General features: G+C 41.0%; 1 protein-coding gene across 2 annotated transcripts; it reads left to right on the top strand.

Annotated features, from left to right (window-relative positions):
* Positions 1-43,850: 43,850 nt before the first annotated feature.
* Positions 43,851-98,028, top strand: IPO5 (importin 5). 2 transcript variants are annotated; one of them, XM_053563571.1, is made up of 27 exons: positions 43,851-43,959; positions 48,918-49,011; positions 54,735-54,815; positions 57,472-57,664; positions 58,709-58,811; positions 60,642-60,738; positions 61,468-61,572; positions 63,988-64,110; positions 64,205-64,325; positions 67,442-67,529; positions 69,805-69,911; positions 75,160-75,284; positions 75,543-75,632; positions 75,720-75,893; positions 78,481-78,699; positions 81,963-82,046; positions 84,129-84,261; positions 84,347-84,468; positions 86,698-86,794; positions 87,968-88,140; positions 89,162-89,273; positions 89,359-89,414; positions 90,293-90,415; positions 92,303-92,522; positions 93,052-93,280; positions 95,173-95,314; positions 96,669-98,028. In XM_053563571.1, exons 2-27 carry the CDS (start codon positions 48,922-48,924, stop codon positions 96,753-96,755), a joined length of 3,294 nt encoding a protein of 1,097 aa, XP_053419546.1. In that variant the 5' UTR covers positions 43,851-43,959; positions 48,918-48,921; the 3' UTR covers positions 96,756-98,028. The 2 variants fall into 2 exon arrangements, with proteins under 2 accessions (XP_053419546.1, XP_053419547.1); XM_053563572.1 differs by lacking the exon at positions 43,851-43,959 and having other exon boundaries at positions 48,699-49,011.
* The last annotated feature ends 46,151 nt before the right edge of the window (positions 98,029-144,179 follow it).

Below are 144,179 nucleotides of genomic sequence, written 5' to 3'. Positions count from 1 at the left end.
ATAATGTAAGAATTAACTCCCTAATCCCCTCCTCCTTACATATGAGTTGCACATAGTGACTTCGGTACGATATGGAAGGAGAAGGGTTAGGTCACAGCTGAGAACACGACAAGCAGTACTAAAGCCACATGGTCAAAGCCAAAATCAACAGTGATAAGTCACGTTGATGGGCTGTACACTTGATTTGATAATGACGAACGTGCTACGTCTGTGGCCTTCCTCCCAAGAACTGATAACTCCAGTCTTAATTAGGAGAACAGCATCCAACAAATCCCAACTGAGGGCCACCTTACAGAATAACTCACTGATAATCCTTACAACTGTCAAAAAGAGGACAAGTCAGAGCAACCACCACAACCAAAAGGGACTTAACCAGACACGACAAATAAATGCAATGTGGCATCCTGAGGGTGATCCTGAACACAAAACAGTCAATAGTTAAGACCTAAGAACATCAGAATAGAGTACTTCAATTACTAAGAATTTATCGACACTGGCCCATTAATTATAACAAATGTACCATACAAGTGTAAGATATTAATAATGAGGGGGTGAGGACTCAGTACTATTGGCTCAAATTTTCTATAAATTGAAAACTGCTCTAAAAAAATAGTCTATTGATTTTTCTAAAGTGCCTGCTACTAAATAAATGGTTTAAACAATTACTATTTAATGGGTATAGAGTTTCACTTTGGAATGATGAAAAACGTCTGGAGATGGATAGTGGTGATGGTTGTACTAACCCTGTGAATTAATTAATGCCACTGAACCATGCACTTAAATATGGTTAAACTGGTAAATTGTATGTTCTATACATTTCACCAACATAAAACCGTCTTATTAAAATGATACATGTGCTATATACTGTTGTTCTTACTCAGTTTTGTGGAAGGTTTTATAGGTATCAGGTGTGTTCTGTACACCCAAGGAAATCCAATATATGTTAAGCATTAATAGCAGTGCAGGGTCCAACCATAAGTGAAGGCTCAGTAGGTGTTGGTCAGTCAAGGATTGGAAAAATTTCCAGAAAAAAGGTATAACTTGAGATTCTTGTCAGAAAAAGAGAAGAAGTTGGCTGAGACTAGGCATTTGACCCAACAATACTCTAGAAAGAATTAGGCTTCTAATTGATTTTGTATTTAAATATGCTTACAGTAGACTCAAGCAGAGAATCTAGTACTTTCTGACTAATCTTGTAGTTGTCCACTACTCTGCACAAGCTCCTTTGTAAATAAACCTTCCTTGAATTATCCAAATTTGAGTAAGCCATCTGTGCCTTATTGATATGTATGGAATAAAATTACAAGACTTGAATTTATTTTCTCTCTTGAGACAGAGTCTCATTTTGTCACCACTGGTAGAGTGCTATGGCGTCATAGCTCACAACAACCTCCATCTCTTGGACTCAAGTGATCCTCTTGCCTCAGCCTCCCAAGTAGCTAGGACTACAGGCACCTGCCACAAAGCCCAGCTATTTTTTTTCTTTTTTTTCTCTGGCTTAGGCTGGTCTCGAACCTGTGAGCTCAAGGCAATCCACAGGCCTCGGCCTCCCAGAATACTAGGATTACAGGTGTGAGCCACTGTGCCTGGACTCAAGCCTTGAATTTAAAGTCAGCCTTGGGAGAAATTAAAAGGAAAACTACAGTTATGATGTTTAAAGAAAATCCTTTGGAGGGAATTTTCTATTAACATATAATGTGCTGTCTATTACCCTTCTCGATGAGATGAGAAGACAAAGATAGTGCACATAGGTTAGCCTTTAGGAGCAGAGAGCAGAGTAGAAAAGGGTAGAATGTGGATCTGGAAGGGCAAAGCGAATCACGCAGCACATTCCACAGCTCTTTCCCCTAGATGTCTTCATACTGAACCAACCTTTCTTTCTCCCCATGGTTTAGAGAGGAACCTCAGCTGACACCAGGGAAATGATTGAGAAAAATCTTACAAAAAATTGTAAGTTGCATCAACTGTCATACTTTTTACCACATTAAAGAGCAGACCCAACTAATAGAAGTTAAAATAAGCAATCTCAGTAGCATGAGAGCAAAGTCTCCTCCTGGCTGCAAGACGGCTGTAGAGGTCCAGGTATCATAACAACATCTAGTCAAGAATAGCAGCATTTTACCCCCTGACTTTCTTCGTTTTAATGAGGAAAATCTTTCCCAAAATCTCCTCAAAGGATACCTTCAGATCCTACTAGCCAGAACTCAGGCTCAAACCAATCTCAACAATGTGAATGAGATTGTCATTTAAATTAATCATGATTTACCTCCAGGACTGTGAAGCAGCCACAAATTCAAAGGAAAAGGGTGGAAATTGCTGCAGGGTAGTATCCACCATTCCCATCTCAAGAGAGGAGATTTATCATTTTTCTCAAAGAAGAGGCTTTTTCATAGCCTCTCTTTTCTTTCCTCATAAGCTGGAGAAATCCCTAGAGCAAAACTTTTTAGTTAGAGGAAGACTAGCAATTTCTCTTCCTTTCTACATCCCTGCCTTTAAGGAAAGTGCATTATGGGGCTTTTTAAGTAATCTTCTTCAACTCATTCATTCAACAAACTGTTGAGAACTTACTATGTTCGTTTGGGGGGTATCACAATAAATAAGGCAAAGTCCCTGAATACAAAGATCTCACAAGCAAAGTTGAAGGAGTCATAGTGTGGGACCTGCTCTGTGCCAAGGAGGGACTGGGAGCCTCTTGCTGCAGGGAGCTGCCTTCCACTCTGGAGAGCTGGGCAGGCACTGGCTGTGAACCAAAGGATTCCCAGGAGATGGCTGCTTTTTTTTAGACACTGACTTTCAGAGGAGGAAGCAGAGACCTTACTAGGGCAAAAGAATGGCAAGGACACAGAGCAAAGCTTCCTCAGGCAAAGGTTGTGTGTTTGCAGAAGCCTCCCTGAGCTCTGCTTCAGGAACTAGAGTGGAACAGGCCACCTCCCGCAGGGCACCCTTCCCCCACCGCAAGGCAGGGAGGGGCCCGACTGGACACCCAGCGAAGGATGACACAGGAGCAAAGGTGATGCATGTGAGATGGGTACAGAATCGAGGCAAATGAGATCCACTGCAATAGCCCATGCCATTTGGGCATAATGATGACCAAGAAGATAGTGATGATATGACAACATCCACCCTGCCTGATGGCTGCGGTCACTTTCCTAAGTCTGCTAATTCAGTGCGGGTTTTCCCCGTCTACTCTTACAGTGCCACCTCCAGGTAAACTTGGGAAAGACCTGGCACTTTAATCCCTAGACCAGGGGTCCTCAAACTACAGCCCCTAGGCCACATGCGGCCCACCGAGGACATTTATCTGGCCCACCGGGTGTTTTTGCCACAGCTGCCTGTCCTGCTTAGCAGCCAACTTGTCCCGGGCCTCAGTGCGTATGTGTGGAATGTGCGTCAACTCTCCAACTCCGCTCCTTCTCTCTGTCTCTCCCCGCCCCTCCTTCTCTCTGTCTCTCCCCGCCCCTCCTTCTCTCTGTCTCTCGACTCCTCATCTCAGTCTCTGGTGTAATCAGAGGAGTCACCAGGTTGCCTGTGCAGAGCCTGCTGCTGCCTAAGAATCGAGGTAAGAACAAGTTAGGATTTTTTTTTTTTTTAAGTTAGGAGGTCTTTTTTGTGTGTGTGTGGTTAGTAGGGCCTTTTTTGCAGTTAAGGGGGGCCTTTTTTCTGAAGTTAGGAGGTCTTTTTTTTGCAGATGGGGGAGCCTTTTTTTGAAGTTAGAAGAGCCTTTTTTTAAAGTTGGTTAGTTGGTTGGGGGTAGTTTCAAGGGGAGTTGTATCACAGTGGTAACGCAAATAGTCAGCACTCAGTGCTAATGCAAATTGTCAGTGCTCAGAGGTAATGCAAATAGTACTCAGTGGTTATGATAATTGCAAGCGCTCAGTGTTAATGCAAATTGTCAGCAGTCAGTGTTATCGCAAATGGTCAGTGGTCAGTGTTAATGCAAATGGTCAGTGCTCAGTGTTATTGCAAATGGTCAGCAGTCAGTGTTATTGCAAATGGTCAGCAGTCAGTGTTCAGTGTTATTGCATGGGGGCCCCAAACTGGTAATCTGCCTAGGGCCCCATGGGAACTTAATCCGGCTCTGCAGACAGCTGAGGAGTAGGTAACCCGATTTAATTGCCAGTAAGTGTATTTATATTCTGATTGCTATTCAGTTGTGTATGATGTTGTATGTTGTGTGCTATGTAAGCCCCCGTTCACACTGTTGTGATCTCTGAGCAGTGTGAGTTCAGCCATATGCGTGTATGGCTAAGCTCACATTAGATTCAGAAAAAAAAAAAGGCATACGTGCCTTCTTTTTTCCTGCAGTGGACTCTGATCTCCTGGGTCTTCTCACCCATGCGATCAGATTCCTGTGCGAGTTCACAGATCGCAGTGTGGTTCTCACAGGGTAGTGTGAACTGGAAAGGTGGTGGAGGAACCGACTCTGTAATCATGCCTGTTCTCACACTGCACCAGTTAAGCCTGAGGTAAAGTGGAGTTCCACCATATGGGCACTGGCGAGGCTGAAATAATGTGGACTGGCAAGGCTGCATTGATGGACACTGATCAGACTGCATTGATGTCTCTGTGTGGGCGAAGTTATTGCTGGTATATTGTTTTTGGAGCGCTGTATATATATATTGGTATTTTACTAATAGCAATTTGGAATCCCTAGGAAACAATGATATCAAGAAAGAGAAAAATTGAGTCGGAGTGTAGGATATTCAAAAAACAGTGGACTTATGATTACTTTTTCATCCAGTACAAGGAAAGAGCTGTGTGTTTGATATGCCAGAATATAGCATCTGTGTTCAAAGAATACAATTTGCATCGACATTATCAAACTCAACATAAAGATAAATATGATAGTTTGGTCAGAGAAGTGAGAAAAAATAAAATATTAAAACTGAAATATACATTAACAACTCAGCAAAATACTTTTGTGAAGCAGAAACAGCTAAATACTTCATCACTGTGAGCAAGTTTTCATGTTGCCAAGATAATAGCATGCACTGGCAGACCATTCATGGAAGGAGAATTTGTTAAAGAATGCCTTCTTTCTGTTGCCAAAGAGATGTGTCCAGAGAAGACCGATTTATTTAGTACAGGGAGTCTTTCAGGACCCTCAATTACACCAAGGATTGAAGAAATGGGAGATAATTTGCATCAGCATTTGCAAAACTCCACAAAAAAATTTTCCTATTTTTCCTTGGCACTTGACGAAAGTAATGATGTTCGTGATTCTGGATAACTTCGAATTTTTATTCATGGTATGAATGAGTATTTCGAAGTCACAGAAGAGCTTGCTGTACTGCAAAGCATCAAAGGAACAACTACACGAGAGGATATTTATGAAAAGGTTTGCCAAACTGTGAATAGTTTGGAGCTGGACTGGGCAAAACTAGCCAATGTGACAACTGATGGTGCTCCTAGCATGGTGGGGTCTAAGAAAGGAGTAATTGCTCGCATTAACCAAGAGATGGACAAACATAACCATTCTCATCCAATAGCCATACACTGCCTCATCCACCAACAAGCACTGTAGTAAATCACTGAAGTGGGACTCTGTTATGGAAACTGTGGTATCTTGTGTTAACTTCATTAGAGGTAATACACTAAACCACAATTTCAGGAATTTCTGTCTGAGCTAAATGTTGCCTATGAAGATGTTCTGTACCGCACAGAAGTCCATAGGCTGAGTCAAGGGAGAATTTGAAACATTTCTATGACCTACGTCCACAAATTACAGCTTTTCTACTTTCAAAAAACAAGTACCAGAGCTCAATGATGCAGAATGGAAATGGCACCTTGCCTTTCTGACAGATGTAACAGAGCTACTCAACAGTTTCAATGTGCACCTTCAAGGAAAGGGGAAGCTCATCTGTAATATGCAATCACATGTGAAAGCATTTGAAGTAAAATTAGGCCTCCTCATCAAACAAGTGAAGGAGGAAAATTTCTGCCATCTCCCCACAACTCAAAATCTGGTAGTGGAAAATCCATTGGTTGCATTCCCAAATAAAACGTGTGGATTCACTGGAAAAGTTGCAAAAGGAGTTCCAATTTAGATTTAAAGAGCTTCATCTCCATAAACAGGACATACAGCTTTTCTGTAACCCATTTTCTATTAACATTGAAAATGTGGATACAATTTACCAAATGGAACTGGCTGAACTGCAGAATTGTGACTCTCTGAAAGACACATTCAAGTCAAGCAGCCTTCCCAATTTCTACGCATCTCTCCCCTCTGAGACATATCCTAATCTCAGGAACCATGCACTCAAAATGGCAACCATCTTTGGTAGTACTTATGTCTGTGAACAGACTTTTTCCAGAATGAAACATCTGAAATCTCCAACCAGATCTAGACTGATGTACAGTTGCATCACTTGTTACAACTAGCAGTGACAAATATGGAACCGGACGTTGACCATCTCATTAGACAAAAGCAGGCCCATAGTTCCATAGTAGGCCATAGTTGACCATCTCATTAGACAAAAGCAGGCCCATAGTAAGTTTGTTGATTTAACTTTACTTGTTCTTCATTTTAAATATTGTATTTGTTCCCATTTTGTTTTTTTACTTCAAAATAAGATATGTGCAGTGTGCATAGGAATTTGTTCATAGTTGTTTTTCTTTTTTAAACTTAGTCCAGCCTTCCAATGGTCTGAGGGACAGTGAACTGGCCCCCTGTTTTAAAAGTTTGAGGACCCCTGCCCTAGACCCATAAAGTCTGAAGACTTGTTTGATGCTTTCAGAGAAAGATGTTGTTAAACATTTAATTCAGGATTTACGATTGGATTTCCATCCATACCAACGTGAGTGCTGCCATTCTGTTTGAAATGTTCTCAGCTCGGAAAATTGCACCACCCCACAAGTTAATCAGCTTTTCTATACATAGTTTCTTCTGATGTATAATTACTGGCCAGGCTTTATATTATTTTAGGATAGTTCAGCAGCTAATTGTGGTACAGTCTGAATGCTTTGAAATGAGCTCGGCTGAGTAGGAGAATAGCTCAGCAAATTTAGGGCTGTGTGTGCATCATTTTCAAAGTCTATTGTTTAGCAAGACACTGAACATGGCAGATTAATGGAATCCAATTCAGAGGGCAAGCAACTGTGGAATCCAACCTGCCTCACACTTTACTTTGAACTTCCTAAATTGCTCATTCCTATTATCTACTTGCCATGCTCAACTCCCAGTAGACATTTGAGTTGACCCAAACATACAGGGGCCTAGCAGAGAGCTGACCCCCTAACATGGCTTTGGGCTCCACAAAAATCAAATGTGGGGGACTATGTGGTCATCCTCCACCCCAGGTTTCCTTTAAGGGGAGGAAAATTCCTTTCTATTGTCCTGGGAATATGGGAGGAATCTTTGTGGCCCATTCTGGCTTCCTTAATTACTATTCTGTAGGGTGCAGGAGCATAGTATCTGACGGATGCATTTGGAAAAAGGAATGAGCATTACTGATTCAGCTACTTTTACTCACTGTGGCTATAGTCCATTCTCAGGGCCCAATTGTTCTCCTCTTCCACACCATAAGCCCCTCACCCCTGCCGAGGAGGCCTCCGCTTATTCAGGACAAGCAGTGCTGTCCTAACAGGTTTCCCAGTAATTAAGAAAAGGAACATAAATTCCACATATTGATTGAACCAAAACTGTCATGTAACTCTAGGGAGTACAGGGGAGAGGACAGAGCACAGCAAAGCTAAATACTTACCTGTCATAATAGGAAATTAATAGGTAATATCTAAAATTAGTGAGTTGAAAGACACCTCCATATATATTATTCAAAATATAGATTGAGGCTCGGTGCCTGTAGCTCAGTGGCTACAGCACTGACCACATACACCAGAATTGGCAGGTTCAAACCCAGCCCGGGCCTGCCAAACAACGATGACAACTACAGCAAAAAAATAGCTGGGCGTTGTGGCGGGTGCCTGTAGTCCCAGCTATTTGGGAGGCGGAGGCAAGAGAATTGCTTAACCCCAAGAGTTTGAGGTTGCTGTGAGCTGTGACATCACGGTACTCTACTGAGGGTGACACAGTGAGATTCTGTCTCAAAAAACTAGATAGATAGATAGATAGATAGATAGATAGATAGATAGATAGATAGATAGATATTGAGACTAATGCCAGAAGAAATAGCTAAAATTGTCTCCAGTGGAATTATAGGGTGATGTGAAAGGTGGATGTCTTAGTTGGCTGGGCTGCCATAACAAAACAGCACAGGCTGGGTATGAATAATGGACATTCATTTCTCACACTTCTAGAAGCCAGAAGCCCAGGATCAGGGTGCCAGCCAATTCAGTTCCTGTGAGGGCCCTCTTCCTGGTGTGCAGACTGCTGCCTTCTCTCCAAGGGCTCTTCCGAATAGGCGGAAAGAAAGGGAGCTCTGGTGTCTCCTCCTCCTCTTATGAGAACACTGGTCCTATGGGAGTAGAGCCCTACACTTACATGTAGAGTGTCAATAGATAAGTGTTTGCTAGTGAGTGGAAGGAGTTCCAGAGACATATAGATGCTAGCAGAAGACAATCAAAGGACTCCTCCTCTGGCCAAGTCTCTCAGCCCTCTTTTCAACTAGGCCTTGGCCAGCCCCGACCAGTGTTAGCAAAGAATCTTGCTAAGTTAGTTATAGAGAACCCCCCACCCTGACATCCAATCAAGCTCCTCTCCCCTCACACGTGAAACTAATCAGTTCCTCTCCTCATCCCATCAGTACCTAACCAGCCTTCTCAGTAATTTTCCATCTTCTCCCTCACCTTGTCCACTGGCTATAATTCCCCACTTGTCCTTGCTGTATTCAGAGTTCAGTTCAATCTCTCTCCCCTGTCGCAGTAGTCTTGGATAAAGTCTTCCTGGCTATTTTTAACAAGTGTCAGAATAATTTCTCTTTAACACAATATAAAGCATACTTTTAAATTGCCATCCTATTTCATCCAAGTGGTAAGAAATAACATTTCAAGCTTGTAAACTGAATTTAAAGTAGAAATAACTTTTTGTTCTGTCACCAAATCACACCCACCGCAAGTCCATATATGCCTATCTCCTGCTCTCCTTCTGTGGTAGAAAACTTCTAAGATGACCCCAGCCTTGGACAATCCCCTCCCCTTGTATGCAAGCTAAAACTTCTAATGAAAAGAGATGGCATAAGTAAGGGGATGCCACTTGAGAGACAGAATTCTAGAAGCAGAACAGCACTGTCTTGGCTGCAGTGTCTCTTTCTTGCCTTCTTGCTTGTTTTGATGAAGCAAATGGCTGTGTTGGAGAGTCCTATGTGTCAAGGAACTGAGGGTGGCCTCTGACCAACAGTCAGGAAGAAACTAAAGCCTCCAGCCTCCAGACTACAAGGAACTGGATCCTGCCAACCACAAGTGAGCTTGGAAGTGGATCCTTTCCCAGTCGAGCCCTGAGATACTACCATAGGCCTGGATGACATCTCGCCTATGGCCTGTGGGAGACCCTGAAGCAGAGGGCCTGGCTGAGCCTGTCCAGATGCCTGCCCCACAGAAGCCATGAGATAACGAACGTGTGCTTCTTAAGCTACAACACTGTGGGGCCATTTATTACACTCCAATTAATAACTAAGTCATCCTCCGTGGCCTTTTCACCATTCACCAAACCTTTTGTGGATAACTTACTATAAAAGCAGAGACCAGGGTGACAAAAAAAATTTTGAGTAGTTTAAGGACACAAAGGATCCACTCCACCATCCTGGCTGGGCAGTGTCCTGATTTAAACCTTACTCAAGAAAAAAAAATGTTCATGCATATTTCAAATGTCAATATTTCAATACCTCCCAGTTCTTTCTCAATATTATCTGCTTCTTTTCATGTGGACAAGCATATTCCAAAACAAGAACAGAGGGTATAGGAGAACAAAAGATGTTTAATATCCCTCTAGCACCTACAAGTCATTCCTCCATCCCAGGCTTTCCAGAATTATGTTTATTCATTCAACATTTAGTGAGCACTTCCGTCCTGCCACTATTTTGGTTATGAAGACACAGCAATGAACAAAAAAGGAAGGGTGCTGCTCCCGCAGAGTTCACATTTTTTTTTTTTTTTTATTGCTTGGGATTCATTGAGGGTACAAAGACTTAGACTTAACAAACTCATTGCGTTTGTTAGGGAAAGTCCCTCTTGTGATTGTGTCCAGCCTAGAGTTCACATTTTAGTGAAGGAGGTAAAAAATAACAAGAAGTACATAATACGATGTCAGATAATGAGATGGGCTTTGAATAAAAATAAAACACAATAAAGAGGGTAGTGAATGGCAGAATGGCTTTGGAAGGAGAGGGAGGGGGTCCCAGGTAGGGTGGTCCAAGATCAGAGCTCTACTAGGGAACCTGAAATAACGGAGCAAGCCATGAGAAAATCTGACCATATTTTCCATTCTGATGTAAAAGCAAGTGCAAAAACTCCAGCACAGGAGCCAACTGGGAGTGTCAAGAACATCAAGGAAACCAGCTTGCTGGAGCCCTGTGAACATTTAGGGATGAGGTTGAGGTTGGAAGTTTGGGTGGCCAGTGCATGAGTTTAGGTTTTCTTCTGAGCATGATGGGAAGACTGTAGAGAGCTTGGGTTTAAATAATTCCAAATTATGCGTATGCAGGGAAATGGGTTCCTAACAGTCTAAAATACCTTGGTAGGAGGGTAAATGGATATAGAGACTTTGATGGTCTCTTAAAAAATTGAAAATGTGGCTGGGAACGGTGGCTCACACCTGTAATCCTAGCACTCTAGGAGACCAAGGCGGGTAGATTGCTTGAGCTCACAAGTTCAAGACCAGCCTGAGCAAAAGCAAAACCCTGTCTCTACTAAAAATAGAAAAAAAAAAAAAAGTAGAAAAACTGAGACAAGAAGATCGCTTAAGCCCAAGAGTTGGGGGTCGCTATGAGCTATGATGCCACGGCACTCTCCCCCAGGGTGACAGCTTGAGACTCTGTCTCAAAAAAAAAAAAAAAAATTGAAAATGTGAATTTCCTCCCTACAACCTAGCAGTTTCATTTCCAGTGTGTAACATAAAGAAGCCACCACACATATTGCACAAGAAAACATACACTACGTATAAGGATGCTCATTGCAATATTGTTTATAACAAGACTGTTAAAGCAAGAGAGAAATAAAATGAGGTACATTGACAATAAAGCTGTTAAAAACAATGAATTAGACCTACCTGTATGAACATGGATATGTTAGAAAAACAATGTTGTATGAAAAAATCAACATGTAGGTCAATAGGTTTTGTATGACATCATTTATGTAAACTGAAAGCAACAGCCCACTCACAAAACAATGTTATATACAAGTTATACACACACACACACACACACACACACACAGACTGAGTATCCCTTACCCAAAATGCTTGGAACAGGCTGGGCACGGCGGCTCACGCCTGTAATCCCAGCACTCTGGGAGGCTGAGGCAGGTAGATTGCCTGAGCTCACAGATTCAACACCAGCCTGAGCCAGAGCAAGACCCCATCTCTAAAAATGTAGTCCCAGCTACTTGGGAAGCTGAGGCAATACAATCACTTAAGCCCAAGAGTGTGGGGTTGCTGTGAGCTGTGACATGACAGTACTCTACCAAGGGTGATAAAGTGAGACTCTGTCTCAAAAAAAAAAAAAAAAGAAAGAAAAAAGAAAGCAAGAAATGCTTGGAACGAGAAATGTTCTGGATTTTGAGGTTTTGTTATTTTTTGGTTTTTGTTTTTTTTTTTTTTTTCAGATTTTGAGTATCAACCTGAAAATCCAAAATCCTTTTTATTATTATTATTATTAAATCATAGCTGTGTACATTAATGCAATCATGAGGCACCATACACTGGTTTTATATACCATTTGACGTATTTTCATCACACTGGTTAATATAGCCTTCCTGGCATTTTCTTAGTTATTGTGTTAAGACATTTATATTCTACATTTACTAAGTTTCACGTGAACCCTTGTAAGTTGCACCGTAGGTGTAATCCCACCTATCACCCTCCCTCCGCCCATCCTCCTCCCTCCCTCCCCTTCCTCTCCCTCTTCCGAAAATCCAAAATCCTAAAGGCTCCAATTAACGTTTCCTTTGAGAGTCATGTTGACGCTCAAGAATCTTCATATTTTAGAGCATCTCAGATTTCAGATTTTTGAATTAAAGATACTCAGTCCGTATATATTTATATGAGAAGAAAGTAAAGAATTATTTGAAAGGACACCTACAAAACTCTCTAGACAGTGGTGGAAACATAAATGAGAAGCGAGATCAAGAGTCACTTAAGGTTTATCTGTAACATTTCATTACAAAAACAAAAGACATGACAAAAATATTCCCCATTAATTCCAGCAGGTAAGAAACTGCTTCTTTTTATACTATTCTTTCCACCTTTCTATCCATGGATGACATACCTCAACTGTTCAACAGTGATTAGTTGGAGCAAAAGGGAGGTACTTTTGCTTATTTATGGCATATGAGGGTATTCTGCCTTGAGGAGAAATACAGGTCACTGTTTTGGACTCAAGAAGAATTAAAATGTTTTCCTGGCTTTCATGGGTAAAATAGGCCTCTTAAAAAACATCTGAGGCCTCTGTGGACTTGACCTCTGCAATCTGCTCCTGAATACTCTTCCACAAAGTAGCAAGGCTCCAACCTCAGAGCCAGGGTCAATATCACTTTCCTTATTTTATATAAAGACTTCTGCTCACACAGTCCTAAAACCTCCACTCAAGCAATTCATTTAAGAGAATAAACCTCCCTGGGATGAGTCCAAGTACCAACATATCCTGGAGGCTGAGAAAGAAAAGCTTTTAAACCAAAGCACAGTTTTAAACTTTTAACCCATTGATTTCCCTAAGTGAGGAGACCTAAATAGAAACCAGTCTCATTGGTTGTGAAGGCTAGAAATAAACAAATTTAAGTCCGCGTTTACCGTGAAGCAGTCATGAGGCATAATCCTATGACGCTCCAGGGGAAGACGTGGCGGGGGGACGGAGATGTAGCCGTTTCTTCCTCCTAATGGGTGTTTTTTGTAAAACTTAGAACTCACTTACACAGCTTTCACGAATGTACAAATCCAACTTTGTATTCCTTTAGCTTACCTCAGCCAAATTTTTACCAGATCCTAAATTTACACCAAGATTTCAGCCCCCCAGGCCTGCCCTTTGCTGGCAAATTGATCTGCGTCACCCTCACCCATAAACCCTTTCCTCGGCCTCAGCACAAAAATAAATAGTCTGCCTCCTCTTCTCTGTGGCAAACGAGATTTTAATTCCTTGATACTCAAATGCTTCACATTTCTCCCTTTTCTAAGTCAGGTAAACCCACTTGGAGCCCCGCCTCACCCACTCCCTCAACGTGGGAGAGCTCTTCCTCCCTTTCTCAAAACTGTAGAAGAATCCTGGTGCCAGAAGCCCAGGGGAGTGGGGATGGTCTTTAGTCTTGAGCTCTTACCTCATTGCTGGTGCTCCCTAAAGGCTACTGCCTGGGCTGGCCAGTGTGGGCTAGGTGCTAGGGGCCCTCAGAAGCCCACTCTTGCAGGGTACAGATGCCTCCCCGGAACCTCTTGCTGCTGCCAGCTTGGAGTCCAGGCTTTCTGCAACCATCCCCATATTAAAAGGTACCAGCAGTGCCGAGCATGGTGGCTCACGCCTGTAATCTTAACCCTCTGGGAGACTGAGGCAGGAGGATCACTTTAACTCAGACCAGCCTGAGCAAGAGTGAGACCCCTGTCTCTACTAAAAATGAAAAACTAGGCTGGTGTGGTGGCGGATGCCTGTAGTCCCAGCTACTGGGGAAGCTGAGGCAGGAGGATCACTTGAGCACAGGAGTTTGAGGTTGCCTGACTCCAGGGCACTCTAGCCTGGACAACAGTGTGAGACACTGTCTCAAGACAAAAGAAAATAAACCAAAAGTACCAGCAGATCATCTAACCAAGTCACTCTTCCTGGCCACTTACTGCCCTTAGACTAAAACATGATGCAACTACATTCCCGAAGAACAGTGTGGGATGCCTACCACATCCATGGGCTCCAGGCTCCAGCAAAGAGTCGCCTAAATGCAAGCTACTGTCTGACAGCTCCCCTCTGTCACACACTTGCAGTTCTACCTGGTGGCGCCCTAACCTCCAGCCTCCTGAGCCCCTCCTGAGCCCCATGTCACCTTTGCTAACCCACACACAGTGTTGACTCAGGTGGCTCCCAGGTCAAACTGCTTGGGTGTAAGAACACCTATACTTCTGTGTGACCTTGAGCAAGACACCGTCTCTGTCTTAGCCTCCTCATCTGTAAAGTGGAGATAATAATATGTTCATTTGACTAATAATTGACTATGCACAAATTGATAGCCATAGACAGGCAGTTAGGATTAAACTAGCTGATACTGGCGAATGCTTAAAACAATGGCTGTCACGTGGGAAAACCATGCTAAGCTAATAATGCTGCTGGTGTTACTAGTCCCGTAGTTCAGCACAAGCTGTATTTCCTTTGAAAAGTCTCCCCTCACTCCAAAATGCTTCCAGCATCTCTGGGCACCCCTCCAGTCTTGCCTACAGACATGTTTTGCTTAGCATTAGACAGCGGCTCTCCTCAGATCAGTGACTTCTTTGTCACCGGCCATGTACTCCCAGCAGCTCCCATCACAGTAAATACAGCACAGATTCTGGAGTTCAACCAGACCATGATTTCCAACCCCAGCTGCACATTAGAATTGTCTCGGGGAGATTTTAATACTCTGCCTGGGCCCCAAGCCAGACCAATTATATCTGGATAGGATGGGGCTCAGACTTCAGTGTTTTTTTAAAAAACCTTCCCCAGGTGATACTAATGTTCAGCCAGTGTTAAGAACCACAGACCCAAAGCCATAGTTAAATCTGTGCTCTAGCTCTATGACCTTGGGCAAATTAGAAAAGCTCTCTGAGACTATTTCCATATCCATAATATGTGGATTAAAATGTCCAACTGCAAGAGTCACATTCAGAATGTGACACCACTGCTCCTCTCTCCTTCACAGATATGGGGAGATTCAGGGAGTTTGGGGCATTTTTTTCCCTGTCTTCCACCCTGCCAGGTCACCACAAATGCCTGAGTCCCTCCACCAAGGAACAGGAGTGTGGGGCAGTCCTCTCCTACAGATAACGCTATTTTTCTCTCTGTTGTACCTAAAAGCATGTCCTTCCCTTGCAGTGGCAAGCGCGGGGGCACAAATGGCTTCCTGCTATTTCCTTCCCCATGGTCTTTTGCTAGCCCTTGTTGGTTTACCTTCACTCTGCCCACACTTTTATAAAGAGCCCCTTTGTGAAGATCTCCCATAAACTCCCTTGAGCGCACCATCTGTAGTCCTGCCATGATTACAGAAGTGGACCAAGTGCATAAAAGAGGAAGCGGAAGAGGAGGAGGGAAGAGATGGAGAAAAGGGGGAAGGAGGAAGGAAAAAGGGAGGAAAAAAGAGGAGGGGGAGAAGAAGAACTGGAATATATGGGTAGATTTTTAGAAAAGTAGAAACAAAAACAAAGAACCACAAACCACCTCAATTCTTTCGTTATTTGAAAAATAACCCCACAGATCCCTAGAAAGCATGAAAAGCCCCTGAGCATCTGCAGTTCACTATTTGAGAAAAAATATAGCAAACCAAATTATATTCCAACTCTTCTCTGAAACTTTGTTTGATACCACTGTTGATCATTTCACAGCTGCATCCTGGACAAGTCAAAGACTAGATAGTTGTATCTATTAGATGCTTTGCCCGGCAAGCAATAGAAATCCAACAGAAAAATGGTGGAGATGATAAGGAATTTTGTTAGTTCTCATACAGGAGAGTGCATTCCCATTTCTCTTCCTTGCTCCTGCTTGGTCCTTTTTTGCTGAGGCTGTTCTAAGCTGGCTTCTCCTGCAGCCTCAGGAACTGGAGCAATGGGCCTCCTTGCTCCCCCTCTCACCCTACAAGAGACTTGTGAGGGGCTCCCATTCCCCTCTTAAGAACAGACAAGGAACTTCCCTGTAAGTCTCCAGCAACACTCTGCTCAGACCTGGATCATTCATGAACCAAACCACTGGTTGAGAATATGATTATTCTTGTATCACCAAGGCACATGCCTTGCACTAAAGACAATCTCCCAAATTGTGCTGCAGCTACTCAAAGGAAAGGAATCAATTTTGAAGAGACAGCTGTAATATACACCTGGCCAGTTGTAGGGAATAAGACTGGAGAGCCAGGTTAAGCCAGATAGCAGTGAACCCTTAACAACAGACTGAGGAATTTGAGTTTCACATAATTATTAGGGAGCAAGAAAGAAACTGAGTGGAAATTACAGATGTAGCATTAAAAGAAGGGCATGAATTTAAGTCCCTGATTCTAGACCTGGTTCGGGGGCTTGCAAAACACAGGGTTTATAGAATCACATCACAGTGCCCAGCCCACAGTATTTTTATTGTTGCTAGTAGATTGAGATTAACCCACCTACATTTATTAACATGGGAGGTATGTTTGTTCTTAGTTCTGTCATCCTATTTTGTTATATTCTTCATAGTTGTAATGCCTTAAAAAAAAAATACCCTCTATAAGTGATCTAGTATCTTTTGTGACAACCCAGATGGAACTGGAGACCATTGATCTAAGTGAAACATCACAGGAGTGGAGAAACAAACACAGGTACTCGATACCAGGTTGGAACTGATCGATAAACACTTAGTGCCCATCTGGAAGTAAATTGCAATGAAAATCAATCTGGGGGCAGGGGTAGAGGGGATCAGTAAGTTCACACCTACTGGGTACAGTGCATACTGGGTGGGGCATATTTATAACTTTGACTCAATCTGTGCAAAAAACAAAGTATGTAAATAAAACATGTCCCCCCTAATATTATGAAATTTTAAGAAAATACCTGTGATTTCTTCACAGTTTTGGTGAACGTATTTTTTATCATTGGAAAACCTGGGGTTTTTGTTCTACTGATCACATGTATAATTTACCTTTTTTGTTATTTTGTATTTCTCCATTTTTTTTAGTAGTTAACACATGAACATGGTGCCGATTCAAAAGCTATAAAAGAGAATATAGTGAAAAATATGTCTCTCCCCCTTCCCTGGCACCCAGTTTTCCATCTTAGAAGGAGTTATTCCTCCTGTGGGTGAGGGGCTCTTCTAAAATGGAAATTTACCCTGGAAGTGAGAACAATGTAACCTAAAAATTATACCCTCATGTTAATTTGAATAAAGTTTTAATTAAAAAAATAAAAGAAGTAGTTATTCTTACAAAGTTCTTTACAGCTATAATTCCATATAATTTACTGAATTGCCTACTTTTGAGACTGTATCAACTACTTTCATTCTGAGCAATAATAAAATTTCTTTCACACCCCTACCACCATCTGATTTTTGTTTATCTTTCTTCTTACCTTTATCCTTAAGTATATCTTAAATCTGTTTGGGTTTTTTTTCGGTATATCAGATTTCAATGATTTCTGATACTTCAATCTTTAACTGTTGAAGAAACCACAGTTTTTAGGTCACTCCCTCCTCCCACCTTCTCACAACCTCACCCTCCCAAACTTTACTAGCTACATTATTTCTACATCATTAGAGTTTATAACTTTTACTTTTCATTTCTCAACCATGAAATGAGATCTGTTTTAGTCTTAAATGTGTGTTTAGTAGAATGTGTGTTTGTATGTTGCCTTTATATTCAAAAAATGATAGCTAGGTCAAACACGTTTGAGTCCAGCCCCCTTCTCTAGGGCTCTGTGAATGAAGTTCTGCTGTCTTTTAACACTGAATGTTCTGAGAACAATCAGAGACCAGCCTTACCTTTCCCCACCTATAGATGTCCAAGTATTTCCTCCCCACCAAAATTCCCAGCACTTTTGCTTCAGTTTTGCAGACCAGTAACTTTACCAAGATGTATTGCTGTTGATTAGTCTGTGACAGTTTGTTTTTTTAATAAAGTGGGTCCTTCTAAACTGTAGACTTAAGTCTTCTATTTCAAATGAGTATCTGGAATGTTTCATTTCTAGTTTTCTGGGACAGCTGCACATTTTAATCTTCTTTTACTCCTGGAAATGCTCCTTAAACACTTAAATATATTTAAATATTTTTTCTGCTTCTAGCAAATGTGGTTGGTCTGTTTCCCTTTGTTCTGAATTGGGCATTGTCGGTCTTCCTCTGCTGACATCCCGAGAAATCACACTCCAGACACCATCTATAGACATCAAGCCTACGTTTAACCATCACTTCATACGTTGTACGTCAGCATTACAGCTGTCCCCTAGTTTATTCAAACATGAAGTTTTCTTTTCTATTTATTATTCTTCAGAGGTGTTTTTAGAGAGGAGACTGTGGGAACCCTCTTACTAAACCACTTTAAACACAGGTTATCTCATGATCTTGGTAAAACCCATGATTGTTGGATTCTTTTAATTATTGCATTAAAATGAAGCGTGAAATATTGTATACCTTCAAGTTATTTCATATTCAGGCCCTAGTCTATTTCATTTCCATCTTCCGCTGCTTCCTCCCACAACTTCTGTGCTGGCTACAAGATGATTTCATACAAAATTCTTGGTGGCAAATGTGTTTTCTTCTTCCAGAATTCATAACATATAAAAATTATTAAAGGATATTAGTCATACTTGTTAAATATTATTGAAATAAAAACAGAATTCAAGTGTAAGAGAGAAAAGAGTTTGTCAAAGGGCGATTAGAGTTGTTATAGAGAAAATATTTGACAAATAAAAGCGAATTCTCTCCTGAAGACATTGGACTGCATCTGACGGTACCCATCCCAGATTTGGCATCAACAGCTAATTTTGTCCTTTCTCAAATTTCTTTCTTAATCTTGGGTTTTGTTTTGTTTTTTTACTTTTTTTATGAAATCATAGCTGTGTACATTAATGCAATCATGGGGTACAATGTGCTGGTTTTATGTACAATTTGAAATATTTTCATGACACTGGTTAACATAGCCTTCACGGCATTTTCTTAGTTATTGTGTTGAGACATTTATATTCTACATTTAGTAAGTTTCGCATGTACCCTTGTAAGATGCACCGGTCGTGTGGTCCTACCAATTACCCTCCCTCCACCCATCCTTCCCCTTCCCTTCCCCTCCCTCTCCCCTTTCCCCATATTCTTGGGCTATAATTGGGTTATAGCTTTCATATGAAAGCTATAAATTGGTTTCACAGTAGGGCTAAGTACATAGGATAGGGATTTTTTTTTTAAAGGAAATGTTTTTATTGAAGTATATAGTACATACCGGTAAGTGCATAAATCATAAGTTTCCAGCTTATTGAGTCACCACAAAATGAATACACATTTGTAATCCCCACCTATATCAATAAATAGGACATTATCAGCCCCCAGAATCTTACCTGGGCCACCTCCTAGTCGTTTTTCACTCCTTAATGTTAAGTTGTTTTTGTAAAACTTAACATTATGTTTGTGAGACTTATCTGCGTGGTTGTTTATAGAGTAGCTTTGTTCATTCTCCATCCATGTAGTATTCTATTGTTTAAATATATCAGGCTTGATTTATGCATTCTACCAATGATGGAAGCTTAAGATGTTCAGGATTACAGACATGCTGCTACATATAGTATTTTACATATGTTTTGGTGAGTACACGTATTTCTTTTCTTTTTTCTTTCTTTTTTTTTTTGGAGACAGAGTCTCACTCTGTTGGCCAGGCTAGAGTGCCATGGCATCTTTGCTCACAGCAACTTCAAACTCCTGAGAGCAAGTGATCCTCCTGCCTCAGCCTCCTGAGTAGCTGGGACTACAGGCACCCATCACAACATCTGGCTAATTTTTCTATTTTTAGTAGAGGCAGGGACTTGCTCTTGCTCAGGCTGGTCTCAAACTCCTGAGCTCAAGTGATCCTCCTGCCTTGGCTCCCAGAGTGCTGGGATTACAGGCATGAGCCTCTATGCCCAGCCTTTTTGTTTGTTTCATATACACACTTTTATTGTACATACCTGGGAGTAGAGCTACTAAGTAAGTAGTAAGGTCAATATGGCCAATCTTTAGTGATCCTACCTCAGTTTTTCAAAGTATTTAGGAAACTCTCTTGGAAGGACCTTATGCCTGTTATGAATTTGCATCAATAGATACATTGTAAGAGCATATGCTTCAGTTACTTTGGGGGCCATTACAAACCACACCAAAATTTAGCAGCTTAAAAAAACAATTATTTTTTGTTGTTGTTCATGATTCTGAAGGTCAGCAATTTGGATGGTGTCTGAGTTTATTTTCGGTTGCTTTAACATGGTACTTGAGACTGTGTAATTTATAAAGGAAAGAGGCAGAATCTGGTGAGGGCCTTCCCACTGGTAAAGACTCTACAGAATCCTGGGTGGCACAGAGCATCTCATGGCGAGAGGCTGATGTGTTAACTCAGGTGTCCCCCCAAAGCTCTCACCTTTCAAATACCATAGAAGCATCTCCCACTCCCTTGATGGGGACTAAGTTTCAACATGACTTTTGGAGGGGCCAAACATTCAAAGTATAGCAGGTGGCTAAGCCAGTCAGGTTTTCTGCCTGGGTCACACATGTGGCTATAGTTATCTAGTAGCTAGCTAGGGTCGGATGGGGTATGTCTGCTGGTTGGTTCCAGCTTTTGACTAAGCCACGTGTCTCCAGGAGGCTAGCTTGGGCTTTTCACATCAGGACAGCAGCAGGTCTAGCAAGACACACAGCATCACTGCTGCTGCATTTGGTAGTCAAAGCACGTCACAAGGCTAGTCCACACTCAAGGAAGGGAGAGAGTAAACTGCTTCTTAATGGGAAAGTCAGCAGAATATTATGGCCATAATTTTTCCATCTACCATCATCTTTACCTAACCACAATTATTTATCCTCCTCCAACATGGAAAAGTCTAAGATCTCATCATCTGTGTCAGGTCCAAGGCTACTTGAATTCTTATTCTCAGGTGCATTCTCCTTCTTTGTTCCCCTCAATGTGGACACCTACAAAATAAAAAGGCAAATTTTCCACCCCACACATAACCGAAGTATCATAGTAAGGCAGGATAACCACAATAAATACACAAGAAATAAATATTGTGGTCTTCCCCAAGGGAAGGGAAGGATGTAGATGGCATTCTTCCACAGCAATTTTGAAGTACAGCTGGACACATGTTGCCAGGTGCCCCTCAAGTGGAAGCAGGGGAGATTTCTTTAGGAGGGTTTGTTGTTGCTCCCTTGCTATGGAGCCACTCAACCCATTTCTCTGGTGGCTCTTGGTTCTATACCCCGGGCTCTTAGATCAGCCCTCTGAGATGACTTCATTTCTAGAAGAAATGGCTCCATTTGCCGCTGAGTAGCCATCTCAACCTTCCCTCTATAGTGAGTTGGGAGCCCAGAGGTTATTTTTTCATTGTGAACAGTCTCTATTCCTTTCAGTCCGAGCTAGCAGTGCTTTTGCCAGCAAAATTCTCTTAAAATTTTGATAGATTTCCTATGACTCAGCTACAGAGCTACTCAATGTGGAAAAAATTACATTTATAAAATTTCTTGAGATGGGTCTCTTTCTATCTTGGGTCATGAGTCAGGCAGAGTGGGACAATGCCATTTTGTCTGCTGAGTCTGCTAAGCACTGCCTTGAATCTTTCAGTGATCTTAACTATGATGTCACAGCTATATGCTTAATCTGGGTTTGGGCTCCAGGCCTCCCTTTTTTTTTTTGAGATTCTCTTATTGACTGTAGAAAACTGAGATGATAAACAGGTTATTTTCCAACTCAGCAAATCTTGAACCCTTTCTATTTTCTCTAAGTTCTACTTGCAAACCCAGCAGTTGTTCCTCGACCACCTCTCTCTCTTCCTATGCCTAATCATTTGTATTTACAACCACTGAGGTCATATTTTGAACATTTCTGCCTTAACCTTCACATTCTGTGACTTCTTCAGCCACATCCAAAACCTTATTAGTAGAATTTGCTATCTTCCAAGTTATTATAGATAATAATCTTGCAGATTGCTCTGCCATTTACCCAGATTGCTTTTCCAGGCTCCACTAACAATTGGGATGCCACTTATTCAGCTTGTCAAAAAGTTTCACATTACTACTTGCTCTTTTCTCCAAGCCATTTCTCAGGATTGTTTATTCCTCTGGAAACCTTGAGAGATTAGGCCTGGAAGGAGCGGCTGCTTACTGCTTGCTCTAAAAGTGGTGGATTCCAAAGCCCAATGCTCTCAGACCCACTGCGGGGTGACATTCATCTGGGCCATGTCCCATGGTCGTCTCCAGAGGACTTGGAGGCAAAGAAAAGCAAAGCAAATACGCTGATACTTATGTGCTGCCTGCTGTGCTATGAATAATAAAGACCTTTATCTCCGACACGGGAATCTTTGTCTCCAGCCAGCATCTAAGAAGCCTCTAAGTAGGGAAAAATCAAATCCAGATCCAAAGTCTCCCTCTCCAGAAAGTATTCTCAGTTTAATTTTCAACAAAACTTCATTTAACACTACCAAAATCTGTTCATGCCTTGGAAAAAAAAAAAAAAGAAAGAAAAGGAAAAATCTCACTTCCCTAAAACATAATTGAAGGCAAAATTATTTTTACAGCATTTTTAAAAATTCAGAACTCTCTCAGGATTGGACAATGCAAGTAAATCCTATTAACATCTCTGCCTGTGTTGGTGTTGTGACCTCAGAGCTAGCCTAGCCTCAGAACAAATGAAATATTGTAGCATTGTCAAAAACTGGGCATTCTGTTCAAGTAAGTTTTGTCTTTGCAGCCATTCATCAACCTAGCAAGAGAAAAATTCCAAAAACTTGCAAACTGCTATGCTTTACGTAATTTCTGGACAGTAATCTTTATCTCTGTGATTTCCAAATAATGTCTGTGTTGCAAAATGACAAACTAAAAAAAGAAAAAAGAACAGAGATGTAAGAGAAAAAAGATAAGGAGCTTTCATCTATTACCTACCATATGCCAAGAAAGTATGCAAAGTACTTTGCTGACATTTACATGTTACAATTGTTATTTTTATTTCACAAACAGTAGTGCAGCCTTGTGGCCAGGGAACAAAGAACCTGGGTTTGCAGCTCAGCTTGCTGTTAACAGCTCTTGAAACGTGGAACAACTTACTTAGCTTCTCCAGGCCTTCATATCCTCCTATGTAAAATGGGAATAATTTTCATTCCTACTTCGAAAGCTTATTACGTTATTTGAGGTAAAATGGTTAGCACATATAAAGTGCTTCTAACAGTACCGTTTAATTTTTTTTTTAAGATAAAGTCTCACTCTGTTGCCCCAGGCTTTGCCATGGTGTCAGCCCAGCTCACAGCAACCTCAAATTCTGAGGCTTAAGCCATCCTCTTGCCTGAGTAGCTGGGACTACAGGAGCCCACCACAACCCCCAGCTAATTTTTTTTTTAAATTTATTTTTAGTAGAGACAGGGTCTCAGTCTTGCTCAGGCTGGTCTCGAACTCTTGAGCTCAAGTAATCTACCTCCCTCGGCCTCCCAGAGTGCTAAGAGTATGAGTGAGCCACCATGTCCGGCCTACTGCTATTTAATTTAATGAATAGTAACAAGATCAAAATGAGAAAAAAATATTACCATGTGCAGGACTAAGAATGTGTTAGTGTTTGGAGTGCACCCTCCTTCCAAGGGGCTGGGGTGAGAGGATGTAGAATTTCCAATGCCTGAATTCCTGGATAACTCCAAGATATGATTCTTTTTTGTATCAGCATCTTTCTAAAATATAGGGATCTAATTTCCTCAGGCTTCTAGCCTCAAAAACTTTGAGGCAAGCCACTTCTGCTGTTTGAGCCACCTGTCTGTGGGGCTTTGTTGTGCATGGCAGCCCTGGAGACTAATACGACACTCAGCACCCTTAGAATGATGAGCAACAATTCCTCACCCCATCCCTGAACCTTCCTGGTAACTATCTAAAGAGCCTTTCCCCAACTACCTGGAAATGAAGTGTGGGTTTCCCATGTCTAGTCACTTACTCTGATATAAACATTCTGCTTTGCAGTATATGTAACACCTATGCAACGCACACGCATGATGGATTTTTTTTTTCATTGTTTGAACTACCCCTTGTCAGATGGCTTGGAAGGAGGTTTGGTTGCTGAAAGCCTATTTCACAGCTCAGTGCCCATTGCACCAGAGCTGGCAGGTTCAAACCCGGCCCAGGCCTGCTAAACAACAATGACAACTACAACAAAAATATAGCCGGGTGTTGAGGTGGGCGCCTATAGTCCCAGTACTCGGGAGGCTGAGGCAAGAGAATCACTTGAGCCCAAGAGTTTGAGGTTGCTGTGAGCTGTGACATCACAGCACTCTCCCAAGGGTGACAAAGTAAGACTCCGTCTCAAAAAAAAAAAGAAAGAAAGCCTATTTTACACAGACATGCTGCAGTCAGCTGAAAATAGCACAGGCATCACACACTGCCCACCCTACCTCCAGCCAGGTTACTTCAACACCTTACACGTCATTGTCTTATTTGTAAAAACAGGGTAGGCAGATAATATCTCAAAATATTAGCCTCAGTTCTCTTCCTTTCTTACCTATTGTATTGTGAAATACAGACCGTCTACATGCTGTGTATAAAGGATATAAGTGTAGTTTAAAAATCACTGTCTAAAACAGAAGAGGAGAACATTGCTTCTCGTCTAGCAATGTTCAAAATCATTAGCCATTAAGGAAGTGCAAATTAAGACTGTGATGCTACATTACTGTGCACATATTAAAACAGCAAAAAAGAAAATTTTTTAAATAGCACTGATACCAAATTTCTGGCACCAATCTCAAATTTACATTGCTGGTGGAAATGTAAAATAGCTACTCCCACGCTGGAAAATACTTTGGCAGTTTCTTATAAAACTAAGCACACACTTACCATAAAGCCCCACGATTGCACTCCTGGGAATTATTTCAGAAGTGAAAATGTATGACCACACAACAACATGTAGGTGAATGTTCACAGCAGCTTTATTTCTAACAACTAAAATTTGGAGACAACCAAAATGTCTATCCGTAGGTGAATGGCTGAACAAACGGTGGTCCAGCCATACCACAGTTTAATGTTATTTGGCAATAAAAAGGAACCAACTATTGGTATGCACAACAATGTGGGTGGATCTCAAGGGGTTCCTGCTGATTGAACAAAGCCAATCTGGGAATGTCACGTATTGTACAATTCCATTTATATAACACTCTCAATATGACAAAATTATAGAGAAGGAAAATAGACTAGTGGTTTCCAGAAGATACAGAGGGTGGGGAGAACTTGGCAGTGGGGGAACTAACTATAAAGGGGTAAAGTACAAGGAGATCTTTGTGGTGATGGACAAGTTCTGTATTGCGCTGATGGTGGTAGCTACTCAACACAACCCACGATCAAAATAACACAGAACTAGGTATGTACAGTGGACCAGTGTCAATTTGTACTATCATGATATAGGATGTGACTATCAGGGGTACGGGGTAAAGGGATATTCTTTGCATCTTCTTATGAATCTATAATTATTTTGAAATTGTTTTCCTAATTTTAAAGTGTCTACCACCTAAGTCAGAAGACAGGAAGATATCCCCTGACCCACCCACACCTCCCCACTAGTGACCCTTATTCTTCCCAGGGACACTGTGACAGCCAGTTCTTACTTCCTGTTACGTACTTACCACCCACACACGCTTTCCTGAAAATGTAGCAATTTTTTGCCTACTTTAAACTTTATTCAAATGGAAGCATCATAGGAAATTTTTTTACTGGATGATAGAACAAAACTGTCTCAATAAAAAACAAAAACCTTTAATTAATATGGAAAAAACTTGTATCTGTGCATTTAAAAAAGTGGAAAAAATAGACATAAAAAAATAAGTAAACCTTTTTCATGTCTACCATCCTCGCTATGACATTGAATATAGAACCTTCTGGATCTGAAAATGACCTTATACTGTGCACAAATTTTATAGTATACTTTATTGAACACATGATGCCTACAGATTTTTTTTGCCATTTGACCCAAACATGTAACAATTGTTTTAAAGCCAAAATGCAGGGAGGTTTTTTGTTTTTCTTTTATGGAGACAGAGTCTCACTATGTTGCCCTCGGTAGAGTGCCGTGGTGCCACAGCTCACAGCAACCTCAAACTCTTGGGCTTAAGCGATTCTCTTGTCTCAGCCTCCCAAGTAGATGGGTCTACAGGCGCCCACCACAATGACCAGCTATTTTTTGTTGCAGCTGTTTAGCTGGCCCAGGCCAGGTTTGAACCCGCCACCCTCGATGTATGTGGCTGGTGCCGTAACCACTGTACTACAGGCACAGAGTCAGTGCGGTTTTTGTTTATTTGTTTCTTTGGCTGTTTGAATGAGTCAAAAATCAAGGCTCTTGGCGTGGCACAGTGTTTCTCGCCTGTAATCCCACCACACATGACAGGAAGTCAAGGCAGGAGGATCACTTGAAATCAGGAGTTCGAAACCAGCAAGATAAGGAGACTCTGTCTCTACAAAAACAGCTGTTTAAAGGTAAAGCAAGGCATTAGCCCATAAAATTTACCCTTGAACAAAAGCATAGGAGGAACTTAGATCACCTTGGGGAGATACAGAAAACTGGGAGACACTGAGAAGGGAAGAAGGTCGGCCCTCTCCTCCTACAGGAGCAGACAAAGGCCTCAGGACTGCCTGCCCCCTGCCCAGGTGAACACCCTTAGTCTCAGACCCAGAAAGTGTGCCAGGACCTGAGCCAAAGCTCGCAACTTCCACAGCCTTTAGTGATGAATGCCTGTTGCTATGCTGAGACACTGCTGTTTTGTGTTTTTGGGTTTTTTTTTTTTTAATTAAATCATAGCTGTGTACTTTAATGCAATCATGGGGTACAATGTGCTGGTTTTATATACAATTTGAAATATTTTCATCAAACAGGTTAACATAGCCTTCACGGCATTTTCTTAGTTATTGTGTTAAAACATTGGTATTCTGGGTGGCGCCTGTGGCTCAAAGGAGTAGGGCACCGGCCCCATATACCCGAGGTGGCGGGTTCAAACCCAGCCCTGGCCAAAAACTGCAAAGAAAAAAAAAAAATTGGCATTCTACATTTAGTAAATTTCACATGTACCCTTGTAGGATGCACTGTAGGTGTGGTCCCACCAATTACCCTCCCTCCACGCATCCTCCTCCCTCCCCTCCCTTCTCTCTCCCCTTTCCCCATATTCTTGGGCTAAGCAACTGCAGCCCTAAGCAACTGCTAATCTATTTTCTGTCTCTATAGATTTTATATAATTGGGTTATAGCTTTCAGACACTGCTGTTGGTTTGCTGTAGGCATCTTGCAGCAGCATTCAACGTGCCGGGTGACCTGCAGCTAGAGTGACACCTGGCAGTAGCTTCTGACTCTGCACAGCCCATCTCGACTCACCTATGGCCAGGATATATATGTATGTCCCTGAATGTGCCCCTCTTCTTAAGGAAAGTACCACCTAGCACCAAGGATTGTGTTATTAATAAGGATGGACTAACAAGGTGGAAAGCATCCGGAACAATGCCAGCCTCAGCTCCTTGCTTTTAGGTAGGCTTCTCTCTAACTCCAATTATACAGTCATTGGCACAGCACCATTGTTACCTGTACAAAGCAACCTATTTGATGATAACTGAGTAGCTTATGAGAGAGGAAAAAGAAACACCATGAACCACATTGTGTGACTATAAGAAATGAGGTTGATTCTCCCGAGGGATGGCAGTCAGATTCTAGACCAAATTCCAAACAGAAGAATTTCCATACATGTTGAGCAATGATAGCATCACTGGAAAATCCTACAGTCTTCCTACTTTGAAAATCACCCAATTTGTGTCTAAACTCTTGTGCTTATTGTACAGTTTTCTAAGTCTCGGTATAGTGTCACCGACGAATATTGCTGAATATCATGAGATATTTGTCAATGCTTTAAATTAGCTTTTAGGGTCTCAGAAATCAGTAGACCCACAAAAAATTCTATCTGGACTGCAAAACTGGCATTGTCCTATTTACATTTGACAGTTAAACCTCTTCCATTACCAAGCAACAAATAACATCAGTATTTACTGCATAAACACTAGGTACATGGCATTCTTACAGGCATTGAGGTGTTACCAATGAGAGATTAGACACGGTCCCTTGACCTCTGCTTTCTGAGATCTAACCAGAAGAATGAGACAACTTAGTGAGATTAATATAGATGTGGGGGAAGCATCCACTAGAAAAGTGCTTAACAATTTTTATAATTAACATAGGCCTTTACAAAGCCAAATTTGGAAAGAAAACATTTTATTCACTTTTTTAATATTCTTGCTAGCTTTAATTAATCACATTAATTCACATTAATCATGATTTCATTAAGCTTTTATTTTCATATGTGCTTAAAGTCTTACTATGCCATATTCATTATGTTCTTAAGTGGAGCTGATGAGACCAAAGTGAAATGGCTGGAAATAATTGGGTAACATTCATTTTCTTTCAAGGAAAGAATCCTTTCAATGATAGCATTTGTGTTTTGAATTTCATATAGTGTTATACTCTTTGTATTACAATAATATCATTGAATCATTCATCAGGAACATTTCTTAGAGATATACAGGTTATACGATACACATTTTACATGTTCACACTTTCCCAAAGGACACTGATGTTCATCACAGCACCTCAGACCTGGAAGGGATATTTGAGATCTCGTCCAACAGTCTCATTGTATAGATGAAGAATCCAGAGTGGTGAAGAAGCTCCAAGAGAGGTACAAAGGTGAACAGCGAGGTAGAAATTCATCCTCTGAGAAAGGTTAAAGATATTGAAACTGTTTCCTCCAGGTGGCTAATGTAATAATGGCCTTTGAGTATTAGAACTGCAATTCAAAACAAGGAAGTTTTTCACTTCTCTGTATTGGCTCCAAAAAAACAAAACAAGTCTTGATTATAGTTAGCAGAGACAATAATAGTAAACATAAGAAAGAATTTTCTGGGCGTGAACATGATTAAAAACGGAGATGAGAAAGCTAGAGAGATTCTTTTTCTTCCTTTCTTCTGGAGCTATAAGTCACATACCATACAATTCTCCCATTTAAAGTATACAATTCAATGGTTTTGAGTATATTCATAGTTGTGTAATTAGTGATCATTCTCCTCCCCACTCCCAAACTCCCCCAGCCCAAAGCAACTGCTAATCTATTTTCTGTCTCTATAGATTTACCTATCTGGAATAGTTCATATAAATGAAATTATATAATGTGATCTTTTGTGACTGCCTCTGTCCTTTAATATACTGTTGGTAAAGTTCATCCAAGGTCATAGCATGTATCACTACCTCATTCTTTTTTTATCACTGAATAATATTCCATTGTATAGATATACCTCATTTTACTTATCCATTCATGAGACATAGACATTTAGGTTGTTTGCACTTTTTGGCTTTTACAAACAATGCTGCTATGAACATTCCTGTGTATTTTTTTGTGTAAATGTTTTCTTTTCTTTTGGGTATACACTGAGGAGTGAAAGTGCTGGGTCAAATGGTAACTCTAACTTTTCAAGGATCTGCCAGGCTATTTTGCAAATTGGCTACACCAGTTTACATTCCCACTGGTTGTGCGAGAGGATTCTAATTTCTCTACATTCTCACCAACATTTTTATGATGACTTTTTTTTTTTTGCAGTTTTTGGCCGGGGCTGGGTTTGAACCCGCCACCTCCGGTATATGGGGCTGGCGCCCTACCCCTTTGAGCCACAGGTGCCGCCCCTATGATGACTTTTTTATTACACCCATTTCAGCGGGTAGGAAGTAGTCTCTCCTTGTGGCTTTGATTTCCCTTCCCCTGATGGCTAATGAGAAGCAACTTTTTACGTACTTAGTATCTCATTGTGGCTTTGATTCCCGTTCCCCTAATGGCTAAGGTGAAGAGTCTTTTTATGTGCTTATTGTATATCTTCTTTGGAGAAATGTCTATTCAGATTTTTTTATTATTATTCAGATCTTTTGCCCATGAAAAACTTCTTTTCGAAAGGTTAAGGACAGATTCGATTCTTATCCTCTGGGTTCCTTTAAATCTACTCCCCTATTATAGAAATTACATGGGTCCTAATGGTACAAATTAGAATTCTTCTGGTCCTTTCTAGTTCAATGACTCTATAGTTTAAAGGAATTTTCATATCTGGTTTGATTTTTATAGAATGGAAACTGAAGACAAAATGCTACAAAACGTCCCCACTGCCCACAGAGATGAACTTTTGAGTAGAGGGGTTGTGGAGATGCATTTCAGGGATGTCCTTTGTTTGAGGGGCAGGACCTGGAAAACAGGGTCTCCATACCGATGCAAAAGCTGGTACAGAAAGGAGCCAGTGGGCAAATGTGCTACATTTCCTGGGGCACTTTCTAACATTATTGCCTGAAAAAATAAGCTCAGGTTTTGTCTGAATTACGTTATAGGATGGTTCATCTTCAACCCAGCTAAAAGGATATAACTGAGTTGCTTCACCAAACAGAAGAAATAGCATGAAAATAGACGTCCCAAGAAAAGCACTTCAGCAGGGCCTCTGTGCACGCATGCTCACCAAGAGCACGGCCCTGGGTGGGAAAAGGCAGCACTTTGCTTCCAGGCTTTTCCCTTCCTTGCTATAATGAGTTATTATCTTGCTTCATTTAAATGCATTTAAATGTAAACATTTTAAAGATATGTTTAAGATATAGTTTTTAAGTCTGCAGGCTCAACATTACTAAAACTAAGGCTCGTAATGGAAGTTTAGAGGGAAGTATTGTAAATAGAATCTAAACCCATGGGTAAAGAAACTACTGTAGTTTCAAAAACGGAAGTTGATGACACATTTGTACCCCTTGTGAATAGCCCTCGACAGCATGAGTTTGAGTTCTCAAGGGCCGGTGGCTTCCTTCAGTGGCTTTGGACACACCTGAACTAAAGTTTAACATCTGAATGCCTGCACAGTTTGGGCCTCTGAAGCTGGCAGGTGGGCAGATGGAAATGGCCAACAGCATGAAGCTGCTGACCTGCATCGGGTCATAATAGCAGCCAAGTGTTTCCATGGTGACCTCTCTGAGTCGTGAGGTCGGAACTGTGGGATTAGTGACATCCCAGGACTGGAGCGACCATAGTGCAGAGAACAGCTTTGACTACTGTAAGTAATCCCCAAACCTCACAGTTAGATGTAAAAAAATGTCAGAACTTAACCCGTACTGAGGGACAAAATAGCATGATATGGAGTGAAAGTGTTTTTCTGTAGATCCAGGAGGTTCCTTTAGCTGTCCTGTCTCTCAGAGTCACCACAGTCATACAAAGAGGAAGGAAAGGTCGGAGAAATGATTCTGACAACCTACTAAACAGAAACCAAGGATGAAAGAGTGAGAATTCCATGGCTGCTTATTGTTCCTTGGTCCTCACCTCTTCACCTTCAAAAATCCTCTACACTGGGCCAGCAAGGTGGCTCACAACTGTAGCCCAGCAGTCTTAGAGGCTAAGACAGGTGGATGGCCTGAGCTCAGGAAGTCAAGACCAGCCTGAGCAGGAGTGAGACCCCGTTTCTAAAAAATAGGCAGACGCACATGCCTGTAGTCCCAGTTACTTGGAAGGCTGAGGCAAGAGATCCACTTGAAGAAGTTTGAGGTTGCTGTGAGCTATGACATCACGGCACCCTACCAAGTAAGACTCTGTCTCAAAAAAAAAAAAAATCCTCTACATTCTTAAAATCAATAACAATTTCCACCTGCCATAAATTAGCTGGCGACTGTGTCAGTGTACTTAAGGAAGCATCACTTGATGAGAGTTGCCCCAAAGAATGTAAGTTATTATTCTAGTGATCTGCGTAGCCATCTGGGAACAGTCAGAAATGAGTTTTTATTTCATTTAGGTGGTTCCGGGGAGAAACTTTTCCAGGACCCATGCATGGGCACAGCTGTTTTCCCTGATCAGGATCCTTGCAGCACCCAAGTGAGCCGCTAAGTATCAGAAAGATTTTGTTCTGGCTCTAGCTCCTGCTAATACTGTTCTTTATTTCCTTTATAACAAAAAGCTCCTACTGTTTTCTCCTGCAATTATGATACTTTTTCCTTGATCATTTCACCATCTCTTTTCCAATTAATCATAATCCAATCCACGAGGATTTTCTACCTTGCTTTCCTATGGAAAAAAAGTGCTGAAAAGCAGTGGGATTCACAGTGGCTTTAGTTTCCTAAGTCTCAGATTTTTGAGACTTGTGTCTTGTGTAAAATCTTTATAGAATCCCCTCTCAGGATTCTATCCATTATGCTTCTGTCTTCTCGGTGGGTGAGTGCATTTTATCTTAGTTTTCAGAGATCTCTAGTCAAGTAAAGGAGGGGAAACAACTCATTTTCATTGTGGGAAAACCGTATCCATCATTAAGTCAAAAGACTTAATGAACAAACCATCTACTTAACTGCTTCTTTATTTTTTTTTTGAGACAGTCTCACTTTGTCACCCTTGGTAGAGGTCCGTGGTGTCATAGCTCACAGCAACCTCTTCTTCTAGAACTTAATCCCCTAACTAAGGGTAAACAGGCTAAAATGTCATCTTACAGACAAAATTATTAGACACAGGGAACTTGTCAAATGGGAACGCTTTCATAATGTGTATGTGTGTGTGTGTGTGTGTATATATAAAGCTTTATTTAGAACTTCCTAGTTTTGCTTTGCTCTGTCACTTAAGAGTTCATATGTCTGTATGTTGGGACATCAGTGACTAGTATGAGAGACAGCTTTGTGTTGGAATATCGTTAGCTTTCCAGGGTTAATCAAAAATACAGAAGTGGTCAAATAATTGTTGTAGATTATTCCTGTTCTATAGGAAGTACCCTCAGCTCTCTGTGCCTACTTCACATACTTTATTCTCATGCTCTTGGTTATCTGGTTTCCAAAGCACACAGCTGACAAGTCGAGACAGCTGTCATTTTATTTTGGCAGCTAAAATAAGCGGTAACTGACTGACAGGGAAAATGAGAACAAAAAACTTAGAAAAACCAGGCAGAGGCCAAGTGCGGTAACTCACGCCTATAATCCTAGCACACTGGGAGGCCGAGGCAGGTGGATTGCCTGAGCTCACAGGTTCGAGACCAGCCTGAGCAAGTGCAAGACCCCACCTCTAAAAAAAAAAAAAAAAAATTAGGCAGGTGTTGTGGCAGGTGCCTGTAGTCCCAGCTACTCTGGAGGCTGAGATAAGAGAATCGCTTGAGTCCAAGAGTTTGAGGTTCCTGTGAGGTTGCCCTCACTCTACTGAGGGCAACAAAATGAGACTCTGTCTCAAAAAAAAAAAAAAAAAAAAAAATGCTGGTAGAAATTTAAGAGCTGGAATCCCGGAGATCCAGAGCAATTTCATTTCGGGTCAAGCAACCCTAAGCGGGCTCTGTAGGTAGTCTTTGTTCTATTACAACACAGGGTGACAAATGACACGATGATCCTGAAATCTGGAGCTGGACAGAGCCCCTAGGGGTTTTGTCCAATTCTTCCAACTCACAGGTGAAGAAACAGAGGCCTCAGGAACCATTATGAGCCCAGTTCAGGATCATGGCTGGTTAGAGGTGCAACTGCCACTGGAGCCAGGGTCTCCTGACCCCAAGGTCCCACACTTGCCCTATACAACCCACCTCAGAAAGGTGAAAATAAGTCAGTGTTTCAAAAGACTTCAGTTTGGTTAAAGAAGAATTAAATGAGATAAAATGTATAAGGTCACCACCCAGAAAGAGATCGAAATCTTATTACCTATTATTGTGAATTAAAAAATCTAATATAGAAAGAAGTTTGAGCATTTTTAATACTAATCTTCTAAATAGCTTTGCTAGAAATTTTTCATGAAGAAATACATTGCTGGATCTCACCTCAGAAACATCTCCCTCTGAGTACCCCAGTAAAAAACTTCCCCATCACTTTCTATCTCCTTACCTGTATTTAGTTGGGATGCTTTATAACCTATCACCGTATAAAATTAAAAATATATATATACATATATAAAATCTTTCCTCTAAAGTTTCACCTAAAGCTAACAGCTTAAATACCATGATTTTCATCTTGTTCTTAAATAGAATAGTAGTCTTTCCTTAGAAAAGATTTAGCCTTTCTACTCAATCTCAAAACCACTGAATAAGTCAATTCATATGGACCAAGTCTTGGGAGAACAACAAGAGTCTCTGCAAACTGCATCTAACCGGCTTCAATAACAACATGATGGGATCCCTTTACAATGAGAGTGTCCAGGTACAAGTACAAAAATTCCTATTTTGCGGTGTATTCTATCCAGATTTTCTATCTATAGTTATATTTTAAGAGAAAATGGTTGACCTATAATATAGGTGAATCCGCGTAACGCAAGCACTTTCATCACAGGGGTCCAATATCACCCTGATTTTACATGGCAGACAGACCTTAAAACACATTCTTTCTTGGGTGGTGCCTGTGGCTCAGCAGGTAGGGCGCTGGTCCCATATGCCGGAGGTGGCGGGTTCAAGCCCAGCCCCGGCCAAAAAAAAAAAAAACACATTCTTTCTTTTCCTATTCCTTCCCCACATTCTTTAAAAGGGTAAGGGCCGTTATCTCTCTGAATGATCAAAGACTAAGTATAAACAAAGCAAACTAGATAAATCCTTAGATTAAGATGGGAAGAGGACTGGTCTTTTGGTATCTTGGTATTCACTTGATCTAATTTCTTTAAATGATCCATTTTAATTGCGTATTATTAAAGCAAAGTTTCCATGAGGTGGAGAATTGATTAGATGGTAGGATAGTTGAATTGGTTGAAGAAAATTTAGAGAAATCAAGCAAGTCCTGCTACTCATGATGCTTAAGAAAAAATTATAATGAAAGCAACTCCCTTCCTCAAAGAAGATTTTATGTAATCGACTTTTTTCTTATCACCGGTGCCTTCTTGTTCATCCAACTATCCTTTTGTTCCTTAGTAGATTCCCAAGTGTTAAAGAAACTCTTGTAGTCAGCTATCAACAGGGAATTAGAATGTAAATGGCTAATGTTAATGCACTACAAGTTCCTCTTATGAGTGTATTTGGATTATAAACTATAAACTGGAAACTAGAGACCTCCTGGGGCTGACCTCTAAGTGTCCAGTTGTCTTGGGGCTGAGTCCTTGGCTTCTCTTCCCAAGGTGGTGTGATGCATTTCCAGAGCTTTGAATGCTATGAAGTGATGACTTGACATCCAGCCCTGCCCTCTTTCTGGGCTCCATCCCTGCCCTCTTTCTGGGCTCCATCCCCTCTACTCACCTGCTGGGCAGTACCATGTGGCTGTCTACTGAGCACCTCAAAAGTACCTGGGGGAAACCCAGCTCTTATTTCCTTCCGTCCAGACCTTATCCCATACACCTCCTTCTCATCTCAGTGGCATCACCAGTCATATAGACACAAAACCTAGGCATCTTTGATTCCTCCTGACCTCACCCCCGCCACCACCAAAGGAGGATTCACCATGAAGTCCTGAAACCTAAGCTTCAGGGCCTCTTCTTCCCTCAGGACCTGGTCGAGGCCCTCTGTCTCATTTTGTGTTCAGTCTTATTTTTCTTTTCGAGGCCTCTGCATTAAGTTTCAGGTCCCATAAAGCTTGGATCTGCCTGAGCACCCTATGTCCAGCTCTATTTCCAAAAAAACATCTAAAACTGACCACACGGGACACTGCTGCCTGCTTCCACTATAGGCCAAGCCACCATCTTCTCTGGAGTACTGCAATGGCCTCCTGAGCCGCCTCACCTTCTCTCCTACTGTCTGTTTCCTATGTAGTAGCCAGGAGGATCTTTTAAAGCTGCTTTTCAGGTCACATCTCTTATTTAATTCTCTGATGGGTTTGCCTTAGAACAAGCCACGACACCCTAGTAGCAGAATGCACTACTGAGCTCTGGTGGTGCCCTGGGTGATCTGGCCTCTGTTTACCTCCCAGGTTTCTCCCTCCTTGCTTGCTGCCCTCGGGCTATACCCTTCTTTCCTTCCTAGAACAGCCTGGCTCATGTTTGCCTTAGCACGGATGTATTGTCTCCTCTGCTTGGTGGAACCTCCTCCATATATTCACTTGCCTTATCTTTGTCATCTCTCAAAAGACTGTCCCTAAGGTAGCTCTCCACCCCCACTCCTGTCATTCCTGATCCCACTATCCCCTTTCCTCACTTACCACTGTATGTAATCATCCTATCTTCTTGATTTAATTATCTGGTTTCTTTCTAAAGATGGGAAGCCTGTCGCAGGCTGACCACTGAGTCTCCACTGCCTGGCAGCACCCACTGCAGAGAAAGTGCCCAATACATCTTTTTTAAATGAATGAATGAAATGCTCTTTAAGTAAATGCTACTGCAGTTAAATGTGGCATCAAGCAGTTCTACACATAGCGGGTGGAATGGAAGAACACGTAGGCTGCTAAAACCCTGTACTGAGAGGAGCTGCAAACTGGAGATGGGGACCAATGTCATAATTAACATTCCACTGTGTATTTCATCCTCATGCCTGATGTAAAAAGTGTACGTCATTGTGTCCAAGCTGCAAGAAGCTTGCTATAAAAACAAAACGACGAAAAGGAAACTCTACAGGATATATCATATCTGAATCTCCCTGTTCCTCCTCTCCCCAAATATTGGTTTAGGAACACTTAAGAGTTAGAGCAGCTTACAGAGGGTGGGAGGGGGAAGAGAAAAATTAAACAGAAATTCTTAAACAGAGGCCGGGCAGGGTGGCTCACACCTGTAATCCTAGCACTCTGGGAGACTGAGGCAGGTGCACTGCCTGAGCTCACAGGTTCGAGAATAGCCTGAGCAAGAGCATCACCAGTTATAAGGACGGGTGATGCTTTACCATCTCTAAAACAATAGCCAGGCATTGTGGCGAGTGCTTTATAGTCCCAGCTACTCAGGAGGCTGAGGCAAGAGCATCGCTTGAGCCCAAGAGTTTGAGGTTGCTGTGAGCTGTGACATCATAGCACTCTACCGATGGCGACAGAGTGAGACTCTGTCTCATTAAAAAATAATCATAATTAATTACTAAAAATACCTTTATTGAGATATAACTCATATACCATAAAGGTCAACCTTTTAAAGTATAGAGTTGAGTGTCATTGTAGTATATTTCACAGGGTTGTACATCCATCACCATTAGCACATTTTCATCACCCCAAAGGAAACCCCATATGCACCAGCTTCCCTCATCCCCTACCCCACCCCACACAGCAGGCACTAATCTACTTTCTGTCTCCATGGATTTGCTGATTCTGAACATTTCATATAAATTAAACCAAAAAATACGCAGTCTTTGAGTCTGGCTTCTTTTACATAATATAACAATTTAAAGGTCCATCCATGTTATTGCCAAGTAATATTTCCTTGCACAGTTATGCCACATTTTGTTGTTTTTTTTGTTTGTTTTTTTTTTATAGAGACAGAGTCTCACTTTATGGCCCTCGGTAGAGTGCCGTGGCATCACACAGCTCACAGCAACCTCCAGCTCCTGGGCTTAAGCGATTCTCTTGCCTCAGCCTCCCGAGTAGCTGGGACTACAGGCACCCGCCACAGCACCCAGCTATTTTTTTTGTTGTTGTTGTTGCAGTTTGGCCGGGGCTGGGTTTGAACCCGCCACCCTCGGCACATGGGGCCGGCGCTCTACTCACTGAGCCACAGGCGCCACCCTATGCCACATTTTGTTGACCCATTCACTAGTAGATGGACACTTTGGGCTATCATGAATAATGTCGCTATGATCATTCTTATACCAGTTTGGGGGTAAACATTGGTTCATTTCTCTTGGCCATATACCTAGAAGTGAAATTACTGAGTCAAATGGTAACTCTCTGTTTAACTTTTTGAGGAACTGCCAGACTGTTTTCCATTTTATGTTCCCATAAGCAAAGTATGAAGGTTCCAGTATGAGGCTTCCAGTTTCTCCACAGTCTCACCAACACCTGCTATTACCTTCTTTATTAAAGCCATCTTAGTGGGTATGAAGGGGTACTGCACTGTGATTTCGATTAGCCTTTCCCTAATGATTTAATGATGTTGAATATCTTTTCATGTGCTTGTTGGTCATTTGTATATTTTCTCTGGAGAAATGTGTCTTCAAATGTTTTGCCCATTTTTTAATAGGGCTTTCTGTTATGGAGTATAAGAGTTCTTTATATAATATGGATACAAGACCCTTGTAAGATATATGACTTCAGCTCTGTGCCTGTAGCACAGTGGTTACGGAGTCGGCCACATACACTGAGAATGGTGGGTTCGAGCCCAACCTGGCCTGCTAAACAACAATGACAACTGCAACCAAAAGATAGCCAGGCGTTGTGGTGGGCGCCTGTAGTCCCAGCTACTTGGGAGGCTGAGGCAAGACAATCCATTAGCCCAAGTGTTGGAAGTTGCTGTGAGCCGTGACACTACAGCACTCTACTGAGGGTGACATAGTGAGACTCTGTCTCAAAAAAATATATATATATATATACACATATACACATGCAAGTCATATATATCGAAAATTATATATATGACTTGACTTGCATGTATTTTCTCTGATTCTGGGGGTTGTTTTTCCAGTATCTTGATGGTGTACCTAAAAGCATAAAGGTTTTTAATTTTATGAAGTCCAATTTATCTGTTTTTCTCTTTTGTCTTTTGTGATTTGGGTGTCATATCTACAGAACAATTGCCTAACTCATGGCATAAAGATTTAGCCTTATGTTTTATCCTAAGAATTTTATAGTTTTAGCTCTTACATGTAGATCTATGATCTATTTTGAGATTTTTATAGTGGTGCGAGGTACAGGTCCAGTTTCACTCTTTTGCATTAGACATTAGTTATACAGACAACATTTTTTGAAAAGACGATTCTTTCCACATTGAATGGTATTGATTCCTGTATTGGCCAGGGTTGCCCAGAGAAACAGAAGGAGATTATCTACCTATCTATCTATTAGTTTAAGGAACTGGATTACATGACCGTGGGAGCTAGGAAGTCCAAATCTTGTAGGGCAGACCAGCAGATGGGCAACTCAGCCATGGTTTCTCTGCTGTGGTCTACGCAGAATTGCTTCTTCTTCCAGAAACCTCAGTCTTTGCTACATGTATTAAGGCTTTCAACATATTGGACGACACCCACTCACCTTAAGGACCTTCATATGCTTCACTTAAAGTCAACTAGTTATAAATAGAGAATCACATTAACAAATACTTTCACAGCAACAGCTAGATTACTATTTGACCAAACATTTAGGCACCAAGGCCCAGCCAAGTTGAAATACAAAATTATCACAGTACCCTTGTCAAAAATGAACTGACGACACATATAAAGTTTATCTTTACACATGTGAAGTTTATCTTTGGAGTCTCTGTTCAACTGCATTGATCTATATGTCCATCCTTATGCCAGTACCACAGTGCCTTGATTACTATAGCTCGAGAGTAAGCTTTGAATTCAGCAAGTGTGAGTCTTCCAACTTTGGGGGTTTTTTGAGATTGTTTTGGCTATTCATAATCTGCAATTCCATGTGAACTTTGAGATCAACTTGACTATATCTGAAAAAAAAAAAGCAGTTGGAATTTTGATAGGGATTCCCTTGAACTTACAGATCAACGGGGGTCGGGAGCAAGGTATCACTATCTTAATAATATTAAATCTTTTAATCCGTGTTTGTTCCCATTTTAGATATTCTTTCTTTCAACAATGTTTTCTAATTTTCAGCAGTTTTAACCTTCTTTTGTGAATTTTTTTCCTGAGTATTTTTTTTCTGATGCTATTGTAAATAAAATTGTTTCCTTAATTTCATTTTTGAACTTTTGTATTGCTTGTGTATAGAAGTATAGTTGATTTTTGTCCTTGCATCCTGCAACTTTAATGAACTCATTTTGTTTGTTCTAATAGTTGTGTGTGTGGATTCCTCAGGATTTTTCTCTGTATAATATTATGCCACTTGTGAATAGAGATAGAACTGATAGTAAAATGTTGAATAAAAATGGTAAGAATGGACATTCTTGTCTTGTTCTTTTGTGTGTGTGTGTGGTTTTGGCTGGGGCTGAGTTTGAACCCACCACCTCTGGCATATGGGACTAGCGCCCTACCCCTTTGAGCCACAGGTGCCGCCCTCTTGTCTTGTTCTTGATCTTGGGTGAGAAGACACCCAGTAGCTGTGGGTTTGTCATCTGTGGCTTTTATGAGGTTAAGGAAGTTCCTCTTTATTCCTATTTTGTTGAGTATTTTTTAATTAAATTTTAACATTCATTTAAATTAATTAACTTAATTTTATTATTGTTTGGGATTCATTGAAGGTACAAAGAATTAGATTACACTGATTGCATTTGTTAGATAAAGTCCCGCTCACAATTTTTTTGTTGTTGTTGTTTTTGAGGCAGAATCTCAAGCTGTTGCCCTGGGTAGAGTGCTGTGGCATCATAGCTCACAGCAACCTTTAATTCTTAAGCTCAAGCGATCCTCTTGCCTCAGTTTTCCTATTTTAGTAGAGACGGGGTCTCACTTTTGCTCAGGCTAGTCTCTAATCCTGAGCTTACTCAATCCACCTATCCGGCCTCCCAGCGTGCTAGGATTATAGGCGTGAGCCACTGCGCCCACCCCTCTTACAATTGCGTCCCGCCCCCAAGAGGTGTGTCATAACACTGTTTTGTAGAGTTGGGGTTTTTTTTGTTTTTTTTAAGACAGAATCTCACTTTGTTGCCCTTGGTAGAGTGCCTTGCTGTCATAGCTCACAGCAACCTCAAACTCTTGGGCTCAATCAATCCTCTTGCCTCAGCCTCCCTAGTGGCTGGGACTACAGGTGCCCACCACAACACTGGGCTATTTTTAGAGATGAGGCCTGGCTTTGGCTCAGACTGGTCTCTAATCTGTGGCTCAGGCAATCCACCTGCCTCGGCCTCCCAAGTGCTAGGAATACTTGCGTGAGCCACCACACCTGGCTTTTGTTGGGTATTTTTAACATGAAAAAGTACCGGATTCTGTGAAAGCCTTTTTCTGCATCAATTGAGATGATCACATGGCTTTTATACTTTATTAATATGGTATATTACATTGATTTTCATATATTGTGCCAACCTTGCATTCTTGGAATAAATTATATTGCATGATGGTAAACAGTCCTTTTTGATATGTTGCTGGATTCAGCTTGCCAGTATTTTGTTGAAAGTTTTTTTTGGTCAATGATGGTCTATTGTTTTCTTGTCTACTTTTGGTATGAGGATCACACCAGCCTTATAGAATGATTTAATAAGTGTTCGTTCTGCTTCTATTTTTTGAGAAAAGTATGAAAAGAATCTTGTTGATCATTATTTAAGTATTTGATAGCATTCACCAGTGAAGTCATCTAGTCTGGGACTTCTCTATTTTTTTTTTTTTTTTTTGGAGGCAGAGGCAGTTTCACTGCGTCCCCCTTGGTGGAGTGCCATGGCAGGACAGCTCATAGCAACCTCAAACTCTTGGGCCCAAGCGATTCTCTTGCCTCAGCCTCCCAAGTAACTGAGAATACAGGTGCCTGTTACAAAGCCCGGCTATTTTTTTGTTGTTGTTGCAGTTGTCATTGTTGTTTAGCTGGCCCAGGCCAGGTTCGAACCCGTCAGCCTGGTATATGTGGCTGGCGCTGTAACCACTGTGCTACGGGCACCAAGCCTGGTGTGGGACTTTTCTTTGTAGAAAGTTCTTTTTTTTTTTTTTTTTGCAGTTCATGGCCAGGGCTGGGTTTGAACCCGCCACCTCCAGCATCTGGGGCCGGCACCCTACTCTTTGAGCCACAGGCACAGCCCTCTTTGTGGAAAGTTTTAAAATTACTAATTCGATTTTCTTGTTATAGGTCTATTCATATTTTCAAATCAGTTTTGAAAATTTGTGTCTTCCTAGAAATTTGTCCATTTCACTTAGGTTATCTAATTTGTTACCATACAATTATTCATAGTGTTCTCTTATAATTCTTTTTTTTTTTTTTCTTTTTAAGAAAAAAAAAAGGGCACCCAATTTTATTCAGGGTTGGATTTTCTTTTTTTTTTTTTTTTTTAATTTTTTTATTAAATCATAACTGTATACAATGATATGATTATGGGGCATCATACACTCACTTCATAAACCATTTGACACATTTTTATCACAGTGGTTAACATGTAATTCTTTTTTTGTTTTTTTAGAGACAGAGTCTCACCTTGTTGCCCTTGGTAGAGTGCCATGGCGTCACAGCTCACAGCAACCTGCAGCTCTTGGGCTTAGGCGAATCTCTTGCCTCAGCCTCCCGAGTAGTTAGGACTACAGGCACCTGCCACAACGCCTGGCTATTTTTTGTTGCAGTTTGGCTGAGGCCGGGTTTGAACCTGCCACCCTCGGTATATGGGGCTGGGGCCCTACTCACTGAGCCACGGCACCGCCCACTTATAATTCTTTTTATTTCTGAGAGTGTGGTAGGGACATGCCCTCTTTCAATTCTGATTTTAGTATTGAGTCTTTTCTTTTTTCTTGGCCAGTATAGCCAAAGGTTTGTTGATTTTGTTGATCTTTTCAAATAAACACTTTGGGTTAGTTTTATTTTCTCTATTTTTTATGTTCTATTTTATTTATTTCCTTTCTAGTCTTGATTAGTTCTTTCTGCTTGCTGTGGGTTTAGTTTGACCTTTTTCTAATTTCAAAGAAACTAGAAACTATAAAGATTTCTAATTAGATTATCGATTTGCAATCTTCCATCTTGTCTACTGTAGCTGTTCACAGCCCTAAGTTTCCGTAGGAGCACTACCATCACTGCATCCCATAAGTTTTGTTATCCTGTATTTTTGGTTTCATTCATCTCAAGTATTTTCTAATTTCTCCTTTGATTTCTTCTTTGACCCTTTTGTCATTTAGGAGTGTCTTGTTTCATCTCTTATGAATTTCTCAAATGTCCTTTTATTCTTGATTTCCAATTTTATTCTATTATGTGCCGAGAACGTATTTTGTTTGATTTCAATCCTTTTACATTTACTGAGGCTTGTTTATGGCCTAACGTATGGTTTATTCTGGAGAATGTTTCATATCCACTTGAGAAAAATGTATACTCTGCTATTGTTGGGTGGAGTGTTTTACACGTCTATTAGGTCTAATTGGTTTATATTATTCTTCATTGTCTTTTATTTATCATTGATTTGTCTAGTTGTCCTATTGATTAATATAATGTGGGAACAGAAGTCTCAAACTAGTTTTGTTGAATTATTTATTTCCCCATCCTGTCAGGTTTGCTACATGTATTTTGGAATTTTATTAGGCGTATGTATATAAAATTGTTACATCTTCCTGATTTGTCTCTAGTGACACTTACTATCTTTAAAATCTATTTTAGCTGGCCAGGCACAGTGGCTCATGCTTGTAATCCTAGCACTCTGGAAGGCTGAGGCAGGTGGATTGCCTGAACTCACAGGTTCAAGACCACCTGAGCTAGACTGAGACCTCATCTTGAAAAATAGCCGGGCGCTGTGGCATGTCTGTAGTCCCAGCTACTTGGGAGGCTGAGGCAAGAGAAGTGCTTGAGCCCAGGAGTTTGAGTTTGCAGTGAGCTATGACGCCACAGCACTCTACCAAGGGTGACAAAGTGAGACTCTGTCTCAAAAAAAGAAGAGAAAATCTATTTTAGCTGATATTAAGATAGCCATTTCAACTCTCTTTTGGATACTATTTGTATAGTGTGTCTTTTTCCATCTTTTTGCTTCCAGCCTGTTTGTGTTCCAAGGTAAAACATTTAACTTAAAAACAAAGTCCTATTTTTTATTTCCAGTTTTAAAATGCAACAAATGATGGTTTTTAAACCCATTTACCACATTTAAATGAAAACAACAGCAAGAAAATTAGAAGTATCCTTTCCCCCAACTCTTAACCAGTCCTTGATTTAACTTTATAAGGATTTATTCTACAAGATCATATCTACTGCCTTAATTCCCTTCTAAAGGTCTAAAATTCTGTTTATTTCTAACAAGCAGGGGAAGGAAATTCCTAAGCAAGGAACACTGCTCAGAAAGTACTGTACCATGTCTCCAAATCCCTGAGAATCAAGTCAGAAAACTGGAAGCAACGGAAAACACTATAAGGTAACTGATTTCACTTGGTGAAAAGTCACTTCCTAAACCTCAATGTACAAAGTATGTAGGATACTTCTGTACAGCTGAGTGGTTATTTTGTTCTCTGACAAAGAGCACTGCCCAACAAAAATATAACATAAGCCACAAATGCAAATCACAAATGTTAATTTTAAAGTTTCTATTAGTTATGTTTTAGAAATAGGTGAAATTATTAATATAGTTAACAATATAGTTTATTAGTAAATGTAACTACATACTTTATTTACCTCAGTATATTATCGTTTCTACATGTGATCAACATAAAAGTATTATTCTTATTTCCTTTTAAGTCTTTGAATCATAGTGTGTATTCTATACTTAAATGACACCTCAATTTGAACAAGCTACATTTCAAATAATCAATGGCCCTTATGGCTAGTGGCTACCACATTGGACAGTGCAACTGTAACACTGAAAGCTGGAAATGGCCCTTAAATGTTCTGTGATGATCAAATCAAAACTAAATTTTTCTTAACTTCAATTATTATGCATTCCATAATGGGAATATAAAAACGTAATAATCTAACAGATGTGCAGTCAGAATTAAATTTACAAATGTCTGAGGTTTCAATCTGTGTTGCTAATGACAGCTAATATTTTATCAAACATTCACTCTGTGGCATGCCAAGTATTTTAATCAGTGGTAAAAACTTCTATTATCTCCATTTCATAAAAGAGGAAACCGGGGTTGCTTAATTAATGTGGGCAAGATCAGGCAACATGGAAGCTGTGAAGCCCTCACTTAAACTTTTGTATTGGCTGGCTCTGGAGCAAGCGTCCAAACTCTACTGCCTCCCTGAAATGAATTCATCCACCTGCAGATATGCAGTGAATTTCAGTTATAAAACTATGAGAGAGAGAAAGAGCTCACAAAAGAAAGTAACTGAGGCATGATTTCCCCCGCCTTATTTAGCAATTTGCTGAGGGATTACTTTGTGCAATGTCCTTCAGGAATGTTAAGGTCCTACCTGCCCATGGCTGAGGTGCTCTGACGCTAATAGACTGCTTCAGAGCAGATGCTTGGAAGTTTTGATAAAAGGCAACTGAAAAAAATATGACTAGTTTAGCATATTTTCAATGAACAACTTTTCAACAGTTCTCATCTTTTTTGCTGGCTCTTACGTAGGCAACAGATAACATCGATGTTAGAATCAGAAATTTTATTTGTCAGGCAAAAGATAACATCAGTGTTAGAATCAGAAACTTTATCAGCCAAGTGTCTTCTGGACATCCATAGTGCATTCCACATAGTAGTTTACTCCACACAATTGGAAAACTAATAGAAAATAGGCAAATATGTTTTATACAAACACAAAGGTGATCCCCACAACTCTGCATCACCTTTAAGAGTAATTACTTGTAACTTTAAGAGTAATTGTTTGAGATCTCATTTAAATCCAAAATCCATCTTACTAATAAAAGTTGTCTAGGCAGATGCTATAGTATGTAAATTTACATGTATTATCCTAACCTTTAAAACACCCCTATGAAAAAATATTTTTCCAACTTTACAGATGAGGAAATAAAGTCAAAGTTCTTTTTTTACTGTACCATGTTAACATTAGTATAAATGCCTGTAAATAACACCATCAGCTTAGATTTGTGTGCAATTTATAGATTATAATATTTTCATTTATATTATCTAAATTGACCCTCAAAGTAAGTTGTGATATAAAGAGCACAAGTGCTTACAACTACCAGTACTAAAAGTCTTCGTTCTTTTGGAGTTCTGGGACAACTTTAAAAAAAGTTAGACTATTCCAGAGAATCTTGTTTGTATTTAATATCCTATAAATCAGAAAAGACAAACAAAACCAAATTTTACCCCATTTGAGAGAAGCTTTCACAGAAGTCTTATAAGCCTAAATTCTCCAGCCTTCTTTGATTGCCAGAACACTCCTATCATCATGGGAGGCCACCAACCCAGGAGCAGCAGCAGGAGAGGATTCTGATACTCTCTTGTTAAGGAGTCTTGCCTCCTATGATACCACATTTAGGTCATGCCCAGACTGTCTAGTACCTCCAGACAAACATTAAAAGCCTAAAGTACCTAGATTTCAGGTACCAGTTCAATCTTCAAGTCTTCTCTCTGCCCCTCTACACCTCACCCTTTTTTTTAGGAGGGGTTTGTACATGCATTAAGCAAATACACCTCTAACACTTAATGAAGGTATTGTCAGCTCCAATAAAATGGAAGGGAGAGGTATCAGGAGCTGGCCATTTACAGTTAATTTGTCCAAAGCAAAGATAGCTAATGTGGATGATCAAGACTCACAGTTTTCTGTCCCAGCATTTCATTTTCCATTCTAATTTAACGTTAGCACTTTTATGATTAATAATATTACACTTTTTACCATCATTTTATAGATGAGAAATTGAGACATAGTGACATTAAGTACTCAAGATCACACCCATTAGAAAGATCGAAATCCACCAGACTCAAGTTCAAGGCTCTTTACCTTCCATCTGATCTCCTCGGGAAATAAATTTCTTTTCCTGTGGGCTGCCTTTATACGATATCTGAGTTATTTTCTTAGAAGAAAATAATTCTCTTATAAAACAAATAGGACTCTCTCCATGGAAAATGGGCAGTAATTCTCCCAAAAGGCTACATTACAAACTCTCCAAAATGACAACCCTTGCTTCTGAAAATACATTCCCCATCTAGTAGATTTTCTGGACACTAGAACTGGTCTCCATTGTCATGACATCTGCTATCCACTCCAAGTTTACAGAAATTTCTTCCATTTGGGAATCTCTTTATTCATTAACCTTAAAATTCTTCTCCCTCCCTCTTGATCGAATATTAACAATGTTAAAATAAGCCTGGCCTGTGATTCCCTGGTCTAGCAGTTGATGTCATCACGGATACAAAATTGTTTTGTTTATAACCTGAAAAAAATCTTTTTTAAGCTTATACTTTGCCTCATTACAAAACAAGCTCCCTATTTTGACAAATTCTGCAAACCCGTGTTGGAATTTCTATTATATAATAGACATGTCTATGATTTTACATATGTAAACAAATACATGTAAACCACAGACTTATTGATAATAAAACAACACATACTACAACAGGTGTTAAAAAGAAACTGGAGATCAGGCCATGACCTGAGCAAAATTCTAAGCAATTTATTTCATTGTTAGCCCTAGTCATTAGAATGAGTTGTTTTACTAAGTAATTCCTAAACTTTTAATAACCTTGGGTGAGGAAGAAGCCTCCTCAGAATCCAGTCATGCCCACTAGACCTACTAAAAAAAAAAAATCTAAATTAAAGAACAAAACTGCCAAGTTAATGTACATAATGGTTTGTCTTTGAAGAAATAATGTGGCATCAGAATGAAAAATTGTATCACGTAAGAAATGTTAGTTCCACAAAGATCGGTCTGCAGACTTCTGGTAGAGAACTCTACCACTGTCACAGCCTAAGACTTTCTGAGGGAATTTTCTCTAGGAATCAATCAGAATCCTTTAAAAGTTCTTGGCTGGCCATCACAATTGCATATGGATACTAGGATCCCAGCCCAGACTCTGGACATAGTGGCTGGATGCTTCCCATGTACTGCCAAGACTTAAAAATCATTCACCAAAGAATAAATGTTTTAAGACTTTCAAAGAGCAGAACAATAGCAGAATAGCCAACAGGAAATTAAATTCCCTACGTTAAATACTATCACGTGAGCTGCCACCACTCTCCATCTCACCCAATGAAAAACCTCACCAGGATTGTAGCATCATTTTTAGCTAAAAATGCTTTCTTCCACCATGCATTGGACACGGTAGGGTCTCAACAGAAGTGCCCTTTGATCTGAACTCTGCTCTCTCAGCCTTTGGCATCTCCAACAGTAAAGGCAGATGGTGGGCATTATCAAGGCATTGAGTTGCCATTGATAGCAGGTCTCTGGGCCCCTTCTTACTAGTGGGAGTTAATAAACATTGAGATGTCAGCCCTACAAACCAGTGCTGCTTGCGAGGGACGGGGGTATGTTTTTGACTTCCTTCAACCATTAAGAGAGTCCCAAAACAAGAGAGTCAAAGCAACAGTCACGGATCTTGAGTTGGGGGCAAGTGTACAACGTGGGCTTCTCAGAAAGAGGGCGAACTGGGGAGGAGCGGTCTGGCAGAAGAGCCCCAGGCTGAGTAACCCCTCTTCTGGTCAAGCCCAATACGTGAGTCACCGGTGAGCAAGGCCAGAGGAAGGGGCGGCCTGAGTCACAGCCCTGGGAGAGGTCAGGGAGTCTAACAGATTGAGGGGTCCAGAGAGGTGGGGGTGGAACTTAAGTGGGAAGTGGGTTTCAAACTAGCGCCCTTCTGAGGAGTGGCGGAGATGCGGGATCAGGGAGTAGGGGGCCAGGGGGTGGGGCCAGTTCCAAGGGCCGCGGAGAGGACTAGGGTCAGCCGGGAATGAAGCCAGCCGGCCTGCGGCGCCGAAATCTCCCGCGCTCTGGAGCTGACCCCTCCTCTCCAGTTGGGCCTCACACCCCTTGCCGCGGCCAAGCCGTCCAGTCGGCTCTTCCCGCTAACCCCGCAACGCTCCGCGGACCCGGCCTGGGCCCCACCAAAGCTGCGAAGCCGTCGGCCCACCCTACTAGCGCCCAGCCTAGGCTGTCCGCCGCGTGCGGCCAGTGACGGCACTGTAGGGTGCGTGGCCAATCGGTGAGGCCTCGGAGGATGAAGGTGGGGCCCCGCCCCCTACGCCTAAGCCAATGAGGCACCGGCGCCGGCGGCCGCGGTAGGGTGAAAGGTCGCATGGCCCCGCCCCGTCCTCCCCTTTCCCCTTTGCCCCGCCCTTCCCCTCCCGGCCCCCTAGCCCCGCGCCGCGGCTGGTGCCGGTCCCCGCGCTGGGCCCGCCCCCGCCCCTCAGGCGTCCCGCCAGCGCGCCTCACGGCTCTTGTCTCCCCTCCCTTCTTCTCTTTCTCACGCCTAGCGCAATGGCGGCGGCCGCGGCGGAGCAGCAACAGTTCTACCTGCTCCTGGGAAACCTGCTCAGCCCCGACAATGTGGTCCGGAAACAGGCAGAGGTAACCGAGCTCTCCACCCCCGTGTCCGCGCCCGGCCGGCGTGCCGACCCTACACCGACGCTAGCCTGCCGGGCCTCGGTCCTTCCGCGGCGGCCGCGCAGGCCGGGCCCGGCGGGCGGCGGCCGCGCAGCCCACGTGTGAGGCGGCCCGCGGCTCCGGCTGTGCCCCGGGGCCCTTCCGGCCATTGCTGTCGCGGCGCCCGGCGCCAGTTACGTCCCCCCCGCCTCTGGCACACACGTGCGGCCGCTCCTGACACGCTGCTCCCGCCCGAAGGGGTGTGGGGGTGGCGGGCCGGGCCCCAACTTCGCTGGCTGTCCCTCTTTGCTTCCTCCAGCCCCATTCCCGCTTTCTCCCAGCGGGAGCCCCTCCGCCCTTCCAGCCGCTGTCTCCACCCTACCTAGCCGTCTGGGTCTCCCCAACCCCGGCAGCTTCCTGACCCATCACCCCTGCTTTTCCTCCTCCCCTCGCATCTCGCACACTGTTAACTCCCTTCCCCATCCCCGCCTTTTGAAATGTGTGTTCTGCCTGGTCGCTGATTTCCACTTGCTTCCATTTAGTTCTCTTTCTCATTTCTGCTTCCCAGCATCAGAAACCGGATTTTCCTCTCCCCTCTCCCCCACCCCCAGTTTTGTGAAGTTGCCTTTAGGGTTTCTTTCTAAGTAGCTACCACTTAACTCTACTCGCTATTCAGACACATTTTCTTTGATCTCTAGAGATTTGTGGTCTCATAACATAAGTGGGATGTATTGGGACTTCCGTTGTTTATGGGCCAATACCATATGTTTAAGTCTTCAACTTCATTATATCTAATTTTTTTTTTTTTTAACCACCTCTGGTTCCTGGGCTCTAAAATGTGGATGTAGTTTGAAGAGGCATTTTTCCATGTGTATCTGTAAGCTCATTTACCAAGTAGCAGTAAGACACTTAGTTAAGACAGGTCGATAGAAGACTGATGTTACGTTTTCAGTGTTCAGATAACGTGAGATACTTCAGAGAATGGAGAAACTTTCCAGTTTCCTTTAAGTGCATTATCAGAGTGGACCTTCAAACTCGATTATATATTGAGATTTAGTGAAGGGCATTCAGTAAGATCTTTTTACAAAGCAAAAATTTATTTTATATATAGCTAATGAAGTTGAGGACAAAACCTCTTCTGATCGCATGGACCTAAAGAGTTTAACTTTTTATTCATTCATTATGCATGCTATATATGTTCAGAGTAAAAATTCAAACAATACAGGTAGTGTTTTATCCCATTCCCCAAAGGTAACCACTTCTAAGTGTCTCATGAATTTTCCTGAAAATATATATTTACAACCATATATATATACACATTCATTTTTACTTGAATGGGCTTGCAATCCATACTGTTTGCAACTTGGATTTTTCATTCATTGCTACATAAGAGCCATAATCATACATTGTATAGATAGATGTCTTATTTATACAAACAGTCATCTGTGAATACATTTGAGAGTGTGCAAATACACGCTATTTGCCACTTGGATTTTTCATTCAGTATGTTTGCCACGTAAGAGGTTTTTTTAAGCAGCTAGGATCACGCATTGTATAGATAATTTATACAAACCTCTATGAATGGATATTGAGTAGTGTGCTACTCTTAAAAATAGAACATAGAAGTACATGAATACCTATCTTTGCATACTTTTCCAGGTTTATTTGTAGAACATCTAAAAGTAGCGTTTGTCCTTAGAAGTAATATGCATGTATTAATTTCATCCATTTGCACTTGGTATATGGTGATGCTAAAAAACATTTTAATACTTTCTGCTAACTCTAGAGATAGTTTTTCATCAAAACAAGTTCTTAATCCCAACCCATAATAGAAATTTCTATGTATTACAAAGCAGAACAGCTAGTTTAATTCTCCCTCTTCTCTCCAGTTACTTGAGTCTCTATTGTCAAGCCTAGTGGGGAATCTCACTTCTATTGAACTAAATACCAGTGTCTGGTTTAGCTTGAATTCCAATTGGTGCCTGTTGTAAATCTTTTATCACTTACATCACTTTGGGGATAGTTAGCTGCATTCAGCACATTTTCTCATAAAGAACGGTTGGAAATAAGTAGTGTTATTCTGTTAGCCTCTTTATTCCTAGTGAAAACATTCAGGTACTACTTTGGTTTGTGTATTAATATGTAAGTCCTGTGATACAGAATTTTCCTAATTTGACCCAAACCTGCCAATGTTAGAGAGAAACACCCTGGTGGCATATAATACCCTTTTCTTTTTTGCTTTATGACATAAACCTTTTATAAGTAATCAAACTAAATAAAATTGGATGTTAAGTCTGATATAGCAAATACAGAAATACTTTCTTTGAACAAAAGAATTGGCAAAGGCTCAGTAAATATCTTTGTAATTTACTCAAAGTAAAAATACTTAGTTGACACATAAATACCAAACTGTTGACCAAGGTGACTCGTTTTGTATTCAAATATGAACTCAAGTACAATAAAAGGATTTCTTTTATTAATCATTGAAGGACTTCAAAATTCTAAAAAGTTTTGAACTTTTCCAATGTATACACCATTTGATAGGTTTTTAATTTTATTTCTGTTTTTAAAATGTGCAAGGACATTTCTTTTCCTTTTTAATTTTACAGAAAATGTTTCTTATTTGAAGAAATAATTTGCATGTCCCCTGTCTCAGAATGCTGTAACTAACCAGAGTAAACAAATAACTGACTAGCCCCAAAGTCGAATATTCACTACTAGACATTTTTCTATTACATAAGCTTAAGTATTTTATTATGTTCATGGTTTTACATTATTAATGTTCTCCGCACAGACTTTTGTTCCTTACTGATTCTAATGTATAGGACTTAATTGTTGAGATTTAAATTGATGGAGAATAATGTATTGAAAAATATACCTGATTGTCGATGAACCAGGATGTTTTTTAGTTCCATGTCTTTTCCTCATGCAAGGTAGGCTCACTGTAAGGATATGTGGATATGTGGAATGAATGGGATGAGTACATATTAGTATTTCTCCTTTGTGGACAGGGAAAGAGGGGAGAGACTTTTTTACATTAGGTGATTGTGTAAGATAGAATCAAATGGAATTGAAATCTTATTTGCCACAATACTCAACTTTGTTTGCCAAAACATTTGCTGAACCTAACTGGATAGGTACTAGGAACGTTCCTTAATTTTGGCTGTTCTCTCGTGTTCTCTCATGTGCTGGATACTGGGATACAAAGAAGAAGAGATAATCATCCTGCCTTTGTGGAACTCAAGTCCATTTAAGCCAAGAAAAAATTACACTTCTGATTTTATGGCTGTGTTCTTTTTGCCAAACTATCATCTTGACTATGGTTATGGTGGAGATGTAATACTATATTTGGATTGTCACAGTGGAACTTATCAAATGGGAAGAACACTTGCAGAAGTCATCTGTCAATCATATTAGACACTCCCACCGTTGACTTCTACATTATGGGATTAGTGTTTAATACTAAATCTTTATAAGTTTCTACTAGAGTTACGATAGTCACACTGGTAGTTCCACCCAGGCAAGGGTAGAGATCTTCGGAACTTATCAAGTTTTCTGAGAATGATAGTCTAGTAAAGAATTTTTTTCAGAAACTGAGTTTGAACCACTATAAATTTAAATGTTCGGTATTTTCAGTATCAACGGTGTATTAGAATTTAAGCTAGGCACACAGAATAAAAGGATTTTTATTATAGTGTATATCGTGTAAGACATTTTAAATTAAGAATTACAGTTTGGGAGTTGTTTTGTTTTTTGTTTTGTTTAACAGTACTGGTTTTTTGCTTGATTTGGTGAAAAATTAAATGGAAAGTTTCAAGGTTCTTACTCATTTTTTGCTATCAGCTTGCAAATATTTTTACACAAATGATCTCTTTTCTGGATAAGTACATTCAGATCATCGTCTCATCTGCACTCTTTTTACTGGAGGGAACTTGAGGGTATGAGGAGATTTTGAATTCTCCTTTCCCCAAAACATCTCTTCTTCCCTAGACAGCTATATTTGAGAAGTTGGAAACCTTGGCACTGCACAAGTAGAACTGGTTGTCTAGTGGAGTGAGTCTTTAGTGGTGAAACCCAGAGCTTTCATTGCCAGAAAGACTTTGAGTATGGGTGACCTTACAAGACCAGAGTTCTGACTTCCATTTATTATCTGTGGTTGTGGCAAGTCCTTTAACTTACAAGCTTTTATTTCCTTATCTGTCGATATCTCAGAGAATGCCAAGGAGCACCTAATGAAAGGTATATGGTAGACAGAGATTCAAACTAGTTTGTTTCTCAAGCTCCGTTGTTACTTTCTTTCAAGAGAATCCTGATAAATTATAGAGGGATGGTAGCAGTGAGAAAGCAGGTAAGCTCTTTGAATTTAGAGTACCAAGAAATCAATATAATATACCCTCAAACTTTAAATTGGATGGATAAAAGTGGATTATTGTGTATTTATTGAGACTTTTTAGGGAAATCATTCCAAGATACTTCAATAGATGCTTCTCCACAGTAAAAGACTACCGTTAGAATTTTTGCGCATACACATAACTTAAATTTTGTAGACACCATATAGTGGGTCTTGATTTTTTTGGTTCATTCTGTCCATCTTTTAACTGTAGTCAACGTTTTACTGTTAACCAATTTGTTTTTGTTTTAATTGTTGGGGATTCATTGAGGGTACAAGATACCAGGTTACACTGATTGCATTTATTAGGTAAAGTCCCTCTTATAATTGTGTCTTGCCCCTAAAAGTTAACCAGTTTGTTTTGATTTTACATTATTAATAGAGAAGAGAAAGTGTCCTGAGTGACAAAACCTTGCTGAAAGATTCAGAAAAGATATTAAAATCTTCTGCCCAGGCTCAGTGCCCATAGCTCAGTGGTTAGGGTGCCAGCCACATGCATCAGGGCTGGTGGGTTCAAACCCAGCCTGGGCCTGCTAAACAGTGACAACAACAACAACAAACAAGTAGCTGGGCGTTGTGGTGGGTGCCTATAGTCACAGCTACTTGGGAGGCTGAGGCAGGAGAATCACTTGAGCCCAAGAGTTTGAGGTTGCTGTGAGTTGTGACACCATAGCACTCTACTGAGGGTGATACAGTGAGACTCTGTCTAAAAATAAATAAATAAAATAAAATCTCCTGCCGAAATTTCTCCTGAACACATTGATTTATTAATGTATATAATGTGGGTTTAGTATAATCCTTGCTTGAAAGAAAACGTGACATAAAGATTTGAATACTTTTTTCTGACTTGCTTCATCTGAGGTAGATGTCTGGTGGTTCTAAGCAGTGGTAATTTGAACCAATTCTACATCATCTAATCTAAACAATGTTGACAAAATGAGTAGTTTCCCATAAGATGAGGTGCTAGTAAGTGAGTACCTACTTTGGAGCAAGGCAGCTTATGTCAGATTTGGCAGATTTCGGCTCTCTCAGGCCATTACTTCCATTAACCAGGAATCATACGTTGGGAGAATGTGCACACACCTTAGAAACACTTTAAAGAGATAATAGGTAGGAAGGAAATTGATAAGTAAGCCCTTGGACATCATCTCTTTACTAACCTATCTGAAGTACATTTCTTGTCACAGAAAAAAATGTTAACACCAGATCTAGATTGATTTCTCCTGAATGGATCCTTCTCACTTTTCATTCCATTTCTTTCATTGGTTTACTCATGAAGTTTTCTAACATTATATTCTAAATTTTCTTTTTCATGTAGGAAACCTATGAAAACATCCCAGGCCAGTCAAAGATCACATTCCTCTTACAAGCCATCAGAAATACAACAGCTGCTGAAGAGGTACTGCCTTAATATCTGAACATATTATATTCTTATAAATCAGGGGTATTAGATGATGGCTAGAACGGAAATGAGAATTGTTAATTTGCTGCATAGACTACTAGAACTTTGAACTTAATATTTGCCAGAAGCTACTTAGGGAGTTATAATTTTTTTTTAAGTACTCCGTATTAAGACTTGAGAATTTCTTTTTTTTCCCTGTAAGACGATATATTCAGGATAGATAAAAGTTAATGGTTTTATAAATAAATATATTAGAATTATTAAATGTAAATGAGTTCTATAGCTAAAGAGATTGTTTTCTTTCCTTAGAACAATTTATTACAAAGAAATTTAGTGCCTTAATGTGTTTTCAAAAAATACTTTTTGTCTTTTAAAATTCATGCTTCTAGCTATTTCTGGATAAGGTGTATGTACTAAAGATGTTTAGGAACAGAGACATTTTCTAGAACTCTTTCAAAGTCATATAGTTTTTAGCTAATTACCTAGTTACTATACCACATTAAAATTTGCTTCAATTTTAAGAAAGCTTTTTTCCCTATGATAGTAGTTAGTGAATTTGTAGGATTTATTGTTTTGTATGTACTACTCTCCTATGCATTTAGTGGCTCATTTTCTTCACCACAAATAAAGTAATATCCTTAGGAATATTAAGTGCAACTGAATGTCTGGACTTACTCCACCTATGAAACATTGCATTTAGAGTTCACAGAGTAAGACTTCCTAACAGTCATACTGTATGTGAAGTGCTCATACCAGTACTTGGCAGAGATGAAGAGTTACACTAAACTTTTATAGTCTTTGACTTTTTTGCGGTCAAAATGAGCTTATACTGGCAATTTCATGTTCTTAAAAAGCACTTAAAACTGCCCCAGTTTTTAAAAATAGATTACAAAAGATGCTTCCTTGCCTTTGTAACATATTCTTCTTCTATAATTCAAAAGGGATGTTTAAAAAGATAATTTGTATTTTATATTTATATATATATACACACACATATATATATATGTATATATATATTTATATATATATACACAACTACATGTATAGGGTGTGTATATCTATACCATGTGGAGAAAGAGAGAGTAACTTCTATCACTAAAAACAGGTATATTTTAATTCTTGAATATCTGTGTGAGTTAGCTACTAAACAAATTCTTTAAAGCCAAAAATAATATGAAAGTTACTGAAATATATTGTTGAAAACCTATGTTAAATCTTATTTAAATCTTACTTTGATTTAGGAAGTAGATGATGTGAATTCGCATTTGATTGTGGCTTTTTAGTTTTTAGTATATGTGTGAGAATTACACACAATTTTTAAACACTTTTATAAGAATTCCAACTATTTTGAATATATATTTTATATTTTTTAAAGTTTGCTACCTACCGTAAATCTGTGAAGAGATTTCTCAGTGAAGAGTAGTGAAGGAAAACATATGAAGTTATATTTGTATAGCTAAACTAATTTTTTGTTGGGCTCAGTCCCAGGGTAATTATAGTCATAAAGAATAGCAGCAGCCTGGAAAACAGGAAAGATTGGATTCAATATTTTTAATGGTTTATTGGCTTGACAAGGTAAGATTTTGGAATGGCATTTATCTCCGCTTTTCTTTTGACATTCTCAAGGGACATTATGCAGAAAATGTCAAACTTAAATATATTCCACAGATTGGAAAATGGGAATCTAAGAAAATACACATTGAGATTAATTAGCACTTTTTAGGTATTGGGAACTTGAGATATTTGTTTGCGAGAAAGAAGCATAACATGGTAAAATGCATTTCATAGTGTTTTATCTAAGATGCTAATGAGCAGGTGTTTCTATAATAAGATAGGAGCCTAAGATTAGGTAGGAAAGATTCTTGATACTCTAGAGCAGCACTTCTCACCCTGTGGGTCGCAACCCACAGGAACTGTATTAAAGGGCCGCGGCATTAGGAAGGTTGAGAACCACTGCTCTAGAATGAGAACCAGACAGAGAGATAGGAAAGAGCATTATAGAGGGTTTAGAATTTATTTATTTATTTTTTTAAATTTATTTTATTTTATTTTTTGGGGGGGATGAAGTCTCACTCTGTCACCCAGGGTAGAGTACCTTGGTGTCAGCCTAGCTCGCAGCAACCTCAAACCCAGGGATTCAAGCGATCCTTCTACCTCAGCCTTCCGAGTTGCAGGGACTACAGGTGCCCACCACAACACCCAGATAATTTTTCTGTTTAGTAGAGCTGGGTCTCACACTTGCTAAGGCTGGTCCCAAACTCCTGCACTCAAGGGATCCTTTCATCTTGACCTCCCAGAGTGAACCACCGTGCCTGGCCCTGGAATTTATTTTTAAGATTTATTTTTTCCCCAAATAGTGTATTAAAATTAGGAATTAAAGGAAGATATATCATTGCTAAGATACGTGTTCCTATTTGAATTCTAATGTGTTTAGGAGTTTTTCTTAACCATAAATAAAAATGGCTTATTTTGTCAAACTTTCTATGCAGTAGACTAATGTGATAAGTTTCGTGTTTTCCTTTTTTTAAAAAAAAGTGATTTTGAAATATAAAAATAGAACAGTGAAATGCATAAATGGTGGAGTGAATCTAGTTTATTAGAAATATTTTCTGTATTAAGATACCGAGTTAGTAACAATGTTCTCTAATTATAGGCTAGACAAATGGCTGCCGTTCTCCTAAGGCGACTTTTGTCCTCTGCATTTGATGAAGTCTATCCCACACTTCCTTCTGATGTTCAGACTGCTATCAAGAGTGAACTATTAATGATTATTCAGATGGAAACACAGTCTAGCATGAGAAAGAAAATTTGTGATATTGCTGCAGAATTGGCCAGGAATTTAATAGGTGTGTGTGTGTGCAAGCGCATTTCTTATTATGTTACAGGAAAAATGGGTATGTCCTTGTTTTTTTTTTTAATGGAATCATTGGAAGAAGATTCAAAACTGAGTACCAGTTAAATTCTGTTCAAAATGAGTTTGATCATGGAATTCTGCTTTTAGACCCCAAAATTACAGAGGTTTGTGAAATCCAACTGTAATGCTTAGCTAAACCATCCATGTAGAAAAATAGTTTTGTAATTTGCCAAAAATTGTCAGTTATATTTCCTCATTAATCTGTAAAGTTTGAGAAGCACAGGGTAACTAATGGTATAACTTACTTTGTAGATTAAACCTGCCAATTGAACGAGAAATCAGTGAACTCCAGGAGCTTTTACTGTTATATATGGGTGTGTTGACAAATACATACATAGGCCATTGCACTGCTATACCTTGTACATTATAAAACACTAAAAAAAAAATTTTTTTTAAGAGATAAAATGAAAACTTGTTTTTGAGACAGAGTCTCACTATGTCGCCCTCGGTAGAGTGTCTCGGCATCACAGCTCACAGCAACCTCAAACTCTTGGGCTTAAGCAATTCTCTTGCCTCAGCCTTCCAAGTAGCTGGGATTATAGGCGCCAGCCACAACGCCTGGCTATTTTTTTGTTGCAGTTGTCATTGTTTAGCTGACCCAGGCCAGGTTCAAACCCACCAGCCTCTGTGTATGTATTAATTTTCAAGTTTTAAGTGTACAGATATTTTTATAGGTGACATGTCTCATTGAAATTATTTAATAATGAAAACATTCCAGAATAATTCAAAATACTCTCGTAAGTACTTTCTTTTTGAAGCAGTTCTTTTATTCCCCCTCAGCATCCTGTTAATGTTAAAGGACAGATTAAGGGTGTTTTGTTTTCTTAATGTTAGCTAAGCAGCACACTTACCATTTCACAAAAGTTGGAATGTGGGGGTGGGGGGATAATTTAAAAGAAAAGGTCTTTAATTTCTACAACTCTTAGTCTTTGTAACAGTTTAACCACATTTTTTGCCTGGATTTCTTTACTTTTAGATGAGGATGGCAACAACCAGTGGCCTGAAGGTTTGAAGTTCCTTTTTGATTCGGTCAGCTCTCAAAATGTGGGACTGCGGGAAGCTGCCCTTCACATTTTCTGGTACATACATTGATACAGTTTTTTTGAAAATTTTAATTTCCTGAACACCCAAGACATTTAAATTGATTTGTTTAGCCTAATATAACTTTTTAGACTTAAAAATAATACGTTTACATAAGTTTTACATTTGTGTTGGAAGCAAACTGTAAAAAGAGAAAAAAAGCATTTTATGTTATATTGTGATCCACAGAAGTTGGATCTAGAAGTTCTCTACAGTTTTCTTTTTGTCTTTTATGATTCTGAAGTTTTTGCTTCACCAGTTTCCTCTTTTTTTATTTGAAGATAACACAGTACCAAATGTAGCTTTTAGAAAACTGTTTTAATAATGGTATCTTGAAGAACAGAAGAATATTGGTGACTCCCCATTATATTTCCTGGGTCTTCTGTGACCAAACTTTATAATATTTTAACAAACTTCTGTATATTGATAGGTAAAATATGGTCTAAGTTTAGAATTAAGTGAGTATTTTTTGCCATACTGTGTTAGCATAGATTTTTACTGCATTTAAAATATGATCAATATAATGGATTTATAATTTGTCAAGATGATACACACAACCTGGGTGCGGTGGCTCACGCCTGTAATCCTAGTACCCTGGGAGGTCGAGGTGGGTGGATTGCTTGAGCTCAGGAGCTCAAGACCAGCCTGAGCCAGAACAAGATCCCACCTCTAAAAATAGCTGGATGTTGGCTTGGGGGCTATAGCACAGTGGTTACGGCGCCAGCCACATACACCCAGGCTGGCGGGTTCAAACCCAGCTGAGGCCAGGTAAACAACAACTGCAACAAAAAAAATAGCCGGGTGTTGTGGTGGGCACCTGTAGTCCCAGCTACTTGGGAGGGTGGGGCAAGAGAGTGGCTTAAGCCCAAGAGTTTGAGGTTGCTGTGAGCTGTGACACCACAGCACTCTACCAAGGGTGACATAATAAGACTCTGTCTCAAAAAAAATAGCTGGGTGTTGTGGCAGGTGCCTGTAGTCCCTCCTACTCAGGAGGCTGAGGCAAGGGGATTCCTTGAGCCCAAGAGTTTGAGGTTGCTATGAGCTATGACACCATGGCACTTATACTCAGGGTGACAAAGTAAGACTCTGTCTCAAAAAATATATATATGTGTATATATATATATATAGCTGGGCTTTGTGACTGGCATTTGTAGTCCCAGCTACTTAGTTGGCTAAAGCAAGAGAATTGCTTGAGCCCAAGAGTTTGAGGTTACTGTGAGCTAGAATACCATGGCACTCAACCCCAGGGTGACTGAGAGTCTGCCTCAAAAAGAAAAAACAAACACCGTCAGACCTGGACTACTAAAAAAAAAAAAAGAGAGAGAGATGGTCTACACTTTAGACAGTACATAATTTTCTACTTTACTTGTCACATGTATCTTTTTTATATCAGTAATCCAGATTAAAGAATTTAAAAGCTTTCAGTTTGCTTAGCGAATTTTAAATAGGGCAAAACTTGGATTACCTGGGGTACCAAAGTAAGGAGCCAATGATCAGAAAGCCTAATTCCTACAGTTACCATCTGAAAACTCATGGTTGCTCGTGTTCCATCCTGCACTTTAAGTCAGCTTCTGGCCGAGACAGTGATAGGGATAAAGCTGGGGGCTGGGCATGGATGCTGAGCAGCCTTTCTTCCCATTCTAGACTTCTCCAGTGTGTGTTTGGGTAGACGATATTCAGCCTCAGGATTAATGTGTATCTTTGAGTCAGATAATTTAGAGATTCTTGCACTTAACTCATTATACTTATTGAAGATCACAGATTGGAAATTCTTGCACTTAACTAAGCTGTAATATAGCTTTTAAAGAGCACTTTGGATTATTTTTTAGGAACTTTCCTGGAATTTTTGGGAACCAACAGCAGCACTATTTAGATGTCATCAAACGGATGTTAGTTCAGTGTATGCAAGATCAGGAGCACCCGTCGGTAAATAATTTCAATTTCATAAATACCTAATTTAACTTGTGAAGGAAATAATTGTATTAGAAGGTTATTTTTAGTCTTATACTTTATGAAGTTTTACTAGTAAAAATTTCATCTTGGGCTTGGTACCCATAGCACAGTGGTTATGGCACTGGCCACGTACACCAAGGGTCGCAGGTTTGAACACACACACCCCACCCACCCACCCACCTCCCGGTCAGCTAAAGCAACAATGACAACTGCAACCAAAAAATCACCAGGCGTGGTGGGTGCCTGTAGTCCCAGCTACTTGGGAGGCTGAGGCAAGAGAATTGCTTAAGCCCAAGAGTTTGAGGTTGCTGTGAGCTGTGATGCCACAGCACTCTACCAAGGGCCACATAGTGAGACTCTGTCTCAAAAAAAAAAAAAATTCATCTTGGCATGTGTAGTGGCTCATATTTATAATCCTAGCACTCTGGGAGGCCAAGGTGGGTGGATTGCTTGAGTTCAGGAGGGAGACCAGCCTGAGCTAAAGCGAGACCCTCTCTCTAAAAATAGCCAGGCATTGTTGCAGGCACCTGTAGTCGCAGCTACTGGGGGGGGCTGAGGTAAGAGGATCTCTTGAGCCCAAGAGTCTGACATTGCTGTGAGCTGTGATACAATAGCACTCTACACCAGGGCAAAAAAGTGAGACTGTCTCAAAAATAAATAAAAATTTCTTATGTTTGACATTTCTGTTTCTCTTCATTTTAGATCAGGACATTATCTGCTAGAGCTACAGCTGCATTTATACTTGCAAATGAGCATAATGTTGCTCTGTTCAAACATTTTGCAGACTTGCTACCCGGATTCTTACAGGTACAAAAATGGTATAAAATAAGTCATAATTATATCTTGTATTGGTTTCGTTAGCTTAAATTCTCATCAGGGTTCTACAGTGTATTCGTTCATTTATTCAGTAAATGTTTGTTGCCCGTTATATACTGGCACTAGGACTATAGCAGTAAATAAAACATGCAAATCTCTGTCTCCATTGAGCTTTTACTACCTTTGAGAGATTTTTTTAGTGCCTTGAAATAGTTAGGTTTATACAGTTTTTCTATAATGCAAATGATACAAAGCAAACAGTTACATGCTTGTCATTGAATATAAAGTCGCATAGGTTATTTCTATTTAATCGGCCAAATAATCTGTAAGATTTAATGCCTGTTTTACATAAGGAGAAGCTAACAAAAAGAGGATAAAATATATACTCAAACCCTTAGTGTTGGTATGTGGTAGAATCACAATTTAAACTGTAAAGTTCTAAAGTAAGTGCTTTAGATTAATTCCTAAGGATGAATTAATGTTTTAAAGGATACTGTTTGCTTTAATCAGAGAACAAAATAAGATTGGACCCCCCTTTTAATGATATTTTTTAACTTTCCATGTTAAAATAAAATGCATAGGTTATATAACTCAGGTACATGCACAATTTTTAAAAATAATATATGGCCCTAACTAAATACAAAGAAGAAATAAAAGAAAGTAATATATAACAAAATGGCATGTTTTTTCATCCATAAACATTCAAACATGACTACACTAACAGACATAGTTGTCTAGATGGTTTCTAAGTGATCTGTGTAAATGCAGGATAGCTAAAACTGGACTGCTACAGAGGTATCATTGGCAGGTCAAGCATCACAATCGGCATTACTTTTGGTGGTAAGATTTCCTGAAGTGGACAAAACAAAGTACAGGTTGAGTATCCTTTATTTGAAATGCTTAGAAAAGTTTTGGATTTTTTTTTAGATTTTGATGTACTGTATTTACATTATACTTGTTGAGCATCCCAAATTGGAAAATCCAAAATGCTCCCATGAGTATTTTCTTTGCGCATCATTTCTGTACTCAAGAAATTTAGGATTTTGGAGCATTTCATATTTTCTTCTTTGGGATTCTCAACCTGATTTATGTGTTCTTGCCATAATAGTAGTTACATTGGGGATTGGGCAAAATCAGGAAAGAAATAATTTGTGACTTAGATTCTGGTCATTATAAAGACATTTTTATAAATGTCTGGCATTTATGATCATGTAAAATACACCCTGAGAAGATCATACAAGTTCCGTGGGTGTGTGTTTGTGTTGCTATAGAGGAATATTTAAGGCTGAGTAATTTATAAAGAAAAGTGGTTTATTCAGCTTATGATTCTGCAGGTTTTACAGGAAGCGTGATCCCAATATCTCCTTCTGGGTCAGGCTTCAGGAAGCTTCCACTCAGGGCAGAAGGCAAAGGGAAGTGGGCATCACATGATACAAGGAAGGAAATTAAGAGAGGAAGGAGGTGTCAGCTTCTTTTTAACAAGTTGTTCTCATGGGAGAAATAGAGTAAGAACTCACTCATTACTAGTAGGACAGCACCAAGTCATTCATGAGGGATTCACCCCCCAAGACCCACATACCTTCCACCAGGCTCCATTTCCAATACTGGGGATCAGATTTCAACGTAAGATTTGGAAGGGACAAATATCCAAACTATATCATTGGCCTTTTCTCTTTCTTAATGTAGTGACAATTGGGAAGTATCTTTAAAGGTTTCCACATATTAGATACAGCATTTAGTGAAACTTTTCTCCTCATGTTATCACATGGATACAATGTAGGGAGATTCCCCCATTCCACACTGAGGGTGTCATAATAAAAAGATAGTTTGGGTCGATGACAAAACATTGATTTTAATATATGCTGTTTTGTTTCAGTAATTAAATATTTTAAATCCTGGGTTACTGTTGAAATTAAATCTCAGATTTTTCTTCCCTGCAATTTAGAGTAAATTAAGATGTCACTAGAACTTCTAGTTATTCTAAAATAGACAATGGTAGGTACAGAATGCAATATACCACTTAACATCAAGGAGAAATAAAATGGGTAACACTGAACACCTCAAATGCATCATAGGATCTAGTATTCCCCAAATATATGAAAAAGACTAGGGCATAGATACAGAAAAAATAATTCCTTTGCAGCCGTGTTTTGTTACAGTGGTTATTATAGTTTCACTGGCTTTAAATTTGACTTAGATTTTAATCCGTTTTGTGTGTTTCTAGTTAATATCCATCAAAAGGAAGATGGATATTTTGTTAGAACATTTGTGATCATGTAGATTGCTAAATTATTTAGTGAAAAATAGTGACATTTCTCTATTCTGCTTAGGGATGTTATAGCTAATAAGGCATCATAAAGTGAGTCTTGAACACAGACCTTTTTTTTCCTGTTTCATCTTTTCTAGGCTGTAAATGACTCGTGCTACCAGAATGATGATTCGGTCTTAAAATCCCTTGTTGAGATTGCAGATACTGTTCCAAAGTATTTGCGTCCTCACTTGGAAGCAACTCTACAGCTCAGTCTAAAGGTGGATTAAATAACGTCAGTCAGTATTCTCTTTGTTGTTTTCAGGGACTAATTAATCCTAACTACTAAGTGTATATGAATATGTTTTCTTGCAGTTGTGTGGAGACACTAGCCTCAACAATATGCAGCGCCAGCTTGCCCTTGAAGTGATTGTGACCCTCTCTGAGACTGCAGCTGCTATGTTAAGAAAACATACCAATATTGTTGCACAGACTAGTAAGTCAGAGGTCTTCAAATAGTTTATGTGTAGTGTGGCAAAATTATTGGATAAATTTGTTAAGGATTGGGTCATTTCTTAAATATGTCAAGAATATAATGAATGTCCTTTCAGAATTAGGTGAATATCGTTAAATCCATCTCCATACATACACACTTGAACATACCATGTGACTATGCTTTTATGACTTTGCAGGCACCCTAAAACCTGGTATTATAAATGAAATTTCTGTAGTGGACCATGACAGACTGTTGTATCACTTTTATGTTAAATATTGAGCACAGTTAAGAATAATTTAGAGGGAACAGACAGGCAGCTAGTAGTAAAGTAGTAGCACTTAACCCATGCAGGTAGAATTAGAGCACAGTCTAAGCCGCAGGTCTCTGACTGTATACTGTTGCTTTGTTTTACAGACCTTCTTTGCAAGAGAACTGTGACTAGTAGTGTGCTACAAAAACTGTGAAGTTTCTTTGTGCTGGGATAAGGTCTTGGGAACTAATATGATCCTTTTCTGGCCTGCCCATTTCTTCATGAGCTAAAGAATATTTGAACACTTAATTTGGAAAGTAAATACGTTGCCAGATTTATTTTGTAGTAGCACCCATCTTTTATTTATCTTATACCTAGGTAGTATTTGGGATTTTGAAACTTTTGCATTAACATTAGGAATAAGAAAAGTATCTCCTCCATCATTCTATTGACAGTCCCAGACAATGTATTAGGAGATAAAAGGATAAGAATTGTAAACAACAACAAAAAAAATAGTCATTTGTAAGCTATGTGATTATTGTCTGTAAAAATTATTGAAGAATCCACAGGTGTTAGAACTGGTCAAAGGATTTAGTAAGGTTGTTATTATAGATTCGAGACCATAAAAAATAATAATGTTGCTTTATACATAATAATCACTTAGAAAATTCACTAGAGAGGAAAAACGTCTGGTAATAGGCATGATTTACAGTATCTGGGAATAAATTAAAAGCCATATTAAGGGGCGGCGTCCATGGCTCAGTGGGTAGGACACCGGCCCCATATACCGAGGGTGGCAGGTTCAAACCCGGCCCCAGTCAAACTGCAACAAAAAATAGCCAGGCGTTGTGGCAGGTGCCTGTAGTCCCAGCTACTCGGGAGGCCAAGGCAAGAGAATCTCCTAAGCCCAAGAGCTGGAGGTTGCTGTGAGCTATAACGCCACAGCACTCTACCGAGGGCAAAAAAGTGAGACTCTTGTCTCTTTAAAAAAAAAAAAAAAAAGACATATTAAGACCTTTAAGGAGGGTGGGGCACCGTGGCTCACACCTATAGTCCTGCCACTCTGGGAGGCTGATGCGAGTGGATCCCTTATTCAAGACCAGCCTAAGCAAGAGCAAGACCCCATCTCTACTTTTATTTAAAAAAAAAAAAAAAAAGGAAAACCACCCGGACATTGGGGTAGATGCCAATAGTTCAGCTACTCAGGAGTCTGAGACAAGAGGATCACTTGAGCCCAACAGTTGAGGTGGTTGTGAGCTATGACACCATAGCACTATACCTAGGGCAACAGAGTGAGACTATCTTTAAAAAAAGAAAACCTTTAAGGAGAAAACGGAATAGTGCATTGAAAGCCTAATAGAATATCAGTTCTCAGATTAATCTGTAAGTTCAGTATCATTTAGTCGAAAGCCCAATAGGGTTGGTCATAATAGATTGATCCTGAAATTCTTGTGGAATAACACAGGGTCTGGAGTAGCCAAGACAATCTTGAGGAACGAAGTGGAGATCTTGCCCTATTAGCCGTGCAGATTCAGAATTTGTTCTGATTCACATATAAACAATGGATCAGATGGAACAAAAGGGCGAGTCTGGAAGCAGATGGGGCACATGGGGAAAAAGCTGACTTTAAAAGATGATCCATCAAAGGTTGTTGGAACAACTGGTTGTTTCCATAGGAAAAAATATCTCCAGTTATGGACTAGGGTTTAATACTATTTCTTTTATTGGTGTTTTAGATTATAAACACCAATTTGGAGTTGAGCAAAGACCTAAACTTCAACAGATATGTTTGACAAGTAAAGCTTAATAATAGAGAAGAATTTTTTGAAGTCTCAGAATCACAAACCATAGATGTAAACATTGCTAAATTTGCACATGCTAATACTTTTTTGACCAACCAAAGACATAGTAACTGAAAGGAAAGGCCACAAACTGGGAGAAAGTGTAAATTATGGTGCACACGCTCAGCAAAGTTTTATTATCTAGAAAATAGATTAAGAACAGGAGATTCATAAAAGAGGAATCTGAAATCACTAACGAACCCTGCTGAGTCTCGGTAAAAACAAGTGTAATTGTGGGGTACTTGTTATTAGAAAGTTTGACAGTGACAGGTATTGATAAAAGATCGGAGCTAAGAGGACTCTTATTCCAGCTCTGAGGTACTTCACACATTATTTTGAAATAAGACAGGCCTCTATTTAAACTTCTCATAGGAATGTAAGTTTGTGCAATAGCTATGCAGAGCCGTTTGATGATTTTTAGTAATATTGAAGATACTTGCAACAGTGTCATGCCCAAACTAAATTATCAAAAAGGAGATGTACAATAAGGTCATCAATGCAGATTTTTAAGAGGAAAAAATTGGAAACAACCAAAACGTTCATCAGCAGGGCAAGGTGTGGTATGTTTTTTTTTAATAGAATGCTATGAAGTAATTAAAATGAAATCCTAATGTGTTAAGAAAACATACTGCCAAAGGTACATAAATGTATTATGCAAATAAAATCTTGAAATAATGCTATAATTTTGTGTATAGACGTAGAAATCTCCAGTTTAGGTGTAAAAACGATGGATTTGGGAATAGTAAATATTAGTTTTGTGATGGTTCTAGTAGTGAGAGGGAAAGGACACAGTAGCATTTGGGAAGTTCACAGTGAGATTTGACTTAATGTTACCTTTTAAGGAAGCCAGATACAAAACACTCGTGGCAAAAGGTGAGAACAGTTAACCAACTAGATTCTGCAGGGAGTGGGGGAGCATAGGCAAATAATTATTTTGTCTCATTTTCTTATAATTCTTACTTATAAATGGTGATAAAGATGAAATAAAGCCAGTCTTCAAGTATGAAATAATTATTTATTTTTAGTTCCTCAGATGTTAGCAATGATGGTTGATCTGGAAGAGGATGAGGACTGGGCAAATGCTGATGAATTAGAAGATGACGATTTTGACAGGTAATCACACAGATTATCCAGGTGACAGTCGAGAGCCAGAGGGCTGCAAGGCCTGTCTCTCCACCACTATACTCTAACCCAAAAGAAAGCTTATAACTTTGGGATATGGGACACTGCCTCTCTGACATATGCATTCCTTCAGCACATTTTATAAGCAGTAGTTTCTTTTTCGTGTATAATTCGTATTAAAATTTGTGTGTTTAATACGTTCATAAAGCATACTTTATTTTACTGATAAATAGATAATCCATAAAACTATTTTGTCATCAGGAAAGGAAAGGTATCTATAACAAACAACAAACAATTGAAGTTAAAGTGTCTTCTGTAATATGTATAAAGCAGATTTATTGTAACGAGTGCTTTTATATGTATACACCTCACTGAGAATAGTTGTCTCTAGAAAATTTCCTGCAGAGCACTGTATTTTGCCAATATGAAGCAGTTTAACTTCAGGGTAGAATGTAGTGGTGACAGGATTTTTACACTGGGTGACAGTATTACTAGAATTACTATTGTGCTTATTTATTTCGCCCTAGGAGGTCCCCACTTTCTTAGGAAAAGTCAACCAAAATCAACTCTACTTGCTGTGCAGCGCTAGTATTTGCCCCTTATATGTGTATGAAACAGCACTTAAGAGCTGTGTTGTTTTGTCTTTTTCAGTAGTCCCATAGGTATGTTATGGATGCAGAAATGGAGAGTGAAGATCGAGTCATTTATCTGAGATTAAGTGGCCAGTTAGTGGACTTGGGCTTAATACCATTTCTTTTATTCTTCCCAGCGTATCATACTACCACCACCCATTCTAAAAAAGAGCTGAAAGTATTCCCCTGAAAGACTGGTAGTCAATATAAACTACTAGGTTAACAAAAATAAAAATTGAAGACATTTGGCTTATAGAATATGTGGTGCATTTTTGAGGCTTAATCCCATTATTAAAACTGACTGATTTTTGGCTTCACTTTTGTTCTGAAATGTGTAAAAGTAATCCTTCACTGGAAATCACCTGATAGGGCTAGAGAGAAAACTAGGATAGATTGGATTTCCTTTCTCTGGCTCAATTACTGTAACATGCTGTGACCTGTTCTTTAACTTGCCCTGTAAACAAAACTTAAATTTATACAGTGTAAGGAACTTTTTTCTTACCTGTTATTAAACAGGGCATAAACGTATTTTGGGTCATTTCCAGCTGCTGCTTTATAGTGTTGTCCTCAGAGTGGTTAAAGATCATGCACATGGCAGTATCATTACCAGTCTTGCAGTTTCAAGCCAGAATAAGTGTACAAATGCTTCTATGTCCAAATCTGTTCCGTTTTCAGTGAAAATGCTAACATTGAGTTTTCACCTGTGCAGTTTTTGGCAGTGCAGCTCACACCCTTTTAAGCTAGATGAATAAACACAACAGTAGAGGAAAATTACACATATTTTCAGCATGCTTTTCAGTTTCATGTGTCTGTTCATTGATAATTTTGAAGGGTGTATTTCTAGAAGATGAGATGAGTGTGTGAGATATTCTGCTTTCATCTCTGAGTCTTAAGAGCCATAAGCTATTTCGGAGAATAGTCTTTAGCCAGTGAGGTGGTAGGAGTCTTGAAAAATAAGAATCAAACACAAGATTTTTGAAACTACAGTGGATCATAATAAACTTTCTTTTTCTTTTTGGAGACTGAGTCTTACTTTCTTGCCCTTGGTAGAGTGCCATGGCATCACAGCTCACAGCAACCTCAAACTCTTGGGCTCAAGTGATTCTCTTTTTTGAAGGATGACGAAACCAAAGCCAAAAAGTACTTTGACAAGCTGAAATTGAGTTGACCTTTTATTCCATTTTGGCTTGTCAAGTATTTTTTGGCTTTGATTTTTGTCATCCTTCATATTTACTTTTCTCCTAGTCTTTATTTCTCCTGAAGATTTGATAAACAGATGGCATCTCCACCATATTACTAATGAAAAGGCTAAACAGGCAGCCAACCACCACAATGTCTGGCTATTTTAGAGATGGGGTCTCACTCTGGCTCAGGCTGGTCCCAGACTCCTGAGCTTAAGTAATCCACCCACCCACCTCAGCCTCCTAGTGTGCTAAAATTATAGGCATGAGCCACCGTGCCCAGCCCATATTAAACTTTTTATTTACGCTTTCTTAAAATGTAGGATTTTTAACATCTGAAGACTGCTTGAATTCTCAGTCCTATTTTAGTAAGATGTTTGGAAATAATGTCTGTGCAATGGACTGTTTCTTGTGTTTTGGGAATATATTGAATACATCATTTTATATGTCTAGCAATGCAGTTGCTGGTGAGAGTGCTTTAGACCGAATGGCTTGTGGACTTGGTGGAAAACTCGTTCTGCCGATGATAAAGGAACATATTATGCAAATGCTTCAAAATCGTAAGTTACATGTTCTTCAAATGCTAAATTAGTGGAACGTTGCTTCCTGAATCTTTATGTATTTAAAAGATTAAGTTTTGCTTTTTATAGTCTTTATTTAACCTGCTTCTTTTTATTCTGCTGATAAAATTCTACTTAACTCTCTTTAGAACCATGCAGTCTTTCTTTTCTTCTGTTTCTAGAGACTAGGTTTAGCTCTGTCACCCAGGCTGGAGTTCAGTAGCATGAATACAGGTCACTGTACCCTTGAACTCTTGGGCTTAATCCTTTGGCCTCAGCCTCCTGAGTAGCTGGGACATGCACGACAAAATTTTTTTTTCTTATTTTTTTTAAGAATAAGATCTTGCTATGTTGCACAGTCTGGCCTTGAACTCCTGGCCTCAGGTACCATTCAGTTTTAATGGTAAAGAAGGTTTTTCCTCACTACTGATAATACAGGGTATCCTCAAGTCACCATACATAAGGAAAATGGGAAGTTGTAGCTAAATGTACCTTTATTTACAAAATAATTCATTACAAAATTTTACAAAATAGTCTCTGTGCGCTGGCCACCTCTTTCTACACATACACGAAGGCTTCTCTCCCACTTAATGGTGACCGTGTTCTAGAACATCTAGATTTTCCTATGCATGGTGACTTTTGGGACACCCTGTTATTATTTAATTCTTCATCCACGAAATTGACTTCAGTATAGGAAAAAAATCATAAATTCTAAAGAAAATTTACGGATTTGTTCCCTATCCAGAGACATTTAGATTTGAATTTTAATATGACATTATTTGAATGTTTTTGAGGTATTAACATGTTTTATTCTCACACTCTTCCTTCATCCAGTGTCTTGGATGAGAAAGAAGAAATTCTGTCTGGTATTATCAGAAGAGAAGCTGCTTCTTCATTTCTACAGATATTTTAACACATAATTTAGTCAGTTGTCAGCCTTTGCACCTGTAGTTTATATCAAGACCAAAGTTTGTTATGTGTATGTTTTATTTTAGTTCATCTTTTAAAATTATAAAATTAACATTCATGTTTTTAAAAAATTAAAATATACAAGTATATAAATTATAAATCCTGTAATTCATATTCACAGTTAACCATTACTGACAGTTCTGAGACTTTTCTCTGACCTCATTTATGCATGTATGCAGGGGATTTTTTTCATATTTGTATACAGATATACCATATTTGCTCTAAGGTTTTCCTCAACAGGTTATCGTATCATACTTAACAGCCTACTTCATTTTTTTAATAGTCACCTAGCATTCTACAATTTCTATTAAATGCTAATAGCTTTTTTTGATTGCAGTATTACTGACAACACTATTGCTGGATATGGAGGCTCACGCCTGTAATGCTAGCTCTCTGGGAAGTTGAAGCAGGTGGATTACCTGAGCTCAGGAGTTTAAGACCAGCCTGAGCCAGAGCAAGACCCTGTCTTTAAAAAAATAGTCCAGTGTTGTGGCCAGCATCTGTAGTCTCAGCTACTTGGGAGGGAGGCTGAGGCAAGAGGATCCCTTGAGCCCAAGAGTTGGTGGTTGATTTGAGCTATGACACCACGGCCTTCTACTGAGGGTAACAAAGTGAGACTTTGTCTCTTAAAAAAAAAAAAAAAAAAACACTTTTCTACAGAAATTCTGGCTTATCTTGCATGAATATTTATATCTATCAGGTAGATGACACGAGACCTAAGACATAAGGGTCATACCACTGGAACAGGATCTTAAAGTAGTAAAACATTACCACAATGCCAGGTCTAGGTGAAAGTGAATTATTGAGAACTCTTGCTATTACCCTTGTTTAATGATGTGTTTTTATATTTTGAGCCTTGGATAGTTTTTCTTTTTTCTGCCAGGATTTTCTGAGGTTCTTTTTCCAAAGGGATAGAGACTGCACCACAGATTGCTTGACCTATAAAAGCTGCTAGAAAGAATATATCTAGGTTTTTTACTTTTTAGGCTAAGGAAGTGAAGCCTAGAGACATTAAAAGATTGTACAAGGTCAACCAGCTATCAAGTATTTCTCCGTTGATTCATTCTGCTCTTCAGATAGATTTGTTGTGAATGTGGTTGTGCTGTGTAAAGAATGTATTCCAACTCACTAGGTGAATGTAGAAGGCTTTTCATACATGGCAGTGAACTCTTAATAAATAGTTGTTTATTGCCAAATGTATGATTTACAGCAACACTTTTATAGCTTAGTTTTCTTAAATGCAAAATAGGAAAATGATACTTGCCCTATACCTGGATTTTAGGTAGGCTCCAAAGATATGTATTTTTTTTTTATTGATTATCAGAGTCTCCCACACTGGACCAAAGGTGAAAAATACTATACCAGTGCGAAATGATACCTGTTTCTTAGTTTGAAAATATAGAGTAATTAATGCTATTGGGAGAATAATTTGAATATGTTTTTACCCCCACTGAATGTTTATTTATGCTAAGAAATTTAGCATCTGCCCCCACTCTTATTTTTAAAAATAGTTGTATTCCTCTCCACCATGTGGAGGATACAGTGAAAAGATAACATCTACAGGGCCAAAAAGCAGGCCCTCACCAGACACTGAATCTACCTTGATTTTAGACTTCCCAGCCTCCAGAACTGTGAGCAATAAATGTACATTTTTATTTTAAAAATATAGTTGTATTAATTGGGGGGGGGGTGTTGTTGTTGTTTTTGTTTTTTCCGGAGACAGAGTCTCACTATGTCACCTTCTGTAGAGTGCCGCCGTGTTGTCACAGCTCACAGCAACCTCCAACTCTTGGGCTTAAGCAATTCTCTTGCCTCAGCCTCCCGAGTAGCTGGGACTACAGGCGTCCGCCACAACATCCAGCTGTTTTTTGGTTGTAGTTGTCGTTGTTCTGCAGGCCTGGGCCAAATTGCAACCCACCAGCCCTGGTATATGTGGCTGGCACCCTAGCTGCTGAGCTATAGGTGCCAACCCAATAATTGTATTGTTTTTGCTTTAAGTAATAAACAGGAATTTTTTTTTAGATCTTATAATTCAAAGGAGAGCCATTTCCAGATTCCTTTAGCCCTACCATCACAATCTGCTGAATATACTTTTAGGGAATCTGCATGTTGGGAATATACGAGGCATATCTTTTTTTCCTCTCTGAACCAAATGTGGACATCTTTCTATGTCAGTAAGCATATATTGCATTTCTTCTTTAAGCCTGATACACAAAGATTAGATTCAGATATTGATGTATTTGTCTCCTGGAATAATTCCTCGGATAATTCCTCAGTTCAGAAATTTTAGTTTTACATTTTGGGTAATGAAATCAATTAAAAATATAGTATGTTATTATAAGTAACAAAGGTTTAATACTTAACTGTAACATTAGGAATTTTTCAGAAATTCTTTATTATAGATCTAGTTACTTTACCTCTTGGGCTCCCCAAAGTTAAAAATTCGGATTTTCTTATACTCAGGATTTTTGTGTAGCTTAGTTATCCCTTATTCCAACAACTCTCCAAGTTCCTGATCTCAGGACTCCTTTATACTTATAAAAATTACTGAAGATCCCAGAGAGCTTTTGTTCTGTGGGTAGTTCTATCAGTGTTTATTTTATTAGAAAGTAAGGCAAATTTAAAATATTCATTTAAAAATAAGTGGTAAACCCATTACATTAGAAGTAATTTTTATGAAGAATGACTATTTTCTAAAACAAAAAGTTAATAAAAATGAACATTTTGCGTTTATATAGACATTTGAAAATATCTTACACAACCGAATTCTTGTATCTGTTTCTGCATTCAGTCTCTTGAAATTTCACATGTTGTAATCCCTTGAGTACTTCATTATCCCTCAAAATGAAAATAAAAGTATATTATTACAAAATAGTTTTGACTTGTAGACCTCCTGAAAAGACCTCAGAGAATCTCAGGGTTCTCAGGGCCCAATTTAAGAACCACTGCTTGGAAAACCATTGAATATTAGCCATTAGCTTATATGTTTATGTACATCTTGCTTTGTTTCACGAAGAATTTGAAGCATCCTAGCCTATAAACATATAACACAGTAAATAGAAATACATAGAAATGATAAGCCGGGCACTGTGACTCACGCCTATAATCCCAGCACTCTGGGATGCTGAGGCAGGTTCGAGACCAGCCTGAGCAAGAGTGAGACCCCATCTATAAAAAATAGCCGGGAGTTGTGGCAGGCACCTGTAGTCCCAGCTACTTGGGAGGCTGAGGCAAGAGGATCATTTAAGCTCAAGAGTTTGAGGTTGCTATGAGCTATGATGTTACATCACTCTCTGGGGGGCAAGAAAGTGAGACTCTGTCTCAAAAAAAAAAAAAAAGAAAAGAAAGGATAGAGGCTGGGTGCAATGATTCCTGCCTTTATTTTAGCACTTTGAAAGGCCAAGGGAGGAGGATCAACTGAGCCTACTAGCATGAACCTGGAGCCAACTATGATCTGGCTGCTGCATTCCAGCCTGGGCAATAGAGCAAGACCTTTAAAAAAATAATTTAAAAAAAAAAGAAATGTTAGTCATTATATATTAGAATAGAATATGAAGTCAAATTATATAAATATTGCTTAGCTAATATTTTGTTAACCAAAAAACAAGTAGCAATTCCTAAAAGTTTTAGTCTGGGGGCTCACCAACAGATGTAACAGATAGCATTTACTAACAGAGTACAAGTAAGGTTCATCCACTTCATTGACCATATTTAATGAAATCTCTTTAAAAGTACTATTGTTTCTCCTTGCCTTTTTTGCTTTTTTTAAAGAAATGTGATCATTGTAGTTAGTAAATCTATATTTAATAAACTATATGACACAAAATCCAGTTATTTATTGCTGATAGTAAATCTTATAGGGAGAAAGTCTTTTAAGTAGTTAATGAAAATACTGATACTCTCTTTGCTTTTGTCATTTGACTTGTGGGATAGAAATGCTGTTTGACGAAACCGCTTTGTATTAGTCTAGTCGGGCACTTTGGCCATTTTTTACATAATACATATGTTAAAAGTTTTCATCTTTGGGTGGCGCCTATGGTTCAAAGGAATAGGGTGCTGGCCCCATATGCCAGAATTGGTGGGTTCAAACCCAGCCCTGGCCAAAAAAAAAAAAAAAAAATGCAAAAAAAAAGTTTTCATCTTTTATATATACCTAAAAAGACCCTTTAAAAAAGTTTTGTTATTCTTTCAAATAAGAACTCTTTTACATTTAACTACCAAAATGCTGTGTTTGTAGCGTCTAACTGTTACCCTCTCGTGTGTAATTCTTGCTTTGTAGCTGACTGGAAGTACCGGCACGCGGGATTGATGGCCTTATCCGCCATTGGCGAAGGGTGCCACCAGCAAATGGAGGGAATTCTGAATGAGATAGTCAATTTTGTTTTGCTTTTCCTTCAGGATCCTGTAAGTACCAGTAAACACAGAAGAACCTCTGTAGTTGACCACCTCCTTAAGTTGACTTAATTTTCAAAGATCAGACATGTCCCTATCAGTATCGTGGGCCTAGTTCCTTATGGTGACCATATCCATATGTTGACCCGTTTGTTACAGTCCCTTGAGTGGTCAATTTATAGAGGTTCTGTTGTATTTGATTCATAATTGTTACCATACTTTTCACATGGGGACCTATTGCCTTTACTAACATGAGGGAACATATTCCAGCATCCAAGAGTAAGGTATGCAGCCTGTAATGCCGTGGGACAGATGGCTACAGATTTTGCACCAGGTTTCCAAAAGAAATTTCATGAGAAGGTAAGTGATAAGTCCTCAAACACTCAAATCAGACTTTAGGAAGAATGAACATGTCTGTGTGTATGTTTATTTGGTTTTATTTCATAGGTGATTGCGGCTCTGCTACAGACCATGGAAGACCAAGGCAATCAACGGGTACAGGCCCATGCAGCTGCTGCTCTCATTAACTTTACTGAGGACTGTCCCAAGTCATTGCTTATTCCATATTTAGATAATCTGGTGAAACATCTGCATTCCATTATGGTACTGAAGCTTCAAGAGGTAAGTTTTAAGATTTTTCAGCTCCCTATGTATAGACTAATTTGGGTTGATTTGATGGGTAAGAACCAGAGAAAGGGGGGTTTTCAGTGTGACCATAAAGAATAGAAAGTTAAAGACAGAAGGGAGTCTTTCCAACTGGAGTAATGGTAGACTAATTTAGTCTTGACCAGAGCAGGGGCCAATGATTGGAATTGAGAAGGACACAGCTTAAAGTTTAGGTAAACTCAGTGTATGGATTGCCTTGAAAACAAGGCAGGAAGTTTGTTTTTTTTCTTCTTGAGAGGGTTTTACTTTGTTGCCCTGGATGGAGTGCTATGACATTACAGCTCACAGCAACCTCAAATTCTTGGGCTCAAGCAATTCTCTTGCCTCCATTTTGCATTTTCGGTAGAGATGGGGTCTCGCTCTTGCTCAGGCTGGTCTTGAACTCGTGAGCTCAAGCAATCCACCTGCCTCGGCCTCTCAGAGTGCTAGGATTACTGGTAGGAAGCCACTGTGCTTGGCCAAGGCAGGGAGTTTTTATAAATTTGAAAGAACCATTCTATGTTCTGAAGTGATGCAGGAAATGATGTAAATATGGTTATAAAAAATTAGTATAAGAGCATTGTGAGGTATAAATAAAAAGGGAGAAGATTTAGGGCAAGCCCATCGTACTTTCATTGGCTAGGGAGCTTGGATAGTGGGAATTAGGGGGAACAAGTGATTCTAAAAGATATTTTATAAGAAACATTGAAAATTTGTTTCTGCCAGTTTAAATTTAAGACAAAAAAAATCAAGTAAAAAATGTGACCATCTTCCAACCAGGGCAAAAGAAATAGAGAAGATGTAGAAAGCATTATCTTTTTGCTTTAAATATGTTGAATTTTTTAAAATAAGGGCTGGTTAATAAAGTACTAAATGGTTTTAGTTATAGCTTCATAAGTAAGACATGCAACCTGAAAACAATTGAATGATAATACAGCAGTGTGTTTGAGAGAGATGTGGTGGGTAGAAAAGCAAAGATGAGACCCAGTTCCTTGTCAAATGCAATGAAAATGGATTACTACTATAAAAGTGAAATGAACACTGTTGGATTCAACAGCCATAAATCCATAATCCCATTGCTATAAAAGTTTCTGGCATATTAAATTCCTACGTTTAATTATGGACTAGTAACAAAACAGTTAAAATTTTTAGCATACTCAGTTCCTATACTTAATTATGGACCAACAACAAAACAGTCCACAAAGCACAGATTGTATAGTCCTGCTGATTTGTCAGAGAACATGGAGATAAATAAGAAATACAGTGTTTCAGAAGCCAAAGAAAGAGGACTTTTCAAACATAGGCCTTAACATCAGTTGATGTAGATTCAGGGTTAGGTGACAGATAAAGGAAACGTCTGTCTATCTGAAGGCAGACAGAGGTGAACCCAAGTTGAAGGTGGGTAGGTTGTTGGTTAATCAGTAATAATAGAGGGATCCAATATGACTTTACTAGGAGGCTGTGATGATGTAAGGGTTTCAATGTCTCCTGTCCACAGGGGCAGTGTGTGGGTTTTTTAAAGATTAAAGAAAGGAGTTGCTGAGATGGGGTGGGAGGAGGAGAATGTTCACAGCAGGAGTTGTGTGAGGAGAGAGTAGCCTAGCAGAGAAGACAGACACATTGCCCGGAGGGCAGCAGCATGGTCAAGATATGCACCACAGGGCAGCTGTAGAGATACCTGAGAAGGCCGTATAGCTTATCTTGCCCTGACAGGTAGATAAGTCTTCAGGACGTGGTAACATCTGTAAGGTGAAGAGCTCGGCCGAGAGGGTGGTTGCAGTTGATGACAGGAATCCAGAAAATCTGCAGTAGTTACTATGTTGGGTATTCATAGGAATCAATAAGGAATTATTAGAAGTAGCACTAGGGGTGGCACCTGTGGCTCAGTGAGTAGGGTGCCGGGCCCATATACGGATTGTAGTGGGTTCAAACCTGGCCCCAGCCAAACTGCAACAAAAAAAAAAAAAAAGAAGTAGTGCTAGGTGGCAGTGTGGGCCCCGTGGCAGAGTCTTAGTAAGCATTTGTTACTAGCTGGGTCAGATAACACTGCAGCTCTTTGGTGCAGGGAAAAGGACCAGTTCACCTGTTTTCACCAAAATAGGTGCAAGAGGTGCCTTATAGCTCTTTTATGGGATCTTCCAGGGAGAGTTGGTTAGGAGGTAAGGGTAAGGTCAGGAAGGGAATTTTCTCCACAACCAAGTAGGATGGCACAAAATAAAACAGTAGTGGAAATCATATAGGAAAGAATTAAGCATGAAGGGTAGGCATTCAGCTTGACGGACATAAAAATTTTTAAGAAGAGTCCCTATTTGTACTCAAGAGAGCAAAAATAAGTAAAGGGTGCTACATTAACAGAAGAGAGTAAATCCCACAGAAATAACTCAACATGAGTTCTTTTTATAGAAATTTCCACCACAACCTACAGTCTCTGCTTCTGCCTTCTGAAGACGTGGTCTTAGCTTGCTGTTTCAGAAAAGCTTTGAAGAACTTACCGGGAGTAATAAATTTAATTTAAATATTCTAATTTTTCATTTAAGTAATTTGTGCGTTTTCCTTTTTCTAGCTGATTCAGAAAGGCACCAAGTTAGTTTTGGAACAAGTTGTGACATCCATTGCATCAGTTGCAGATACTGCAGAAGAAAAATTTGTCCCCTACTATGATCTATTTATGCCGTCACTGAAGCACATTGTTGAGAATGCGGTTCAGAAGGAACTCAGACTTCTGAGAGGAAAAACTATTGAGTGCATCAGCCTCATTGGTCTGGCTGTGGGGAAAGAAAAGGTAAGAGATTTGTATGATGTAAAATTTACTGCATGTTGTACAGCGATGGTGGTGTTGAAGGTTTAGATGACTACGAAGTATCCAAACCTAGAAGAGGTTTTCCTTCTGATGAATTGTCTTCCTGGTGCTTGTTTTTTAACTTCATCTTACTCTCCCTTCATATTACTTCTGCTTTGATATATAAATAAATCGTCGCCTTCATTGTTCATATTAAAGTTTCTTCTTAACTCGGTTATTTTCTTGATACTGCCCTATCCCTGCCACACAGTCTGTCTCGTAGGAGGCACATGGAGTTCAACATGTTTACATTTGGTTCCCTTTAAACATGTGCTTGAGGACAATGCCAGTTGCTTTCCTATTAATCCAAAATGCGTCAAGCATGTAAGAGGGAAATCTGTTTACATATTGCTTTTTAGGAAAATTTTAATTAGCAATACCATTGAGTGTAGTCTTATGAGCCACTATCTCAAAGTTGTTCGGGTTAATTGAAAAGAAGTTTATCTCTCATTAACCCGTGACATTTTGGCCCTCAGAACTATCAACCTGGAACTTCTCAGGCTTGCCCTTTCCAAAAGTAGGTTCAGTATTAACTTTTAAACTGTTTTCTGGCTTAGCACCTGCTCATTGGTTAGGGTGCTGGCCATGTGCACCAGGGCTGGTATGTTTGAACCTAGCCAGGATTTGCTAAAACAACAATGACAACAATAACAAAAAAAATAACCGGACATTGTGGCAGCGCCTGTAGTCCCAGGCACTTGGGAGGCTGAGGCAAGAGAATTGCTTGAGCCCGGGTTGCTGTGAGCTGTGATGCCACAGCACTCTACCAAGGGTGACATAGTGAGGAGACTCTGTCTCAAAAAATAATAAATAAGTAATAAACTGTTTTTCTGTGGGAAATTGACCAACAGTATAAACATTGGTCATGTTTTATACCAGTAACACATTTGCATGTCCCATACATCTGGCTTTCAAACTGTCTTTAAAATGCTGCCTGATTATGCTATGGAGATTACGAGAACTGCACAGTTAAATGAAAATCGTATTCAAAATAAAATTTATACACTGAAAGAAAGAAAAAAAAAACATAAAAAAAAATTTACACACTGAATTCTATGGCAGCCCCAAATTTTCTTTCTGGATTGAATTAAATTTTACTGCTTGTAATATGTAAGTCATAGACCAACACCTGATGTTATTAGAAATATTTTTATACTGCAGTTCACTTTGACCTCCATTGGAAAACATTTTTCTAGAAGGAGCATTAACTCTTTTGCAATGTTGATAAGAATTTTTCAGCATATTAGGTCATTAAGAACGAATGTCTGATTTCCTTAAGTACTGCATTTGACAGTTGCTCTCTCTGACATTTCACTTTGAAACCACCTGCACATTTTTATTGTGAACGTATGTCCTCAGTCTTCCGAGAGCATGTCTTGGCTTGTGATTATCTTTCACATTTTTTTTAGAGCACTTTTTATGAAACCATGAATAAGTAAAAAATTCATGTTATTTTCAAATATGAGTTCTATCATGGAAATGCTGCGGCACAGACAGCTTGAAGTGTCAAGTGTGTTTGGGAAGGATGTGGCTAATGAACACAGTATGGTGATGGTTTGAAAAGTCCTATTCTCATGATTTTAATCTTGAAAATGAACTATGTGGATGACCTAAGAACAAGGTGGATGATGATGAGCTGAAAGCTGTAGTGGAAATGAATCCATCTCAACCTACATGTGAAGTAGCAGCAAGGTTTGATGTTACTATTCACTCCCAACCATATTGGACCATTTGAAAAAATTGGGCAAGGTAAAGAAGCTGGATAGATGGGCGCTGCATGAATTAAACAAGTATCAGAAGAAAAATTGTTTTGTTGTGACAACATAAAAGTGAACCATTTCTATACCACACTGTTATGTGTGGTGACATAAATGGATTTTTTATTTATTTTTTTTTTTTGAGACAGTCTTACTTTGTGGTTGTTGGAAAGTGTCATGGCATCATAGCTCACAGCAACCTGAAACTCTCGGGCTCAAATGATCCTCTTGCCTCAGCCTCCCAAGTAGCTGGGACTATAGGCGCCCGACACAACACCCAGCTGTTTTTAGAGATGGGGGTCTTATTCTTGCTCAGGCTAGTCTTGAACCCATGAGCTCAGGCAATCCACCCACCTCAGCCTTCCAAAGTACTAGGATTACAGGCATCAGGCACTGCCCCCAGCCCAATAAATGGATTCTTTTTTTTTTTTTTTTTTTGTAGAGACAGAGTCTCACTTTATGGCCCTCGGTAGAGTGCCGTGGCCTCACACAGCTCACAGCAACCTCCAACTCCTGGGCTTAAGCGATTCTCTTGCCTCAGCCTCCCGAGTAGCTGGGACTACAGGCGCCTGCCACAACACCCGGCTATTTTTTGGTTGCAGTTTGGCCGGGGCCAGGTTTGAACCCACCACCCTTGGTACATGGGGCCGGCGCCCTACCGACTGAGCCACAGGCGCCGCCCTAAATGGATTCTTTTTTACAATCTAGAGCACTCAGCACAATGGTTGAATAAAGATAAAAGTGCCAAAACACAGTACAAAACCTGATATTTACCATAAAAAGTTCACGGTCTGGGTTCAGTGTCTGTTTGGTGGTCCAGAGCTGGTATTGTCCACCAGTACAGCTTCATGAAACCTGGTCAGTTGATTATAGCAGATATCTGCTGCAACCAATTGGATGAAATGGTGAGGATGCTTGTGATTAAGCAGCCAAGATTGGTCAATAGAGATAGGTAGTCGTCTTGCAAGGCAGTGCACCACGTGTTGCACCAACAACACTGCTCAAACTACAGAAGCTGGATTTGGCAACTGCCATATTGAGCAGACCTTGCATCAACTGACTACCACTTCTTGGGAGGAAAAATACTCAATTCTCAATAAGCTATCGAAAAAGCCTTTCATGATTTCATCTCCACTCGCTCTCCCGGCTTCTTCACTGCTGGCATAAATAAGCCATCCTTAAGATAGCAAAACTGTCAGAGCTTAGGTGCATACTTTGGTTAATTATACTGCTTCTTTGAAATATAATGAACTGCACTTTTGATTTGAAATCAGACATTTCATATTCAGTGACTTAATTGCTTTATCTGTGGGTAAGTCATGACCCATGACTCCCAATTTGAGGGGAACATTTTGTTATTGTGTGAGCAACAAAATTAGGTATCAATAAGTGTCTCTCTGATCAAGTATACACTAGTAATGGTGCTGTTTTCTTTATATTTTCTTCTAGTTCATGCAAGACGCGTCAGATGTGATGCAGCTGTTGTTAAAGACCCAGACAGATTTCAATGATATGGAGGATGACGACCCTCAGGTAAGCAGTCTATGCATTTGCCTTGGTGCATTAATGAGTTGTCACAGCACAAAGTTAAGTACACTTGAGATGCTTTCAAAGCCTGGTGTCAGAGACATTCTTCTCTGGTTTTCCATCTATTTCTCAAGCCATTTTTTTCCCGCAGTCTGTTATAAACTGTTTCCACTTTCTCTGATTCAAGTTGTGGTGCTCACAGCTTGTGCCGTAGGCTTTCTTATCTTCTCACTGCCCTGGAGGGGTCATCCAGCCGTGGCTTCAGCTTTCCTTTGTATGCTTGTGACTTCTAGATCTTCCTCCAGCATTCAAGGCCCACTTATCCAACCGCTTAACTAGATGTGTCCATTTGGGTGTCTCACCCTTTGTGGGCTGCACCCTTCCCACAGAAGAAATAAAGAAATCTGGCAATCTCGGGATACACTGGGCTCTCCTCTCTCTGCCTGTGAGCAGACAACATTCTATTAGCTTAGAAGCCTCTGCTCATAGTTCTCAGCCTTTGCAAGACTTTCCTGATCAGCACAGTTCTAATGGTGGACAGTTAACAATACTGTTGTAACATTATAAATGTCTGTCATAATCTCAGTGATATTCCCAACAAGGCACTCAATAAATTTAATTAAATTTTGACTTTACTCAGCCACTCTAATTGTTTCCATTGCTAAAGTAGGAAACCATGCCATTCTACGAAGAAAGCATTTGTATTGTTGTTTTGCTTTCTTTGCAAATTGGTATACAAATACACGTGTATGTTTATGGATGGGGTAAAAGGCTGGAGGCTAACTGGGGAGGCTGCAAGGACTGCAAGCTTTGGGAAAGTGGTAAGGACAAGACCTTTTCTTTGTCCTTTTGTATCAACATACGGTACAATGCAATGCCTGATAGATGGTAAACACCCAATACAAAACTGTAGAATATAATTTTTACATTTAAAAATGCTAATAACACGTGAGACTGTGTCTGTACATTAATAAATAGGGTGGTCCCTGTGACTCAGTGGGTAGGGCACTGGCCCCATGTACCAAGGGTGGCGGGTTCAAACCCGGCCCCTGGCCAAAATGCAATAAGGCGACGTTCAGGCAGGCGCCTATAGTCGCAGCTACTCAGGAGGCTTGGGCAAGAGAATCACCTAAGCCCAGGGTTTGGAGGTTGCTGTGAGCTGTGCCGTCACAGCACTCTACCGAGGGCGACCAAATAAGACTCCGCCTCTAAATAAATAAGTAGACTGCCAGATAAATGTTGGGAGGGTAAAAATCAGTGGGTTATAAGAATGGTTCTCTGTAGGTAGTTTGCATGTGATTAAATCTGTGTAAACACAGTAGTAGTAGAAATCTCTTAAACTCAACCACTTCAGCAGAAAATTACAACAGCTTATTAGAAACAAAACATTTTGTTTCTTGGATTTTAATAAATGGCGTACCTGGGCATTAGGAATGCAAAGTGAGATAAAGTCTGTCTCTGCCTTCATAAAATTAGTGCCTACGAGTTGACATGTTTGGTTTTGCTAAGAGAATAGCATACTCACACACACACATACGTATAAAGTTTCTTAAAAGCAAGAAGAAATAGCATCCGTAGCTCAGTCGGCAGGGCTCTGGCCACATCCAGTAAGGGTGGCAGGTTTGAACCCAGCCCAGGCCAGCTAAACAACAATGACAACTGCAACCAAAAACAGCCGGGTGTTGTGGCGGACACCTGTAGTCCCAGCTACTTGGGAGGCTGAGGCAAGAGAATCGCTTAAGCCCAGGAGTTGGAGGTTGTTGTGAGCTGTGACACCATGGCACTCTACCCAGGGGGTGCAGCTTGAGTCGCTGTCTCAAAAAAAAAAATAAAAAACAAGAAATAGTCAAAGTCTGAGTCTTTCTCTTTTGCCTCACCTGCTATCCGGATCCCAGGGTAGAGTTCACAAGGATATCAGTATTGGTTCTGAATATTTTAAGTGTGTGACCTTTAAAAATCCCTTGTTGTTTGAAGTGCCATAAACTTATCAATAAAACATTGTTTCTGTGAAATAAGAAAATAGGTTCTTTATCATACTGTATTTACCCATTGTTTTAAAATCTATTTTAATTTTAAATTTCTTCCCAGATCTCTTACATGATCTCAGCATGGGCCAGAATGTGCAAAATCCTTGGAAAAGAATTTCAGCAGTATCTTCCCGTGGTTATGGGCCCATTAATGAAGACAGCTTCCATTAAGCCTGAAGTAGCCCTTTTAGATAGTAGGTGTCTTCACAAGGATATATCAGTTATAATACTCTCTCCGTGGCTATTTTTCATATGCATTGTTTTCTTCCCTATTAATAGCCCAAGACATGGAGAATATGAGTGATGATGATGGTTGGGAATTTGTGAACCTTGGAGATCAGCAGAGTTTTGGTATTAAAACTGCGGGTCTGGAAGAAAAATCAACAGCTTGCCAGATGTTGGTGAGAGAGCACTGTTTTTACTAAACGTTATTTTGCATCCTCTCATAATAATACATTTACTTTCATTTTGTAGGAATGTTTTTAATTGCTGCTAAGGAAATTATTTTGAAGATACAAGGATATATTTCTTAAAAAGTAAAACATAGGAACCTTTTGACCCAACATTTGTACTTCTGAATTTCCATTTGTAAAAAGTCTTCTGGATTAAACCTTTCCTTATCAGTGCCATTTTTAGTAGCAAAAAAACGATGAATTGCCCAAACACCGTTTTAGTGGGAAGACAGTTAGTAAATTACTGCGCCCTGAGGTATCATATGGCCTTTACAAAGTATTCAGAAGATAAACTGCGTGAAAGAAGGATTTTTGTTTCTTCTGTGGTTAGTCTGTATTAGATGCCCACAGAATATTTTTTGAATGAATGAACAAAAACGTGCTGGTGGTATTAAAAGTAAAACAAAACTGTTAGGATTTTAGTTGTGTTTAAAAAAAAAAATAAGCAAGAAAATCAAACTATTTGGTCATTATCTTGTAGGGTATTAATGATGTAATGTATATGCTTTAAGTTTTGAGTTTTCTTTTTGAGCATATGTTTTAGACAAAAAGTAAAGGATATTTTAAAAGTTGGAGTTAAGAAATTATGTTATGTAAGGGCGGCACCTGTGGCTCAGTGAGTAGGGCGCCGGCCCCATATGCCGAGGGTGGCGGGTTCAAACCCAGCCCCGGCCAAACTGCAACAAAAAAATAGCCGGGCGTTGTGGCGGGCGCCTGTAGTCCCAGCTACTCGGGAGGCTGAGGCAAGAGAATTGCTTAAGCCCAGGAGCTGGAGGTTGCTGTGAGCTGTGTGATGCCACGGTACTCTACCGAGGGCCATTAAGTGAGACTCTGTCTCTACCAAAAAAAAGAAATTATGTTATGTAAATTGAAGATTTAGCAGTTAAATCTAAATAAAAGTGGTTTTTATTTTATTTTATGTTTAAAATGTTACTGTGTTCTCTTTATTTCACTTAAAAGTGTTTGAATTTATTCATCTCTTTGGTACTAATACCTATAAATTATAAACATTTTGGAATTTTGTGGGTTGCTTTTGCTTTTTATCAACTGGACAGCAAATGCAAATAATAACCTCTTTAAAGAAAATTATGCAGTGTTTTAATGCAGTGGAAAAGAGTGAAGAAACAATTGTTTTAATGATAGCACTTCTTTTTCTATTTCTCTGTTGAAATTATTTTTAAAAATACAAAATAACATAAGCCTATTTGCAGCAGATTACTAAGTAAATGAAGTACTACAGTAAACTGACATTTCTGGGATTTTGTATCTTTTAGAACTATTTTTCTAAACTAAATGATATATTTAATATTTTGTTTAGTATATTACTGAATCTTTTGCTAAATTTTCTCACACACAAGAAATGAAAATATGGGCCAGGCTGTGGTGGTTCACGTAATCCTAACACTGGAGTAGATAAAGGCTGGAGGATCACTTGAGGTCAGGAGTTCGAGACTAGCCTGAACAAGAGCAAGACCCCATCTCTACTAAAAATAGAGAAAATAAGTTGGGCATTGTGGTGGCACCTGCAGTCCCAGCTACTCAGGAGGCTGGGGCAGGAGGTTCACTTGAGCTCAGGAGTTTTAGGTTGCTATGAGCCAGGCTGATGCTACGGGCACTCAATCTTGGGAAATAGAGTGAGTTTCTGCCTCCAAAAAGAAAAGAAGGAAAAATATGCACTGTTCATATTCTGAATGGTACTTACATACTATAATCATTTTGTAGCCCTTTTCCTTTAAAATTGTTTTTAGCTAGAAGACTAGTTTGACAGTTCTGCAGCCAACTTTAAATGAAGTTCTACTCAAAATACATTATGTGGTCCTGATGATCTTGCTGTTTATTGGTTTTGAGACAGTCTCATTTTGTCACCCTCAGTACGGTGCTGTGGCCATAGCTCACAGCAACCTCAAACTCTTGGGCTCAAGTGATTGTCTTGCCTCAGCCTCCCAAGTGAGGTGGGACTACAGGCACCCGCCACAATGCCTGGCTATTTTGAGACAGGGCCTCACTCCTGGCTCACACTGGTCTGGAACTTCTGAGCTCAAGCAGTCCACCCACCTGGGCCTCCCAGAGTGCTGGGATTACAGGCGTGAGCCACCACACCCAGCCTTATTGATGAATATTAATGCCTACAAACCAACATGGATCTTGATTTTTTTTTTTCCAATACTTTGGTTTCAGGTTTGCTATGCTAAGGAATTAAAGGAAGGCTTTGTGGAGTACACCGAGCAGGTTGTCAAACTGATGGTCCCTTTATTGAAATTTTATTTCCACGATGATATCCTACAACTTTTGATCATAAAACATGTCTAGATTTAGTAGAATTATTACTTCTTCATCTGTTAGACTTTGTGTTTGCTCCAACTCTAGTTTAAGATTATAAACTTGGTCCTGTCTCTCTGCCTGTATCTTTTTTCTTTCACCTTGTGCCAAAAACATGGGGGAAAAACTGTTTCTGTCCTCTGTTAGTTTTCCATGGCCCAGTTAAGGATTTTAGCGATTACTATTTAGTTAGCAAATGTTTATAATTGAATATAGGTGCTAGTTTTCCCAAATATCTTTTGGTAATGTTAGGGAAAAAAGGCCTTTCTTAGTAGATTAAAGACCCACTGATAATTAACTTTCTGTATCAAAGAGTATTCTACATTTCAAATGTAGACAGCACTTTTGGGAAGAAACATCTCTTAGTAATCTTCACATCAATGTTTCCTCCTCAGCATCATGATAGCTCTAATTAATAACTACCGGCACATTTTCATGCCTTTACACAGGCACACACAATTTCATAGGTGGGTAAAAATGAGGGCAGTTCCAGAGAGTCGTAGAGCCTGGACCCACACCCCGATCTGTCTGACTCCAGAGTCTCTTCACTATAGTACCTCCTGCAGTCTCTTGTGTTGGTGTCCTGTAGGGAAGACAGCTTTGCCCAGCAGAGACTGGCTTCCCAGGAGCCAGAGGATAAAGCAGAACTCTTTTTAAGAGGAAGTTATCAAGACTTTATTTTACAAATAGGATTAGATACAAAGAGGCAACTTAGTCTCATTGAAAAACTGGAAAGGCTAATTCCTCTGGTTTTTCTCAGGAAAATCATAGCTTAAATTGCATTTATTAGAAACATCTATTACCTAAAGTTTAGGGACACATACATCTTGAAACATGCTCCAGTAGTCAACCAGTCCAGCAGTCATTTAGTGTTGGGGGTTTCCTTGAGCAGTACGAGGCCCTTCACTCTCTGCCGTGGGACTCGTTCCTTCTCTGTTACAGGTGACAGAGGAGACAGGAGGTCTGTCTTTTTTGGCAGGGAGACTTTCTGTTTTTATACACTTTATATTTAATGTAGTTCTAGATAGTGGTCGTCTAACACTCCTGTTTAGCACAATGAACTCTTTAAGCAAAATGATAGAACCCTTTTTGGATGTTCATTAGTGATGCATTTCCTTAACCATGAAACGTGTGCGAGTAGCAGCGGCAGAGTCCATGCCTCTTCTCCTGGAGTGTGCGCGAGTCCGTGGTCCTGAGTATCTCACACAGATGTGGCATTTCATGTGTGATGCTCTTATCAAGGCCATCGGCACAGAACCAGATTCAGATGTCCTCTCAGAAATAATGCATTCTTTTGCAAAGGTGACTATTTCTTTTTTGAAGTATAAGATTGTGTTCATTTTTGTTCTTACTAAATAAATTAGGGGAAAATTAGATTTCGTCATATGCTATATAGCATAAATGATTTTTTTCTTACTTGAAGTGTTAATTTTGTTAATTCTAATACTTTGGTGGTGTTATTTTGGTTTAAGAGTAAACATAGGAAAGGGTAAGTACAGGTAGAGGGAGTGATACAGACAAAGGGCATGTTCTTTGGAAAAGCAGAAGAAATTCTGAACACCCTTCAATCCCAGTCTTGATCAGTTTCTACCATCGTGTACCTAAAAATCCAACTACAGAAAGTTGGGTGTCCTGTGTAGTTCATGTCTCATCTCCTTCCTATCCTGTTCGTGTCCCTAAATTGCTCTCTATTTTTTACCTGTTGCCCCATCTCTTACGTTATTGGAGCAGCCTCCTTGGTCTTCTCCAGAAGTCTCCGTTTTCCTCCCAGTTCACTTTCCTTCTCTAATTCACTAACTTGCTCTTTATTTAGAGCGTCATCTCTGTCACGGACAGCTCCAGTACAAGTTCTTCTGCGTCTTTATTTGTCGTCATTTACACTCCTGCCATTGAGAATCTTTTTCTGCTTTTTCAGTGAATGCGTGCTTCCACGTCTCCCTCGACCTGTAATGCCTTGGGCAGGACAGGTGCACCCTTGATTTGGTGCTCTCTTTGTATGTTGTGTGGACAGAGTACACGCAGTAATTGTGTTCCTTAAGAGCTCGGATATGTCTGTTCCATCTTGAATCCTCAGGACCTAGCATATGCCTGGCAAGTAAGGTATAACCAGTAATGTTTGAAATAAAAGTATTTTTCTAACTCCTCTCTTTAAAATGCTGTCATTCTAGCAAGTACAAATAAAGCATATATATTTTTAAAATTATTAGTCTTCTAGAATATTGAACTGTGTTCATTTTTCCATGTGATTCTTACTGAAGTTTAATTTCTGACTCTATGAACACCCTTAGTTTTATGGGTTTCTTTCTTCCCTCAACCTCATTAGTGCATCGAAGTAATGGGAGACGGTTGCCTTAACAATGAACACTTTGAAGAACTGGGAGGTATACTGAAAGCAAAGCTTGAAGAGCATTTTAAAAATCAAGAGTTGCGACAAGGTAGGTTTCCCATGTTTTTATTTCTGAGTGTAATCCTTGCCCATTTTGGTGATCATTTAAAAACATTTATTTGGGTGTGTTTTAGTTAAAAGACAAGATGAAGACTATGATGAGCAGGTTGAAGAGTCACTACAAGATGAGGTAAATTATTCCCTTCAGAACTTAATTTACATGACCATTTGCATCTGAAAGTCTTAAATGCTTCGGTTTCTAATTCATCTGATTGTCATTCTGATACAATTATTAATCTTGAGCAGAAGAATCTGACATGCTTCGTTTCTTAATTTACAGAACAAGTAATTTGAAATTAAACCTATTTGTATTTCGTGTGCTATGTGCGCTTTTGTTGCGATGCCTTGCTCATCAGAACACCTTGAAGTTGACCCAGTGTTTTCTTTTACATGTTCTCAGCAACTATTTGTATTTGGTGGTGCCTTTTACCGTTTTAAAGATGAGCGGCCTCACGCTCTTCTTAAATGATTGCAGTCACAGTGCTTATCGTCTGGGAACTTCTTCAGCATATTCCTCGGGTCTGTCCCCAGGCACACGGCCCCTCAATCATATTTCACTGTATGTGCAGAGTTCAGCATCTGTGGCACTTGGAGACCTGTGGACCAGTGCTGAGACCTGACCCTGCAGGGCCTCGTATGTTTATATAGCCCAGTGAGACCCCAGTCTCTCCACCATCTCACTTCAAAATGAGGAACATTCTGTAAAAAATAAAAATCGTAAAGTAACGCTTCTGTTACAGAATGTAGAAATTTGGGATAATTTTTCAGCCATCTATTTTAAGTATGTTCTAAGGAAGATCTTTGCAGGAAGTGCAGTACTTGCCACATGCCTCTATCTTTCCCTAGGCAGGGAAGAGATGTGACACTCAGTGTGGAAGATTACTGAACACAGGATGAGGAATTGATTTTCTACATGTTTCAGATGTTTATAAATATTAATATTGGTAATACACAAGATACTTTTTAATCATTTATATGGGTGTATATGTGTGTGTGTTTTTTTTTTAGGATGATAATGATGTTTATATTTTGACCAAAGTGTCAGATATTTTACACTCAATATTCAGTAGCTACAAGGAAAAGGTGTTACCATGGTTTGAACAGCTGCTTCCGTTAATTGTCAACCTAATCGTAAGTGTTACCCCTCTAATAGTCATTTTGGATAGTTGACCTGCAGTTCATCCATTGCAGCATAAAATCTTACACTTTAGGGATAAAATGAGTCTTAGAAAGTTTCCACTGTATACCTCTCATTTTATCAGGTTTACCACACTGCCCTGGATATTTTCTTTCTTAGTACATGCTTGAAGGTTGCTAATTTGGTTTTGTATAGGCAAATTAGGCTATAATGCATTTGAAAGGCATGCAAGTAATTTTTTTCATTATTTCAGATTATCTGTGCCCTGCTAAATTAATGAAATAAAATGATCATACTTTTTTAGTGGACCATGGAGTATTCAGTTTTCTTTGTTATTACAACCAGTAATCCTGTGTTATGAATAATGGACTTATATTTGACTTTGATGTTTTATAGACTTTACATTTTAGACAGTGTTGGGTCCATGATCAAACTGAACCCAAGATGTCTTTTATACCTTTGCCCCTACATGTGCATAGCCCTCCCTTGTCATCAACATCCCCCATCAGAGTGATACATACACCCATTTGAAATTATGGATTGACACTGACACATCATTACATAATAGCCTGTATATTCAATTTTGTTTTACATATTATAAATTAGCAGGGCAGCGCCTGTGGCTCAGTGGGTAGGGCGCTGGCCCCATATACCGAGGGTGGCGGGTTCAAACCTGGCCCCAGCCAAACTGCAACAATAACAAAAAAATAACTGGGCGTTATATAAAGCAGGCACCTGTAGTCCAGCTACTTGGGAGGCTGAGACAAGAGAATCGGCTAAGCCCAGGAGTTGGAGGTTGCTGTGAGCTGTGACATGATGGCACTCTACAGAGGGCGATAAAGTGAGACTCTGTCTCTAAAAAATAAATTAAAAAAAAAACAGCTATCAGCAGATATTGGGGGTTTTTTTCAATTGTATTTAGTAGCACTTTACATTTTTTAAAAAGGTTTGGGCACACAAAACTTACATTGAATCTGTGTTATGAAGTTGGGATCTTTGCAGCTTTTGTTTTGTTTTTTTTTTATTGAGAAAGAGTCTCACTTTGTCACCCTCCATAGAGTGCTGTCATGTCATAGCTCACAGCAACCTCAAACTCTTGGACTCAAGCAATTCTCTTGCCTCAGCCTCCCTAGTAACTGGGACTACCGGTGCCTGCCACAACACCCGGCTAAATATATATCTATTTTTTTCTCGTTTGTTTGTTTTTGTTTTTTTTTTTGTAGAGACAGAGTCTCATTGTACCACCCTCGGTAGAGTGCCGTGGCGTCACACGGCTCACAGCAACCTCCAGCTCTTGGGCTTACGTGATTCTCTTGCCTCAGCCTCCCGAGCAGCTGGGACTACAGGCGCCCGCCACAACGCCCGGCTATTTTTTGGTTGCAGTTTGGCTGGGGCTGGGTTTGAACCCGCCACCCTCGGCATATGGGGCTGGCGCCCTACTCACTGAGCCACAGGCGCCGCCCTCGTTTGTTTGTTTTGTGTAGCAGGCCCAGGCCAGGTTTGAACCCATCAGCCCCGGAGCATGTGGCAGTGCCCTAACCACAGAGCTACAGGCACCTAGCCATTTTTTATATTTTTTCAAATACAGCATTGCCATTGTCTTTTTTTATAAAGTAATTTTATTTGCATTGCTGCTGCTGTCACTTCTTGTATATATTGGTGTCCAGTTGTAGAGTTCAAATTGTACAAGTTTTTTAAACCTAAATTTTATTGAATCTGTGTATTAGTTTGACTGAACGTCATTAGTCACAGGAAGAGGTTGTTACGTATTTTCTGTCATTGCCTACATCAGTGTAAGCAGATAGTCTGTAGTTAATATGTATTTCTTTCCATTCTTATGTATGCCAGTATTGAAGCTTACCAGAAAATCTCTTTTGTAGTGCCCACATAGACCATGGCCAGACAGACAGTGGGGATTATGCATCTTTGATGACATCATAGAACATTGTAGTCCATCCTCATTTAAATATGCAGAATATTTCTTAAGGCCTATGCTCCAATATGTATGTGACAGCAGCCCGGAGGTCAGGCAGGCAGCTGCGTATGGCCTGGGAGTCATGGCACAATATGGTGGAGATAACTATCGCCCTTTTTGTACAGGTACTTTGATTTAATGATTACGTGCATTTCACTCCATGCATTTTACTTCTTTTATCCCTACCATACCTGCAAACCTATGCCTGTTTCTGCTTTAGTCTCTTCCCCCTTTTCAAACACCTCATCTGTAGCACGTAGGATTTTATCATCTTTATTCTCATAATAAATGAAAGTGAAATCTGAGTGGAATCAAAGCCTTCCCCACCCCCAGCCTCCCAGGGTACATTTTACTTTGGGATCAGGGGATATACCACAGTCTTAGGACTGTCACTGGGCATAGGACTGTCCCTGGGTACTAAGTGTCTAACTAGGCAGTTACTAATCTGGAGGGTCGCTGGGTGGCAGAATACCACCTTCCATGCTGGGGCATCTTCCTGTAGCTCATACTCTGTAGATGAAACCAAAAAGAGAACTTTTTCTTCATAATCAATAGCTGCACCAAAAATAAAAATATGTTCATTTGCGTAACAATGTGAGGTTTTCCTGACTTTTCTTTTTTTTTTTTTTTTTTTGTCCCAAATGTTTGCTTTAGAGGCACTTCCACTGCTGGTAAGAGTTATTCAGTCTGCGGATTCTAAGACCAAAGAAAATGTTAATGCTACAGAGAACTGCATCTCAGCGGTAGGGAAAATCATGAAGTTCAAACCTGACTGTGTGAACGTTGAAGAGATTCTACCGCACTGGCTGTCTTGGCTTCCACTACATGAAGATAAAGAAGAAGCTGTTCAGACTTTCAATTATCTGTGTGACCTGATTGAAAGGTAAGAAGCAGACTGTGGCCTATTTCTTTCCCCTTCACAGTAAACAGTACTTCTTGGCTTTTTTCTGTCCTGGTTTTTGTTTTTGTTTCTGTTTTGAGACAGAGTCTCACTGTCGCCCTAGATAGAGTTCCTGTGTGGCATCACAGCTCACAGCAACCTCAGACTCTTGGGCTCAAGTGATACTCTTGCCTCAGCCTCCCAAGTAGCTGGGACTACAAATGCCTGCCACAAATCCTGGCTAGTTTTTCTGTTTTTATTAGAGATGAGTCTCTCTTGTTGAGGCTGGTCTCAAACTCCTCAGCTCAGGGGATTCACTTGCCTCAGCCTCCCAGAGTACTAGAATTGTAGGCGTGAGCTACCAGGCTGGCCTAGTGTTAGTCTTCTTAAGGTTTAACCCCAGGGTCTCTTTGCACAGCCCTCAATTATATAAGTTTTAATAATACTATCCTTATAAATCATGTGAAGAAAACATATCACAGTTAAGATTGCCTTTGTAAGATGATCTAATTTGAGCTATTCCCCAAAGAATTAAATTTAACAAATGAGCTACTTTGGAAAGTATGTTTTAAGAAGGTTATCATCTCATACTCTTTCACCCACCGCATTCTTAGAGAACTAGGTTGAAATACATTGTTAGTAACATTATTTAACCTTAGAAAATTCTGGTGTTTTTCTCTGGATTCAAGAAGCAGTGATACGTGGAAGTACAGTAAACAAAGATCTGGCGCTGGCCCTGGGGTTATTACTGCTATTTTATGCACATGACATAAAGGCCATAGAACTATCCAATCAAATGCGTAGATGTTCTTTAGTGTATGTTTTTCTAAGCCCAAGTTCTCCTAAATGTTAGTTAGATTTGGGCTCTTTCCCTATAAATTACTGATTTTAGTTCATGAATAAATCTAAGGGTTACAGTCATTTGATTTTGTAGCAGTAGGCCAACAGACGTATTCCTTCATGCCTGTTTAAGTTAAGGTTCACGTAAATAATGTGTCTGAGCCTTGTGACAGCCATCCTGCAGACTGTACACTCTAACTTCTCCTGCATCTGAAATGACTAGTTCTCAGTCGTGCTGTTTAATCATCTCCCTTGGAAATTATTACTCTTGAAATTCTCTTAATGATAAAGACTAGAATTCTACTGAAATTCCCAGTGATGTTTCTTTCCATTAAACTTGCCTGGAGTTTATTTTCTCACTTACTCTAGAAATGTTCATATAACCCTTTTGAGCTTCAAATTTATTTAAGGAACCATTTTGCATTGGCAAAATAAAATTTGTTAAGAAGCTATTAAGTCGGGCGGCGCCTGTGGCTCAGTGAGTAGGGCGCCGGCCCCATATGCCGAAGGTGGCGGGTTCAAACCCAGCCTCAGCCAAACTGCAACAAAAAAAAAAAAAATAAAAAATAGCCGGGCGTTGTGGCGGGCGCCTGTAGTCCCAGCTGCTCGGGAGGCTGAGGCAAGAGAATCGCGTAAGCCCAAGAGTTAGAGGTTGCTGTGAGCCGTGTGACGCCACGGCACTCTACCGAGGGCAGTAAAGTGAGACTCTGTCTCTACAAAAAAAAGAAAAGAAGCTATTAAGTCTTAGTAATTTGATTTTTTAATGTATTGCAAATTATTTATAAAGCTCTTAGAGAATTCTGTTGTTTGGCCTCTTAAACAATCCTGAGATGAGCCAAGTATTCTTTCTAATTTACATAGGAAGAAACTGAAGAACTAACGTGTAAAATTGGCTGGCTTTCTTCCTACTGAATTTAAAAGGTGATTTTAGTGAATACATAATCATTTTATAAAGTCATAACAAAATTGAGTGTTGGGGGAAAGTGTGAGAGCTTGAGTGATTTTTTTCATTGCAAATTTCATTTATAAAGATTTTCCTCTTTTTCTTTTGTCAGTAATCACCCAATTGTTCTTGGTCCAAACAATACCAATCTTCCCAAAATATTCAGTATAATTGCAGAAGGAGAAATGCATGAGGCAATTAAACATGAAGATCCTTGTGCCAAACGTCTGGCTAATGTAGTTCGCCAAGTACAGGTAAGTTGATTTGGTTAAATTGGGGAAGAGGAAATAAAACCTTTTTCTTTTCCAGCAGGTTTTCTCTTAATTTGTTTTGTCTTCATATTCCTCTGTATTATATTAAAAGAAACTAGAAATCTAATGATTTTCCTAAATCCAAGGAAATTTTATTTTTACATTCTCTTGTCTCCAAGCCTCCTGTATGATCTTATTACATATTAGAACTAAAACTTTACTTCATCTTATATGTGAGACGTTTTTGAGCCTTCCAGTTGCTTACCGCATGCTCATTATGGGTGGTTTTTTTGCGTATCTGAAAAAAATGAGATTTACTCAGTTACCACCAGCTCGCTCGTCTGCGTGCAGTGGTGTTTATAAGGGGTTTGTTTGTTTCCACTCCCACTGCGTGCAGCGGTGTTTATAAGGGGCTTGTTTGTTTCCACTCCCACTGCGTGCAGCGGTGTTTATAAGGGGCTTGTTTGTTTCCACTCCCACTGCGTGCAGCGGTGTTTACAAGGGGCTTGTTTGTTTCCACTCCCACTGCGTGCAGCGGTGTTTATAAGGGGCTTGTTTGTTTCCACTCCCACTGCGTGCAGCGGTGTTTATAAGGGCTTGTTTGTTTCCACTCCCACTGCGTGCAGCGGTGTTTATAAGGGGCTTGTTTGTTTCCACTCCCACTGCGTGCAGCGGTGTTTATAAGGGGTTTGTTTGTTTCCACTCCCACTGCGTGCAGCGGTGTTTATAAGGGGTTTGTTTGTTTCCACTCCCACTGCGTGCAGCGGTGTTTATAAGGCTTGTTTGTTTCCACTCCCACTGCTTCACTTGATTGTCCTTAAAAAAATAAAAAGTTGTCACCCACAAAAAAACTTTGATTTTTATTTCTTAAATTTGTGGTTCCCAAGTGTAGGTTATTTTAAGGTGTCATCTGCTTAGTGGAGTTTTATCAATGCAGAAATGAAGACAACTTACTGTAAATGAAAGGAACTTTAGCGCGTGTTACTGAGGCAGCACCTAGAGACACTGGTGAGCGGTGAGTGAGAGATGATGCAGAAGAGAAATCTCTAACGTGGTGTTACTTTATAGCACACACCTCCTGTCACGTGGAACACAAATCAAAGTTTTGTTATGGAATAATGTCTTACCAATAAGTATTAGAATGTGTCGGAGGTTTCCTAACACGTCTTGGGAACACTAACTTGGGTGTTAAAAAAAAAAAAAAAAGAAACGAACAAATTTCTTGCTTTTGCAATGATATGCATCAAACTAAGCTGCCTAGAGAGAAGATTACTTTGGCACTACTGCAGTGATTGTTAAAATACCTCCAGACGAGCATTTCTGCGTGTCTAAATCTGTGAAATGTTTTTTTCCCTAGACCTCTGGAGGATTATGGACTGAATGCATCGCACAGCTCAGTCCTGAGCAGCAGGCAGCCATCCAGGAGCTCCTGAATTCTGCTTGAAGGGCCTTAATACCACCCACCAGAAAACTAACTCCAAATAAACGTTTACCCTTTTGTTTAGGTTTCTTTGTTTTGTTTTTGAGCAAAAAAGAATGGTAGTGTTGTGTGTAGGCCATTCTTCTGGAGAGCCACGAGCACGAAGAGCAGCGCTGAGTTACAGAGTGGAGTGTCCATGGATTTCCACCAGACCCTGCAGGAGTCCCCGTAAGCCCTACAGTAGCACTGAAGAGTATTTTTCTATTGGTTTCACCTACCCACATGGAGGGGGAAGGGAAATAACATTAATTTTTCTTGTTCAACATAAAGGAAATTTAAGGAAAAACAGCTTTAAAAACAGTTACTCCACATAGATACGTGTAAGCAAATTGCCATGCACCTAGTATTTGTTCTGTTCGTTGAAGTGTGAGTCTTTTCTATAGGGTAGAAAGAAACCTTCTACCCAGCACACCAGTAGATCCAAAAGTTTAAAAAACTGATGACAGGCAACAAGCATGAAGATGTCATATTGATGTCACTTTTGGTTCTTTTCCCCAAAAGGCTTACGCAGTGACTCAATTTGGAAGCTTTTCAGCTCCCAGCCCTTGAATGTGAAGTGTCATTGGCGTGTCTGGCAGTAGTCTCATTCACTCCTCAATAAACAACACTGAAATACGAAAGAGGCTGGTGTGAAAATTCAGTACTGTCTGGCTTGGATTCATTCATGTTTTTAATATGAGACCGATTTAATATTTTTTTAAAGTAAGCTATCAGTAATAGCTGAATGTTTTTCCCTGTGATATTTTCCTTGTGCAATTCAAACTTAAAAGCATCTAGTTTTTACCGTCTTCCACTTTAAGCTGAGTCATGATAGACCTAATCCATTCATAATTGATGCCCTTTTCTAAGGTTCACAAATTTCAACCAATCTTTTTTTTAAAACTAAAATTGTTCTGCTAAGATCAAAAAGATTTGGCTTAGTATTTTCATTGCAAATTGTAATTGTTGTAGAGCCACACACAACTTTTGAACTTTTAATTTTACATTAAGTATTATGGCTAAAATTATTACTGAAAATTTCAGTAAATGTGTGAATGTTTTATTCTTTATGTATTAAACCTCATAGCAGTAATGGCTTGCTGTTGTTTCTTTAAATAATTTTTCTAAGGGATCTTAATAGATTTATGTTGAAAACTTCAGTGTTAACATTTTTATAGTTTGTACTAAATTTAACCGTGATATAAAAATGAATTTTATGCATAGATCAGAATTGTAAATTAAAGGTTTTTTCTTTAAATGATTCGCATTACTTTATTAAAACTCAATCTGAAATGGAATAGAAAATAGAGTGGATTTATATAGATGGTTACTTGTTAGCATATAACCCTTCAGATGGACTTCCTGTTTGCCACACAACACCATTAGCCTGGAGCTTTAGTGTCTAGCAGAGCAGAATATCAAATGACTTCATCAATACACTCATTGCTTCAGTGGGCACCTCTGGGGCTCTTGTTTGTAAAGTGTGTAGTGGTACCTGGAGCCACTTTATACCCTTTATTCTTGTGGGAGGACAGAATGGGAATTGGAGTAAAAATGTGTCAAAACAACCCATTTCTGCTTTCCTAGATAGACTCTGAAAAGCCGATTTACGTACTGATGCCAGTGGACTGGAGCAATGTAAGAGGAAAAAGACGTGTTTAAAACATGGCACACCTACCACGGCTCAGATGGCAGTATGGTCAGAAAACGCGCAGGTGTTCTTAGAGAACCTAGTGTTTGCTGAGTGTTACGCTTAGCTCTTTGAAAGCAAGAACTTCTACTTTACAGTTTAAATGCTATAGAAGAATCAGAAGCCTTTCCTATAGCGGGGTTCTAAGATCCCTGAAAGGAGTACTAAAACAGGTGCATGCCTGTCCAGTGCAGACTGATACCTCCTGGTATAAGAAGGGAAGCAACCAAGTAATTGGAGCGGAATCAGGGTCATAGAGAAGATTGGTATTAAAGACTGCTACTGTGACGTGATCCCAAAATCCAGAGCTCAGAGAACTGGAAAATGTTCCTGGATCTATTAATACTCTGAAATGACCCAGAGAGACTTTCTTTTTTTTTTTTAGATAGAGTCTCAAGCTGTTGCCCTGGGTAGAGTGCTGTGGTGTCACAGCTCACAGCAACCTCAAACTCTTGGGCTTAAGGGATTCTCTTGCCTCAGCCTCCCAAGTACCTGGGATTTACAGGCACCCGCCACAATGCCCGGCTATTTTTTTATTGTAGTTGTCGTTTTGGCTGGCTCGGGCCGGGTTCAAAGCCGCCAGCCACGTACACTGAGCTACAGGTGCTACCCCAGAGAAACATTTTTAAGACCTCATCCTGTCTGTGCAAGATGAAAATTCATGAGTTTTTATTCTTGGCTTTTGTACTGAATTTAGTGACCTTTCATATTAGCAACTAATGATGTATTATTTATGAATCCAAGCTATTTCTGAAGGGTAAGTGTGTGGCGCTTACATTTTAGGGGAATTTTGTAACAAAGAATTAAGTTCCAGGCATAAATGTCAGAAATTTTTAGCATAACTCAATTTGGAGTACTTTTTTAATGCTGTAAATTTAAAGAGAAGTAAAATTGTCTAAAAGCTAATTGACACTTCTGTGTTGAGAGATAACATAACTGGAGTTGTAGTTTGGCAGAACAGTCCATAAATACAGGAGTAAATGAACATTCTTGATGCCTCTGGTCTTATAATGGGGATGCCTATTTATGGTCTTATGAGCATTATATTTTTATACTCTGATCACTTTGAAAGATTATTTAGGCCATTTGAAGGAGCTAGCTAAGTGTTTTGTTTTATTAGTGGTGCTTCATTCTGCCTAGGAGTACTGTTGGGTCAAACAGTTATCCTTCTTTGCCGCAAAGGATTAATAATAGCCAAAACTTGCCATGTTTGATTTTCCTGAGCAGATTTTCTTTGTTGGCATGTGTACCACTGTTTTATTTATTTCTTTTACTTTTTTTTTTTTTTTTTTTTTTGAGACAGAGCTTCAAGCTGTCCCCCTGGGTAGAGAGCTATGGCATCACAGCTCACAGCAACTTCCAACTCCTGGGCTCAAGTGATTCTCCTGTCTTCGCCTCCCAAGTAGCTGGGACTACAGGCACCCACCACAACGCCCGGCTGTTTTTTGGTTGCAGCCGTCATTGTTTGGCGGGCCGCAGCTGGATTCCAACCCGCCAGCTCAGGTGTATGTGGCTGGCACCTTAGCCACTTGAGCCACAGGCGTCGAGCCTGTACACTGTTACAGAAGAAGAAAGTGTATTACCTACAAAGTACATACTGCAAATGCGGGAATAGACTTAGAATTTTATTTCCAGCACTAGGAACTTCTGAAGGGAGATGGAGGGGCCTGGGGATCCACTTTAGAACCATCCTCGCTAGGCTCACTCCCTTTTTCACACACAGCTGTAACCCTGACAGCAGTGTATGACCATCGGCGTTTGGGCTTATTATTTCTACATAATAGATACATATATGTATGTTCGAATGGATGAATACACACATTTTGAAGATAAATTACAGCTAAGCTATTCACTTCCCAGACATGAATCCAGGAGTGGTGCAATGTGATTTTTGTATGTATAATACAGAAATTGTTTTTAAAATTCCAGTTAAGACAGTAGAGTACAATTCTGAAGTTTGTTCCTTCATGACTCTTGGCCTTTCATTATATATTTTCTCTTGGTTGATTTCACATGTTGCTTGACTGACATTCATATTGTAACGAAAACCCTTCTGAATGGTGATGGTCAGGACTGAGTTCCTTAACAGGTAGAAAATGTAAAAGTGAATTTCGATCTGACAACTTGAGTTCGTGATCTCAAGGCATGTTTGGAAGATCATGGTATCACATGGTTAAGACGAGAGGTTAGCCAACTCTGTAAAACACTAGATAGTAAATATTTTAGATCTTGCCAGCCATGAGGTCTGTCACAACTATTTCCTTTACCCCTGTTGGGCAAAAACAGCCATGGACAATATTAAAATGGTATTTGGCTGTATCCCAGGAAAACTACAAAAACAGGCTGGCCATGGTTTGCTGACCTCTGAATAAAATCACTGCTTCGATTCAGAAATCTCAATCTCAACATAATTCTGATCGCCTAACCTCTGTATATTTGTTTCCTTTTTTGTAAAATGGGGATAGTATATACTTTGGAATTCAAATGAATTTAGGATAGAAGCTAGGCATATAAGGTGTTGGCTGTCATCATTACCTAAGTTTTGTTCATGTCTTTCTAGTTATCTAAGCAAATTATTTTTTTCACAAATCAGCCTTGGCATTGGGAAGAAGCCTAGAAAGTTGTGGAAATGTTTTGCAAAGTCAGTGAAGTTATGCTAGAACCATATTTGGTTTATGTGGTCTCAATTTTACTTGCCAAGCACTATGAGATTCTGGGGTTCAAATATATCTGATCTTTATGTAACATGACCCCTAAATGCACCAATTACCTCATCTGGAGCTCTACCTTAAAAAAAAAAAATGTGTCTCTGGAGAAGACATTCAAGTGGTTTTTTTTTTTGAAATTTTATTTATTTTTATTAAATCATAGCTGTGTACATTAATGTGATCATGGGGCACCATACCCTGGTTTCATAGACCATTTGACACATTTTCATCACACTGGTTAACATAGCCTTCCTGGCATTTTCTTAGTTATTGTGCTAAGACACATACATTCTACATTTACTAAGTTTCACATATACCCTTGTAAGATGCACCGCAGGTGTAATCCCACCAATCTTCCCTCCCTCCACCCACCTCCCGCCTCCCTCCCCTCCCTTTCCCCCTTCTCCCTATTCTTAGGTTATAACTGGGTTTTACCTTTCATGTGAAAGCCATGAATTAGTTTCATAGTAGGCTGAGTACATTGGATACTTTTTCTTCCATTCTTGAGATACTTTACTAAGAAGAATATGTTCCAGCTCCATCCATGTAAACATGAAAGAGGTAAAGTCTCCATCTTTCTTTAAGGCTGCATAATATTCTATGGTGTACATATACCACAATTTATTTATCACTGAACTCTGGGGCTTCTGCCCCTGTGTTATGTTGAAACTGGCAGGTATTTAGGATGAGGTCACTGCAGGAGTGGAAGGCTGGAAAGCTTTGGCCCTGGGTTCACATTCCCTGTCCCCACAGCTTCCTAGCACTGGCCTGGTGGTGAACTTCTTTAATCTCTTAGGTAAAACAAAGCAGTCACCATGTAGGATTGTAAAGCTTGAGTTAATGTGCATATTATATAAAGCACCCTGAACCGTACCTGGGGTTAGATTTGCTGTTAACAAGTAACACGTGCTTGAAGAGGTGGAGGATGGAAGTAAATTTGGATGGCATCTGTTTTTACTAGTGTTGACCTAAACAACAGGCTCTCTAAAGGGTGTTTATTTGGGAATAGAACCTTGCTGTGGGAATATACATGCCTAAGTGAACTGTGTGCATATTCAAGGCGGCGCCTGTGGCTCAGTGAGTAGGGCACCAGCCCCATATACCAAGGATGGCGGGTTCAAACCCAGCCCCAGCCAAACTGCAACAAAAACAAAAAAGTAGCCGGACGTTGTGGCAGGTGTCCGTAGTCCCAGCTACTTGGGAGGCTGAGGCAAGAGAATCACCTAAGCCCAAGAGCTGGAGGTTGCTATGAGCTGTGACGCCATGGCACTCTACCAAGGGTGACAAAGTGAGACTGTCTCTAAAAAAAAAAAAGATAAAGGATGACAACGTTTTTTAATGGAAAAAATTAGGGTTATATAAAGGTCAGTGACAAGGGTGACACCATTACGAGGGTAGACGGGCAGTTGCTGGGCAGATGTGTTTGTAGTATTTTTTGTGTAAGTTTTCAGTGGCCTCTGCACGGTTGTGGCTTTTGTAGTTTTTCGTTACCAGGCACACAAGTGTGAGAGCCCTCTCCCTATGATCTTCCCCAGCTCTATCTGTCAGGATGGTCTTGACGTTAGTGACTCCATTTTGATTGTGACAACTTTGACACTAGTCAACTATGTACATCAAGGAAAATGGAAGTACTTACCAATAAGAATTTGAATCTTACTGAGCTCTGTGACCAAGACTATGTCAGGCTTGCACAATACAGTGCTGAGTGACACAGTCTTTGCTGTAGGGGACACGTAATTACATAATTAAGGCCGAGTAGAATGTGCGCTGAGTGTGTGTAACGGGTTCACTCAGTACTGCGGATAGGATGGGCATGGAGTGTCACAGCAAACTGCACCAGAGACAAAAACACTCCCACTTGTAAGAAACACACACTCCTCCTCCCCACCCCCACTCCCGTCTCGAGTCGAAGCATTCTGTCCAGCCTTGCCACCCACAGTTGGGGATGTCCTTCGGCTGTCAGAGGGGCAACCCAGGCCGATCACAGTATGTGCCACCTTAGAAGGTGATGGAGCCAGACAGTCAGGAAGCCAGGAAGGTTTGGTCCCCAAACCTCATGTACAACCCCGGACCCATTCTAAGGGGAGTATTGCTGTGGGTGGTCCCCTTCTGAGTAAGTCACGGTGAGGTTGGCAATGAAGAAAGATCTTTGTAGGTGATCGGCAGCCCATTTAGAAAGTTGATACAATTGTAACCCCCAAATGTAGTTACTGTCTTCTTGCACCCACACCTAGGAATCTCTGGGGCAGGTGGTCTGTTTTGGTGTGTCTGTTTCTAACCCAGCTGTGTGTGCGCAGCTGCCACTTGGTTTCACATTCTCAGATTTTCTCTAAGCCTCCAATTTGGGTATTAGTTGACATGTTTTGTGTAGTTTTAAGAATTTAGCCATTAAAGTCCCCTTTGTCTAGAAAATAGAGTCAAAATCCAGAGGGTGCTAAAAGAAAATGTACACACTTTTTTTTTTTTTTTTTTTTTTTTGCAGCTTTTGGCTGGGGCTGGGTTTGAACCCACCACCTCCCGCATATGAGGCCAGCGCCCTACTCCTCTGAGCCACAGGCGCCGCCCTGTATACACATTTTAAGAAAGGAAAAGACTGCATTTAAGTTATAATACTCAAGTTGCATTTGACTTCTGCAATTATAAGGAATGCTCAAACGTGACTTGTATTTATATGAAGAGTAAATACAAATCACATCTGAGCACCTCTTGTAACCACAGAAGTTAAATGTGACTTGAGTATTACAATTTGGTAGTTTTTTCTTTCCTTAAATTGTGTGTACACCTTTTGACACCTCTTGTGTTTAAGCACAGTTAGTGACCTTACTGCGTTTTCTAATTTTAAACAAATTGTACAGTTTATTACTAAATGTTCAGAAAAGATAGTGCTATTCAAAGAAAAATACAGCCTACCAGTATTTTGAGCATTCTTGAGTTGGTTCTCATGGAAAAATGCTGCCATTACTATAAATGACCAATAAGGCAAAGGGCCGTAAGGTGAACGTTTACTTTATGGTTGATGATCCAAGAAGAGAGTAGAAATATGAAAGCAACACACGTGGAGACTTACAGTGTTACAGACTCTGTAAGACTTACAGACTTACAACTCTTTACACCTTTAAAGAGGATGCCCTGCAGTAGCAAAGGGACAGAGCAGGCAGTGGAGGATTGGAGGGTACAGGAGCTCATTTCTGACTCACTAAAGAGATTGCCTCTTGCTCTCCTCCAGGGATACAAACCCCAAGAGGCCTGGGAGCTGGGCTCCAGACGGTGTTCATCAAGGCCGTGAGGGAGGGGCTGCACTGGCCTTCGTGGGTGCCACTCGCTGGAAAACACTGCCGTCCCTACTGCCCATCTCCCAGGGGGTGGGAGGCTCCCAGGAGTCACTCGGAGAAGGGGTGCAAAGCTTCGAGATTGCAAGCAGGGGGCCAGGAGCCCTTCCCTCCCTTAGTCCCCAACAGATGCCCCTTCTGTTGAAGTCCTGCTCCCAGGGCTCTCTGCTGCCTCTGCCTTCAGGGAAGGGGCTGTCTGCCTGTCCCTGCTTCTGCTTTATGGTACCAGGAGCACATTGGCTCCTTCCTGGACGTGTTTCCTTAAAACACGCTCGCCCCATCTGAGTGGCACTGGCTCTATGCGAGCACGGAGGCTATGTAACTGTTCTTTCCAAACGGTGTCTTTGGGGTGCCCGTGGGGTTTCTCCGATCTCCGTGTGGTGGAGAGTGCTGGTGAGAACGGAAAGAATGTAACCCAAGTGCTCAGGCCAGTGCCCGCTGGACACTGGCCATGGCTACTGTGACAGCCACAACCGGGCCCTCAGTCATTCAGACTTTCCAAACCAACCAACTGAGCTTCCTGCTTCTAAACTCGCTGAAAATTTTGCTGGAAATAATTTAATCACCTGTGAAAAGACCCTTGCCGCAGGTACACTGTCAAGCCAGAGGGAAGCAGGGAACCAAGGAGCGCTTTCTTCCTTTCCTCTCACACCTTCTAAAATACAGACAGGTGTTTTGAGATGAGGCAGAAATTCTAAAGAGCTTTCATTGGTTGGTTTGGGAGGGGATGATGGTTTTACTTTTACACAATGGGCTGCCTGTATGGAGTTAAAAAGTCAAAGTTGATAAAATGTTTATTCAGTGAAGTCTTTTCCCGCTCTTGTTCCTTGGACACCACACCCAGCGCCTTCCCTTTGTGAACAAAAAATTCACAGATTTTATCCCAACAGAACTTTTCATTCAGTGTAACTCATAACCTCCTTCCGGGTGGAAATCAGCTTTCGTCTTAACACTGGCCCTCCCAAGGTGCCCTTGTAATAAATGTGTAATAACACTCTGTGGCTAAATTACCAAGGATTTTTTCTTAGCATCCTCCCAAGAAGGAAAGATCATCAATTCCATGTAACCTGCCAGGGTTATAAATATTCAGGTGGCTTTTTGAAATAACGAAAGACCGGGCGGCGCCTGTGGCTCAGTCGGTAAGGCGCCAGCCCCATATACCGAGGGTGGTGGGTTCAAACCCAGCCCCGGCTGAACTGCAACCAAAAAATAGCCGGGCGTTGTGGCGGGCGCCTGTAGTCCCAGCTACACGGGAGGCTGAGGCAAGAGAATCGCTTAAGCCCAGGAGTTGGAGGTTGCTGTGAGCTGTGTGAGGCCACGGCACTCTACCGAGGGCCATAAAGTGAGACTCTGTCTCTACAAAAAAAAAAAAAAAAAAAAAAAAAAATAACGAAAGACCATTCTGGATAGGAATTCTCAATATTCAACCATGTTATGAGGTAAAGTAACTTTAGCCCTTTCCAATAAAAACAAAAAATCGGTATGCACATTGCTATTTATCATCGAGATGTTAAAAATAGCACAATTAGAGGGCGGCGCCTGTGGCTCAGTGAGTAGGGGGCCGGCCCCATATGCCGAGGGTGGCAGGTTCAAACCCAGCCCCGGCCAAACTGCAACAACAACAACAAAAAAAAATAGCACAATTATACTGATTTAGAAGCTCTTTTCATCTAACACTGAGTGGTATGGGGCTAAATATCCTTTTATTTTTTTTTTTTTTTTTTTTTTTTGTAGAGACAGAGTCTCACTTTATGGCCCTCGGTAGAGTGCCATGGCCTCACACAGCTCACAGCAACCTCCAACTCTTGGGCTTAAGCGATTCTCTTGCCTCAGCCTCCCGAGCAGCTGGGACTACAGGCACCCGCCACAACGCCCGGCTATTTTCTGGTTGTTTTGCATTTTGGCCGGGGCCGGGTTTGAACCCGCCACCCTCGGTATATGGGGCCGGCGCCTGTGGCTCAGTTGGTAAGGCCCACCTTTTATTACTAAATCAGCATATAAAGGTCCATTCTCATCAGGGAGTATATTTTCAGGTATGCATTTTTTTTTTTTTTTTTTTTTTTTGTGGTTTTTGGCCAGGGCTGGGTTTGAACCCACCACCTCCGGCATATGGGACCGGCGCCCTACTCCTTGAGCCACAGGCGCCACCCTCAGGTATGCATTTTTATAAATTATTTTATTTTACTTTAAAAATTTTTAATGACATTGTTCTATCTTTAACATTTGTTTTGTGGTTACCTTCTATTTATGTTAAATGATACCAGTTTTTGATTTATAATAATGATTTAAATTTTCTTCTTTTTAATTTTTTTTTTTTTTTTTTTTGGTAGAAGCAGGATCTTGCTCTGTCACCCAGGCAGGTCTTAAACTGACCTCAAGCAAGCTTCCCTCCTCAACCTCCCAAAACACTGGTGTTACAGGCATGAGCCACTGCACTCATTCTAAAATTTTCTTTTAAAATACATTTTTTAAAAAATCAGTGAGTTGTTTTATTTGTTTTGTTTTGTTTTTCTGAGACAGAGTCTCACTATGTCGCCCTTGATTCTCTTGCTTCAGCCTCCCAAGTAGCTGGGATTATAGGCACCCGACACAATGCTGGGTTATTTTGTGGTGGTTGTTGTTGTCATTGTTGTTTAGCAGGCCCGGATCCGGTTCAAACCCACCAGCCCCAGTGCATGTGGCTGATGCCCTAACCACTGAGACTCGGCACTGAGCCAGTGAGTTGGTTTTTTAAAATTTTTTTATGTAAACAGCAATACAGTTACTTTGAGAACATGGCAAAATCATGCAGGTGATACTGAGGATTAAAGTTTGGGAAATACTTTTTCTTGGCCAAAGTTAGCAATGTGATTATGTTTTTGTTGTTTTGTTTGTTTTATTTTGAGACAGAGTTTCTGTCACCTCGGTACAGTGCCATGGTGTCATCTTAGCTCACAGCAACCTCAAACTGTTGGGTGCAAGTGATCCTCTTGCCTCAGCCTCCCAAGGAGCTGAGACTACAGGCACCTGCCATAACGCCCAGCTAGTTTGTCTGTATTTAGCAGAGATGGTGTCTCACTCTCGCTCAAGCTGGTCTGCAACTCCTGAGCCCAAGCAATTCCCCTACCTGCTGCCTTGGGCTCCCAGAGCGCTGGGATTACAGGTGTGAGCCACCTCCCCTGATTGTGATCATGTATTTTTGAGAAGTATTGTTCTACTTAGTTATATAAAAAAAAAAAAAAAGATTCTGTCACATTAAAGTGAACAAAACTCAGCAAGAAGACTACAGCTCAGCCAGCTCTAACCCTAACCCCTCATCCCTTGCCTAGTCAAGTTGTAGCCTGGCTTAGGAACTTTCTGAGGCTGAACACCTTTCTCTCTCATCCTTCTGATGTCTGTGTAACCAATTTGCCCTATAAATCCCTCTCTGTTTGAAATACACAGCATGATCTCTGTTTTCCTGATCACATCTTGACAGATTTTAAATACACGCTACAGGCCGGGCACGGTGGCTCATGCCTGTAATCCTACCACTCTGGAAGGTAGAGGTGGGTGGATTGCCTGAGCTCACAGGTTCAAGACCAGCCTGAGCCAAAGCGAGGTCTCATCTCTAAAAATAGCCAGGTGTTGTGACGGGCGCCTATAGTCCCAGCTACTGGGGAGGTTGAGACAAGAGAATCACTTAAGCCCAAGAGTTTGAGGTTGTGTTGAAGTGTGACACCATGGCACTCTACCAAGGGTGACAAAGTGAGACTCTGTCTCAAAAATATATATATATATACACACTACAACTTATTAAGCATATTCAATGCATATGTTTTTCATGAGTAAATTAACAAGAAAAATAATATTTTCAGCTCTATGGTCCTGTGCTTTGACAACATAAATATTCCATAATGCGCTGATAACAAGAAACCCGTCAATACGTTCAAGAAGAAAATGTCAATTTCATATATTCATTAAAACAAGTTTTAGTAAATCTATTAGTTTGATAAATTTAGATACTGGATAGTGGGCAAACTGATCTTTTAGTCAAATGGCTTTTGGCAAAATAATTTTTGGTAAATTGGCCCCACTGTTCTCTTCTACCCTAGCCTAGCACCAAAGTCATTTTTTGTTGTTGTTCTAGGCCAATAACACCTTCATAAAGGTCACAGGAGCTCTAAGGTATGGGTTAAACCTGCCCCCGCAGCACAGGTCTCAGGCAGTGTAGCAAAGAAATTTGACATCTGTGTGCAGCCAGAGTTCAGGCCCCTGCAGAAACACTGACAGACCGCTGGCTGGCAGAACACAGTCTGCTGCTCTCCTCCCAGGGAAAGCGTGGGTTCCACCTCAGGGCAAAGCTGGAGTACCGGGGGGATGCGGTTCTGGTTCCTGTGCTAGACTCAGCTTCATCACTCAGCTCCATTCTGACTCCCTGCTAAAAAGACAGTCACTATCAAGCCCTTCCTTGGGGAGAGGGCCCCAGCTTCCCAGACCTCCTCTTTCTTTACCTTGCTGTCTTCCAACACCTGCTGTTGCATGTCGAGACTTAACATTCTCTCTCCAAACTTGGAACACCTGTTCCACCCAACATGCTTTCCTCTTCATAGTGAAAATTGCCCAAGCCACTTGCGGTTCCAGTGGCCTCTGTGTGACGCTGACCTATTCACAGCCAGGGACATGACTTGAGGAGAGGGGCTGTGTCTGAGTTCTCTCATTGCCACCCGATGCTTCTTGTCACTTGCCTCTCTGAATCTTTGGTGCTCTTCTGTCTGGCAGGAAGAGGGACATTTTGTCCTTCTTGTGTCCTGCTTATTTAGAAAGGGCTAAGTAGAACTTTCCAGAACCAGCACTTTGAAAAGCCAGAGCAAGAGTGGAACCCTGTCTCTGCTAAAAGTAGAAAAACTAGCTGGGCGCTGTGGCGGGCACCTGTAGCCCCAGCTACTCCAGAGGCTGAGGCAGGAGGATCTCTTGAGCCCAAGAGTTTTGAGGTCGCTGTGAGCTATGACAACATAGCACTCTACCCAGCGTGACAGAGCAAGACTCTGTCTCAAATAAACAAACAAACAAACGCTACTTCAAGACCCACCTGGTGTGGCTGCTTGGAGGCTGCTTGAGCAGGGTGAGTGGGGGCTGCATATCAGAATGAATGGGCGAGTGTTTTGCCTTCGAGAGGTATAGTAAGCAATACTGGGAAAAGTGCAGACTTTGAAGTCAAACCAACCTGGATTTGAGTTGCACGTGTATCTGTATTAATTGTGTGGATTTAACAAATGTACTTAACATCATAACCTTTCTACCTCAGTTTGATCATTGGAAAATGGGGAAATCCCTGCTTTGTGGGGTTGCAGTGAGCACAGGGTGAGCTGAGGGATGGGAGGGCCCTGGGCAACTCTTGGGCACAAGGGATTCTCTTGCCTCAGCCTCCCCAGTAGCTGGGATTACAGGCGCCGGCCACAACGCCCGGCTATTTTTAGAGACGTGGTCTCTCTCTGACTCAGGCTGGTCTCAAACCTGTGAGCTCAGGCGATCCACCCGCCTCAGCCCCCCAGAGTGCTAGGATTACAGGTGTGAGCCACCGTGCCTGGCCCTCCTTTTTTCATAATTCACACTGTCAATAATTTGCATTATGAGCAGCTTATGTATGGTCTTTATATTCTATTTTGAGTGGTATTTGGGGTTATTTAAAAATTTGCCTCTCTGGAGAAAACCATAAGAACCTTCAGGGAGCAGTAATGGAACACCAGTTCGTGCTTTTAAAAGCTACAGAACAACGACTTTCTGAGTTTTGCTATTTTAGGGGAAGAAGTGTAAACTGTTTCTACAGAATATACCAATTACATGGGAAACGCACAAAGCTGAGGACCCTGTCAGGTGTACAGCAAGACCACTGGGCAGGATTATTCCTCCATCCCTCCGTGGTTGGCACTTCAGAGTGAAAAGAGCCAAGAAACAGGTTATCAAGAATAATTAGAACCCTTGGGGCAAAAAACAGGATAGCAAATGATTCTCAAATGGAGCTCCCCTGGGTTCATTATTAGTGCGTGTGTGTTGTCTTTTCTGAACCTCCTCCACTGTTGGAACAAATAATCTAATTAACACCAGAAAACTGGTAAAGTCTTGAGGCCTGGGCTATCATTGATGTAAAGTTATTTTGAAATGTTTTGAATTGGAGGATTTTTAAGAAACTCTATACATTTTGTGCCTGATAAATGCCAACTATTTATTTGAGTTTCATTGATTTATGGCAGATAATCAATTGCTATTTGATTATCTAATGTTATTTATTAAGGCAACATTTAGATCTCAGGATTTACACATTCCCATCAGAATTTTGGCCTGATACAGTGTGGTTAAGCAAATCAGTAAGGAGAATTTAGAAAAACCTTAAGAATTTTAAGACCGAGATAGTAACATAACAGGATTAAGGAAACCATGGAGAATAAATACTAGAAAATATGAAAAAAATATTATCTTAAAACAGAGGTTAATCTAGTTCTATGTATTTAACACATTTCTGGAAAGGAATATGTATACCATATAGTAAATTTACTGCTGTAAGTTTGGCATCTGCCTGTGGAGAAATGATAGCCTCTATATATGATATAAACACAAAACTTTGGCATAACACTGTTTTGTTAAATTATGCCTTTCATCATTAGTAGCCATTTCGAATGCATTTACTGCTCCCACACAAAGTGGGCAAAAAGAATGCTCAATTTATTAATTTCTATATATAATCAAAACACGTAGATGCTAAAATATGTGGTGGTTTTCTTTGGAGCAAAAAGGCAACCCCACAATCCCGAGAGTTAGCATGGAAATTTCCCCTAAATGGAGTGAACATCTTCATGTCCCTCACCCTGGAGAAAGGCAGGCCCTGAATTAGGAATATGGACTGCAGAGGCTTCTGAATGGAAGGTTTAGGGCCTTACAGTTAGGCGCACGGGGTCTGACGGGGACAAGCGTATTCAAGGGCACTTTCCCATGAGGGGGTCTCTTAGCCCTTGCCACATGGAACCAGCTCTGACTATCAGAGACACTTTGTCAGAGGGCCCCTGTACTGGTTCTGCTCACAATATCTGGTGTCTGGTCCCTGCTCAGCCACTTCTAGAACCCCACCACAACACAGTCCTTTTGAAGGAGCTGCCACCTCTACCATAGTGGAAAGTCGGCAAAATGGGAACCCACAGCTCACCTGAGAACTCCCACAACCTCAGCTGACTGCAGACAACAGGGAGGAGTGGCCAGACTGCTCTCTCCAGAGTTGTTCTGTCTCTCGCAAGGCACACGCCTGGCTTCCCGCTGCCTCTCACCCCATTGAGTTCCATTCTCATTTCAGGGCCAGGGTGAAGGCATCAGATTAGTGGAACCCAAGTTCCATCTGAAACCTTAGCTGCAAAGGAGTCTGGAAAAGATGGTTTATATGTTTCTGGGCTTTGCATGTCTGATAGCACACTAGAAAGAATGGGAAACCCCAGAGCCAGCCAGCGATGATACCCACTACACGAAGGAAAACCATCTGCTTTCTAGGGACAGACCCCTGAGTCTGGGGAACCTTGCCCTAAGTTAGTGTTTCTCAAACTTTGACACACATTGGAATCACCCAAGGAGCCATTCAAATGCTCCTTCGTGAGGTCTAAGATGGGTTCTGAGATTCTGCATTTCTGACAAGCCCTCGGGTGATGCCAGTGCTGCTTGTTCAGGGTCCATACTCTGAGAAGGTGTAACAAGGTTGGCCTTTTAATACTTACAGAGTGAGTGAAAAATGACCTCCAGGCAGAGGGGAAAGCTGACGAGTTCAGAGAAACAACTTCTCTCTTCAAAGAGGTAAGCCCCTCCCACCTCTTTTAAATTTAGAGACAGGATCTTGCTCTGTACCCCAGGCTGGAGTGCCATGAACCCATCATAACTCACTGCAGCCTCCAACTCCTGGGCTCAAGGGATCCTCCTGCCTTGGCCTCCCAAAGTGCTAGGATTGTAGGCGTGAGCCACATGCCCTGGCCAGGTGAGCTGTTCCCACGATTTCTGACACAAAAGTGAGGTTTTAAAGCTGAGCTGTGAGACCTGGCAGTTACCAGCTCAGATGGCATTGAGCTTTAGATGTGTTGCAAATGTAGACTAATATCTCAACAATAATGGATTGTAGCAGCGCCTATGGCTCAGTGGGTAGGGCACTGGCCCCATATACCGAGGGTGGTGGATTCGAACTTGGCCCCAGCCAAACTGCAACAAAAAATAGCCAGGTGTTGTGCCAGGCACCTGTAGTTCCAGCTACTCGGGAGACTGAGGCAAGAGAATCGCCTAAGCCCAGGAGTTGGAGGTTGCTGTGAGCTGTGATGCCACTGCACTCTACTGAGGGCAATACAGTGAGACTCTGTCTCAAAAAATAAATAAATAAACAATAATAATGGATTGTTGGGGCTCCATGTTGAAACGACAGACACTATTTTGGATATAGTGAATTCAATGAAATATGTTATTAAAATTAATTTCATCCCTTTTTGATTTTTAAAGTGTGGGTACTAGAACATTTTAAATTACACATGTGGCTAGCATTGTATTTCTGTTAGATAGTGCTGCTTTAAAACAAGTCTTATCCAACCTAAACCAAATGCACAGGGATTTCATTAAACTGATAAATCACTTCTGAAACATCAGAACCTCATAAAATTATTTTTCCCCATAAACTTCAGGTCTGCCAGCTCCCTGGCCCAGTCTCATGTGAGCCTAGACTTCTGTGTTACCAGCCATGCTCTCAATAACATGCTCATATTCAAAGGACTACCTTTTAAGTTATGCAGTTATGGTTCTGGTAATAAGGGGTATGATTTTTTTTTTTTTTTTTGAGACAGTCTCACTATGTCACCCTCGGTAGAGTGCCTTAGCATCCCAGCTCACAGCAACCTCAAACTCTTGGGCTTAAGTGATTCTCTTGCCTCAGTCTCCTGAATAGATGGGACTACAGACCCCATCACAATGCCTGGCTATTTTTTTTCTTTATTTTAGTTGTTGTTTAGAAGGCCGGCCGGGGCTCAGCGCCTGTAGCACAGTGGTTACAGCACCAGCCACATACACTGAGGGTGGTGGGTTTGAGCCCAGCCCTGGCCAGCTAAACAACAGAGACAACTGCAACAAAAAAATAGCCAGGCGTTGTGATGGGGCACCTGTAGTCCAAGCTACCTGGGAGGCTGAGGCAAGAGAATCGCTTAAGCCCAAGAGTTAGAGGTTGCTGTGAGCTGTGACGCCATGGCACTCTACCAAGGGCAACATAGTGAGACTCTGTCTCAAAAAAAGATAAATAAAAATATAAATAAATAAATAAAGAAGGCTGGGCCGGACTTGACCCCACCAGCCCCAGTGTATGTGGCTGGCGCCATAACCACTGAGTTACAGACGCTGAGCCGGGGATATGATTTTTTAATTGTCATGGGTCCTTGATGTCTGGCGATCTGAATGCTGCTCAGAGCTGTCAAAGCACCAAAAACAGCCCTGCCACCTTGAAATGCAGCCAATTCCTGGAGCCTGGATTGGCCCATGCTCGGTGCAGGCTGCAGCGGTCATCTGTGAGCAGCCAGTGCCAAAGACGTCCACGAAGCCTCTCTAGTTGCTTCCCTTCTCCAGATGGCTGCACTGAAATTCCCTCTTGCTTCGGCCTATGGTTGCCTTCTTGCTCAGCCCCCATCTTGGCAGTCCTGGCCCATCCCCAGGGGTTTCTCAGCCCAGCCCCATTTTACTTTCCCTATTGCTGGATCTGTGTCACCCATAGATGGGGCATTTTCCAATAGCAGCAGCCTTCACCCACTTGCTCCTGGTGGTGGCATCTCATAGATCTATAGGGCAGTAGCAAAGCCTGGATATTAATGCGCATGAATTGCTGTTAACTAAACCTTCAATCTTCACATTTAAAAAATTTCTTTTTCAGCTCGGTGCCTGTGGCTCAAGCGGCAAAGGCGCCAGCCACATACACCTGAGCTGGCGGGTTCAAATCCAGCCCGGGCCCACCTAACAACAATGATGGCTGCAACCAAAAAATAGCCAGGCGTTGTGCCAAGAGCCTGTAGTCCCAGCTACTTGGGAGGCAGAGGCAGGAGGGTCGCTTGAGCCCAGGAGTTGGAGGTTGCTGTGAGCTGTGATGCCACAGCACTCTGCCCAGGGTGACAGCTTGAGGCTCTGTCTCAAAAAAAAAAAAAAAAAATCCTTTTCATTTATTTGTGTGTGTGTGTGCGTGACACATATAGGTTGTGGTGTAACTACGCCCACAATCAAGATTCAGACCAAAACTTCTATAATCCTAGGACTCTGGGACGCTGAGGTGGGTGGATCCCTTGAGCTTAGGAGTTTGAGACCAGCCTGAGCCAGAGCGAAACCCCCTCTCAACTAAAAATAGAAAAACTAGCCAGGTGTTGTGTCAGGCGCCTGTAGTCCCAGCTACTCAGGAGGCTAAAGCAAGAGGATCACTTGAGCCCAAACGTTTGTGCTTGCTGGAAGCTAGTGTGATGCATAGCGCTCTAGCCTGGGGCAACAGGGTGAGACTGTCTCAAAACAAAAAAAAAAAAGAATGAAGGAAGAAGAGAGAGAAGAAGGAAAAGAAAGAGAGGATTCACATCCCTACAAAAGAACTCCCTGGGCCCTCTGCGTGTCCACACTCACCTCCCTGCTCAGCCCCTTGGGCCCTGGCAACAAGTAATTTGTTTTCCATTTCTATGGTCTTGACCTTTCAAGAATGATATATAAGTGGTGGCGCCTGTGGCTCAGTCGGTAGGGTGCCCGCCCCATATGCCGAGGGTGGCGGGTTCAAACCCGCCCCGGCCAAACTGCAACCAAAAAATAGCCGGGCGTTGTGGCGGGCGCCTGTAGTCCCAGCTACTCGGGAGGCTGAGGCAAGAGAATCGCTTAAGCCCAGGAGTTGGAGGTTGCTGTGAGCTGTGTGAGGCCACGGCACTCTACCAGGAGTTGGAGGTTGCTGTGAGCTGTGTGAGGCCACGGCACTCTACCGAGGGCCATAAAGTGAGACTCTGTCTCTACAAAAAAAAAAAAAAAAAAAGAATGATATATAAGTGACATCAGACAATAAGCAACCTTTTGGAATGGGCTTTTTTCACTAAGCTCGCCCAGGTTGTGGTGTGTTCATTCCTTCTTGTTGCTGAGTAGTATTCCTTGGTATATGGACATACCAGGGTTTGTTCAACCTTTCACCCACTGAAGGGGTGGGGTTGCCGACAATTGGCTACAATGAGTAGGGCCTGCTGTGACCATCTGTGTCCAGGATTTTGTATAAACATAAGTCTTTATTTCTCTAGGGGAAAATATGCTCAGGAACATGATGGTTGGTAGCAGAAGTTACCAAACTGCTTTCCAGAGCAGCTGGGCCATTTTACACTCCCAGCTGCAGGCAAGAAAGATCCAGTTTCTCTGCATTCTTGCCAGCATTTGGCATTGTCTCTGTTATTTATTTTAGCTATTCTAATGAGCGCATAGCAATGCAAAATGTAAAACTATATCATTTTTAAAAGACAACGTAAGAAAGCTTTTGGATCTAGGACTAAGCGAAGACCTGTTTGACATGACACCCAACATATAAACCTTAAAAGAAAAATTTAGGGCGGCGCCTGTGGCTCAAAGAAGTAGGGCACAGGCCCCATTTGCCGGAGGTGGCGGGTTCAAGCCCAGCCCCAGCCAAAAAAAAAATGGCTGTGCCTGTGGCTCAAGGAGTAGGGCCCCGGTCCCATATGCTGGAGGTGGCGGGTTCAAACCCAGCCCCGGCCAAAAACCAAAAAACAAAGAAAGAAAGAAAAATTTAATAAAGTGTATCTCATCCCAATTTGTATGGCCATCTCCTCTTACAGAGCCATTCTTTCTTCATCCCTCTCTAGTTATGGGAACTGTCATCTTCTTAAAAGTCACTGTCTTGGGTGGCACCTGTGGCTCAAGGAGTAGGACGCTGGTTCTATATGCTGGAGGTGGCGGGTTCAAACCCAGCCCCGGCCAAAAAAAAAAAAAAGTCACCATCTTTATGCCTCCAGGAATGGGACATGGGCCCCAAGCTGTGCCAATTGAAATACCCCTAGTCACAGGAGTTGGTATGACGTATAAATACAAGATGCAAGTGTTCAAGGAAAAATTATTCAACAATATTTGTTAAAGCACAGTAAGGGCAACTTCATTCAGGACCATGGGGGTAAGTGCACTTCATTCAGGACCATGGGGGTAAGTGCACTGCAGTGGAATTTTGCAGTGAGGGAGAGAGATTGGGCTCAACTTTGACCGTAGCGTGGGCAGGGAGGAATTCTGCAGGCAAAGGGCAGGGTGAGGTCATGGATAGAAAATGACCAAGAGTCGGGCGCCTGTAGTCCCAGCTACTCGGGAGGCTGAGGCAAGAGAATCGCTTAAGCCCAGGAGTTGGAGGTTGCTGTGAGCTGTGTGAGGCCACGGCACTCTACTGAGGGCCATAAAGTGAGACTCTGTCTCTACAAAAAAAAAAAAAAGAAAATGACCAAGAGGAAGCATCAGGGATGAGGGGAGTGCTGGCTAAGCCGACCTGACAGGATTCTTGCTGAAGGCAGGCCATCCCCGGGGCTGGTGGAGGATGGAGAACCAGATCAGATATGGGGGGGAAGGGTTCTTGCTAAACTAACTTAGCAGCATTCTTGCTAAAACTGAGTTTTATGAGGCAGTGCACAGATGGGTCTCTAGGAGAAGGTTCAGGAGGCTGATGAACGTTTTGTCAAGCAGAGACTCTTTGTTCCAGTCAATCGGAATACCTCTGGGAGTTTTCTACCTGTGGCCCGGGGAAGTGGCTCCGTGGGCTGTGAGGAGCCTGAGAGGTGTAAGAGATGATACAAGACAGCAGGTGTGTGGTGGGAAAGGAGAGGCTGGCGTGCCCAGGAGACCAGGGCGGCGGGCCCCAAACCTTCCCACATAGAGCGCCTGCCCTGGCTTGCTGTCCCCTCCCCAGAGCTGAGGACATCAGCACACCAGCAACCCAAGTGCAATTCCGAGCAAGTCCCCATGTTGTACATAGGCTGTTTGGGTGGGTTCCTATTTTTAGAGGCGGGATCTCGCTCTTGCTCAGGCTGGTCTGGAACCTGTGAGCTCAGAGTAATCCACCCACCTCGGCCTCCCAGAGTGCTGGGATTATAGGCATGAGCCACCCCGCCCGGCCATGATTTTTCTTTTTCTTTTTAGAGGCAAGGTCCCTCTATGTTGCCCAGGCTGGTCTCAAACTCCTGAGCTCAAGCGATCCTCCTACAGCCTCCCAGGCTGGGCTTACAGGCGTGAGCCCCTGCACCTGGCTCTTTTTCTTTTGGTATAGCTTTGTTTTTCTTTTCTGGTTTGGCTCTCCTCCCCTACATATCCTCACATCAGCTGTCCCCTCCAAAATAACTTAGTCAACACTAAGTTTCTCTGTGTTTTTAGCCACACACATTTATATATACACATACAAGGTACAAAAGCATAAACCCTCATACACAAGGGTTTCATTTCAGAAAATGGGATCACATTGTTCTTTTGGGATTTATTTGTTTATTTATTTATTTATTTTTGGAGATGGAGTCTGGCTTTGTCGCCCTTGGTAGAGTGTCGTGGCTCATAGCAACCTCAAACCCTTGGGCTGGAAGTGATACTCTTGCCTCAGCCTCCCGAGTAGCTGGGACTACAGGTGCTGCTACACTGCCCGGCTATTTTTGGAGGGAGGAGGTCTTGCTCTGGCTCAGGCTGGTCTCAAACCTGTGAGCGCAGGCAATCCACCCACCTGGACCTTCCAGAGTGCTAGGATTACAGGCGTTAGCCTCCATGCCCGGCCTAAAATGGAATCACATATAGAAGTATATGCTTTCTATATCTTGCCTTTTTTGCTCAGAATTTACTGCTGAAATAGATCCAAGGACTGGTATAACTCTAATTTATTCTTCTCCATGGCTATATATTGCCTTTCTAATAACAACCGATTGACGGCCCTCATCCAATGGAGGTTTACTGTATGCTCTTATTTTATTCTCCCCTCTTAGTTTCTTAAAAGTCCTCTAACCTGTCCTTTCTCTACAAAAAAGGCCCTGAAAACCCAAGATCAATGAGTCCTGTACTTTAAATTGCTTTTCTAATTGTGCGATGGACTTACCCTTGGGCCCTCTTTGGGGCCAGTGACATGCATTTCTACGACAGCCCCAAAGTCAAGGTTGCAGTTTATAACTGTGTTGGGAGCAAAGGAGGTAACTTGTCTGCATGGGGACTGAATTCAAGGCCTCATTACTGTCATCCTTGAGCCAAGGAAACAATCTAGGCTGAAAATAATTAGCCGAGCAGACAGCCTCTATCTCCCCATGGGGCCTTAATAACCAAAACAATGTTCTGAAGCAAATAAAACAAACTCGAATTCTTTGTCTGCATTGGAATGGGATCGTTTCTCTCAGCCTCCTCCAATTCCTTACTAATAGGAGTTGCTGGTTTCATAGGATAGTCACACAGGTGGTAAAAAAAGAATCCCTTATTTTGTTCATTCCATTTGCCAACAGCTGAAGCTGTTTTCACTTATGGTCTGCAGGCGTCTGAAAAGGCAGGCAGGAGCACTTTCTTTTTAAATTTCCAGAGCACATTCAGCACCCCAGGTTGCCGCGAGGATGTTCTTGACCCTGGGATGGCAGAATGAATGAGTGGTCTTCACTAATGAAGATGGAGCCCTGGGCTGGTAAGTCTCTAATTCTCCAGGGAAGAGACAAATGAGACATGTCCTCGGGCTGAGCCCTTGCAAAGTCCCAGCAGCCTCAGATGTTCCACAGTCTCCCAGCAGATGGAAAACTCCATGTTGCTGTTTCTCAAAGGCAGGAAAGCAATTACGATGTTTTAGCAGGGAAAGTTTCAGATTTTGTGGGGTGTAAGAGTTACATAATTCAAAGGGGCTTTTGGAGGGGAATATAAAAGTACATGGCTTTTGCAAATTTTACAAAATTGATGACATGGGAACACATTGCTGGGGGCCTTGGAAAGAGCTGCTGTGGTGAGAGTCCCAGAAGCTCAAGTTCTACTGGCGTCCACATAAACCCCCCTGCTTTTGAGGACCCACTATAAGCTAGACAGCGGTTCTCAACCTGTGGGTCATGACCCCTTTGGCAATTGAACGACCCTTTCACAGGAGTCACCTAAATACATCCTGCATATCAAATGTTTACATGACGATTCATAACAGTAGTAAAATTACAGTTTTGAAGTAGCAACGAAAATAATTTTATGGTTGGGGGTCACCACAACATGAAGAACTGTATTAAAGGGTCGCGGCATTAGGAAGGTTGAGAACCACTGGGCTAGAGATTTCCTCATGGTCTCTAATTTAACCCTCCCAACAATCTTGGGGTGTCCATATTATCACCTCCAGATTTCCAGGGTGTAAGAAAATGACCCTCTCCCTTTTTTTCAGTTTCTTCTTTATACTTTTCTGTAGTATTTGAATTTTCCATAGAATATGTATTTTCTTGATCATAAACAACAGTGCAATTATTTTCACTTTGGAAAAACATATGCGAAAGAGAGACTCCTGCCCACAGCCTGTGGACTGGGTGTGCTGCTATGTCAGGAAGGCCCTCTGCTCCCCACTTCTCAAGCTCCTCTCCCAAGCCCCACCACCACCCCTGCAAATAAATAAATAAATCCTTGTTCTTTTGCCTGTTGAGGCTTGATATTTCTGTAATGTGACTTTTGTCTCATAGTTGGAATTAAAGCTTTATAATTCTCTCTAGGGCAGGGGTCCTCAAACTGCGGCCCACGGGCCACATGCACCGGTGTGATTGTATTTGTTCCCATTATGTTTTTTTACTTCAAAATAAGATATGTGCAGTGTGCATAGGAAGTTGTTCATCGTTTTTTTGTTTGTTTGTTTAACTACAGTCCGGCCCTCCAACGGTCTGAGGGACAGTGAACTGGCCCCCTGTTTAAAAAGTTTGAGGACCCCTGAAGGATTTTGACATGAATCTCCCCTTCCTGTTGCAGCTGAGTCTTTGAACAGTTTTGGGAGAAAGTGGTGCTCTGAGGGTATAGTGTGGCTCTTGAATAACTGACTTCAGAAGAAAAGAGGGCATCCCACCTCCACCGGGATTCCCATGGTCTGCTGGTGCCCAAAGAGGAAAGATGTAATTTCTCAAGACTCTGGGAAGGGAATCTTTGTTATATTCGACAGAGACTGGCTTTGTTCCCCATGATGGCAGGGCTTGTAGCAGTGGGTGAAACTGATAAGGACCAGGTGGTGTGTCTAGAAGGAAAAGGTTCCATAGGCGAGTGGTCCCCTGTGAAGAACTGAGTTTTCATCACTATTAGTATTCACCCTGAGACTAATGAAGTGACGTTATAGAAGGAATTTTAGCTCTATAGGAGATTCCGCCAGGCCCTGCACATATTAAGGTCTCTAGTTCTTAAGAGTACAATTCTACCGAGCTGAGGATTTGGGGGCCAGAGAAGAGTCTACATCCCACACACCACACATTCTGCAAAATATCCTAGTTGATTCTGTCACATAATCCGTATGTTCTTACAGACCTGAAGATCATTTTTCTCTAAGAAAAATTTACAACAGAAGGACTCCATTCAGCATAGCCTAGAAAATAATAGGATTTTTAAAATATTTGCAAGTACAGGAAGGAGTTAAAAGAAACTATCTGCTTGAGCACATTTTTTTATAGTCTTATTCCTACTCCGAAGACTAGTTTTACAGATAACCAAAGGTATCTGTATTTTTTTTTTTTTTTTTTTTTTTTGTAGAGACAGAGTCTCACTTTATGGCCCTCGGTAGAGTGCCGTGGCCTCACACAGCTCACAGCAACCTCCAACTCCTGGGCTTAAGCGATTCTCTTGCCTCAGCCTCCTGAGTAGCTGGGACTACAGGCGCCCGCCACAACGTCCGGCTATTTTTTGGTTGCAGTTTGGCAGGGGCCGGGTTTGAACCCACCACCCTTGGTATATGGGGCCAGCGCCTTACCGACTGAGCCACAGGCGCCGCCCAGGTATCTGTATTTTTTAGAAAAATCTAAAAAAAAGAAAGAAAGCCAGTTGATCTGGACTCTTTCTTTCTTTCTTTCTTTTTTGTGAGACAGAGTCTTACTTTGTCACCCTCAGTAGAGTGCTATGGCATCACAGCTCACAGCAACCTCCAACTCTTGAGCTTAAGCAAGAGTGAGCTAATTCTCTTGCCTCAGCCTCCCAAGTAGCTGGGACTATAGGCGCCCACCACAGTGCCCAGCTATTTCTTTTTGTTTAGCAGGCCAGGGCCAGGTTCAAACCCACCAGCCCTGGAACATGTGGCCAGTGCCCTAACCACTGAGCATAGGTGCTGCCCAAGTCTTTTTTTTTTTTTTTTTGTCTAAACTTCTACATGGTCATCAGACTTAAAATATGGCAGACGTTCCTTTTTTATTAATTTCAAGTAACTTTTTTATTATAGTAAATTTCAAAGATCCCCCCCAAGTTCTAGATTCTAACAAACCCCTGTGTAAGTGCCCCCTTGATTCAACAATTATCAATATTCTGCCATCTTGTTTTATTTTTCTTGCCACTTTTTTGAGTATTCAAAAACAAATCCGAGACATCAAACATTTCATTTGTAACACTTTTAAGTTGAAGTATATAACTCAGAACAACCGTTCAGTACACTGCCCAAGAGTAAACACTCATGAGATCACCTCCTCCCTCAATGAGGAACATTTGTCCCCCATGGAGGCCTCATCATATCCCTTCTTTCTTCCTCAAAGCTCCCCCATCGTCTAGACTTCTTACACTACCAGCAAGGGTGCCTGTTTTATCTTAATATAAGTGGAATCGTACCATATGGATTTTTCTGTCCCTGGCTTGCTTTCTTTCATTTCACATTATGTTGATAAAATCCACCCAACTTCTTGTACATGGTAGTAATCCCTTCTCTTTTATTGTCATGTAGTATTCTGTTGAATAAATATACCACAATTTGTTTATCTCTTCAACTGTTCATGAACATTGGGTGGTTTCCAGGGAGCTATTAAGAATGTTCTTGGATTATTCAAAAAAGCCAAAAGGTGGAAGCAACACAAGTGTCCATTAACAGATAAATGGATAAATAACATGTGGTCTAGCCACACAATGGAAAATCATTCAGCCTTAAAAAGGAAGTTCTGACACGTGCTGCCACATGGAAGAATCATGAGGACATTATGCTGAGTGAAATGAGGCAGATACAAAAAGACAGATAATGTATGATTCCACTTACATGAGAGAGAACATTCGTAGAGACAGAAAATAGAATGCTGGTTGCCCGAGGATGGAGGCAGGATAGGAACTCTTGCTTAGTGAATACAGAGTTTCAGTTTGGGAAGAAAAACAATTCTGGAGATGGATGGGGGTAGCGATTGCGTAATAATGTGAATGTGCTTAATCCCATTGCATTGTGCACTGAAAAATGGTCAAAATGGTAAGTTTTATGTATATCTTACCAAAAAAAAAAAAAAAAAGAACAATGCTGCATTGCACATGCTGGCACATGACCTTTGGTGAAGGCACATGACCTTTGATGAAGGCACGTGACCTTTGGTGAACACACTCATTTCTCTTAGAATTGCTGGCTCATGGGATAGGTTTGTGTTTAACTTCAGTAGCTACTTAGGCCTGGTTTTTGAGCTTCAAAGTACTATTCACATTCCTATCAGGGGATTGTCTTCCTTTCTTTTGCCTTGTGGTAAATCTCCACAAATTTAGAGTCTTCAAACAACACACATTTATAATCTCATAGTTTCCACATGTCAGGAGTCTGGGCACAGCTTAACTGGGCCCTGTGCTTGGGGCTTCACAGGGCTGCAGTCAAAACGTCAGAGGAGCTGGGTCTGTCTCATCCCAGGCTGGAGTAGTTTTCCGAGCTCACGTGCTCACTGGCAGTGTCTGAGTCCTTGCGGTGTGCATTATGGGGCGTGGTGGCTCATGCCTGTAATCCCAGCACTCTGGGGAGGCCAAGGTGGGTGGACTGCTTGAGCTCAGGAGTTCTAGACCAGGCTGCGCAAGAGCAAGACCCTGTCTCTAGAAATAGCCAGGTGTTGTGGCAGGATCCTGTAATCCCAGCTACTCAGGAGGCTGAGGCAAGAGGATCACTTGAGCCTAAAAGTTTGGTGTGCTGTGAGCTATGATGCTACAGTACTCAACAGAGGGCAACAAAGTAAAACTGTCTCAAACACAAATAAAATCTCTTTCCTGGGATGCCAAGCATGCTGGCATCATAGACCTCAACCACCTCTGAGCTTTTCCCAGGTGCCCTGACCCGTTCCATCAGAAAGAATCAGCTTATGTTGCCAAAGTCCTGCATGGAGCACCAGCCCTATACTGACCTGGCATCTTCTTCAGTGCGGGAGGCAAAGGGTGGGGAAGATCTTGGCTGAGGCTCAGGACAGCCCAGACCTGGGACTGTGACTTCTCTCCAGTCTCAGCCAGTAGGGGACAATAGCCATTGGCCAGACGCTCCCCTGACCTGCCCTTCAGATGGTCTCTGCTGAAAGGTACTTCATCCCCTTCCCAAAGGTCCCCATGGAACTGAGCCTTTAAGATATTTCCCTTGTTACTTCTTAAACCTCAACTGGTTCATTGAAAACAAACCATTTTCTAATTTGTTTTTCTGTCTTAGCATCAGGGTCTAGAGAACGTGAGATATATTTAACAATAAGGACCCCTAAGCAGAGGGGGATGTGGGGGTACCTCTGTGTGGACATCACATGTATGTGCCAAGGTTCTCATGCTTTCTTAGCTTTTTATTGTGAACTAATTTTAGACAAACAGAAAAGTTAGAAAAATATTAATAGTTGAGAGTTCCTGGACTTCCCTGATATTAGCATCTTACCCAACCATGGCATAGTGACCAAAGCCAGAGAATTGTCACCATACCATTCACTAAATTGTAGGCTTCATCGAATGCCACCTGGTCTTCCACCACTGTCCTTCCTCTGTTCCAGCAGCCTACCCAGCGGCCCACACTCCTTTAGTGCTAAGTCTCTTCCAAGCTTTGATAGCTCCTCAGGTTTTTCTTGCCTTTCATGATACTTTTGAAGAGTCCTGGTCAATTATTTTGTAGAATATCCCTCCGTTTGGGTTTGTGGCATGTTTTCTCATGATTAGAAGATTACGGGGTTTCTGGCAAAAAATGTCCCAGAAATATTATTGTTTTCCTCTCAGTGCAGCAGACACCAAGGTCTCCAGTCAAAATACACTGGGCACGTTCACCTTGATCTCTTGGTTAAGGTAGCTCCTGCCAGTTTCTTTACTGTACAGCTTCTCTCTCCTTCTCTCTCTTCCAGGGAGATTACTGTTAGACTGCATCAATATCCTGTTTCTCCTCCAACTTTCACTCATTTTAGCAACTCTCAGTAACCTGTACAGCCTCTGGCCAGTCACGATGACGGGCACACCTCATTTCGCTGCATGGCAGACGGAAGGTTTGGGGCAACTTTGCTTGAAACTAATCTGTTGACACCATGTTTCCAAGGGCATGTGCTTTCTTGATGTTTCTCTGTCACATTTTGGTAATTCTCACAATATTCCACATCTTTTCATTATATTGTATTTGTTATGGTGATCTATGATCCGTGACCTTTGGTGTTACCGTCATAATTGTTTTGGGGAGCCACATAGCACATCCATTTAAGACAGCAAACTTCAGTGATAACATGTGTGTATTCTAACTGCCCCACTGACCTGCGATCCCCCGTCTGGCCCCCTCTCCTCAGGCCTCCCTGCTCTCTGAGACGCAGGGATGAAGCCAGATAATAACCCGCAATGGCCTCTAAGTGTTTCACTGAAAGGAAGAGTCACATGTCTCTCACTTTAAGTCAAAAGCTAGAAATACCTAAGCTTAATGAGGAAGGCATGTGGAAAGCTGAGACAGGCCAAAAGCTCAGCCTCCTGTGCCAAACAGCCAAGTTGTGAACACAAAGGAAAACTCCTGAAGGAAGTAGAAAGGACGATGCCGGTGAACACACAAATGATAAGAAAGCGAAATGCCTTATTGTTGAGTTCGAGAAAGTTTGGGTGGTCGGAAAAGAAGATCAAACCAGCCACAACATTCTCTTAAATCAAAGCCGAATCCCGAGCAAGGCATCACTTTTCGGTTCTGTGAAAGGCTGAGAGGGGTGAGGAAGCTGCAGAAGAAGAGACGGAAGCTAGCAGAGGGTGGTTCATGAGGTTTAAGGAAAGGAGCCACGTCCATCACATGACGCAGGAAGGGCTGGTGTAGAAGCTGCAGGAAGTTACCCAGAAGGCCTAGCTAAGATCACGGATGCAGGGGGTTACACTGAACAGCAGATTTCAGTGTAGATGAAACAGCCTAAAATTGGAAGATGATGTCATGTGGGACTTGCATAGACAGAAGTCAGTGCCCGGCTTCTATGGAAAGGGTGGCTGCCTTGTTAGGAGCAAATGCGGGTTGTGGCTTTAAGTTGAAGCTAATTTCCCATTCCAAAAATCCTAGGGCCTGTAAGAGTTATGCTAAATCTGGCCTGGAGTGGTGGCTCGTGTCTCTAATCTTAGCACTCTGGAAGCCCAAAGTGAGAGGATCACTTGAGCTAAAGAGTTCAAGACCAGCCTGAGCAAGAACAAGACCCCTTCTCTACTAAAAATTTTAAAATGTGAGCCATGCATTGTGCTGTTCCTGTAGTCCCAGCTACCTGGGAAGCTGAGGTAGGAGGATCGCTGGGCCCAGGAGTTTGGGTTGAGTGGTACATCTGATGAAGCCTCTGCACCTACCTGGAGGGACAGAGCAAGACTCTATCTCAAAAAAAAAAAAAAAAGAATTATGCTGAATATACTTTACCTATGTTCCATAAATAGAAAAATAAAGCCTGGATAACAGCACATCTGTTTACAGCATAGTCTACTGAACACTTTAGCCCTACCATTGAGAATTCCTGCCCAAGAAAAAAGATTCCTTTCAAAATATTATAGCTTGTTGACAGTGCACCTGGTACCTAAGAGGTCTGATGGGGATGTAGAAGGAGATGAAAATGTTTTTCATGACTGCTGGCAGGACGTCCATTCTGCAGCCCTTGGATCAAGGGGTAATTGACTTTCAAGTCTTACTATTTCAGAAATACATTTCATAAGGCTACAGATACCATAGATGGAGATTCCTCAGATCTAGCCAAAGTGAATTAAAAATCTTCTGAAAAAAATAAAGAATTCATCATTCTAGGTGCCATCAAGAACATTAGGGATTCATGGGAAAGGTGAAAATATCAACATGAATAAGAATTTGGAAGAAGTTGATTCCAATCCTTCTGGATGACTTTGAGGGGTTTAAGGCTTTGGCCAATACAGACAGTGGTAGAAGTAGCAATAGAACTAGGATTAGCAGTGGAGCCTGAAGATGTGACTAAATTGCTTCAAACTCAGGATGAAACTTGAACAGATGAGGAGCTGCTTCTTACTGGAGGAGCAAAGAAAGTGGTTTCTTGAAATGGACGCTACTCCTGGTGAAGCTACAACCGTTGTTGAAAAGACAAAGGATTTAGACTATTACATAAACTTAGTTAATAAAGCAGGAGTAGGGTCTGAGAAGATTGAGTCCAATCTTTTTTTTTTTTTTTTGTGGTTTTTGGCCGGGGCTGGGTTTGAACCCGCCACCTCCAGCATATGGGACCAGAGCCCTACTCCTTGAGCCACAGGCACCGCCCCAATCTTTTTTTTTTTTTTTTTTTTTTTTTTGACAGGGTCTCCCTTTGTCACCCAGGCTGGAAGGCAGTGCCCTCATCATGGCTCACTGCAGCCTCAAACTCCTTGGCCCTAACCATCCTCCTGCCCTAGCCTCCCAAGTAGCTAGGACTACAAGCAGGAGCCACCACATTTAGTAAATTTTTGTCTTTTTTTGTAGAGATGAGATCTTGTTCTTGCTCAGGCTGGTCTTGAACTCCTGGCCTCAAGCAATCCTCCTGCCTCAACCTCCCAAAGTGCTAGGAGTATAAGTGTAAGCCACTGCACCCAGCCTGACTCAAATTTTTAAAGGAGCTCTACTATGAATAAAATGCTATCAAACTACATTACATGCTACAGAGAAATCTTTTATGAAAGGAAGGCTCAATCCACAAACTTCATTGTTGTCTTAGTTGGAGAAACTGTCACAGCCACCCCAACCTTCAGCAACCACCATATTGATCAGCCAGCAGCCGTCAATGCTGAGGCATGACCCTCCACCAGCAAAAAAGATTATGGGTCACTAAAGGCTCAGATGATCATTAGCATCTTTTAGTAATAAAGCATTTTTAAATTAAGGTACATACATTGTTTTTTAAGACATAATGCTGTTGCATATTTAATAGACTACAATTATTAAAAACATAACTTTTATATGCACTGGGAAACCAAAAACATTGTGTAACTCACTTTATTGCAATATGTACTTTATTGCAGTGATCTGGAACTGAACCCACAATATCTCCAAAGTATGCCTCCGTGTGTTAGACTAATGTCAGTTTTCTAGTTCCTTCTACGTTTATTAGTTGGAATTCCTCTGTAAGAGAGCTATCCTTCCTCCCTACGTATTCATTTATTTGATTAGTTCTATCAATATGGAATCATAAATTATTTTACTCTGTGGGCTAAAATTTAATTATAGTATAATTAATTTATACTAATTAATATAGTATATTAATTTAATGTAATCACTCTTTTAGTTTTTGCTCAAATTGTGCCAGGTTGGACATTACTAGCGCCTTCAAGTTGAGTCCTATGTTTTTTTTTTTTTTTTTTTTTTTTTTTTTTTTTTGTAGAGACAGAGTCTCACTTTATGGCCCTCGGTAGAGTGCCGTGGCCTCGCACAGCTCACAGCAACCTCCAACTCCTGGGCTTAAGCAATTCTCCTGCCTCAGCCTCCCGAGCAGCTGGGACTACAGGTGCCCGCCACAACGCCCAGCTATTTTTTGGTTGCAGTTTGGCCGGGGCCGGGTTTGAACCCGCCACCCTCGGTATATGGGGCCGGCGCCTTACCGACTGAGCCACAGGCGCCGCCCGAGTCCTATGTTTTTTAACAAGCCCTCATTCTTTTTTGAGCAATTTCCTACTTCTGTCACTACAAGATATTCTAGGATCATATTGGGTTTTCTCTGCCACAGCCCTGGGATTAACCACTGGTCTGAAGAGCCCTGGATCTTTTCATTGACAAATGGTGCTTAGAAATCAAGATCTGGATGCTAGAGGTGCTCGTTGTTACAGAGGGGTCATCGCTTCTAAGTGCTCTCAACAGATGGAACTAGGACATGCATGTACCTAGTACGCCCATGGTGATTTCAGCATTTCTAACCCATACCCCTGTGAGAAACACATTTACTAACAAGAGCACAGCATTTATAGACCTTTCTTGTGTTAACCAATGAGGGTTAACTACCTAGGTTAGTTCTTTTCTTGCCTTTCCCTTGAGTGTAGTTACACAACGTATTTGTGACATAGTTAAGGCTCATTCTTTGGTGTTTGTGTTTATGTTGGATATTTAAAGGGTGTGTGAAACATTACTGCAGTTCTAAGAATCAGAGCTACATGAAAGGTGGACTCACAAAAATGTCACTTCTTCCTTATCCTCAAGACCCCAATTTTATCCACCCCTTTCCCTTGGAGGTAATCAGGCAAACAGTGTCTTCAGTTCCCCATTTATCCCTCCTGTATTTCTTTTAAACAAATGAGTAGATATGTGTATTTTCTTTTTGGCTGGGGCTGGGTTTGAACCCGCCACCTCCGGCATAAGGGACCGGCGCCCTACTCCTTGAGCCACAGGCGCCGCCCTGATATGTGTATTTTCTTATAGTACGACAGGTGATCTTTCACTGTTTGACTTGTCCACTTAACAATAGGCCCTCAAAGTCAGTCCGTATCAGTTCACAGAGATCTTCCTTATTCTTGTGCTCAGCTGGATGGTACCTCCCACGTAATCTGCTGTACTTTATTCAGCTGCTGTCCTGTGGATGGGCACTTAGGTTGCTCCCGATGCTTTGCCATTACAAACAATGCTGCCATGAATAATCTCGTGCTTATGTATTTTCATACTGTTGGAGGTGTGCCTTACAGAGTGGATCCTAGAAGTGGAGTTCCTGGATTGCTGGGGCAAAAAAGGAGAAAGCGTATACATAGCTTTGTCAGAGACTATCAAGTTTTTCTCCAGAAGGAATGTGAGCCAGGGTTCAGGCCCCCCCCAGCAATGCACAAGAGTGCCTGTTTCCCCACAGCCTTGACAACAGGGTATGTTGCCACATTTTAAAATTTTTGCCACTTAGGTAAGAGATGTTATATCAGTGTTATTTTCATTTGAATCGGTTTGGATATTTTTTCATACGTTTGAGGGAAATTTTGGTACATTTTTTGACTGCCTGCAATATCCCTTTCCTATTTTTCTATTGTCTTTTTCGTCCTTTACCTGTTAATTTGTAAGGTTTTTTTAAATATATTGAGATATCCGCCCTTTGTGTAATGTTATAAATATTTTCTCCCAGTTTGTCAGTGATCCTTTGACTTTGTGTTTTATTGTTGTTAAACTTTTTAAGGTAGTCAGATTTATCAATCTTTACTTAGTGCCGTTAGATTCTGAGTCATAATTGGAAAGTCTATCCTTATACCAAATTTAAAGAGAACTCCATTTTTGTTTCTAAACCTTATATGGTTTATCTCTTTCCTTCCTTTTTTCCTTTCTTTTTTTCCTTTTCTTCTTTTCTTTCTTTTTTTTTATTTTTATTTTCCACTACAGGCATGTGTCACCATGCCCAGGTAATTTTATAATTATTATTGGTAATGAGGGGGGCCTCATTATGTTCCCCTGGCTGGTCTTAAAGCCCCGGCCTCAAGCATTCATTTTTTTCATTGAGAGTCCTGATTCGTTTGGAATTTGTCTTCGTGTATGGAATGAAATACAAATTCAATCTTAATTTCTTTCAAATAGTTATGCCATAGTCTCAGCACCATTTATTAAAAAGTGTACTTTTTAAAGTCTACTGACTTGAGATGCCACCTTTGTCATACACTAAATTTCCCTGTGTATTTGAAACTAATTCTGGACTTCACATTCTATTCCCATGGTCTTTTTGTCTAGTCACATGTTGGCACCACACTGTTTCAATTAGAGTTTTTATTTTTTATTTCATTTATTTACTTATTTATTTGAGACAGGGTCTCACTTTGTTGCCCACAGTAGAGTGCTGTGGCATCATAGCTCACAGCAACCTCAAACTCTTGGGCTCAAGCGATCCTCTTGTTTTGGCCTCCCAAGTAGCTGGGACTGCAGGTGCCCACCACAACACCCAGCTATTTTTAGAGACAAAGTCTCACTCTGGCTCAGGCTGGTCTTGAACCTGTGAGCTCAGGCAATCCACCCACCTCAGCCTCCCAAAGTGCTATGATTACAGATGTGAGCTACCATGCCCAGCCTCAATTAGAGTTTTTATCTCATACTTTAATGTATGGTAGGGCGAACCCATGCTCATGGTTTTTATTTTTCTGTGTTTTCCTGGCCATCCTTTCACGTTTGTTTTCCATAAGAACTCTAGAATCTCATTGTTCAACTCTATGAAATAGTTTGTTGATATTCTTTTTTTTTTTTAGTTTGTTGATAATTCTTATGGAGGGGAATTGCATTGAATTTGTAAATAAACTGTGGGAGAACTTAACATTTTTAAATGTTGACTCATCCTACCCAAGAAATTTTGTTCGAGTCTAGTTTTGTTTCTTTCAGGAGAATTTAAAATTTTTGTCTCATAAGCTTTGCATATGTCTGTTCTACCTGCTTCCTTTTCATCCCATTGGTGAAGGCAGAATCTCCCACTAAATAGTATGTGACAGCTGAATACACAACTCCTAACACCGGATAGATGAGATGGATGGAAGCTCAATAGTCATGTCCATCCACAGCCCAGAGAGGACAAGCATGGCTCTGGGGCCATCAGGCACTGCACTCAGGGTGAGCCTGCGGGGGCTGCGGGAGGCAGGCTAGGGAGTAGCCAGAGGGGGAGGTGCCCCTGGTTCTCACAGGAGCAGATGATTGACTTCTGGGGCTAAGGATGGGGAGCTTTTCCTACTGTGTACAAGAGACGATAGCACATCTGACAAGGGAGCAAGGCTGAGCCTGTGGGGCCCTGTGAGGCTCAAAGATCTCCAGGCAGAATAGAATTTTAGTCTTTACATGAACTGTCTTGTTAAATTCATTCCTAAGTAGTTTCTCTTATTTGGTGCAATTGTCAGTGGGCTTGTCTCTACCATTATGTTCTGCAACCAAACAATATTTTTTAAAGGTTAATGAAGGCAGCAGAATAAAACAGCTACTATTCAGAGACACAAAGAGAAGGAAGCCTCAATTTTACAACTGAAAAGTCGGGGAAGATATTTATGGAGCAATTTAGGACCAAGTGTCACCATGCCAGTAGGCTCCCTGGTCAAGCTGCTCTGCTTGGAAAGTAGAAGAGCAACATTTATAAATCCTCAAGAACAGAAAGGGACACCATTAAAAATCATTCATTTCAGGAGTCATTAAAAATGGACAATTTAATTTGCATTTCAAAGATAGAGAAAAGATAAATTTGTCAGGATAACTAATGGGGAAAGTTTGGTGGTATAAATTATTATCTTTTGTCTGAATGGAAAATACAATATATAACAACAAGATATAAAAAGGGAGCTAAAAAGATTTAAAAACAACCACATTAATGATTTAACAAAGATCAAGGACAAGACAATGAAACCAATTGTCCCTCAAAAGGAACTTCAAAGCGTTTTTTAAAATCCACAAATAGCAGCAGGGCACGGTGGCTCACGCCTACAATCCTAACACTGTGGGAGGCTGAAGTCAATGGATCGCTTGAGCTCAGGAGTTTGAGACCAGCCCGAGCAAGAGTGAGACCCCATCTCTACTAAAAATAGAAAAACTAGCCAGACCTGGGGGGGAGGGGCAGGTAGTCCCAGCTATTCAGGAGGCCAAAGCAAGAGAATCTCTTGAGCCCAAGATACTGAGATTGCTGTGAGTGATGATGAGGCCACAGCACTCAACTCAGGGCAACAGAGTGAGACTCTGTCTCCAAAAAAAAAAAAAAAAAAAAAATCCACAAATAGCGTGGTTAAGGTCTCATTCATTTATTTATTCGACAGCTATTTATTGGGTGCCCACTATGAGCCAGCATTCTCTTCAGGAGTTGGCATTTAGAGGTCAGCCTGGTCACTGGCTGGACTTGAAAGGTAGAGCCTAGTGGGGGTGGAGAAAAAAAATGAGTAAAACCACAGTCATCCAAATCAAAAACCTTGGGTGAAGATTGTCCCAAGGTTTTTGATTTGGATGACTGTGGTTTTACAGAGCAATGTGGTAAGTTCAATTTGTCACATGCTTTGTTTATTAAACTTGGAGGTGCTAAAAAGTTTTCTATATCTGTGGCTGTCCAACATTTATGTGCTTAAGAAGCCAGGCAATCGTATTCAAATGCGGGTTCTGATCCCATGATCTAGGGTGGGGCCTGAGAGCCCCAAAGGCTCTGAGGGTGCTGATGCTGGTGCACGCACCACACTTTGGGGAGCAAGACTTTGTGAGGATGGCTGAATAGCATTTGGTCTCATCTGGCAGAAATAAATGAATAGGTATTTTATAGCATCTGAAACTTAATAGCCCAGAAATAAGGAGATGAAGAAGAAACTCAAGGAAAAATAAGAACTGCTCTGGGGGAAATGCTTGCATATGTGCTTGGTGGGGGGAGGGGAGACAAGAAGTAGCAGATGAGGATCAGTGGATATTTCCAAGAGTGTAGAGGCTGGCTGGGCCAAGGGTGCACCTGGGGTCGGTCCTGACATCCTTCCCGTCAGCGGGGGGAACACATGGATTGTTATAATCTTGATGGGGTTGGCAGGAGGTGAGGTGTGCAGGGGAGTGGGGGATGAGGCAAGGCTGAGGTCTGCATCTAGGCAGTGCCCAGCCAACCACAGAGCCAGCAGTGGGGACAGAGCGGACAGAGGGCTGGCTGATATCTAGGTCCCATAAGGAAAACACACAGGGCGGTGATTGACAGTACCATGTGACAGATACCACATGGACCAAATTTTCCTCTATGAAGGAAGTTATTGGGCGAATTGAAAATCCAAATCCAAGGATTTGATGGATTCGGGATGATGTTCAAAGACACAATGATCAGAATAAAGGCAGACCACAATTAAGGCCTAAGCAAATCTATTCACAGTCTCTGACAAAACAGACTTTAAACAAAGGTGTGGGGAAATATCAACAGGGACACATCAGAATGATGAAAGGCCCAGAGAGTCGTGAAAACACAGCAATGTGTATTCAGTGTTATATTTCAGTCACAAAAAATAAAAAATATTATCAATGGAAAGGTGACAGATACTCAAGAAGAAACAGAATGAAAGGCTACCTGGATTCCTTAATACCCTGCTTTCAGAATAGAGCAAATCAAGTAAATGAAAAGTGGTAAAAAGTTACAGAGCTGAACAGCGTTAACAGGGTGAAATTAATAGATAAATTTAGAGAATTCGATGACAAGTTAGAGAATCTTTTAAAAATGTGTATGAATTTCTCACACCAAATAATTACATTTTCGGTTACGTTTCAAGGAAATAAAATATGCAGATAGGCCCTAGGTAGATAAAATTAGAAATAGAACAGCAAATACAAGATGCTTCTCATGGGACAGGCACCAATCTCTGGGCGTGTTTTCAAGTATTAACTCATTTAATCCTCCCTGTGAGCTCGTGAAGTAGGTAATCCGCTTATTATCCTCATTTCACAGGTGAGAGAACTGAAGCAGAGAGAAACTAAATCACTTTCCAAAGGCCTCCCTGGGAAGTGACAGTCACTAAACCATCAATAGCTGCCCAGTTGCAATTCTCCATTCTGTGACCCCCAGTGACCTTCAGAGGGTGGCCCCAAAGGCGGCGTCTGTGCCATAAAACTCTTGTTTTCCCACTGGACCCAGAAATGGACACCTGTCCTGAGCTGGCCCAATTAGATATTCTCTCCCAGGAGCTTAACCCTGGTGCAGAGAAGCCCTGAGGCGTGACAGGATTCTCCACCTGAGTCCCATCGAGGCCACCAGCCCTAGTGGACCAGGCATTGGGTTGCCAGGTCCCTGGGTCCTGACAGCTGTCTGTTCCACTCTTCCTTTACTGTTAAGAGATGCCCCAGGATCCTTCTAATTCTGTTTTTACATAAGTTACCCATAACCAAAATAGCCTTAACTAATACCCCCACTGAATTTAAAACAGTCGCCACGAGAGCAATGGAGTCACAGAGAAAATTCACAAAAATTAATAACATTTTAAAACAAACTATCCATCAAAACTCGTGAGTACAAGGTTTTTTGTGTTTTTTTTTGTAGAGACAGAGTCTCACTTTATGGCCCCGGTAGAGTGCTGTGGCATCACACAGCTCACAGCAACCTCCAACTCCTGGGCTTAAGCGATTCTCCTGCCTCAGCCTCCCGAGCAGCTGGGACTACAGGCGCCCGCCACAACGCCCGGCTATTTTTTTTTTTGGTTGCAGTTCGGCCAGGGCCGGGTTTGAACCCGCCACCCTTGGTATATGGGGCCGGCGCCCCACCGACTGAGCCACAGGTGCCGCCCGAGTACAAGTTTTTTTTAGAAGAAAATCTGTTTATCTAAATGAGTATATTAAGAAGGCAAAAGGAGGATATAAAATAGATCTCATTGAAGGACTTAGAAAAGGAACAAATCAATGCATATTCAACAGAATAACACTGAACAAAGTAAAAACTACAAAACCCCACTTAATCCAATGATTAGTTCTTCAAAAGAGCAACTAAAATAATAAATCATTGAATCAACTTTTTTAAAACAACAGAAAAAAACTTAAGGCCAGTAATTCCACCAGAGGAGGTATGAGACATCCGAATAAGACCACACCCGCGTCATACAGACGTGTGGGATCAGGGGTGCTTATATGCTTAATTACACATTTATGACATGGACGTATGGCTACACTGTATCTTTGCTTCTTACCAGTTTATTTCTTTGTTTCTATAGGATTTTTTTAAGTGCCAGGTTAAAGAAAACTGCCCAGAGCTATAAATCAGAGAACTCCAATATCAGAGGTTGGAACCAGCTCACCAAGGGGCAGCGCTCAGTGGCTGCGGCAGCTGCAGGACACAGGCCACCGGCCTCATTGCCCTGAGGGTGGCCCGTACCACCCACCCGCTGTGCCACTGTCCTCAGCCTTGTCCACGAGACTCCTGCTACTGCTTCCCGGTGGGGACCTGTCTGTACTCATCCTCCATGTCCACACTGCACCCCATGATGCTGGTGTTGCTGGGGGTTCACCAAGTGCAGAAATCCCTAACACCCACCTGCCCTGTCCCACTTCTGCTTCTTCCAATCCTTGGAATACTTACCTGCACTTTTTTTTTTTTTTTTTTTGAGACAGAATTTCAGTCGCCTAGGCTGGAGTGTGGTGGCATCATCATAGCTCACTGCAGCCTCAAACCCCTGGGCTCAAGCGATCCTCCTGCCTCAGTCTCACATGTAGCTAGGACTATAGGCACCCACCAACCACACCCAGCTAGTTTTTCTATTTTTAGTAAATACAAATCTTGCTCAGGCTGATCTCGAACTCCTGAGCTCAAAGGGTCCTCTCACCGTGGCATTGCAGAACACTGAGACTATGGGCGTTGAGAGCCATTTGGCTTCCCAGCCATGGTGAGGTGGGCATCTGTCCTGGCAGTGCTGTCCCCGGGTCAGCATCCTGAAGCCTTTAATGGACCCTTTAAACGATGCATCTTGCTTCTTTGGAACAGAAAGGAGGAGAAACAGAGCAGCAAGATACTGACGCAAATTAAAATCTTTAACTCAGCACAGTCCTTATGAGCTGTAGGGACGATTCCTCGGTGCCATGAGCGAGAGCTGCCTTTGACCTGAGGCTGTTAGTCACGCTCCTCTTGGCCCCAGACCAGAAGGTAGACCCTGAGAAGGGGAGGGCGGGCCACAGAGAGTGGGGCTGGAGTCCTTGATAGGACAGTTGCCATTCTCGTGTGTTCTCTGTAAGAAGGAAAATAGTGTTTTCAGAAGATGGCAAACATCATTGTACCAATATAAAGATAAATCTGTTTTTTTCTATTTTCTAAAGAAAAATGAGTATATTTCAAAGAATAAGGTAACATAACAACAACTAAAAATCTGTAGCTTTGTGGATTTTTCTCTGAGAACACTGTTGTTTTAAATAGTTAGAAATATATTATGGCAAATAAAAAATACTAAAGTGTAGTCATTCTTAAGTCTTAATTTCTAAGATATGCCCAACATTTGACATATTTATTATGGAACAGTCATTGTCATGCATCAGATTACTGATCCCAGACATTGAGATTGGTAGCATTTCTTTAAGATTTTTTGCCTCTATGTTCATGAGGATATTAATCCTCTCTTTTCTTGCAAGCTCTATATGGTTGTCGTATTGGGATAATACTGGCCTCGTACAATCTTACTAAAATCTTAAAACTATTAAAGTTTTCCTTCTTTCCTCTCTCATTCCCTTTCTCCTCCTGCCCTCCCTTCCCTTTTTCTCTTTTTCTCTCTCTCGTCAAAAGACAAAATTACGACAAATTTAGTTATAGATCTACATGGCTTTCATTTGTGACGTACGGAATGGAGCGCCCTCCATTCTACAAAATAGATTGAAAACTTGTACCAGGCTATGGCAGTTTTCTAAGGTGAGAACAAGAAACAGAACAATAGAAAAAAAAAAGACTGGTTAACATTAGTTTACTGTAGGTTACTTTTGGGGGTGAGAACAGAGTCCACTCTCTGGTGTGCGTGGAGTGGTCGATGTGTGGGCTCTGTGCAGCCTCCTCACCCCATCCCTGCCCTCCCCGCTACCTGGTCATCAGCCACACGTCCAGCCTTTGGTTCCTGGACAACGTCAGCATCTTTATCATTCATTCCATAGGTAGGCACACATTTAATTCTCCTGGAACGCCTTCCTTTTTCTCATTCTCCAAGAGCTAACTCAAATGCCTTAATTTTGATGAAGCCTTTCATGGGATTCCAGGCAAAATCAGTCATCCCCTTTTCTGTGTACCCAGAGGTCCCATGTAGCTCTGTCACACTGTTCTCTAGTGACTGGCTTCAGATGTTAGTTCTACCACTAAACTCTAAGTTCCTTGAGACCACATCTCATTTATTTTAGAATTCACAATGCCTGTGCAGTAAGTGTTTAGCCTGTGCAGTAAATGTTTGCTGATAAATAGGGGTGGAGGAGGAGAGGCTGTGAATAATGCATGTCCCTTGCAGTCTGGCGAGTGGTTACTCAGAACAAATGGAAATGGACCATCGGTGCAGAGCAAGGACTAAATCCAGCTACATCTCTGCGCTGAATTGGGCTGGGAAGTTTAGCATGAATAAAAATAGTTGTGGGTGGGCTTATGTAGCAAGCACCCTCTCCATTCGTTTCATACCGTACTCACACGTAATTCTCTTAGTATGTGGGCTCTAAATTGCCAAATTAGAAGTCTATAATTTGATTCAGGGTTAAAAAAGTAACTATATAAATCTATTAACATAAAGACAGTTAAATAAGGTAGCAATTAATGTAAGAGAGCATTTTGGATGAAGATCTCCTATAATAGATTTAGATATTTATAAATTTATTTATTTATTTATTGAGACAGAATCTTAGTATGTCACCCTCAGTAGAGTGCCATGGTGTCACGGCTCACAGCAACCTCAAACTCTTGGGCTCAAACAATTGTCTTGTCTCAGCCTCCCGAGTAGCTGGGACCACAGTTACCCACCACAACGCCCCACTATTTTTGTTGTTGTTGTTCCAGTTGTCATTGTTGTTTATCAGGCCTGGGCCGGGCCTTCGGTGTATGGGCTGGTGCCCTACTCACTGAGCTACGGACACCAAACCAAAATAAATTTAACTAAGTACCTAAAATGTCCTTGTGTTTATGTGGATGCATGTCTAATTATTATAATAAGCAGAAAGGTAAGTATCATTCCAATTTTAGAAGTGAGGAAACAGGCCCAAATAGGCCAAAGACCTTTTCTAAGGCTTACCTCTCTGACTTTATACACCAAAAGCAAAAGTTTGGAAGCAAATTTTCTGCCTCAAACCCAGTGAACTACATTCACTATCCTAAGGTTGCCTTAAATGGCCTATTGCATCCACTTCTGAGAATTTGCACCTGCTTTTGCATGTGACCACAGTGTGGAAAGGATCTTCTCTTCCGAGACACACAGAATTGGTCCAACACTAACCCCAGAACAAACATGGAACCATAATGAACTTGAGGGTTGGTGCAGAGTCTCAGTGTTTCTAAGAGATGACAGTGTTTCTAAGAGATGAATGATAATGAAATAGTTGCAAAAAAAAAAGTCAGGTTCTGTCTGTGTGAAATAATAGAGTCAAATTCTGTCGTCTTTTCTGATAAATGATATTTGGAAGAAAAAAATTATTTCTAGTTTGAGTAATGAAAATGAATTAAAGTCTGCCAATTCCAGTTGGCTTATTTCACAGAGTCACAGGAAGAGAGATGACATTTAAGGGCTAGGACTTAGCAAGAGTAATGTCAAGGATTTTTTTGTGCTTCGTATTTACTAAATCTTTGAAATGTTTTACTAAAAACAGGAAAATGAGTGGGTTTGGGGGGAAAAAAAGATCAATAAGCAGCCACCCAGAAAGGTAATTGTAGGAAGCAAAGATTGATGGGTCCGATTAGATTTCTTCCTCATAATGGCTGCTTACCTCACTGTATGTTCATAATCAAGGCCCCCAAGTAGTCACTTCTTGGGAAGTCCACAAATTACAATTATCATTGTGATTATAATTCTTTTAAAATGTATCTTTATGGGTTACATCATATCATAAGAAATTACAATTAGAGAAACCCTGCAATTCTGGCCTAAAATGGAGGTACAAATGTGAGGAGCTGGCCCAGGAAGGAAGGTGACCTCTTTCCTTCCATGTTATTCTTCCTTTCCCTTGCTGGACTATGACCAGTTACAGGATGGTATTCGTGCCTTGGTGAGTGTGCCAGTGACCAGATTATCACCTCTTGGCTCCAAACCTGCCTTTCAGTGCACTGTTTATGATGTTGGAACGTTCCTCCCTGGCCAGCTGGCATGAGATGACACTTTGTCAGTAGAGGGACATTGCAGAAGGAGGGAGCATGGTGATATTCTTGTCTGGGCATATGTGTACCACTCCTCCCCCACATTGGAACCTAATATCTAATGTGATAGAATTAAGAGATGAGGGCAAACAAAAAGAGGTGGGGGCCTTTGGGGAGCAATTAAATGGCTCCACCCTCATGAACAGGATTAGTACCTTTACAAAAGAGGCTCAAGCATCATGTGAAATGCAACATGAAGGTACCACCCTTGAGGCAGAGAATATTCCTCCCTAGACACAGAATGTGCTGTGCCTTGATCTTGGACTTCCCAGCCTTCAGAACTGTGGGCGATAATTTCTTACTGTTTGTAAATTACCCAGTCTAAGGTATTTTGTTATTACAGGTGACATGGACTACAGCAGGGCTCTCTGCTTGTTCCTGTGTCATAGGATGCTCAGCGTTGCTTACCCTAGTGCAGTGGGAGGATCTTAGGTGTGCCACAAACATTTCTAAAGATCATTAAATGATTTTTGAAAGAAGTTAAGAGCACAGTAAATATGTTCTTTCTTTTACTCTTTTTTTTTTTTTGAGACAGAGCCTCAAGCTGTTGCCCTGGGTAGAGTGCCGTGGCATTATAGCTCACAGCAACCTCCAACTCCGAGGCTCAAGCGATTCTCTTGCCTCAGCCTCCCAAATAGCTGGGGCTACAGGCACTCGCCACAATGCCCAGCTATTTTTTGGTTGCAGCCATCATTGTTGTTTGGCGGGCCCGGGCTGGATTCGAACCCACCAGCTCAGGTGTATGTGGCTGGCGCCTTAGCCGCTTGAGCCACAGGCGCCAAACCCTTTTACTCTTTTTTTAGCCACATAATTTAAGTGTGCCACAGAAGTTTAACTATAGGTTCAAGTGTGCGATGAGATTTTTAAAAAGGTTGAAAACAGTTCATTAGTGAGTTCAGGGCCACCACCCCATGAGTGGACTCACAGTGATTTCCACAACCAGCATGTCTTGTGGGCAGTTTTCCCTGGCACCTCTGTGGGCAGAGATGTCTTGAGCTCCAGCAAGGCAGAACCCCAGCAAACCTCTTCACCAGCCAGTGGGCACACCCACACCCGCTCCAACAAAGTCTGGAGCCCAGCCCTGGCCAGGGAGGGGTTGGTTCTCTCTTTTGAGTTTCCTCTTTTGGGGGTGCTCTGCTTTGGAGAGTGGCTTTCCCCTGTGCCTTCTCTACCTGTATTCTTCAGGGGGTTCTCTACACCTGAGTGTGTGATCCTTCACTATAACAAATAAGTGAGGTAAGTCTTTAGATTAAACTCTTCCTGTTCAAGTGACTGTGTGGTTTCTTTCTCCTGATTGGATCCTGACTGACACAGTAAGCTATTCACATAATAATCTGTAACAAGGGCTACCATGTACTGAGTGTTTCTTATATGGATGTACCGTGTTAACCATCTTACAAACGTTATCTGATTTAATCCCACCAAGGGCAATACAATGAAGATACCGTTATCTCCATTTTCAGATGAGGTAATTCTGTTCAATGTTGCTTAGGTAAGAAATGAAAGGCCTGGTCTCCTGACTCAAGGTCTACACCCTTAACCGTTCTAATATGAAGCATTACAATTGAGGAAACACGCAGCCCTGACCTAACTGAGGCCTGGGAGCCCACACGTGGGCACTGGCCTCCCTTGTGCAGAGATGAGCACACTGTACTCATCCCTAGCTGAAGTCACATGTTTTCTTGGAAAAAAATATAAATAACTAAAATCGCCCTCCCTCCTAAGTATGTCAGTCTGCTCCAGGGCAAACTGCCTTCCTTGATAGTTTTCAGCCAATTGATTTGTCCAAAGTCAAAAAGATAAAGGCAACTTCTGGTCCACAGATAGTTTGCAATGTTTACGTTCATAAACCTTCCTTTGCCTTTGTTTAGTGACATTTGAATTATAGATGATTGCTCTCCCTAGCATACAAGTTTTCAGCTGGGCTTTTTAACTGAGTCGATTCATGTGAATTATTCTTTGACAGTTATTCTGGGAGGTCCCACTGAGCTCTGCTCACCAGAATGCGTTCACTGGAGCCTACAGAAGCACACGGCTTGTGCACACACCTCATCAGGACCCTGGAAGTCACACCTGGCCTTGTCCTGGTGCCTCTGGCGAGTGTCATTATGTGCCAGTTAAGCTCTTTAGCTCGGCAGCACTCACTATACTTCTTTGCCAAATCAGGTTCGTCTGTGACCATGATCATTTTGTTTGGGGGTTTGGGGGGCGCTGCTAGATGGGTCAGATAGTGACAATTCTCTGGGAATGTGACTTTGGGGGTGGGAGGCTCCACAGCAATTCTTCTGCCTCCAGAAACTGACAGACTGTTACTTATCACAGCTTCTGTGATTCCGAGATGTGGTTTTCAAGGCTACTGTAGAGTTACAGGAGAGGGGAGAATAGAGCAAATTAGAATGTCACAACATCATCCTTCTTATGAAGATTTGGCTGGTTTTCTTAAGTAAATGCTTCTTGGATTGCTGCAAGCCTTTGATTAATTTCCAGAGTTCTTAAAAAGTTAATTTTGACATTTTCCACCAGTATTCTCATTGCTTTTAGGGAAGAGTGAATTTTTGGAGATACTTACTCCATCATTCCAGAAGTGCTTTGACAACAAGGTTTAAATAAATTCTAAATTTGAACTCTTAATTTGACTAACCGTCTTTCCGCACAAGTACAACAGAAAACAGCACAAAACAAATTAGCAGAAATCAGTTATAAACTCCACTAGCGATGCCATATCTTGCCTGAGGAGATTTTCCATTATGCAAGTACGAAGATATTTCTAAACAGAGATTAGTAATGTTATTTTAAAAAGCAACTCTGGCTCCTACCTGCATGCTCTCTACTTAAGAATCCCTGGGTTCAGGGCCCTCCAAGAGCCTTCCCCACGTTAACCTGTCACAACTCATGATATGACTCATAAATACAGTGTACATATTGACAGGTATACAAATACTGATGTGAAGAGTGTTACCTATAAGCTTAAGTGGATCCCTTGTTCAAGACCAGCTGAGCAAGAGCAACACCCCGTCTCTATTTAAAAAAAAAAAAAGAAAGAAAAACCAGCCGGGCATTGGGGCAGGCGCCTGTAGTCCCCACTACTCAGGAGGCTGAGGCAAGAGGATCACTTGAGCCCAGGAGTTTGAGGTTGCTGTGAGCTGTGATACCTGCACTCTACCCAGGGTGACTGAGTGAGACTGTCTCAAAAAAAGAAGTAATAATAATACCTTTTTGAAACTATAGCATTAGAATAGCTCTCTCGACATTGGTATGATAAAGTAATTCACCTCTAATAGTGATTACACTTAGTTCTATAAACCAGTTTCTAAACTCAGATTACCGTTGTCAGGAAAGCTTTTTAATGTATGTTTGTACCTGTCATAGCACAAAAGCATTGCACGTAGTAAGTGCACAAGTTGCTTTTTTTGGTTTGTAATGCAACCCAGTAGAAAATCTGAAATGTGGTCAACCAGCCTTCTCATTTGCAGAACTGTGACTATGGTTGGAACAAGTCACAAATGAGTCAATTTTCCTTCCAGTATAAGTGGCTCATATACTCCCTAGAGAATGTTAAAAATTGCTTAGAAAGTGAGCAACGTGAATGACGTGAGTATTCAGGAAGTAGAAGACTGTTGCCAAGAAGGGATTCATGGAATCAGACTATTGAAGGGTATCTCAAGATACCTGCTAGTCTACTCATTCCCAAATCTAACTGGTCCTCAGTTTCACCTGGAGGGGGCACGGTCTTTTGTTGCTGATGCTAATACAGATTGTTGAGTCCTCCCCAGGAATTTAGGACCTGTGTGGACCCCAAAGTTTGCAGTCCATTGCAGGTGATCTCTGACAGCCACGTTGGGAGTCACTGGTCTGGTTTTCCTGCCGCTATTGCCTAACGTAGTTTCGACTCACCTAAGCGTGCTTTAGTGAAGTACGTGGTTAGGTGATGAACGAAACGCCCTATAACACATTTAAACATTTATCCCACTGTATTTACATTGACTATATGAATTACACGTGTAATAATCATTCACATGCGTGTAAATAAAAGGTATTTACAAATGTTTGCACAGAAGCAATATAGTACAGAGGTCAAGTTATGGTGTCTGGCTGCGTAGCTTCAAATCCCAGCTCTACAACTTCCTACGAATGTGACCTTGAACTGGTTTTCTTTTTTTAATGCTCTCTCTGTGCCTCATTTTCTTCTTCTACAAAATTATGGTAATCAGAGGATTCTTGTGGAGTTGCTGGAGAGCTCAAATGAATTAATAATTTTATGGCCCTAAATCATAGTCTGGCATTTAGTAATTATGCGGCAGATATTAACTGTTTATCAGTGGTTTTCAACCTGTGGGTCACAACCCCTTTGTAACAATGAAAATACATCCTGCATATCAGATATTTACATTACGATTCATAACAGTAGCAAAATTACAGTTATGAAGTAGCAATGAAGATAATTTTATAGTTGGGGGTCACCACAACATGAGGAACTGTATTAAAGGGTCGCAGCATTAGGAGGCATTAGGAAGGTTGAGAACCACTGGTTTATATCATCTTCACAAGGTATATTTCCATAGTTTCACAATGACGGAAATTGAAGT

Source organism: Nycticebus coucang, chromosome 15, assembly GCF_027406575.1.
Source record: "Nycticebus coucang isolate mNycCou1 chromosome 15, mNycCou1.pri, whole genome shotgun sequence".
NCBI lineage: Eukaryota > Metazoa > Chordata > Mammalia > Primates > Lorisidae > Nycticebus > Nycticebus coucang.
This window is presented reverse-complemented; position numbering and strand designations above follow the sequence as displayed.

Bases quoted from the DNA above. Each gene is read 5' to 3' on its own strand.
- IPO5 (XM_053563571.1), top strand. From the start codon at position 48,922: ATGGCGGCGGCCGCGGCGGAGCAGCAACAGTTCTACCTGCTCCTGGGA. The intron at 49,012-54,734 runs GTAACCGAGCTC...TTTTTCATGTAG, and splicing joins TGGTCCGGAAACAGGCAGAG to GAAACCTATGAAAACATCCC. The intron at 60,739-61,467 runs GTAAATAATTTC...TCTTCATTTTAG, and splicing joins AAGATCAGGAGCACCCGTCG to ATCAGGACATTATCTGCTAG.